General features: G+C 38.3%; 3 protein-coding genes across 3 annotated transcripts; all 3 read left to right on the top strand.

Moving 5' to 3' along the window:
* Positions 1 to 6981: 6981 nt before the first annotated feature.
* On the top strand, positions 6982 to 28199 carry LOC102394555 (alpha fetoprotein). The gene is made up of 15 exons (XM_025289914.2): positions 6982 to 7098; positions 7571 to 7622; positions 8574 to 8706; positions 10704 to 10915; positions 12685 to 12817; positions 14165 to 14262; positions 15693 to 15822; positions 17645 to 17862; positions 19452 to 19584; positions 20107 to 20204; positions 21118 to 21256; positions 23261 to 23484; positions 24657 to 24789; positions 27413 to 27467; positions 28050 to 28199. The coding sequence occupies exons 1-14, from the start codon at positions 7014 to 7016 to the stop codon at positions 27455 to 27457; spliced, it is 1833 nt and encodes a 610-aa protein (XP_025145699.1). The 5' UTR covers positions 6982 to 7013; the 3' UTR covers positions 27458 to 27467; positions 28050 to 28199.
* Positions 28200 to 38801: 10602 nt separating this feature from the next.
* On the top strand, positions 38802 to 59511 carry AFM (afamin). Its single transcript, XM_006059620.3, has 15 exons — positions 38802 to 38955; positions 42582 to 42630; positions 42929 to 43061; positions 43766 to 43977; positions 44743 to 44875; positions 45540 to 45637; positions 46335 to 46464; positions 48314 to 48528; positions 52053 to 52185; positions 54202 to 54299; positions 55335 to 55467; positions 56491 to 56714; positions 57772 to 57904; positions 58540 to 58601; positions 59354 to 59511. The coding sequence occupies exons 1-14, from the start codon at positions 38868 to 38870 to the stop codon at positions 58573 to 58575; spliced, it is 1815 nt and encodes a 604-aa protein (XP_006059682.3). The 5' UTR covers positions 38802 to 38867; the 3' UTR covers positions 58576 to 58601; positions 59354 to 59511.
* A 7407-nt stretch (positions 59512 to 66918) lies between these two features.
* On the top strand, positions 66919 to 103613 carry LOC102411166 (alpha-fetoprotein-like). Its single transcript, XM_025289912.3, is given in 15 exon segments — positions 66919 to 67076; positions 68405 to 68456; positions 68595 to 68736; positions 70458 to 70658; positions 72119 to 72129; positions 76245 to 76392; positions 79574 to 79671; positions 80841 to 80970; positions 88341 to 88555; positions 89976 to 90108; positions 91921 to 92018; positions 94339 to 94449; positions 94451 to 94475; positions 95770 to 95996; positions 102502 to 103613. Coding segments are annotated over 15 exon segments (1875 nt in total). The 5' UTR covers positions 66919 to 66955; the 3' UTR covers positions 102665 to 103613.
* Positions 103614 to 113607: the final 9994 nt, after the last annotated feature.

Raw genomic sequence — 113607 nt, 5'->3', positions numbered from 1 at the left:
CGCAACCCCATGGACTGCAGCCTACCAGGCTCCTCCATCCATGGGATTTTCTAGGCAAGAGTACTGGAGTGGGGGTGCCATCGCCTTCTCCGCTTATATATACTAATATATCTTATATATACTAGGTTTTTTCTTGTACTTACATACCTATAATACCTATAATAAAGCTTAATTTATAAATTAGGCACAGTAGGGGATTAACAATAATAAGAAAAATTATTACAATATACTGTAATGTTGCCTCACCCTCTCAAAACACTTTATTGTACTACTTTTATGCCTTTTCCATCTGTGGCCACAACTTTTGCAGTTCGAGATGTGACAGCAAAACCAGCATGAATTTCTTTTTCCTTCACAATTTCACAGATGAAAGATCTATCCTTAATGTATATCTTAACACCCTCAGCATACGATTGTTTTTCTTACTGTATTGAGAACTTTTACCTTTTCACTTTCAGGAGTAAATTTACGGCTTTTCTTTGACAGATCCCAGTTGTCAGCATCACTACTCTCGCACTGTGGGGTGATAGTTAAGTAAAATAAGAGTGACTTGAAAACAAGCACTGTGATCCCAGGGTAGATGACCTGGTAACTGAGAGGGTTACTAAGTGGAATATGACGGGTGGGATACGCTGGACAAGGAGATGATTCATGTCTGGGACAGGATGGCATGCGATCTCATCATGGTACTGGGAACAGTGTACAATTTAAAACAATATTCATTATTTATTTCTGGAATTTTCCATTTAATATTTTTTGGACCATAGTTGATCTGAGTAACTGAAACCTCAGAAAGTGAAGCCATGGATGAGGGACTAGGGTAATTAACTGAATTAGAAAAGCAAAAACCTGATCCTGAAGAAATTTAATGACAGTTTAGGAAGACAATATGAGAAGTGTGTAAGAAGTTTAACAAGTGTGGAGAAGCATTTTTGGAAGAGAAGATAGGCAGTCTTGACAAAAGTCAAGTAATAAATGATTGAGATATATTAGATTGAGGAAGTACAAAAGTTAGAAGGTGAAATTTTCTGGTAAAAAATAAAGATGTTATACACAATATTGAACCTTCATTCATTGACTTAGTCAATTGATATCTGGACCCTAGGAACTAGTTCCTTAACAAATATGGCCTTAAGAATCTCAAGAGAAGTGAATTTAGGAGCAGCATTATTAAAGAATAAGTGGGACCCCAGTGGGTGTTGTAAGTGATAGAGAGAAGTCTATTCTATTTGGATGGGTTGAACCTTCACCCACTTCAGGTAGAACAATGTGGCACTTTTCTCCCCAGATGTGCAGAAAACCACTTGTTGAAATACATGCTTTCCGTACAGCACACACTTTGTTAAATTACAAACACTGATGCTGTTATAAAAATAATGGCACAGCATGTTTTATTTTCTTTAATCAGTAAGGTAAGCCCCATGTTGCTGAGAGGGAGACTAGGTGCCTGTAGGCCCTGCTCTGGGTGTCAGGACTCATGAAGGGCCAGGATCCTCTCTTCCTCAGGGGGAGAAGAAGCCTTGGGTTTGGACACCAGGGGCAGCTCTGTGGCCTTCATGAGTTGGGTTGGTATCAGAGATGGGTGTCACAGCTGAGTGAGATGGTGCACAAAGCACTGAGTGGGAGCCTGGCCCGGGGACCCCTGGTGACCGACACTGCTTTCCCACCTCAGGCCCGGGCCTCCAGGAGCACCAATGTGAGACTCTCCTGAGCCAGAAGTCAGGGACAAGAGGTTGGTGGTGAGGCAGGACCAGGCTGGGGTATGGCAGAGAAAACCCTGTAGTGTCGTCTGTCCTGATGGGGGACTCATAGAGGGCCAGCAGCTGAAAAGCTGTAAGGGACGAGTTGGAGCCTGGGAGGGGACATTCTGGAAATGGTCTCAGGCCCTGCTGGCTTCCTTGGTCCAAAGCTGGCGGGAGTGGGGAACAGAGACTCTGCCCTCAGCTTCAGGGCCCAGCCACTGGGGTGGAAGCAGAGTTCTCAGGGGGACCGTCCTTGTCACCTGCAGGTTCTACTCAACCACAGACGGCCCTGTGCATCTCTCATGTCCCCTCTCCACAGTCACAGGACCCTGGAAAAATCTCACCCTTTGCCAGAGGGAAGGCAAAGCAGGATCTTGGATGGAATAATAATCTGAGAAGCCACACATTCGAGTATTAGGAGTCACAAACATCTTCCAGGGATGAAGGGGACACCAACAAGGCAGATGAACACCCTGAAGTTTCAAATAGGGTTAGCCCATGTCGCTGGGCTCAGCACTGGGCACTAGAGCAGAAGTTAAAAGGGAGCAGAGTGCCGAGTTAGCTCGAGAGGCTGGCAAGAAGAACATGTGCTCAAACTAAGAATGCCTCTGTCCTATGGGAAAGATGCTCCCTTGGTTTCTTTTTTAAATTGCAACAAGGAAAAACACGTAGAACACCACAACCATATTGAGAGATTCACTCCACTGCTTCTTCCCAGTGCTGAGGGATCGGCTCTTCTACCGTCAGAACAGTCCTGGAAAAGAGAGCTGGGTTCCCTCACTTTGTGATGGGGTGGACAACAGACACATGGCTTGAGGCAAAATGGATTCAGTGCAAGAGCCATTATGAGGTATTGAGGATGGGAATGCAGAGGTGCTTTGACCCATTTTATTACCTATCTCATGAGAGAGATTATGAGTCCACAGCACAATCCACTCACAAATGTCTTACCTCCCACAGAATACTGGAGGGCACATATGTTTCTATTCTTTTTCAGGAACATCAAAAGCAAGGCACAGTTCTCTAAAGAGAATCTGTTTAGGGAGAGGTGGTCTATGTTCTGGGGTGCAGTGTGATTGGCTTAAGAACAATAGACAATAATTCTACTTTTATCCTATACATGTCTTATGAGAAGAACGCATATTTACAGGTGTGTGTGTCTGCATGTGTGTATGTATCTTAGTTTGGACCGCAGTAACAAAATACCATAAAGGAGGTGGCTTAAACCACAGAAATTTATTCTCTCATAATTCTGACTGCTGGAAATTCCAAGATAGATATTTAGTAGGCTTCAGTTTCAGGTGAGCGCTCACTAGCTGCCTTGCAGATGGTCACCTTCTCGCTGCATGCTCACAAGCTGGAGAGAGAGAACTAGAGAAACAGAAATAGAACGAGATAGGGAGGGAGGGAGAGACGATAAACGCAAGCGCGCCCTCTGGTGTCTATTCTTATAAGGACACTAAGCCCGCTCACTCGTGACCTCATCTAAACCTAATTACTTGCCAAAGGCCCGGTCTACAAATACTATCACAGTGGTGGGTTAGGGCTTCAACATATGAGTTTTGCGAGGATAAAAAAATTCAGTCTATAAAAGTGTGTGAAACCTGTGGACCATGCAGGGGATTTTTCTGAAGCTCCTAAGACATTGAGCCATCACTCCACTTTGCTAAGGACAGGGAGTGTCCAGCAGTTATGCTGAGGATGGCATAAGGTCAGAGAATCCCTTTGTTATTTCTCATACTCTGCCTTGGCTACAGCATCTGGAAAGAGATGGGTCATAAGCATTTCATCATCAGAGAAAGTATATGTCATCACAAAAGAGCTCCAGACTTATCAGCTTCCTCACCAGGATCTTCCTCTTCCCAAATCTGACCCAGGGCCTCTGGACCCTGACCATCAGAGAAAATATGAATGTAGACATTTCAGTAATGCTGTCTGGTTGAAAGGGTACGAGAGATGTGTCATTCGTTTATGTCAAATGAGTGAATGACCACAGTTAATGCATAAACCCTGACTACAGAAATCTGGTTCTGTGGCACTCAGTTTCTCCATGTGAAGATCTGCTTTGTGCCAGACATTGTGCCAGGCATTGCAGGAGCTGTGAAGATGAGTCTTTGAATCCAAGAAGCCCACTCTTCAGGAAGAACTTTGTAAGCTTGCAAATGCCTGTGATGTAAGATCAAATGAGAAGTACCAAGGGAAAACAATATAAAAGGTATTATAGGTTGCCAAAAGAGAGCGCATTTTTCTCTCCTTAGGGGGTAATCAGATACACATTCATGGAAGATTATTTGATATAGACTTTGTAAGTGTATGTGTGCTAAATTGTGTCAGTCATGTCCAACTCTTTGCGACCTCATGGACTGTAGCCCATCAGGCTCCTCTCTCCATGAGGATTCTCCAGGCAAGAATACTGGAGTGGGTTGCCATGCCCTCCTCCAGGGAATCTTTCCAACCCTGGAATTGAACCCAGGTCTCTTACATCTTCTGCATTGGCAAAGGGGTTCTTTACAACTAGAGCCACCTGGGAAGCCCAATACAGACCTTGAAGAATGAATAAATTTTTTTATAAGCATCAGTGAGGAAGAGGAAGAGATGTTAAGCTGCCCCCTCAACTTTCAAATAACTAACCAGTCAAATCAACAAAGAGCAAAATAGAGCCCAGAAGGAGTAAGTAGCCAGTGTCATCTGAATAGAAGGCATTTTCTAGCAACCTCATGTACAGCTTAACTACTTTGAAGAAAAGTGCTTCTAATATTTAACACTAATCATAATGTGAATACAATGATGATAATTATTTTTAAAAATATCTGTTAGGTATAAGACACTTTAAATGCATTATTCCTTCTATACACAAAATCGTTTGAGGGGGAAATTATCATTTTCATTATATATGTGTGAAAATTGAGAATCAGAGAGATTAAATTATTTGCCTAAAGTCATATGGTTAATAAATGTTACAGCCAAGATCAGCATCTGCCTGATACAAAAGTCCAGTTTACCATGCTATTCTGTTTCTGGGCAGTATTATAGATTTATTACAAAGCAAATAGAGTCAAAATTAGAGCAATGGAAATATTTGACATGAACTGTGTACTTTGGATGACACGTTGAGCAATGACGCATATACATCAAAGGTTGTTTGCAGTTAGTAGACAAACTGTGGTCCAGAGCTCCTCTTTATGGCTTGTCTTTAAAATTTGGTGTTCCTCAGGTACCTCTTTTCACTACAATCTGTCTTTCTCATCCCATCACATGGCTATGATAACCATCTATAAGCTGATGATTACTATTCAACTGCCCATCAGCTCCTCTAGCATAGATCTTATTTTAAACTTGCAAACCAGGGTGTTCTGCTTAATAATTACTCCAAGTTAAGGTGGCACTAGTAGTAAAAAACCTGTCTGCTAATGCAGGAGACATAAGAGATGTGGGTTTGATCCCTGGGTTGGGACGATCCCCTGGAGAAGGGCATGGTGGCCCACTCCAGTATTCTTGCCTGGAGAATCCCATGGACAGAGGAACCTGGAGGGCTACAGTCCACGGGGTCACAAACAATCGGACACGACTGAAACGACTTAGCATGGCAACAGGCATAAACCAGAGTGAACTGGTCACTCTGTCTTAACTTCAGTATATGCAAAACTGAACGCACATTTGTAAGTCAGTCCTTTCCATGTTAACTCGTTCATATCACCTGCTTTCATCCACAGCAGTATTTCTAATTAGCACTACTCTCATCCAGGACACTTCTTGGGCTGTATTGTAAAAGCTTTCTAACGGATCTCCCTATCACAATCTTGTCTCCTTTTGTAATAAAGAGATTGTTTTAAAACACAAATGTGATTTTTATTAGATCCCCTTTGTAGACTCTGTTATCTTGGGATGAGTTGCAAACTTGATTTAAAATGTCTTTGAGATGTCATCCTGCTCACTTTGCCAGGAAGTCCCTTTATAGAGTATGTTCCCTCAGCTTTTAACTTTGTATTTCATTGCAATTGCATTTCTTCCAATTCCTTAAATATGCTGTGCGGGCCCTCACTTGCGGGCCTTTTCACTGCTTTCTACATTTGCCTGACTTCCTAATGGGTCTCCCAGTGTTACCTCCCTTTCTTTGGCTCACCTCCAGTTTTTCTACTGGTCCCTGCTAAGAGATTGCTTTCTCCAGGAAGCCTTCCCTGACTCTCTCCAAACATGTCAGATGTTTCTCTTCTCATTCTGCTTATCACTGCATCCGTTACACCACGTGGACTTCCCTGGTGGCTCAGTTGGTAAAGAATCCACTTGCAATGCCAGAGACCCTGGGTTCGATCCCTGGGTTGGGAAGATTCCCTGGAGAAGGGCGTGGCAAGCCTCTCCAGTATTCTTGCCTGGAGAATCCCCATGGACAGAGGAGCCTGGTGGGCTGCAGTTCCTGGAGTAGCAAAGAGTTGGACACCACTGAGTGACGAAGCACAACACATATTACCATGTTGTGATTGCTGATAATAACTCTCTGTCTCTCCCCTTAGATGATAAAGTCAGTGAGAACAGGGGTGGTGCATGTTTCTTGTTGCTAATTATTCCCACCAAAGAATAGTGCCTGGTATGCTGACTTCATCTTTTTGTTGAATGAATAAATAAAACTCCCATCTATTAAATGCCACTCTGTGCAAGGCCCTATTCTTAGCTATTTATGCCCAGTAGTTTATTTAATCATGAAAGAATTCTATAGTCTCCTTATATTGTAGATGATGAAAATAGAAAAGTTAAACAACTTGTCCAAAGTTTTGTAGCTAAGTGGCAGGGCAAAAATTCAAACCTGGTCCCCAAGCCCTCATGTTGAATCAAGACATTGTACTGTCCTGATTATAAGGCAGTAATGAATTTGTGCATTTAGTTGAATTTCATACAAAATCTGATGCCATTTTATCTATGGCCTTGTTAACTTGTGTTGTGCAATTTAGGGAAAAGTCACATTCTTGAATGCCTGTAGTTTGAGAAGAATATTTGTTATATTTGCAAAATGGGATGAGTTTGCAAGTTTCATCCCCCTCCCCTTTTTCCACCCAAAGAAGGTCTGTGTCCTTGAACATAAAACGCAAATAATCCCTGTGCTGTTAATTATTAGCAAGTCATCCTATTTGGAATGTAAGGAAATAAAGTAACCGATGTACTGGCAACAGATTACTAGTTAACAGGCCTTGCTAGAGAAGACTATAAAAGAATTTCAGTTCAGTTTTCAATATTCTGCCCCAATCATTACCACCGAGGACAAAATAACTAGCAAGCATGAAGTGGGTGGTATCATTCTTTTTACTTTTTCTACTAAATTTTAGCGATTCCAGAACAATGCATAAAAATGCATATGGAATAGGTAAGATATTTTGTGTTTTTCTTTTTTCTACATGAAAATTCTTAAATCTGTATTTATTCATTTGCTTTGAATTATTTATCATATTGCTCCACATAGAGGATACATATTTCATTGGTGAATAGCTTAAAATGAATGATAAATTTATATCTTTATAAGAGTACAAGAGTTTTACAAAATCATAGCAGTGTTTAACATTATCTGTGACTAGTTCAATAGTGTTAAAACACTGGAAGATATAAAATCTGAATTTTAGTGTTAAGTCTACTATAAATTATTCTGCTTAACTCTATTTCTAAGCTTCTTTGTTTTCCCAAGTACAAAATTAAGATATTTGGATAGATGATTCCTAATGTCTTCTCAGTTCTAAAATTGTATAGTTCTAACTGAGACACAAACATTATATCTAGCAATGATGCCTTTCCTGACTGCAGTTGAAAACACCATTTTTCATGAAATTTATCTTGTTTTCCAGATTCCATATTGGATTCTTCCCCATGTTCTTCAGGGACAAATTTAGTTGGCCTGTAAGTTTTGTTTGTATAAATGCACTTTAAGTATGTACAGCAATGAAAATTTAATTTAGATAATTGAATAAAATTGGACAGCTCTATGAGTTTTTAAAAATGTAAAAGCAAACAAGACAATGTTAAGAAAAATTATTTATGTTGAATATCAAATTGATATTGAAAAAGTTGAATGGTTGACCCATGCCTTAGATGTTCACCTCAACCTCTAGATTCCTTGTAGATCTATGGGACAAACAAAATCAGATTTTAGAACTTGAAGAGTAATGTCTGATTGATGGTAACTCTACGAATTCAAGAATTTTTCTCATCAATACCAATAGGATGATAGTATCATATTTTCTAATCTGAATACTGCTTAATCCTAGTAACAGATAGTAGAAGGTGAAATGTTCTATTTTTGGTTATTTGTAGAAGGTATGTTCTCTTGAATGCTGTCTTTCTGTTCCATACTTCTGAAGTTTCTAATAATGATTTTAAAAGCATGTGGTATGGATATCGATTGCACACAGAAACCTGTGATAGTAATGCTTTGGGTTAATCCATGATCAGATCTTGATCACCCTGGGAGTAGACTCAGGCAAAGGTCTACTGACTAATTCTCTGCTTAAACACACACACACACACACAAAACAACAAACTACAAAGAATATAGATACCTTCAAGTATGGATACATTGCAGTGGGTAGATGACCATGAAAGGAGGAAGCATTCTTAGGGGAAATCCACTTATTTTCTTTGTTAACAGATATATGTGTATTCGTGGGGGAAAGAGACAAGAAGAAGATGGACATTTCTTCTGGATGGCTAAAATTTACATACATATTTAGCAAAAGTCATCCCCTAAGCAGATTACAATATAAGCAGACAACAAAAAACCCAAAAACTAACCTTGAGAAAAAGAATGACAGAAGTCTGTTTCTTAAGCATTCATATATATTTTTGTTTTAGAGCTACCATATTTTTTGCCCAGTCTGTTCAAGGAGCCACTTACGAGGAAGTAAGTCAAATGGTGAAAGATGTGTTGACTATAATAGAGAAACCCACTGGCAGTAAGCAACCTGCTGGGTGTTTAGAGAACCAGGTGAGTGGATAGCAATAATTTTTTAAAAAATTATTGTGATATTTGACTAAAACTCAGCATGCAAAAGAGAAGATGCAGGGACTGCTTAAGAAATAAATACATTGAATTATTTGAAAACCTGTTTTATGAGAGGAGGTTTAATTCTGATTCACTGGAGAGAGCAGAGGAGAAAACAATGGATGTCTATTGTAAAGAGATGTTATAAGCATGGGGACTAAGAGCTAAGGTTCTGAAATCAGAGTATCTGGGTGACTGTGGGCATATTACTAAACTTCTTTGAGTTTAGTTTCTTTATCTATAAAATGAGTGATAATAATAGCTTCCATTTCTGGATTGTCATGGAGACTGATATGATGAGTAGTAGGAGTTAATTTTTATTAAGCAAACAGTGTGACAGCCATTCTTGGTGGGAATGTTATGTACCTATTGATAGTCAAAATATTTTGTGACGTGGAGCATAGCTTTGATGAATCAGAATGAATGTTCAGTGAGCCAAGAGATTTTGGGTAGGCCTTGTTGGCAGAGTATCAGCTTTGCTTGCAAATGCTAATTTATTAAATATTTGCCATAATCCTAGGGGGCAGATGAAAGTCTTCCAGTTGGGGAAGCCGAAGCACAGAGAGATTAGGTAATTTTCTTAAAGGCAACTCACAACCAGGATTTAACATCCTCAATGGCTTCATTATATTAGACTCTACACTATAGCAAATGTGAGGAGCATAGCACAGATTAGGGTCGCCAGATTCAACAAATAAACAACCACAAAAAAATAGGAAGCCCTCTTAAAATTGAATTTCAGATTAACAATGACTACTTTTTTTAGAATAGGATACCCTAATGTAGAAGATCAATAAATTACAGTTATTATTGGTTATTATTATCTCAATATAGAAAATAACTAAGAACTTTAAAATAATTAGAGCTACCAATTATGAAACAAAATGCCCAGAGAATCCTCTGTCATGATGGAGCTAATGAAATAGCCAAAAGATGATGCATCTACATTATTATAAAGGAGATGCCCTTTTAAAGATATGAAGTATTTATAACTCTGAAACTGATGACTTAATAAAAGTCCCTGATTGGCATCTCTATTTTTGACTTGACCTGATAGTCTAAAAATGTATGTAAAATAAGCAAAATGCATGTTATATCACAACTTTACATCCAATGAGATATCCAAGGTGCTGTGATGTGATCACATCTTGGATGTGACTTAGTGATAAGTCACTAAGAATAGTGACTTATCATTGTAAACCTGAAGACCTAATTTTATGTAAATTGGGAAATGGAAGTCTTAGTTACTATTTCTAGGATTCTCTAAATATTAGAAGTTTTAAAAGCTAAATAAAAAATGTCCCTAATTGAGTGAAACACACATAATTCTCAGAGGCATTCATCAGGCTATTGGTGTCATCAACTGATTTTGGTAAAATTAAGGCAACAAAGAAGGATTTTAAACATTTAAAATGTACATTTTAATTTTTTTTTTTTTTTACACTGTGGGTCTTGTGGGACCTTAATTACCCAACCAGAGGTCAAACCCTGGCCACAGCAGTGAAAGTGCCAAGTCCTAAAGCACTGGACTACCAGGGAATTCCCTAAAACATTTTAGCTAAATGTATAATTAGACCCATTAAAAGTATTTGAGGCTATTCTTATTCCATTTCAAATTATTTTGAGTTTTGTCTGAAAATAATCTCCAACTTTTAGATCAGTGTCTTATCACAAGAATATCAGATGGAGTATCTATGTCCTGCTTTTAAGACAAAATAATTTTGTCATGTGTATTACTCAAGGTTGGCAACTAAATTCCATTTTCCAAACACAGCAAAGAGAACTATCCCATCAGGATGAAACTAAATATATTGGAATTTGTAGGGGGAAATTATTTTCCTAATCCACAGTTCTGATTCTAGATATTAGAAGACTTTTCATGTATTTTGCAGCATTTTTAGGTAAAGCTAGTTGTCTTTCATTACAAATAAATCTTCTAGGTATCTGCCTTTCTGGAAGAAATTTGCCGTGAAAAGGAAATTCCTGAAAAGTATGGGCTTTCAGACTGCTGCAGCCGAACTGGAGAGGAAAGACATGACTGTTTCTTGGCACACAAAAAGGCTGCTCCAGCTTCCATTCCACCCTTTCCAGTTCTGGAACCTGTCACAAGTTGTAAATCGTACAAGGAAAATAGAGAGCTGTTCATAAACAGGTAAGACCCCAGAAAGAGTGCAGTGCCAATCAGAATCTAGAAATTCTGCAATTTGTGAATGTAGTCTAATGCATGGAGAAAAAAATGTTTTGTGTGGCATCTTCTGAACTCTTGCCCTGTGAAATTAAGTGAGCAATGTTAAATGTAACTTTGTCTCCACAACAGGTAAATAGATAGGTGTAGCCCACACAGGAGACCCACCAGCTGTTAGTCTCTTAGACACACCTTGTTTTTCCTAATTTTAGCTTGCCCAAGAATAATATTTAGCTTGTCCAATGTTTCTATGGCACAAATGACTCCTTCTAGAGCCAAACATTTGGTATTTTGTGTTCATCAAATTGCTCGGAAAAAAAAATTAGCCATCCAGGAATGTTTAAGATACATAAGCATGTCTAGCATTTATTGAGCACTTAGTATGTTTTAGGGACATGTGTAATTAAAAGACGCTTACTCCTTGGAAGGAAAGTTATGACCAACCTAGATAGCATATTCAAAAGCAGAGACATTACTTTGCCAACAAAGGTCCATCTAGTCAAGGCTATGGTTTTTCCAGTGGTCATGTATAGATGTGAAAGTTGGACTGTAAAGAAAGCTGAGCGCCGAAGAAGTGATGCTTTTGAACTGTGGTGTTGGAGAAGACTCTTGAGAGTCCCTTGGACTGCAAGGAGATCCAACCAATCCATTCTAGAGAAGATCAGTCCTGGGTGTTCTTTGGAAGGACTGATGCTAAAGCTGAAACCTCAATACTTTTTTTGGCCACCTCATGTGAAGAGTTGACTCACTGGAAAAGATTCTGATGCTGGGAGGAATTGGGGGCAGGAGAAGAAGGGGACAACAGAGCATGAGATGGCTGGATGGCATCACCGACTCGATGGACATGAGTTTGGGTGAACTCTGGGAGTTGCTGATGGACAGGGAGGCCTGGCGTGCTGCAATTCACGGGGTCGCAAAGAGTCCGACACGACTGAACGACTGAACTGAACTGAACTGAGGGACGTGTGTGCTTGGCACATATGATCATATTGATGCTCACAAACAGCCTATCAATTCTCCTTGTCCTCTTCCTCTTGATTTCTTTCCTTCTTCTTATTTGCAGATGGGGAGATTGAAGCTTAGACAATTAAGGCAATTGTATGAGGGCATACAGCTAGTACATTCCCAAGAAAGTATTTGAGTCCAGGTTCTCTGTTGGGGAAGCCTGTGTCTAATTCTTAATCACTTCTATCTTCCCTGGTAGTGCCTAATCCAGAGAAATATAGAACCTGCCCTTAGAACATCTCTGCTACACTGATTGCCAGGGTGGATAATCCCATTTTGCACTGATAAGAAAAAAATACTTTACCTTTCTTCTTTATTTAGTGAAAGTCTGGCCTTACTGATTCTGGAAACATATCTGAGTAGACTTTTTGAAAAGGATACTTTAATAAGAATCACAGTCAGTGGTTCTGCCTGGTTTGTTCTCATAATAGAATGTAGGACTGGCTGTCAGATTTTTCTTTTTCTTGGAGCATCTTTATTTATTTTTATTGGAGGATAATTGCTTTACAATATTATGGTAGTTTCTGCTGTACATCAATGTATAGCAATCATAATTTTATATTTATATATATATATCCTCCCCCGGAAGATCTTTAGTGAGGAAAATTTTGACAGCAAGTAGAAAAAAATGACGATTTTCTTAATCTTTAAACAATTCCAGCGTCCAGTTCCAAGCAATAGCAGTCCTATTTTAATGTGTTTGTAAATCTTACTGCTCCTTTTCATTTCAGATACATCTATGAAATAGCAAGAAGGCACCCTGTCCTGTATGCACCAACAATTCTTTCTGTGGCTACTCAATACAATAAAATTATTCCACATTGCTGCAAAGCTGAAAATGCCACTGAATGCTTTGAAACAAAGGTATTATATTTGTAGGGATATCTGAACCAATAACTTCAATCTGATTATGACTGACTAAAGCCAAAAAAAAGTTAGAAATACGCTCTGTGTATAGAGTATCATTTTCAGAATAGGATATATTTCAGTAGTCTGCTATTCTTTGGGCTAAAAACCTGGGTTTGCTGTTTTTTTTTTTTTTAATTCATTCTTTTATCCACCCATTCATTCAGACAATGATTATTTTATTATTAAGGAAGTAAGTTTGATGGGATAAAGACAGAGGTAGAAGTGATAACATAACTGAAGGAGAGGAGTAGAAGGTGAAAGAAGATGGGGTAGGAGGAAGAGGAGAAAACGAGCAGGAAAAGAGGGAAAAAAGTGAAAGAGAAGTAGGATAAATGCTTTATATTTGTTATTTCTTTTAAACCTTAGAATAAATTTGAAGTGGAAGTGTTACTGTCATTTAACAAACAAGGAAATTTAAATTTAGAGATGTGAATAGATTTCTTAGGTTTGGAGAGCTAGAATAACATCCACAATTCATTACTTGTTGCTTAAAGTCACCAACTCGATGGACATGAGTTGGAGCAAGCTCTGGGAGTTGGTGATGGACAGGGAAGCCTGTCATGCTGCAGTCCATGGAGTCACAAAGAGTCAGACATGACTGAGCAACTGAACTGAACTGAATTGAAAGTCCTATAATAAAAATTTCCTAAGGACAGTGACTCTTCCTAGAATGTCAGGCTGTGATGCAATCTCACTTTTTGTGACTGAGCAGCCACTTAAGAAATTATCAGGCTTCAATTTGTTCAAAATTACAGTTGTTTATTCATTCTCAAGTATAAAAATTGCAGTTTTTTTGTTTTAAGTTACTTTTAATAAATCTGTCTGGCATAGATGTATATAAACCCATCTAAAAGAAAAAAGCATGAATAAAGTTTTGTAAAAATAGTTATAATTTATAAATATTTTAAATATTTTAAATAAATAAATAATTTAAAAATATTTATAATTTTTAGCAGAGTTTTTGTAGAGTTTTATGTTTTATCTGTGAGCTTTCCTGGTGGCTGGCTCAGTGATAAAGAATCCGTCTGCTAATGCAGGAGACCTGGGTTTGACCCTTGGGTTGGGAAGATCCCCTGGAGAAGGAAATGGTAACCCATTCAAGTATTCTTGCTTGGGAAATCCCATGGACAGAGGAGCCTGACAGGCTACAGTCCGTGTGGTAACAAAGAGTCAGACATGACTTAGTGACTAAACAACAACAATAAATACGTTAGCTGTACCTGTTGTTTTTCTAATTATTAGAGTCTAACAGGGAAAATGCATTCTTTCTTGACACTTTTTTTTGTTTGTTTTTCTGTCTAGGTAACATCAATTACAAAAGAATTAAGAGAAAGCAGTTTGTTAAATCAGCATATATGTGCAGTAATGGGAAAATTTGGACCCCGGACCTTCCGAGCCATGTAAGTTTGAGCTCTATCTAGAAGATACCTGTAAAACTTCCATTTTGTAATTTGAGTCCACTTTTCTTGTTAATACTGTTGTAGAGAATGAAGTTTCCATTGATGAGAGCTACTGTGGGCTTCCCTTGTAGCTCAACTGGTAAAGAATCCGTCTGCAATGTGGGAGACGTGGGTTCAATCCCTGGGTTGAGTAGATCCCCTGGAAAAGGGAAAGTCTACCCACTCCAGTATTCTGGCCTGTAGAATTCCATGGACTGTATAGTCCATGTGGTTGCAGAGTCGGACACGACTGAGTGACTTTCACTTTCACTTTTCACTGTGATTAGAATCATGAAATCTTAGGAATGGGGAGAACAACAGATCAGTCTGCTATTTAAAACTTTCTTAAGTCTAGACGACGAGATAACGCTTAGAGAAGGCTTCAGAGATTTATGCTACTTACCTGTTCTTTTAGATACTCAAGTTCTGGACTTCAACTTATTTATACCTCCTAGTTATAATTATTTTCCTGCATTCTCTACAAAGTAGATTAGCCTTCTCTAAGTATCATTTAAAATTTCTGGCTTAACAAAACATTTTTTATATTAATTCTGCTTCCTACTCTGCTATAAAAGTCCATTATGCCAATTGTTGCTCTTTATAAATATTCACTTGAAGCAATAATATTAGAATCTGCTGTCCAGAGGAAAACAAAATTGTCATTTCTGAAGAACTGGCATGTATTTTCCTAACTGATGAAAGCATATGTTAATAACTCACTGAAGTCTGTTTTCTTGTCCCAGCTGCTAAAAAAGCTCAGAGGCAAATTAGGAGTTTTTCAATTGACTGTTATACTTAGCATATTTGCCCTCTCTTTCTTCTCTTGATTGTATGTATGTATGTATCTGTGTATCTATCTACCTATCTAGTCTATCATCTATGTATCTAATTTATCTACTTTTTGTTGTTAGAATGAGAGGAATATTAAAAAAACAAAACCCAAACAACTGAATCATCATGTAGTTCATGATGTAGTTCAACCTCTTCATTTTCAGACACGAGTAACCGAAGTCCGGTCAGATTAAAGCAGTTTACCCAAGACCACATTACTGGTCATCAGAACCAAGTTTTTCTAGGTCCTTTTCATGATTTATTTCCATCACATCTGCTTGTCTGCTATGTCAGTAATCTCTAATTGTCTGAATCCTCACAACTGAGACTTTGAGGTCAAATATGGGAATCAGAGAAGGAAATGGCAACCCACTCCAGTGTTCTTGCCTGGAGAATCCCAAGGATGGGGGAGCCTGGTGGGCTTCCGTCTATGGGGTCGCACAGAGTCGGACACGACTATGTCTCTTGCTATGACTCTTTCAGCATTTGGGGCTACCTATGCATGTTATTTCATCTTGATAGATAGCTATGATTGATTTCTAATTCTTTTTTTCCCTTAGAACTGTTACTAAAGTGAGTCAAAAGTTTCCCAAAGCTAATTTTACTGAAATTCAGAAACTGGTCATGGATGTGGCCCACATACATGAGGAATGCTGCAAAGGAAACGTGCTGGAGTGTCTGCAGGATGGGGTGAAGAGTTTTGCCTCCTATAAAAGATATTTCTGCTCTCTTTTCTTTCTCTTGCTCTCATTCTAAATGGGAGAAGGCTGTTGTGAGTTGGTCATAGGTGTGGTAACTAGCTCACAGTGAACAACCGTCTTTGCTGACTTTGTTTTTTACTTCAAGCATAGGCTCCTCTTGCTAGACCATTCATTTTTACTTTGAAAGGAGATGGTAACCTCTTGGGAACCCTCCACATAGGATTGAGGATGGGCAGACTCTTTACTGTTAATATATTTGTTTTTCCATCCATTTGTACTTTCAATTGACAGTATATATTGAATACTTTCTATGTGCTAGCCACTGTTGGGATCACCTATTAGGAAGACGCAAGCTGACTTCAAGGAATTTACTGTCTGATAGGATAGATAAGACATGTGACCTCGTTGGGATTAGGGACTGTCTTTGGTTGGCTGTTATTTCTGTAGGCCACCAGTACAATGCCTGGCACATGGAAGGCACTCTATATTATATTCATAGAGCTATTACATGAATACAACAAAATAATATAAGAAACATAAAAACAGCACAAAATACTGTTTTACAAAGTAAAAAGCTAGCCATCAAGGAAAGGTGTGAATAAAGGGCTCTAAGGTGATTAAAACCCAGAAACAAATACACCCAAAACAGAACCTCAAGCAGGCCATAGTCAGTTGAGCTTTAAGCAGTGTGGCATTGATCTATTTTGGGCCACCCTTGGCTTCTTAGATGTTGTGCACTAGGCCTGTCTGTCTCCAAATTTCTCCCTCTCTGGTCCCCTGTGATACACCTTCTTCTTTAAGGAGGCTTAAAATCATTGTTCCTTGATATTTAGATGGCTTGAAACCAGGGCTGGAACGTGGTTTCCAGAAGGTTGAAAGTGAGGGTAAAATGCTCATTTCAACCAGTCCAATGGCAGTTTATCTGAGATAGACTTTGAAGTCAGCAAAAAGCCAAGGCTGCTGGGGAGACCTGAGGGTGACACTGAGCCCACGCAAAGAATCTTGGTGTCGGGAGTTGGGGAAAGTGAACTAGGAATGCTGCCTCCAAGGCAGTTTTCCTATCTCATTTATTTTTCCTTTTAGAAGCACTTACCTTCATATTAAGAATGGTAATAAGAACATTTTTCTCTTTGTATCAGTTTTAGTTGACAATTTTACTAAGTGGTATGGTCATTTCCTAAAATTTAGTTTTTTCAGTTTTTGGAGTGTATAACCATCCTTTTCCTTTAAGGTGGAAAAAATAATTTAAGTATGGTATATTAGTTGGATGTTAACAGCTGAATAATGGTTCTAATTGTTCCTGGTAAGAATGCACAGAATTTTCAGGACTCTGAGAGGGACATGGAAGCTCAGCTTCTTTCTTGGTCACTTACATGCCCTGAACATTTCATTGTCTATAGACTGCCCTCTGGAGGTCCTAATGGGTTACTGCAGATTGTTTTGCTAAAAATGAATCTTTTGCTCTCCGTGATATGCCATCAATAACAAATGTTTAGTAGCACATTTCTATACTAATAGAAAGATATGAATCAACATGCATATCATTCATTTTGAGGCATACATTTGTATTTTGTTTTTAAAAACTTGCTATGAGGGTAAAATAGATTTTACCTGACACGTATGAAAAGAAGAATTGAACAAACAAGGTTAGGTGGAAAGACGTGAAGAGAGACAGAAGGGAGAAAGCCCTACCATAAAAAGGGAGACAAGGCAAATGTCTTTTTCCTTCCATCTTTCCTTCCTGGGATTGACCTTAAGATCCTGAATTAAAGAATAAATTTTTAAAACTTAGACTTGTTTTTCTATTGCAGGAAAGAGTTATGTCCTACATATGTTCCCAACAAGATATTCTGTCAAGACAAATAGCAGAGTGCTGCAAGTTGCCCACCACACTTGAACTTGGTCATTGCATAATTCATGCAGAAAATGATGACAAACCTGAAGGCTTATCTCCAAATGTAAATAGGTTTTTAGGAGAGAGAGATTTCAACCAACTTTCTTCAAGGGATAAAGATCTCTCCATGGCAAGGTAACACACTCTGTAAATGTTATGTTCACACAAGTAAGAATTATGATGTGACTGACAGCTTTGTGTTGTTGAAATGGTTTCTGAACTCAGTATGTGAGGATGATTCTAGAATGTTCTAAGCCAAAATATAGTTAGGCAGTTAACAAGGGAATAAAGAATGGGATCTCTTAAACTGATGAGACTTTCACCCTTGCTGTTGCTCACTGGCTTGCTTATGAGGATGTATTTTGTTTTATATCAATTTCTCTAGAATCAGAAGCATTATCATCCTTGTATGGATTGCTCATATAAAGATCACTGTTGGTTTTCCAAATAGATTATAGATATTTTTGTAATAAGAAGGGCTCATAATTAAAAATGTGCATTTTCACTGTGCATGTTTTAAAAACTTTTCCCTCAAGTACAACTTAATAGATAGTGCTAGATAGAAGGGCCTTTACAGTAGCAGTTTATTTGCTACTGAATATATGTTTTATTTTTTTAAGAAAATAAAAATGCATTTCAAGATATTTGCAGTATGGCACTAATAACTGTAATTTACAGGATATGTTCTCATTCTATTTGCCTTTAAGGGAATGAGCTTTTAAGGGGAATTAAGTTAGTACATTTTCCTTTACTGTACAGTGTGTATCAATGGACACTATTACAGGAGGGATTGTGCAGCTCTTAGGACATTATACTTAATGATCTCCAAAAGTCTTTCTAAATTTAAGAGTCTGCTTTTAATGTGGTAATGAAAATAATGGTGCAATTTTCTTTTTAATAATCCCAGAGGATGTTACTCTATTGTTGCCTTAAAATTACACAGGCACACACTGTTTGCACCGCTAAATTAAATTATGCAAACAAGAACAAAGTCTAGATTTCAGAAACTCAGGGACAATATTATTGGAGGCAGAACTAATATGACCTATTTCTACAATCTGGGAATACAATCAGTAAATTCAAGAATTTTCTTTAAATTTACCCATTCATACATTCTGAAGCTGTTCATTTAAAAGCAATTCTTCAGTTGGAAAGGTTCTTCGCAGTAGAAATTTTCTCAGCCAAGAATGATCTTTCCTCAAACATTCTGTGTGGCTTCCTTCAACTAGGTTTTTCTTTGAAAAGAGCTGCTCAAAGAGACTTTTCTTGACCACACACTCTAAATTGTCACCCTTTTCCGTCTTCTTTTATTTCTCTTCATCGATTTAGCACTACTTAAATTAGATGACCTATTGCTTATTTGTTTCTGTTTCCCTATAATGCATGCTTTTTAGAGGCCCGGCATTTTATCTTATACATTATTGAAACCTTCCTGCTTAAAGAAAATGCTTGCACAGAGATGGCAGTGGAAAAATATTTGTTGGATGGATACATTTAAAGCCCATAAGTGAAAAGCCAAAGCGAATGATGCAAAAGAAACCAAAATACCATTTTAGAACAATTGGAGGGGTCATAATTTTCATTAATAGTTTTGCCATGCATATAGTTGAAATCATATTTGACTTCTAGCTTTATTTATTTCAATGTTAACTCCTGCATGTCATATAGCAGAAGAATAATTTGTCTCTTAATTCCAATAACTTGTTTTTTCACACATATTTCAGATTTACATATGAATATTCAAGAAGACATACTAAGCTTGCCGTTCCAATAATTCTAAGGGTTGCTAAAGGATATCAGGAATTACTGGAGAAGTGTTCCCAGTCTGAAAACCCTTCTGAATGCCAGGATAAAGGGGTAAATTGCTCAGTTTTTTTAAGGAAAATCTGAAAAACTAGATTGATATCATGTATTGAAAGTGCTGTTTGTTTGAAAATACCTAGTTACTAATGAGTTGTTAGGTGGTTATAGCTATTAAATAGCTATCTAGCTAGTGATTAACTGGTAGTCAACAACTTTTGGCTTATTTTAGAAATGTTTTAACTGAAAGTTCTTTTATACACAGAATAAAAATAATATTCCTTTTGAATAGCTCCAGAAAGGCAAGAATTTTGTATAGAAAGAATTGTAAATTTTTTACCCAAGGATTGAGTTCTGTCATACAATAACTTGTGGTTCACACAATTTTCAACTTAAATCCCTAAAGTCCATTTTCTTTAATTCTCATAATTCATTTTTAATAGTAAAAAGAAACCCTCTAAAAGTGATTTCTCTACGATTGGTATCATAATAGAATAAGATATTATTTGGCCAAATTTTACATATAAAGTTGCTTGTACAGACAGAAAAAAACATGTATAATAATGCTTGTATTTTCAGGAGGAAGAATTGGAGAAATATATCCAGGAGAGCCAAGCCCTGGCAAAGCGAAGCTGTGGTCTCTTTCAGAAATTAGGAGAATATTACTTACAAAATGCGTATGCTTTGTTTAAAGAATATTTTAAGTGATGTATGGGAAGATTCCCCTGGAGAAGGGCACGGCAGCCCACTACAGTATTCTTGCCTGGAGAATCTCATGGACAGAGGAGTCGGGTGGGCTGCAGTCCATAGGGTCACAGAGTCGAACATGACTGAGTGCCTAACACTTAAGTGATTTAAAATCATTAACTGATGAGGGAAAGATTTATCTAAATTAACCACCCATGGCTATGCTAATTTCATCACCTAGTTGGACTGGTGTGCTCAGTTGCTCAGTCATGTCCGAGTTTTTGCGACCCCATGGACTGTAGCCCACCAGGCTCCACTGTCCAAAACCCAGTTTCCTGTTCCAGCAGGCGGCCTTCCCCAGGCCCCTCTCTTAAGGAGCAACAGATGGCCTGTAAAGATGGCCTCCAAAGTCTGGCTTTGGGTTGCCCAAACCATGTGGATTTTTGCAGTAAGGATACCCCTTCTATCATAAAGTTAAAACACCAAAAGATCAAAGTTCATCTCAAGGAAACTTTTGAGGGTGGGAATAGAGTCAGCCTGCTGCCCAGTGTTAATTTTCCCATTTAATTTCCCAATTAATTTCCCAATTTTCTGTTGGTGTAACAGGAGCGTAGGGAGTGAGTGTCAGAGTGAATGCGTCCCCAGTACTGGTCCAGGCACCATGTGGATGAAATAAATGAGCTGAATTAATGCCTTCTGATGCCAGAAGGGGGTCTTTGAAATAGCAACCCACTCCAGTGTTCTTGCCTGGAGAATCCCAGGGACGGGGGAGCCTGGTGGGCTGCCATCTGTGGGGTCGCACAGAGTCGGACACGACTGAAGCGACTTAGCAGCAGCAGCAGCAGGGGGATCCAGAAACAAGTGAAGGACTCAGCAAGATCTGGTGGGAATTGCTTCTTTCAGGTTTCTTGTTGCTTACACAAAGAAGGCTCCTCAGCTAACCTCACCTGAGTTGATGGCCTTGACCAGGAAAATGGCGAACGCAGGAGCCATTTGTTGCCATCTCAGTGAGGACAAACAGCTGGCCTGTGGCGAGGGAGTGGTGAGTGTTCTGTTTGGCCCCATCCTGTTTCTGCTCTGTTGGACTTGAAATAGCCTTATGGTTCCCATTTGGGGGAAATGGTTAAGAACCAATGTGGAGATAGCTTTCTTGGACTTGCTTGATTAGTTGCCATTGAAGGGGTGTAAGGACTCAGCTCTGAGTGGCTGGCATGTGGTCAGGCTTCCTGTCCTTCTAGAATGGCAGTGAGTCTATTCAACAATTTCTGAGCAAGCTTTATGTACAGGGATGACCGAAAGACTGACACATCACTAGATTCATGATTTCACCAAATACCTAATGTTGAAAAAGCTTCAGGTTTGACAGATTCAGAATCTCTATTTTATTTTTAGCCATATCAATGTTTTTGTCTTTTGTAGTTTAATTTTTATGATGATGATAGTAGGGACAGTTTATCCCCCTTAACAGGGTACCGGGTATAGAACAGGGTAGTCCCACGTTCTGAATAATAAAATGACTTTCCAGTCGGTAAGCCAATAACCTTTACTTTTTAACGTCACTGGTGTCATACATATGATTACAGGTTTAATTTTTTCCATTATGTTTTCCCTTAAAGTCACAATTATGAATAAAATTGTGTATTTTTTCCCATTTTTCCTCTTTTATATGATGAGGGGTTAATCGCTAGTAAGTCTTCATGTCCTGGAATTTTTTGTCAAAGATTAGAAGTAAAAAGAAAATTTCCTGTAATTAAGCACTGTCATCTTTGTCATTTATGGAATCCCACATGTTAGGAGGATGCAGGGACAAAGGTGATAGAATGCTTCAGGGTATAGTTTCTGGGGGCCTTCTGCCTCCATTCCTGTCCCATTTCAGGACTTGTTAGTCTTGTCACGCTGGGAAAGCTGATCATCTCACTAAGCTTGAGAATTTTCATCTGACGTCTGAGAACAGAAGTTGTCAAGGGCTGTCTTAAGTGAGATAATCAGTATGACCCGCTCAGCACTAGCGTGATACATAGTATGCATACAAAATATGTTGGCCCTTATACAAGTTATTATTAAGTGCTTAAGAAATATCTCTGGGGACTTCCCTGGTGGTCCAGTGGTTAAGTCCTCACCTTCCAATGCAGGGGGTATGGGTTCGATCCCTGGTTGAGGAGCTAAGATCCCACATGCTTCACTGTCGAAAAATCAAAACATAAAACAAAAATAATATTATCAAAACTTCAATAAAGATTTTAAAATTGGTCCATATTAAAAACTTTTTTGAAATAATAAAAAAAGGTATCTCTGAAGTGTGGAAGGTAGGTGAATTCTACATGAAGAAAGCCTTAAGGACACGCGCACACACGCACAAACACACACACACACACACACGCGCAGGCCTTATTTCTTTTCAGTTAGGACCATGAGCTTCCCTTGTGGCTCAGCTGGTAAAGAATCCGCCTGCAATGCAGGAGACCTGAGTTCAATCCCTGGGTTGGGAAGATCCCCTGGAGAAGGGAAAGGCTACCCACTCCAGTATTCTGGCCTGGAGAATTCCACGGACTATATAGTCGATGGAGTCCCAAAGAGTCGGATATGACTGAGCGACTGACACTTATGTATTAACTATGTGAAGAGGTTAGGTTTTGCTATTCTTACCTACAGAAAAAGATTCTCTGAATCCCAAAAGGAAAATGGAAAGTTCAACTAAATATACACGGAAAGGATAAGCCATGTAATGATTTCCTGGGTCAGAGCAGAGACTTTTCCCCTGTGGAAGTATGTATGTAACTGAAAATGTGTTTTCAATAGCTGACACACATAGCTGAAGGGGCTGTCTTCCATATCACCTGTGGAACATAGGTCACTAAAAGCTGAAGTTTATCCCAAACAAGTGGGTAAAGGTAAATATGGCAGCATATACGCTGATACAGACAACACGTTTTCCTGTAATGTTAATATTACTGGACATTAAGCATTACTGAAACAATTTTCCTGAATCAATGCTCTGGTTAATGCTCCATCTCTTTGCTTTCTCCTCTCTCACTCTCCTAACCAGGCTGACCTTATTATAGGACACTTATGCATCAGACATGAAGAGAATCCCATAAACCCTGGTGTTGACCAGTGCTGCACCTCTTCATACTCCAACAGGAGGCCATGCTTCAGCAGCTTGGTGGTGGATGAGACATACGTGCCTCCGCCATTCTCCGATGACAAGTTCATCTTCCATAAGGATCTATGCCAAGTTCAGGGTGTACCACTGCAGACAATGAAGCAACAGTAAGAAATAGTTATTTGCTATTATGGAGAAGACTGACAACACTAAATAGTGGTGGAGATTTCTACCTCACGCACCCAACACTCTTGGGCTCAGCAGGAGAACGTTATTACTCCAAAGCACTTAAAGTGACTTTCAAAATAGTCTTGTCTCGGTGTCTTCATAGCCTTTAGTCTAGAAAAATTCACTGGGGGCAGGTGTTCCTGTTTGTAAAAAGAGCCTCCATTTTAACTATTGTTGTGATGCGTTTTGGGATTGAGAAAAAGGGGGCAATCTGTTTAGGGTTAATTAGGATATATCTTTATAGGAAGTCTTGGGTACTTGCAACACAAGCACTGAAAAATGCCTTTGCATTTTTCCCACACTATTTGCTCCTTGAAGAAAATAACCATGATATTTGATTCAACCATGAAGTATGGATGTTAGGAAATGGAATGCACACTTCAGTTCATCGTGGGATGCATTCTGTAATGATGATAGTAATGCAAAGTGGAATTCATTTCTCCCAATTTCCAGGCATTTTAATACTCCCATGCTTTGTAAAAGGTCTCCCTTCATTTTGGAAAACCTGTTCTTCCCTTTTTTCTGTCACAATCTGAGGCATGCAAGAATGCTGCCTCCTCTGGCAAGCTTCTCCCATTTCTTCAGTTAATGTGAATTCCAACATGACTGTATTACTAAGTGTGTTGTTGTTGTTCAGCCGCTCAGCTGTGTCTGACTCTGTGTGACCCCCCTGGATTTCAGCACTAAATGTGTAGTACAGGCAATTAGGATGGGCAGTGTTCAGGTAGGGGTGTGGTAACTGTGAATGGCAGGGGTTTGGAAGTTGGAGCCTTTGAGCATAGATAAGACATATTATAGCAGAGAGAACCAATCAGAAAGGATATTTTAGGCAAGTAAGAAGACTGTATCTCACTACATATGGTGGAACTATAAAGTAGTGTTTCACCTATAATCTGCATAAATCAAGACCAGTGGAACATTTAGCATGGTTCTAGCCTCAGTCATTCTAATAAATATTAGACAAAATATATGTGGTAAGTCTGGTGATAATTGATGGAATGAGGATGTAGAGCAAGGATTGCTGGAGCTCTGAAAGTTCTCTACTAAGTGTTTTTAGAAAAATACCATCGCAAAGCAGGTTTCTCTTATATATTGTTTTGTTTTGAAACAGGTTTCTCATTAACCTTGTGAAGCAGAAGCCACAAATAACAGAGGAACAACTGGAGACTGTCGTTGCAGATTTCTCTGGCCTCCTGGAAAAGTGCTGCCAAAGCCAAGAGCAGGAAGTCTGCTTTACAGAAGAGGTAGGTGCAGCTCGTGTTTATACTCAAACACTCGATATGGAATTTTCTGTAATGAAAAATGAAAAGAATATCTCACTAATGTATAATTTTAAAATAATGCCAGAAATATTTATATTTAATTTAGAAACAGATCGAAAGACTATAATGTTTAAAAATAGTCATCAGATCAGATCAGATCAGTCGTTCAGTCGTGTCCGACTCTTTGCGACCCCATGAATCGCAGCACGCCAGGCCTCCCTATCCAACACCAACTCCCAGAGTTCACTCAGACTCACGTCCATCGAGTCAGTGATGCCATCCAGCCATCTCATCCTCTGTTGTCCCCTTCTCCTCCTGCCCCCAATCCCTCCCAGCATCAGAGTCTTTTCCAATGAGTCAACTCTTTGCATGAGGTGGCCAAAGTACTGGAGTTTCAGCTTTAGCATCATTCCTTCCAAAGAAATCCCAGGGCTGATCTCCTTCAGAATAGACTGGTTGGATCTATAGTTTTCTTAAATATTAGGAAGAAGTGCAATTTGGAATGTATAATGAGAGTTAGTAATTTTGATTTATTTCCTAGTGGAGAAAACCGTAAAGTGAATATATAATTAACTGATGATAATTTAGATGGCTTCTGGCCTAAAATTTATCAATTCAGCAAATGGATGAAAAGGATTTAGTTGCAAATTAATTGTGCAAACAGGATATTGGGGGAATATTTATAGAAAGTATATTGAATTCATTTAGGAGCAAGCCTTTGAATATTGACAGAGTAGTAATTAAGGATTATCTTAATATAATTATTTAGCAATTTTAGCTGGATTTACAAATTGGTTACACTATATAAGCCTCAAGTTTGTATTACTAAATACATTTGAATATAGCATCTGCTGCTGCTAAGTCACTTCAGTCGTGTCCGACTCTGTGCGACCCCATAGATGGCAGCCCACCAGGCTCCCCTGTCCCTGGGATTCTCCAGGCAAGAACACTGGAGTGGGTTGCCATTTCCATCTCCAATGCATGAAAGTGAAAAGTGAAAGTGAAGTCGCTCAGTCGTGTCTGACCTTCAGCGACCCCATGGACTGCAGCCTTCCAGGCTCCTCCATCCATGGGATTTTCCAGGCAAGAGTACTAGAGTGGGGTGCCATTGCTTTCTCTGTTGAATATAGCATCAACATATTTTAAAAAGATATTCTATATTTCACCTTTTGCTCTTTTATTTGACTGTCTCATAATATAGAAGTTTAGATATTTTGTTATTTGATAATATTTAGAAATGTTGAGTTTTTCAATAGATAATATAATTATGTGTGTTTCAATGTGTGTTCTTATTAGTATGTGTTGTGTTTTTTGGTTGAAGTGAATGGGACAGATAGCAAAATCAAATAAAACTAGATAAAATAGATTTTATGTAAACTATTTATGATAAATATGATACAAAAAGATTAATGTCCTGTGTTCTGAGAAGACATTAATTTACAGGTAGAGAACATTAACAAATAGTAGTATAGTAGTATTTCCTCTGCAAATCTTTCGATTTCTATGACTGATTTTCAGAGAAAGGAGAGAGGATAAGGCTTGGTAAGAATTTGGAGTTTGGTATGCTGCTGCTGGGAGGGATTGGGGGCAAGAGGAGAAAGGGACGACAGAGGATGAGATGGCTGGATGGCATCACTGACTCGATGGACGTGAGTCTCAGTGAACTCCGGGAGTTGGTGATGGACAGGGAAGCCTGGCGTGCTGCAGTTCATGGGGTCGCAAAGAGTCGGACACGACTGAGCGACTGATCTGATCTGATCTGATCTGATGCTGCTGCTGCTAAGTCGCTTCAGCTGTGTCCGACTCTGTGCGACCCCATAGACGGCAGCCCACCAGGCTCCCCTGTCCCTGGGATTCTCCAGGCAAGAATACTGGAGTGGGTTGCCATTTCCTTCTCCAATGCATGAAAGTGAAAAGTGAAAGTGAAGTCTCTCAGTCGTGTCCGACTCTTCGCGACCCCATGGACTGCAGCCTTCCAGGCTCCTCTGCCCATGGGATTTTCCAGGCAAGAGTACTGGAGTGGGGTGCCATTGCCTTCTCCGGAAGTTTGGTATAGGAAATACAAGATCTACTATTGATTGGAGTGGAGGATTTTTTCCACCTCTGGCTTCCGTTGTCCCAGTTTGTTTACATCAGAGTTGGAAATCTTTATTTTAATCCATTTAATCTATAAACCTGTGAATTTACCCCTAGCTAGTAGAGAGTTAACTGTGTCGTGACTAGCATAGTCATCTACTTTTTAATCTGATGAGTCTTATTGATTGAGTTTACTTTTATTTTTTTCATTTTTTATTAGTAGTTGATGTACAGTATTATATAAGTTACAGGTATACAGTATGGTGATTCACAAATTTTTAAAGGTTCTACTCCATTTATAGTATTGACTATATCCCCCGGGTTGTACAATATATCATTGTAGCTTATTTTATACCTAATACCTCTTACTCTCCTCCCTCCATATCTCCCCTCCCTCCTTATCTCCCCTCCCTCTTTCCTCTCCCCACTCACTGGTAACCACTAATTTGTTCTCTATATCTGTGAACCTGCTTCTTTTTTGTTATAGTCACTAGTTTGTTGATTATTCTTTTCTATTTTTAATTTTCAGGGTCCAGCACTGATTTCAAAAACTCGTGCTGCTTTGGGAGTCTAAATTACTTCAGGTAACAAAAAATTCAGAAAAGGCTAACTATAATGTTGATTCTCCCCAAATATTGATCCATAGCGAAATGCATTCTAAGAGCTAGCATTAAATACTTTCTTAAGTCAGTCAGTCAGTTCAGTCCCTTAGTCGTGTCTGACTCTTTGCAACCCCATGGACTGCAGCACACCAGGCCTCCCTGTCCATCACCAACTCCTGGAGTTTACTCAAACTTGTCTCCACTGAGCTGGTGATGCCATCCAACCATCTCATCCTCTATCGTCCCCTTCTCCTCCAGCCTTCAATCTTTCCCAGCATCAGGGAAATTCAGTAAAAAAAGAAAAAAAATTTAAAAAGCCTGGAACACGATAATGTTCACAATGTTAAACTGGTGATTTGAATAACTCAAAATTCTTTTAGGTTTTTTCACAGGCTTCAGAGAATGCCATCAGGAGGCCTTCCTATCAGTATATCTGATACAGATCTGATATATGTACACATACACACACACATACACACACACACCTGATGCAAAATAATAAAACCTGTTACTGCACCTATTAATTTCATTAATATTTATATAATATTTTTATTCTTGTTACAGGAGGAAGAGAAGAAAACAAGTCTTTATTTTTGTTTGGTGTGAATTTTTCCCTTTAATTCTAACTGATTTGTGCTTTTTGTGAATTAAAGAAATGATGAAGACTTTTATGTGAGATTTCCCTATCACAGAAATAAAATACCTTCATATGTTTCCTTTTTCCTAGCCTGCTTATTTATGAAAACATGTAGATAATTTCTTGAAATCATTTTGTATACCATTGTCGGAAGCAGATTCTGGTCACAAAGCACTGAGTATTGGTCCCTGAAGTTTAAAACTACTCAAGGATGGATTTATGACACTGAAGACTAAACTATACGATGAACTAAAACAAATGTTCCCAAGTAAAGCACTATTTGGTGCTTCCAGGGCATGCTGTTCATTAAATATCACTTAAGTATTCTAGTTTAACATCTACTTTTTTCTTAACCTTGTTCAGTTCTCTGTTCATAGACCTTTTAAAACAGAGTGTTTACTGTAGTCATTTTGATTGACAGTAACTGACACTGTCACCAATTATTATTATTTCTTTTGATTCTTCAAGTATTTGTTGAACACTCACTGTGTCTCAGGTCCTGTTCGGGTGCAGTCACTGTCCTGCGGTTGCTCAAGAAAAGAAGGAAGCAACTAAGAGCAATGCAACAAGATTATGGATATTATAAAGGCAGCAACATATTGTTGAGAGAATGAAAGAGTGGGTGAGACCAGTTGTGACTATGGAAAGTCACACTGGCAGAGACAAACATTTAAGTGTCTCAGAAGATGTACGGGTAAAGAAGAAGGCAAATACATGAAAAAGGAAAACATGAACTATTACAAACCATGATGAATGAACGTATAGACATGGACGATCAAACAAGACATGCATACTATATAGAATTGAGTGGATTCTCATGGGTTTTACCACAAAGGGTTTGAACAAAGTGTTATGGGCACCAGGGGATGAACATAATATGTAAGCAGAGTAATTAGTTTTTAAGGAGATATCTCATGAGATATGGAAGATGGGGAGTTCAGTTCAGTTCAGTTCAGTCGCTCAGTCATGTCTGACTCTTTGCTACCCCATGGACTGCAGCACGCCAAACCTCCCTGTCCATCACTAACTCCTGTAGTTTACTCAAACTCATGTCCATTGAGTTGGTGATGCCATCCAACCATCTCATCCTCTGAAATCCCCTTCTCCTCTCATCTTCAATCTTTCCCAGCATCAGGATCTTTTCAAATGAGTCAGTTCTTCGCATCAGGTGGCCAAAGTATTGAAGTTTCAGCTTCAGCATCAGTCCTTCCAATGAAAACTCAGGACTGATTTCCTTTATGATGGACTGGTTGGATCTCCTTGCAGTCCAAGGGTCTCTCGAGAGTCTTCTCCAACACCACAGTTCAAAAGCATCAATTCTTCAGCACTCAGCTTTCTTTATAGTCCAACTCTCACATCCATACATGACTACTGGAAAAACCATAGACTTAGATGGACCTTTATTGGCAAAGTAATGTCTCTGCTTTTGAATATGCTATCTAGGTTGGTCATAACTTTCCTCCCAAGGAGTAAATGTCTTTTTATTTCATGGCTGAAGTCACCAACTGCAGTGATTTTGGAGCCCCCCAAAGTAAAGTCTGCCACTGTTTCCACTGTTTATCTATTTGCCATGAAGTGATGGGACTGGATGCCATGATCTTTGTTTTCTGAATGTTGAGCTTTAAGACAATTTTTTCACTCTTCTCTTTCACTTTCATCAAGAGGCTCTTTAGTTCTTCACTTTCTGCCATAAGGGTGGTGTCACCTGCATATCTGAGGTTATTAATATTTCTCCTAGCAATCCTGATTCCAGCTTATACTTCATCCAGCCCAGCATATGGGGAGTAGGGGCAGGGGAAAGCGTAGCGGGGGACAAGGTCAGTAAGTGGTGACAAAAGATCAGCCTGTGAGTAGGGAGGCTGTTAATTGTATTAGATTTTGAATAGAAATCTAAAAGGTGTATTTATGTTTTGGCCTCTGCTGCTGAAGAAAACATTTGCTCAGAGGAATAAAATGAGCTTTTGGTTCTAACTCAGTTGCTTTGTCCTTCACATTTTCCTTTCAATTCTGTTGCAATATCTGTGGACTTTGCCTGATTTTGGTGTAATTCTAAAACGTATTAACTTAAAGATCACAGTAAGATAAAGTAGAATTCAACATAAAAGCATTTAACAGGAAGATAGTTTTTTTATTGTTAAGGGGAAAGTTCGAGTAAGATTAAACTATTTGGAAAACATATGAGCCAAATTATATTTCATGGACATATATAAAGGAAAAAAAATTTTTTTGAAGCATTAGGATGAATTGACACAAATACAACAAAAAATTGGAGATTTTACAACAGTTCTACCTCTTAGAAAAAACCAAGTTAAGCAAACAATAAATAAATAAAGACACAAGGTAGAAACTTTTCTAGTCAAAGCTACCAATGGCTTCCATGGTGTAAAATCAGTTACCTGATTTACCTTGTGAGAATTTGACACACTAGATCACTGCCTTTTCCTTGAAACATTTTTCTTGTTGGCTTCTGGATTTTCCTCCAATTTTATTGATTGAATCTCCTTAATATTTTTCACTACATTTTCTGCAATTCTCTGACCTCTGAATGTTGCAGTATCCCAGAGTTGCTCTTCCCAAACATGAAATTACTGAGTGCTAAGTCATTTCATTGCCTGACTCTTTGCAACCCTATGGACTGTAGCCTGCCAGGCTCCTCTGTCCATGGGACTCTCCAGGCAAGAATACTGGAGTGATAATCTCATATAAACTTAGTACAGTCAGACCATCTAAATATTGACAACACATATTTATATCTCCAACCTGGCTTTATTTCCCCTTAATTTCCAGGCTCTTGTGTCAGCTTCCTCCCTAACATCTCCATGTTGATAATGCGAAGACAATTCAAACTTAGTACAGTTTATACTAAACTCCCAAATCTATGTCTCCCTCTGTCTGGTCCATCTTTCTGGTTACTCAGGCCAGAAACCTTAGAGCCATATATGGTTCTGCTCTTCTGCATCATCCCTAGAATCAATCTATGAACAAAACCCGATGACTCTATCAATGTACACCCCAAATTTGACTTTTTCCCAATACCACCAGTGCAAGCCACAGTCCTGCCACAGAGGGATTATTGCCACAGCTTAATTGCTCTCCTTACAAGGTACCCTTGCCTCATTGCCAGCTCAACCTAGTAATTGTAGTGATCTTTAGTTGAAGTACAGTATACCACTTTTTCACTTAAAATTCCTAGTAGCAGGACTTCCCTGGGGTCCAGTGGTTAAGACTTTTCCTTTGAATGCAGGAGGTGAAGTTTCAGTCCCTGGTCAGGAGCTAAAATTCCACATGCTTCAGGGTCAAAAAGCAAAGACATAAAACAGAAGCAATGTTGCAACAAATTTCATAAAGACTTAAAAAAATGGCTCATATCATAAAATCTTTAAAAAAAAAATCTCTAAGTAGCTTCCCATCTCACTCAGATTAAAGTCTCTATAATGATTCTGCATGATAATAGCTTTCTGCTCTTTTCTCTTTCTTCTTTTCCACTGTGTATCTTTGCTCAGGTACAGTGGCCTCCTGGATATTCTTCAAGTTACCAATTAATTTCCAATTAACTTGCTGCTGTGATTCTTTTTGCTTGGAAATTGTGCCCTCAGATATGTGGGAGACAAGCTCCATCACCTCCTCAGGCTTCTACATTGTCATCTGCTGGAAAAGTCTTTCTTGACTGTCCTATTTTAAATCAGATACCTATCCTTATTCTCCACTCCAATTATCACCCTTTCATATACAGTAGATTTTATTTATTTTCTGACTACCCCCACTAGTGTAAACTCCATGAGGACAGGGCTTTTCCTCTGTTTTGTTCACTTCTATTATTCTCAATGTAAGAATAGTGCCTGGAACATAATAGGCATTAGGTCACATTTGATGGGTATATAGATGAATACATGTGCATGGGCTGTATTCTCTTACATGGTGGTAACCTAGAGGAGTCACCAGCTCCATTTTCTAAAAGTCACACTGGGGAGAAGGAGAAGCCTGGGTCTGAGAAATTAACATTAAAAACATAAGAAACCATTGAGGAGGTTAAAGATTCTTAGGGTTTGGTTAGGGTATAGAATGAGGATGTGTTGGTGTCTTGTGGCTACTGTAACAAACTACTGCAAACTGGGTGGCTTGGAACAACAGTTTTCTCTGTCTCACAGTTTTGGAGGCCTGCGGTCACTGCCAGGGCAGTGCTTCCCTGAGCTTCTGGTGGGTGCTTCAGCATTCCTGGGCTTGCATTCTAGTCTCTGCTTCCATTCTCCCATCATCTTCTCTCTGTGTGTCTGTGTCTTCTCCTTCCACTTCTCTGTCTCAAATCTCCCCTTGCCCTTCTCTTAAAACCACCTCTCACTGGATTAGACCCAGATGGGCTAATCCTCATCTCAAGATCCTTAATTTAATCATATCTGCAAAATCCAAACATTTGATGTCTACAGGATAACATTAGGATAGGACTAATTTCCTGCTGGGCTACAAACTGTTGAAAGCAGCTGAGTATAGACTGTGTGTGCATGCTCACTTCACTCCTGTCTGACTCTTTGTGACACTTTGGTCTGTAGCCTGCCAGGCTCCTCTGTCCATAGGAATTCTCTAAGCAAGAATACTGGAATGGGTTGCTATGACCTCCTTATGAGGATCTCTCTGACCCAGGGATTGAATCCATGTGTCTGATTCTTTGCGACCCCGTGGACTGTAGCCTTCCAGGCCCCTCTGTCCATGGAATTCTCCATAGACATGCCCTCCTCTAGGGGATCTTCCCAACCCAGGGATCGAACCCAGGTCTCCCGCATTGCAGACAGATTCTTTACCATCTGAGCTACCAGGGAAACCCGGAGTATAGATCAGTCACTTTTAAAAAAATGACTCTTCCAACCTTTCCCTACTGCCTCAGGACTGGAGGATTACTGTACAAAGAATTTGTCTCTTCCCAATGATACCACTTTCAAAGAATTAAGGGAGATTTCAGAAAATTGCTTGATGGTATAAAATTAAATTGATAATATATAATTGCAAGATATCTGGAAATGCAGTGTTCATGAACTACATAACATACTTCTAAGGAACTCATGAATCAAAGGAGAAATAAATAGGGCATTATAAATATTTTAAACTGAATTAAAATGAAAATGCAACATATCAAAATTTGTGGGATATTATTAAAATATCACTTAAAGAAAATGTATAGCACCAAAGTCACTCTGTTTTATAATTTATAGCACTCCGTTGTCTTCAGTTAACATTTGTTGGAGGAGAAAGAAGATCTCAAACCAACGAATGCAGCTTCCACTTTAAGGCAAAAAGAGCAAATTAAAACAAGGCAAGCCAAATAAAGGAAGTAATGGAGATCAAAGCAGAAATCAATAAAATAGAAAACACACAAAAACATAGATAAAAATCAGTAAAGCCAAATACTGGTTCTTTGAGAAGATCATTACTATTGATAAATCTCTAGCTGGAGTTTTCAAGGAATAATAATAATAATAAAAAAAAACCCCTGAACTACTAGGACCAGGAATGAGAGAGGTGACATCACTTCAGATATCAAAATAATAAGGGAATATTTTGAAAAATATTTTGTCAATAAATTCAACAACTTAGGTGAAATGAACAAATGCCTTGAAAGATACAAACTACCAAAGCTCCCTTAAAAATAAAAAAAAAAAGATAATTTGATTATTTCTATATCCATTAAAGAAATGCAAAATTTGGTTAAGATCATTCCCATAAAACTCCAGAAAACTGGTGAATTCTACTAAACACTGAAGGAAGATAGTATACTAATTCTATACAAACTCTTCCAAAAAACTGAAGAGAAGGGACCTTGATTCTGTGAGGCCAGTACTACCCTGATACCCTTTTCCTGCCATGTGAGGTCAGCACCAGATTTTGGCAGCCTGCAACCCTGAGGAGAGCTCTCACCGGAGCCAGATCAGGCTGGCATCCTGATCTCAGATTCCCAGCTTCCAGAGCTGAGAGGAATGAACTTCTGTTGTTGATAAGCCTCCCACTTTATCATGTTTTGTTATAAGGCCCCCGCTTTATGCTGTTTTGTTATAGCAGCTTGAAGTAACTTAGACACTGTATTGCTTCTGCCCTGTTCTCCCTTTCTCCTATAGATAGAAGCTTTTCTCAGTGCTTGGTTATCCGTTCTTTTCTTTATTTTTAACAGTTAAGCAAATATGTATATAAATAATTTTCCTATTACACCATTCTACCTATATTACATAAGGAGTTACATACTTGCATATATTGTTCTGCACCTTTTTACACTTAAAAATATAATCTTGGTGACCACTTCATATTATGCATACATTTTTTTCTTCAATTTTTAAGCAGCTGCACAGAATTTCTTTGTGTGATTACGGCTATAGGTTTTTAATTGACCTTGTATTGACACTTGGATAATTTCTAATCCTTTGCTAAGGCAAATAATGCCACAGTGAGGAAGCTAGTGCTTTGGTTGTTTAATCATATTGGTAGCATATTTTTAACTTGTGTGTACTTAGCTGCTCAGTTGTGTTCAACTTTGTGACCCCATGGACTGGGGCCCACCAGGCTCCTCTGTCCCTGGGGATTCTCCAGGCAAGAATCCGGGAGTGGGTTGCCATGTACTCCTCTAGGGGATTTTCCCAAACCAGGGATCGAATCCAGGTCTCCAGCATTGCAGGTGGATTCTTTATTGTCTGAGCCACCAGGGAATCCCATTTTATTTTTATTTTTTTAGTATAGGTACCTGTCAGAAATTTGTTTCTAACAAATTTCTAAATTTCTTAAAAAAATTTTTTTTTTACTTTACAATATTGTATTGGTTTTGCCATATATCAACATACATCTGCCACGGGTGTACACGTGTTCCCCATCCTGAATCCCCTTCCCACCTCCCTCCCCATACCATCCCTCTGGGTCATCTAAATTTCAAAGGATAAATACATTTATTTTTGTTGTTGTTTAGTTGATAAGTCGTGTCTGGGTCTTTTGTGACACCATGAACTGTAACCTGCCATGCTCCTCTGTCCATGGGATTTCCCAGGCAAGAATACTGGAATGGGTTGCCATTTTCTCCCCCAGGGGATCTTCCCAACCTGGGGATTGAACCTGTGTGTCCTGTATTAGCAAGCAGATTCTTTACCACCCAGCCACATGGGAAGCACATTATTTTTTAGATATTGCCAAATTCTCTACAGGTATTGCACAACCATTTTGCATTCGTAGAAGCTCTGGATAAGAGGACCTATTTCTCCACTGTTTTATCCTCAAAGTATGTTGTCAAACTTTTAGATTTTTACCAATCATATAGGTGAGGAATGGTGCTATGGTGTTGCTAGATGTTCATTTTTCCTATTATGAGCATCTTTTTTAGATTAAATATCCTTTTAAATGTTTTTTCTTTTTGCATACCATCTGTTTATATCATCTTGCTATTTTTCTATCAGATTGTTGGTATTTTTTTCTTTCATATTTCAAGGTCTCTTTGTATATTGATAGATTGCAGCTATCTTTTCCCAGTTTCTTCTCTGCATTTGTGACTTTGCCTATAATGTTTTTCCATATACAGTCTTAAAAACTTTTTTGGGGTAGTTGAATTTATTACTGCCTCTGAATTTTGTATCATAGGACAATTGTCCCCATTTCACTTGTGTTTCTTCTAGTACATTTACTCTCCCCACTCCCTTTTAACATTTAGATCTGTGATCTATTTGGAATTTAGTGCATGGACAGGCATTTGAACCTAATTTTAAAATTTTAATTGTATGTGTCTTTCTCTTGATTGCCTATAATACACTTTTAATTATTATGCTAGTTTAGAATGTTTTATTATCTATTAGCGCTGCTTTGCTCAGCCATTAAAAAGAATGAAATAATGCCATTTGCAGCAACATGGATGCAACTAGAGATTATCATACTAAGTGAAGTAAGTCAGAAAAAGAAAGACAACTACCATATGATCTCACATATATATGGAATCTAAAAACAAAACCGACCAACCAACAACAAAGCTTAAGCTCATAGACACAGAGAACAGATTGGTGATTGCTGGGTGGTGAGGGGAGATGCACAAAGCAAATGAACAGGAGGGTCAAAAGCATAGTGACTATAGTTAATAATATTTTACTGCATATTTGAAAGTTTCTAAGAGTAGGTCTTACAAGTCCTCAATATAAAAAAGAAAAAATTGTAACTATGTATGCTTATGAGTGTTGACTTATTGTGGTCAGCATTTTGTAATGTAGACAAATATTGAATCGGGTTGTATACCTGAAACTAACACAATACTATATGTCAATTATTCTTCAATAAAAAAATAAATTCTAAAATTGTGAAAAAAAAAAAAAACAACCCAGTGTTTTTTCTCCTTAGGGTTTTTATAATTATACTACTTGGCCATTCTTCAGTCCGCGTATAAATGCTCCAGCTTCCCAGTCTCTGGCCGAGACAATTCTAGGAAATCATCTTCCACTTCTCAGACAGGGTTACACCCAGCTGCCTACATGGTTACTTTTCTCATTAACACCTCCTTTATTAGCTTTTTCACTTCTTGGTCTCACTTCCTCATCTGTGCCTCCTTCAATCATCTTCAAAATAAATAAAAGGTCTTTGGAGGTCTGCTTTTGGAAAATGCAAACTAAGAAAAAGTCATTTTTAAATTTTGACCTAGAGGTAACCACTGAGACCTGAGTTTGCTCTCTACATGTGTGTGGTGGTAGAGAAAGAGAGAAGGAAGTGGTGCCCGCTGACTGACCTGTTCCGAATGCAGCTTTCTAGCTTGTTCTCCTGATTATCGCCCTATATAGCAGATATTGCTCTTTAGACTCAGAGCTTCTAGGGAAGGGTGGTCTTATCTTCCTTATTTGGAGCTCAGGTTCCTTCTTATTTATTTTCTCTATCAACTAGATCCCATCTGTGCTAGTTTCAGAGATTTTCTCAAGATTCTGAATATTCTGCTGGATATCTCCCTCTTTTTTCCCCAGTATCCTTATGTATATGTATGTGTCTATATAGCTAAAGCCAGACTTCTTAGGCACGTTTATCTGAGTAAGTTTCAAAGTTTGTTTATCGCTAACAAGGGAGCTAGCAGTTAGATAATTCCAGGCAAATTCAAAATGACCAGGAAGAAAATTGGTTTAAATACAATAAGCTTTTAACTCAGCTTTGACTGCTCTTTTATTTCATACAGTCACACACACAAAAATCACATTCCTATCAGTGATGGGGGTTAAACTTGTGAACTAGATGAATTGGAGCCATCTTCACAGAAGTACCAGGCGTGAACCAGTAATCAGAAGTCATAAGTAACATAGCTGAGAAGAAATGAAAAGCAAGTTGATGTAATAGTTGAATAGTTGAAATGACAAAAGGCTGTTTAGAGGTCAGCATGATCAGTGACATTTACTGGTTGCAACCAGAGGCTGACCAAGCCAGTTTCAGAAACCTCAGTCTACCTCTGTCTCTTTCTCTCCCCACTTCTTTTTCTCTATACCACTGTTTACTTATCCATTTGTAAAGATGTCTTTTTTTCTTTGTAATTAATGTAATCTATGCAGTTATAGTTTAAAACTGTAAATGTGCCTTTGTCTGATAATTTCTCACCAGTAACTTTGGCATCCATTCATGAAACTGATTTAGATCAGTTGCTACTGTGAGAGTTACAAATGATTAGTTACATTTATTAGTTGATCTTCTTAAAGAGAGAAGAGCTTTTGTTTCCTCTCCTTTTATTTTAATTTTGTATTGGTGTACATTCATGGAATTTTAAAACAAAATTTAATGTGTTATAATGCATTCCTTTCATTATTTACTTTATTGTCAAATTGTCCCATTGATTTCTATTTTCTTTTGACATGTCGCCATTCGTTTTTGAAATTTTCCTTAGTTTTAGAAGTTCAAGATTCTCACAGTAGAGAAGAGTGTTTAAAACGTGATGGAGGCACAAAATGGGCTCCAAGGGCACCAAATAGCTACCTGGTAGCTATTGTTTTTGTGTGCTTTTAGTGGCCATAACAAAGAGAAGAAATAGATTTCTTATTTTATATCATGTACTAAAAATATTTACTTATTTAGGATCATGATCTTAGTATAGGTTCCCAGAATTTGAATGACTGGTTGAAATAACACAAACATCTTTTTTATAAAATTTTAAAATGTATGTATTTTTAAATGGAAGGATAATTGCTTTATAGAATTTTTTTGGTTTCTGTCAAACATCAACATGAAAAACACAAACATCTTTAAGGCTATTAATTCTTATAATAAACTTGTTCAGAAACTTTTATTTTGTGGGTACTTGCTTTGCTATATGTTTACCGGAATAACATCTTATTTTTCTCCTAATTTTATCAAGTATATAAAATTATTTACTGCAAATTCAACTCCTTTTGATTACCAGAGAAATTCAGCATCTTTTTAGTTATGCTTCCTCTTTGGTGAATTATTTATTCTTGTCCTTTCTCTTTTAGCGTTTGCAATAGTTTAAGATTTTTTTTTTTGGTTGTCTGTTTGACTAGGTATTGTGCATACTTAACCTGTGGACTTCTTTTTCTAACTCAATAGATTTTTCCAGTGAAACACTGAAAGAATTTTTTTCCTGGTTAATAATTAGCAAAAAATTCTGCAGAGTGATCAAATAAAAATCAAATATGAGGTATATGAGAAATAGGTTAAGCAAGTTACTTTTTTACTAATAGTGTCAAAGAATAATATAAAAACTTGATTTTCCTCATTCATGTTACTTTTCTTTTGTGAATGTGATTTCTTAAAAAATGAAACAGTTAAAACTTACAGGTTTTGTTATTTTCTTTTTCTTTTTGACTGAATCCCTAACCTTGCCCACACAGCCTCAAGATGTAGGTAAGAAATTTCCTTGTCTATCCCCTAAGGAATGACTAAGTTGGGCTAATTTCTAATTTTTAACTTCGGTTTCTCTCAGTTTAAATTTTCACTTGCTTTTTTTCTCCCTCTCCCTAGTTTACATATGCTGATCAGATACCCTGATCTAACCTTTCCAGATATTGTATTTTGGATCATATTATTCTATCTACTGACAGAGACAATTATCACACCCAGCAATCGGTCACCAGCATAATGGTAATATAAGAAGTGTTGCTGGGAGATATAATTTGGATTTGAAACTATTAATGTTTCTTGCAAATATGTGTAGTGTATAGAAACAATGGAACATTAGACATGAGTTGAGATTTTACTGGAACTTTGGTCGTTTGTTGTATTTCTTAATTATGTGGTAAACACCTTAAGAGTATGCAGACCCTGCTTCTTCCAACTGTACACACTTGGCGAATTTTTAAATCCCTACAAGCCTGTACATTTCCTCAAGCCTAGCTGAAGCAGCGTCAGCCTGGAGGAAAGTGTGACTTTTATATTTCTTCTACTCAAAGAGGGAACATTTTGAACTTCACCTGTTCGAGGTGTTTTTTTGTAATCCCTCTGGCCTGAAAGGACCATCTTTTTGCAGTTCACCAAGGTGCTGTAAGTGTTACCATGCTCTGAAGTTGCGGATGATGTCTTAATTTGGTATCCCCTACAGTGCCTGCTGGGGCTTCCCTTGTAGCTTAGTTGGTAAATAATCTGCCTGCAATGCAGGAGACCTGGGTTCAATACCTAGGTCGGGAAGATCCCCTGGAGAAGGAAATGGCAATCCACTCCTGTATTCTTGCCTGGAGAATCCCCATGGACAGAGGAGCCTGACAGGCTACAGTCCTTGGTGTCACAAGAGTTGGACACGACTTAGCAACAAAACCACCGCCACCAACACAGTGCCTGCTAGTGAGCCCCGTCACAGGGCTTAAAGAAGGATAGTCATTTTTGAGTTTTTCTTCTCCTTTGCCTCTTGTAAAAACATGCTTTAAAAAAAAGTCCTGTTGATTTTTGACTCCAATATTTTTGCATCCACATTTTCCTTTGCACTTCTGTTACTCCTACCAAAATTCACGTCCTGCTGATTTCTCAACAGGACAGTTGCAAAAGTCTCCTAATGAGCTTCTTGATTTCCCCCTCTCCATCCATTCATTCTTACGTCTATCTGACAAATAGTTCTTGTTACTTTCTTTTTTTTGTTTTATTTATTTTTAAATTTTATTTTATTTTTAAACTTTACAATATTGTATTAGTTTTGCCAAATATTGAAATGAATCCGCCACAGGTATACATGTGTTCCCCATCCTGAACCCTCCTCCCTCCTCCCTCCCCATACCATCCTTCTGGGTCATCCCAGTGCACCAGCCCCAAGCATCCAGTATCGTGTATCGAACCTGGACTGGCGACTCATTTCATACATGATATTATACATGTTTCAATGCCATTCTCCCAAATCTTCCCACCCTCTCCCTCTCCCACAGAGTCCATAAGACTGTTCTATACATCAGTGTCTCTTCTGCTGTCTCGTACACAGGGTTATTGTTACCATCTTTCTAAATTCCATATATATGCGTTAGTATACTGTGTTGGTGTTTTTCTTTCTGGCTTACTTCACTCTGTATAAAAGGCTCCAGTTCTATTTGTTAGGTACTGTGGGAGATCCCAGATCATCAGACATACCATTACCTGGCTGGTATTTCTTAGTTTGGAGAGATGATGATATTACGATTCTATATAAACATTTTCAGTGGCTCCTCATGGTTCCTAGTTGAGGCCCAAACTCCTCAGCTTTATATGAAAGGCACACATAACCTGGATCCAGGTTCTTTCTATCTGTGGCTCCATTATGTTTCTTTATGACTCACTTTCTCATCAAAGTGGAAGATTAATTGATTAATTAATGTTCCCCAAACATCCCAGGATTCTTTACCTTTGCACTTTACTCACATCATTCTCTCCACACAGAAAGATGAGCTTACTTACTTCTCAGCTAGCTGAAACCTTGGACATTTTTTAGGCTCAACTTATATACCCCTCCTCCTATAATTCTTTTCTGGTTCTTCACCCAGAGACCATAAGCATTCCTGTTATATGTTGTTGTTGCTCAGTTGTTCAGTCATGTCCGACTCTTTGCGACCCCATGGACTGCAGCACTCCAGGCTTTCCTGTCCTTCACCATCTGCTGAAGCTTGCTCAAACTCATGCCCACTGAGTCAATGATGCCATCCAACCATCTGGTCCTCTGTCATCCCCTTTGCCTCCTGCCTTCAATCTTTCTCAGCATCAGGGTCTTTTCTAATGAGTTGGCTCTTCGTATCAAGTGGTCAAAGTCTTGGAGCTTCAGCTTCACCATCAGTTCTTCCAATGAATATTCAGGATTGATTTCCTTTAGGATTGACTGGTTTAATTGCCTTGCAATCCAAGGGACTCACAAAAGTCTTTCTTCTTCAATACCACAGTTAAGAAGCATCAATTCTTTGATGCTCAGCCTACTTTATGGTCCAACTCGCACATCCATCCATGACTCCTGGAAAACCCACAGCTTTGACTATACGGACCTTTGTCAACAAAGTAATGTCTATGCTTTTTAATATGCTGTCTAGTACCCACTTTACTGTAGAATATTATATACATTCTACATTGGATTACAGTCATGTTCATGAGTCACCTGAACTATGAGAGTATTTAGGAACCCAAGGTCCAGGGGAGATGTTTTAGTTATCATTGATTGCCTCATAGTAACCAGTGCAGTACTTTGAAAAAGTAAAGACTCCATAAAAACAGCTTGTATGAACAAATACAAATGTGTTCTGATAAGTATATGCTTATTGGAAAGGAACCAGTGGTGTTAGACTAGTTCAGAGATCACCTAAATATCTGTGTCATAATTTTGGCTAGTATCATAATTTTGGAGAAGGCAATGGCACCCCCCTCCAGTACTCTTGCCTGGAAAATCCCATGGACGGAGGAGCCTGGTAGGCTGCAGTCCATGGGGTCGCGAAGAGTCGGACATGACTGAGCAACTTCACTTTCACTTTTCACTTTCATGCATTGGAGAAGGAAATGGCAACCCACTCCAGTGTTGTTGCCTGGAGAATCTCAGGGACGGGGGAGCCTGGTGGGCTGCCATCTATGGGGTCTCACAGAGTTGGACACGACTGAAGTGACTTAGCAGCAGCAGAAGCATCATAATTTACACTACCATCAGCATGCCTGGCATCTCTTGCTGGGCACAACTGTAGCATTATATCACTTAAAATGAAACTTCATACTACTTTTCTAGTCATACCTGTTATCTAGCATGGAAATGGTGCTTGTGTTTGACGGTTGTGGCTGGGGAGCCATCAATAGTAAATATAAAGTCTGGTGAGTTTGAGATTAATTCAAGCCAATTCAACTTAATGAATATTTTTAAGCACATAATCAACTGTGATTAAGATGTAATATTTGGCTCATATGATGTCTCTTCTTCATATTAAATATGCTATTTTTTTCTATATAATTTTTTATTTTATACTTTTAAAATGTATTACATATAGTAATTTATTGGTAAAATATTAAAATACCAGGATATATAATAACTTAAATATCTTTGCTTTCAGATGATGTCAGAATCACCCAGAAATTTATAGATGATAACATTGGATATATGTGAGTTCCTCTAAACTTGTTTTGATGATGATGGTGCTTATCTAAGCTTATCTGATATATTCCAGAATTATTCATGCTAATATATTAATTAAATATATGCCATTAAAAAGTGAATACAATATTAAAGAACAATTCAGATGAGGCAATTGAATTGTCAAGAAGTTATAAAACTTAGAGACTTCACATTTTGATAATTTTCTAAGGTTAGTCAGCAAGTGGGTGCTCCTATGAGCTTTTGGTTGGACATACTTGGAAATTCTGCAGGTCATCATTGTGTACTCTGTGTGGACTATTGCAGCACCATCATTGCATTTGCTCAATATATTCAGGAGGCGTCCTTTGAAGAAGTAGAAATGTTGGTTAAAGCCATGACAGAATACAGAGATAAATGCTTGGCTGACAGGACACTCCCAGAGTGTTCAAAATTAGCTGTAAGTAAATTGTTTGCATTTCTTAAACAAACAAGCTTATTTGTCAACCCTGAGAGAATTTTTGGCTTGAAAATCTAGAGGGATGCTCTATGCTCTTGTTGTTCCTTTGCCTGACTTCAGTATTTAGGATAAGGCCCTTTCTTAGGAGAGCTGCAATTCTGTGTACTGATGCACAGGAGGGCTTGACTAGGAGCTTGCAATTCATGCCATAAGTATACAGGCAGGAAGACTAAACCTATAGCTTGGCAAAGTGTACGGAAGTAAAGTTACTTTCTTGACCTGCCTCTCAATATGTACTCTACTGTCACACCCCCTTTTCTTGATATCCTCCCAATAGAGTAACCACCTGCATCTCTAGAAAGCTATTACTAAACATTACTGCTAAATACTTCACCAACCCATTACACTCTGACCCTGTTACCTAGAGAGAGGAAAAAAAAAAAAAAAGCCACTATGTAAGGGAGGTGTAGGCAGAAGAGAGATAGGAAGAGGTTAAGGGGACTCAGGATAGGATAGAGTTTCCCAAAGCGTAGGATGGTTGTCAAGGCTGTGGGTAGAGATGCTCTGCTGGTAATATTGGGAACATCCTGGAATCTCTTTCTCAAAGAGTGACACTCACCACTCATTGTTTCCACTGTGTCATCTCAGAAGCCTGAAAAATGTTGCAATGAATAAAATGTGTCTTTTCCTTTTCTGTTGTCCAGAATGAGGTTTTACTGGAAAATATATGTGCCATGGAGGGACTGCCACAAAAATATAACTTTTCACACTGCTGCCGTAAGGTTGACTTTGAAAGAAGACTCTGTTTCTTCCATAATAAGAAAGCTGATATAGGATTTTTGCCTCCTCTCCCTACTCTGGATCCTGAGGAGAAATGCCAGACTTACAAAAATAACAGGGAATCTTTTTTGAATAAGTAAGTTGAATTTTAGTAGAAAAATCATCTAATTGAAGAATTATTCTTAGGCTAAATTCAGTATCTATTCCAAATGAACATAGTTGGGTTTATGGATCAATTAGTTAATTCAACATGCATTTGTGTGTCAGATTCTGTGGTCATTGTTGAGAAGATGAACAAGATATGAAACCTGCTTTCAAGGTCCTTTCAATAATGATGTGCATTTTCTAATGGGATAAGCCCCAGAACCCAAGTGTGTGCATGGTATGAAAGCAGTACTGGAGGAAATATATGGTCTTTCAAAAGGGAAGGTGCAGCTTTTACCAAAGATAAATATTAAGTCAATGGATGTTTAACAGTGCAATAGTTTCAGAAGCAGAGACTTTTTCTGGAAAGCTTAAATCACAAAGTTTTCTTTTTACATGTAAGTGATTATGATCTCTGAATCTCAGATGGAGTCTGTATAGGTAGCTGTTCTTTGAGCATGACAAGGATCTGGCGTCATGGGGAAGAAAAGAGAATAGCCAGGGTCTTGCATTCATGATTAGAACTGCAATCATCATTTTTATTTGGGAGTTGGCAACTTCAGTGGTATGACATTTTTGGAGACTCAGTAATGTTGCCTTCCTTTGAAGCCTTCAGTAATGGGAAATCCTTCTTCATCTCAACTTAACTTTCACAAATTGATCTTGTCTTTTTTAATCTTCTCTTTCCGTTCCCTTGCCTACCATTCCTTCACTTCTTTCCTGTTTTTCCCCCTTCCCTCCTTCCTTCCTTTTGAAGTTATGTTTATGAAGTTTCCAGAAGGAGCCCCTTCGTTTTTGCTCCTACACTTCTAACTGTTGCTGCTCGTTTTGAGGAGATGACTAAAACATGCTGTGAAGAACAAGAAAAAGCTAACTGCTTTCGAACAAAGGTGGGCATTCCATTTATTCCATTTACTATTATATATATTTATTCCATTTAATAAAGGTAGGTATTACACTTATTAAAAGGACAGGGAGTTACCCGAAATTGTAGATCTTTATTTAAATTATAGCAAAAGAGGTTTTTTTTTTTTTGTTTTTGTTTTTTTTTTTTTACCACTTATCAGCCATTCTCTTGTCACTCTCACTGTTATTTCAACCCATTCACCACCTGCTGACTGATCTAAATGTCTTATTACTTGAGACCTTTGAAAATTTGCCCATTTCTAGGGTCTCTCTTCTGATTTTGTCTTCCTTGTAAATTGGAAGGAAACACTAGTGAGTAACTAACCAGGGTAAAAATTACATTTTATCTTCTATCTTGGACAAGTCCTAAACCATATAAGTGAATCATCCTGGGAGACAGGGACAAGCTACCTGCACACTGCGCTTCCCAGCAAGTGTAATTTAGTCATCAGGAAGACTGGCTCTGCCTTTATAATGTGCCACACATTTATATTTATTTTGATATACACATTTCCTGAGATAAAAAACCCCATAGGTTTTCTATTTCTGAGGAAACATTGGGATTGTTTGGTTGACATGTGGTTAGGAAATAAGAGAACAGTAGGATTTTTCCACTTACTTCAACAGAATTTTCTCTTTATCCCTCAGGCAGAACCTTTCATATACTATTTAAAAGCATTGTCTTCTTATCAAAAAAATGCCTGTGGGGCACTTATGAAATTTGGACGACAAATCTTACAATTCATGTGAGTTTTATAATCTATCTTTTGTTTCTATTTGTATTTTTTTTTTGTTTCTGTTCTATTTTTGTTAAATTATTGATGACTTTTTATTTATTCTCTTCTTAGATCTTCAGGGGTTTTGAGGTGGGGGTTAATCTGCTTGGATTGCTCAGAATCAGGATGTTAGATCAGGATGAGAGAAGCCCTGAAAGGTGGGGAGACCCCAGAGAGAAAGAAGGCTACTTCTGAGTTAGGTTTTGGTTAGTTGGGAATCTGAATGGGTCTTGGAGTTCCCAATCAGACTTTTAAAACCTCCGAGTGCTTTAGACATGACTTATCCATCCATCTTTGACTTTAATAACCGGGAAACTATCTTCTAGGGATACATTCTATTTCGCATCTTACCTAGCCAAAGAGCAATGGTACTAGTGCAGTGTTTTGTGAGAAATTCTGAGATTTCAAATAGATCAGTTAAAAGGATGCTGTGATGAATTATCTATGCCTGCCATGGACTCACAAGAAGAAATGGTGGTCCTTAAAAAATATGTTTTGCTATAACAATTGTGGAAGAGGGCATACCTTTCAGGCCTTTTTCTCCCCCTAGTCCTAGAATTCAAAATACCAATGCTTACTGCAGCTACTTATACGGTATTAGCAGAGAATTTCCTTTTGTCTATTTGCTGTTCAAGTTGTTTTAGTGGTTTATCAATTCTGTTTCCAGAAACATTGCTATACTTAGTCAAAAATTTCCCAAGATTGGATTTAAGCAACTTACCTCCCTTCTAGAAGATGTTTCTTCCAAATATGATGGTTGCTGTGAAGGGGACGTTGTGCAGTGCATCCGTGGCAGGGTAAATATTCTATAAAACCAAGCAAAAATGGTGATTTCAGGGGGGATATTTTTTATTCTGAAGTTGCCTTAATGTGTGGGTACACACCACAATATAATCATAATGTTAATAAATTGGGAATAACAGATAGCACTACTATATATAAAACAGATAAACAACAAAGACCTCCTCTTTGGTACAGGGGGCTACATTTAATATCTTGTAATAGCTTCTAATGGAAATGGAAAAGAATCTGAAAAAATAATATGTAATCTCTTACATATATGTTCAGTTATATATATATATATATATATATATGACTGACACTAACACACATTGTAAAACATCTATACTTCAATAAAAATTAATTGTTAAATAACATGAACCAAATAAAATTTAAAAAGAAGTATTAACAAATGAGACCAAATAACGCATTGGAGTTTTTAATGAATGAGATTGATTTTAGATTACTTAGTTGATTCTATTTTATGTGACTAAATGCACATGACATAATCCCCAGGAATTTATAATTTGTGAACATTCACTCAGCCAGACTAAAGTTTTCTTTAATATTGCAAATACTCTTTTAGAGATATTAGAAATTAACAGTAAAGCTCAGAAAACGACTGGTGATCTTTATGTTTTTAAGAGTTGCTTTCTCTGAGTTTCTTCAGGATACTTAGGAACGATCTTTTCAAATAAGTGAATATGTTCATTTAAAATAACTCTTATTGTAGTCTTTAAAGTGATTCTCTAAGGACATATACTAGTAAATATAATAGTGACCTAGTTGAAGTTGTTCATGCATACGAAGGTAACACGATTTCATTAAAAATAATCCTGATTTCTTAGTTGAAATTAGTTTTTTTTAGTGATTTTTTAAATTAGTCTTACTGTTTTAAATTCAAAACATCATGTTCATCAGATAACTTGAATTTTGGAGTATGAAGATATATACATTTTATTTCAAGCAATGGACAATAGATGTCCCCAAGAATTATTTTGTCCTTAAATTTATTGCAATGAAAAGCAGTCTCACTCACTGTTTATTTGTGTATTATTTGGTCACTTATAGGGATGTTGGTTTTATAATAGTGAATATAATGTACTGAATTAGGATATAATTGAAGAGTTTTCTGTGAAGTTTGGAGCTGAGACTAAGGGATCATATTATATTTTTAATATCCTTTTTTTTGATGGCTTTATGTAGAAATAAGAGCAATTGAATGGTATATTTCATTCAAAACAGAAATGAAATTTCAGACAATAAGTGATGTGTTGCCCTGAATAATGATGGCCTTAGGTGAGATGTATATTTGTCTGCAAAGATGGACTCCCTGGTTCTATGTGGTTTGCTGGAAACATGGTACAGACCTCCATTCCATTTCTCATCTCAGCCTAGAGCTCCATCTCATTCCTCACCTTCAGTGTTCCCCAGAGGAAGATTCCAGGTAGGGGAACCACTTGAGCAGAGTCAGAGTGTCTGGAATAGTCCAGTGCTTTGATGAAACACACTGTAGTTCATGTGAAGCTGGAACAGAGAGTAGGAGAAATGTGCAGACTCATTCTGAAGAGTCCGGAGGAAGAAGCAGGGATTAGACCACCTTTAAGAGAATTCCAGCTAATATGTAATAAATTTATGAGTTTATTTTTCATAATTATATCATCTAAAATCCTACGAAATCAAGCTTGCATTAAAATGAAAGGTCACTGTATTAAATCAATACAAAATTTAATTAGCATCAAATTAGTTGATGAAACAGTTCTCGATATTATAGATATGGTTGGTTTTGCATTCCATTTATGAAGGAGAATCTAGCCCTGAAGAACTTATGAAAATAAAGTCATTTCTCATTCTTATTTGATACAGAGCAAGGTTATGAGCCATATTTGTTCAAAACAAGATTCCATCTCCAGCAAAATCAAAAACTGCTGTGAAAAGAAAATACCAGAGCGTGGAGAGTGTATCATTTACTCCAATAAAGATGATAGACCCAACGACTTATCTTTAAGAGAAGCAAAATTTATTGAAAGTGACAATGTGTGTGAGAAACGAGATGCTGACCAAGCGAACTTCATGGCTGAGTAACATACCTCTATATTGACATTTATAAGGCAAACAGAAACTTATGACTTGATCTATTTTGGCTAACTTGGGTGGAAGATATAGGAACCATTTAAATCATTGGGTATACCACATAATTTTTAAAAATCATGGTTTTAGATTGTAATCTTTTTACATTATTTTAGAAACTGCAACTGCATAGGACAGTGATGGCTAACATTTATTGAGTACTTGATACGTGCCAGACAGTGGGCTAAGTACAGATTATCTATTTTAGTTTTCACAGCAGTCATGTAAAATAAGCATGATTTCTCCCAGTTTTCAGAAGAGAAAACTGAGGTACAGGGAAGTTAAGTAATTTGTTTAAGATTCACAGTTAAAATATGGCAGACTAAGGACATGATCCAGGAGGTCTGACCTAAGAATTTGCAGGCTTATCTGCCACACTCTCCCCTGCCTTCTCCCCCAACTCCCACCACTGTTTAGCTGACTTGGAAGCAAAAAGACTAGATTTGAATCCTGGTAGAATCACTGGGGCAAGTTAACCTGTCTGTATTTTAGGAATTGTATATAAAATTCATATGAGAATATTTAGTCATTCAAGGTTTGTCAGTAATAACTCTGGGTTGACCAAAAAGTTTGTTCGGATTTTTTTCTGTAAGATGTTATGGAAAATAAATGAACTTTTTGGGCAACTCAATATAATCCAGGGGCTTTACCAAGTTAAACAGGGGTTTTGCCTCCAATAAGCTTTCATCAATAGAAGTATGATGTGGAAAGAGACAGCCTCATAAATATATGAGTGCAAGAAACACTCTTTAATTTCTGAAAGCACTAGACCATAGGCAATACGGGGATCGAAGAGGAAGTCCTTGGGAACTCTGAAAAGTCTTGACGGGGAGGAGGTACTTGAAGAAATGCTGATAATCTGGATAGAAGAGGTAGAACACTGATAGAGGTGTGAAATGCATGGTGTGTATGTGGTTGTGCTAGGGTTTCTGCAGTGAGAGAAGAGGGTAGGGAGAGGCACATGGGGTCAGATCATCCAGATAAGCTAAGTAACAAGATGCCACCGAAGGGTTTTCATTGAAGAATAAGGAAGGACAAAATCACTTTTGTCTTTTAGAAACTTCATCTGGAATGAATCCCAGTTTGGGGCTTAGGTGGTTGGTAAGTAGTTTTCAGACTCAATGAGATGGGAAGTATGGGGGAAGGTTTGTGGGAAAGAGAAACTTTTTATATTTGACCACATTGATTTCCCAGGTGGCGCTAGTGGTAAAGAGCTTGCCTGCCAGTGCAGGAGGCATAAGAGATAAGGGTTCGATCCCTGGGTTGGGTAGATCCCCTGGAGGAGGGCATGGCAACCCACTCCAGTATTCTTGCTTAGAGAATCCTATGGACAGAGGAGCCTGGCGGTCTACAGTCCATTGGGTTGCAAAGAATCGAACACGACTGAAGCAACTTAGCACACACACATTGACTTTGAAGTGCCTGTGAGGTAATGCAGTGAAAATATCATAAGAGGATTTTATATATGAACCTGGAATTCTGGAAGGATGTCTGGATTGAAGATACAGGTTATTGAATACTTAGTCAAATTTTCAGTGCTTCACATCTGTCAATCAATTTAATTTTCAAAACAAACTCTGTGGTTAGAATACTTTCCTCAATCATCATTTTGCAGGCAAGGAAACTGAAGCACAGAGGTTAAGTAACTTGCTCCAAAGTCACACAACTAATATTTGGTGGAGTGAGGGTTCAAATGCAACCACTGTGGCTCCAGATTCCTGTTCTTATAACCACTGAGCTCTATTGCTTCTCATGAATCATGGATGCTCAGTCAAATTAAACTAAATCATTGATGCAGTACATTTCACTTGTACCTGACATAGACTTGCTAAATGGAAGCAGTTTTCATCCTTATCCTCATTTCTCATCATCTCCATCATCATCACCATGACAACTAAGATAGGGTAGGAAGCATGGGGAGAAATGATAGAGCAGCGATGAATATGCTGAACCAGAAACAGCTTACGATGCAGTTTTTCTGGATGCCAATATCTGATGCAAGACCTCGGTGGATCTGCCACGCTAGGGGTTTTCTTCCAGGGGTTTTGTTTACAATATTTTGGTGGTGAGATTTTAGGTGCAATTTTATTTCTGAGGAAAAGTTCATGCCTTTTATGAAATATTAAGAGGAGCCCTTGATTCTTTAAACACCACTGCTTTAGAATATGAGACTGTATCTCACAACTGGGACTGAGAAGGTAAATGGAGAAGAGGAGAGATGTCAGAAAAGCCAAGATTAATCAAGAGAAAAAGGCTACAAGACAAAAAGAGATGACAAAATTCCCTTGGACTTGAAAAACTTTTATGATGTATGACTCTCACAAAACATAGATCATTTTTACTTAATTCAAAAGAATAAAGATGATATTTCTATGAAGAAAATTGTAAATAGTATAGGGTAGTTAAAGAAAACAGCTCTCTTGAGAAAAGAGTTGGCTTGGTTTAAAAAGAATGAAGTAGGCGTCCTCTGGGACCTAGGTTCAAATTTTACAAAGTGAAAGTGTTTGTTCCTCAGTCGTGTCTGGCTCTTCCAGACCTATGGACTTTGGCCTGCCAGGCTTCTCTGTCCATGGCTCCAGGAAAGAATACTGGAGTGGGTAGCCATTCCCTTCTCCAGCGGAATCTTCCTGACCCAGGGATTGAACCCAGGTCTACCTGCATTGCAGGCGGACTCTACTGTCTGAGCCACCAGGGAAGCCAATAGCCAGGTGCTTTACTGGGCTGAGGCAGTTTCCTCGGCTGTGAAACACTACTTATCTTGAGGGCTAAGTGAAGTTAAATGAGACAGTGTTTTATAAAGGCTAGGAAGCCAATCTTTGTCTCGTATGCCCAAAGCTTGATCCAATGCCTCGCACCTACTAAGGGCTTAATAAGTGTTAGCCTCTTCCTCTCCCTTTCCCACTTTGTCCTCTATTCACACCCACCTGTACCCTTATAACGCCTCACTGAGGCCATGGAAACGACTGCTAATGATTTGGACCTGCAGGGGTGATTACTCCCATAACTGACAAGTGACAGGATGAAGTAATGGGCAAAGTCTGCTCCACAATCTTTCCCCAGGTGCACCGGGAGTGAGGAGAAGCCATATTCCCCAAATCTCAAGATGGAGGTCGAATGCATTTTCCAACAGAATTATACTTGATATGTATTTCCTAAAGTATTGGTAGCATGATCTACTATTTCTGATGCTTTATGGATAAAATTATTTTAACAATGAATAATAAACACCACTAACCATTCTATCCCTCCAAGTAAAAAACATTGCTATTTTAAAACATAATATGGAAGAAAATCTTTGTAACATGGTCTCTTTTGTCAAAATGTCCTCTTAAGCCACTCCTCTGCCAGAGAAAGATGAAAGAGGATTTGAAGGCAGACTCAGTAATAAAAGGTCTCCCCAGAGTAAAAGATAGCAGGATTTGGTGTTTTGCTCTTTCTTGAAGTTCTAATGTACAAAATATTTTACACATCACAGGTTTCTTTATGAGTACTCAAGGAGACATCCAGAACTGTCCACACCAGAGCTGTTAAGAATTGCTCAAGTGTATAAGGATCTCCTGAAAGAGTGTTGTAACATGGAAAACCCTCCTGAGTGTTACCGTCATGCGGTAGGTTCCATCCTAGCAGGCTCAGAGAATTAAAGAAAACAGCAAACACTTAAAAACTATCAAATTTTATTATGGTTCAGAGGGTAGAAAATGTGATTGACCAATCTGAGTCTATCTAAAATTCAGTGTAAGCTGATCACTGCAAAGACCAATATCATCTGGGTTACACATAATGTTTAGAACTATGAATCCTGTGTATTGAGGTAAAAAACTCTTCTGATTAAATATTTATATTTTTATTTATGTGCTCTTGTGTTTTCTTGAGCCATCTTGGATTTTTTATGATCATAAAAATAATAAATGATTATTAAAGATGATTAAGGAATTACTAAAAGTTATAAAGGAAAAAGTAAAAACTTTCTGATTTAGTCCTCAATAAATACCTTTAATTAATATTTTTTTCATCTTTTCTATGCATATATGAATCTATTTGTATGTATGTTTACAAATAAGATTGGGATAATATTTTCCAAAGAAATTTTTGGATTTGTTTTTATTTATTGTCATAAAAAACATTTTACATTATTAAACAGACTTCAAAAAATTCACTTTATTTTACATGATGGTATTCCATCATAATAATATATCTAAATGCTCTCCTACTATATCTTTGACATTTTGGACATTTATTTCGCTTTTTAAAAATTTTATAAGTGACCCTAAGTATCTCATTTCATTCATCTCTATTAATAGTTATGACTATTTTCTTAAGATAGATTATCAGAAGGAAAATTACTACATCAAAATATATAGACTTTAAAATAAAAAAATAATTGATACAAATGACTAAATTGCTACCTAGAAAGTTATTACCCGCATATAGTCCCATATAGTGTTGAAAATCTTCATTTCACCCCCACCTTCACCAACACTGCACATGAAAATTAACTTTGCTAAATAGTGACTGTGTTTTAAGAATTTAGTTGACTTTTGTAACTTTTTATTTTATATTGGGATATAGTTAATTAAAAATGTGATAGTTTCAGGTGCATAGCATAGTGATTCAATTAAACATTTAAGAATATATTTTATGATGGAGCTAAGCTTTTCCTATATCATTTTAGCTACTGTATTTATAATTTCCTGTGAACAGTTTGTTCACATCTTTTACTGATTTGTTTGTTGAAATTAGTGTGTTTTTAATATCCATTCATAGGCATATTTATGTATTACAGAAATTAATTATTTGGCATTTTTGATTTGCTTCTCATTCAATTGATATGTGTTGCTTTGCTTTGCTTAAAAAATTACCCCCACTTGCCAAAAATGCCAGTTTCTGCCCATTCAAAATTGAGCAAGAAGTAAGAAGACTTGAGTTTCGTCCAGCTTTGCCACTGTCCCTAATGAGGAGGTCTGTTCCTGATCCTTAAATGGAGCATAGTGCTAGAAAATTCTTTTTATTACATGAAGATACAATTCATCCTTCAGCATCCTTCCACTGGTGTGTAGTTTTCTCCCTGGTGGCCACTTAGCTGGTGTCCAACTTTATGCTATGTGAGAGTTTGTCAAATATTTGAAGACAATTATTGGAGGTTTTAAATTCCAATTCTAAATGATTAAAAAGATGGTATAAAAAAGATATATGTGATTAAAAGTGTTCTGTAGCAACACTTGCCTATTGGGTAACTCTAGGCAAGTCCCTTGACTTCACAGGACCAGATGACTTCTCTGGCGACTTTAAAGGGAAAATTTATATGATCATTGTCAGCATCAGATTTGAATTCCACTTTGTAGACTTTAAAGCTCTATAAAATATACAAGGTAATGATGATGAAAATTTAAATTTCTGCATTTTGGCAAATGCCATATCTATATATCTAACTATAATTAAAAAGATTCAAATTCTAACATACATATATAGAAAACTACCTTCAACTTAGTGACTAATTTATGATAATGATAGTTTGAAAATACTATGTAAGTATAAAAAAAGAAATTAGACAAGTCAACATCAATCTTATGATTAAATTTATGATTAGATAAAATTTTCAAAAGCATGGTTGTTCTTATTTTCAGGAAAATAGATTCAATGAGACAACAGAGAAAAGCCTCAAGATAGTACAACGAGAATGTGAACATTTTCAGAATTTGGGGAAGGATGACTTGAAATACCAGTAAGTTGTTCAAACAAGCAGGTTAACCCTTGTGACCAGGATAAAATAAAGATGGCCACAAAGTGTCAAAAATTTAGCTCAGCCCTTTTGTGATGAATTCATAAATTCTGGGAAAGAATAATATCACAAGAGTTAAGAATTCACATTGAGCTGTCATTTTAAAACTTTATCAGAAATCAGGCTTGAAATGGAAGAAATATAGGATTTTGGATAAATTGATTATCTAATGCTTTAGTTTTTGTTTAGACTTATCTTTTTTACTCTCAACACAGAACTGCTGGATTTTGCCCCATTTCAGGCATGGGGAATGAAATGCAGCAAACTTCAGGTTGTTATATTTTCCCAAAGAAAAGATGCTCTTCCCAAGATTTAAGCCCATCTTATGGAGTTTAAAGAAATAATTTTGGATTTGCTTAACACTTTAATATTTGTTTTTTAAGTACTTTGTGAATATTCATGAATAATATGAAGTTTTTTCTGAATTTTTAAAATTTATTACCATGCTAATGTATTGTACATTGAAACCAAACATCTTCAAAACAAAACACAGTTTAAAAAATATGTTTTCACTATTTCTGTACTTGGGTTGTTAGCTGGGAACTCAGCCTATGAAAGATCTTTGTTTCTTGCTTCTTTCATTTCAGATTATCTTTTTCCAACATGTATTTATTAAATTTTCCCTTTGAAATGTTTATTCACAATGCAAAGGATTTCCAGTAGGATTTTACATACTAGCTAGCCAAGATACTTGCTGCCAAGGTGCTCCTATCATCACAGATGACACACAATGGGCAAATCTGATAGTTTCTGAATTGTCATGAAATTAGAAGGAAGCCCATATGCAGAGATCTAAAGGAGGCAGGATGCAGGAAAATGGGGGGTGAAGAGACTGATATCTACCATTTTATGAGAGAGCCAAGGTTCACATTGCCCTTCCATTGGTTGTCCCTAGCCTTGCAGGGTTGGGGTTTCAGGTGGTTTATCAAGGGAAGAGGAGCTTCTGCTTTTGTTCAGAACAGACATATGCTCTTTCAGCTACCTCGTCAATCTCACGAAGCTAGCCCCCCAGCTCTCCACTGAAGAACTGACCTTTCTTGGCAAGGAAATGGTGATAGCTTTGACCACCTGCTGTACCCTGAGCGAAGAGTTTGCCTGCGTTGATAATTTGGTGAGCCTGGCCCACATACCTGACTGTTCCTAAAAAGAAAAAAAAAAAGGATACCTGCATTCATTGATTTATAAGTGATTGTCTGTCTTCCTCTCTCCATTATTTTTTAACATTGTTAAGCAAGGAATGTCAAGTTTTATTTTTAGCTCTCTGTGTCAAAATCCTGAAGAACTAAAGAGAACGTCTTGATTAGTTGCTTGGGGGTCTCCAGATCATCTTTCTTTCTTCTTTTTTTTTTTGACTGCACTGAGGCTTTGTTGCTGCATGTGAGCTTTCTCTACTTTCAGTGAGTGGGGACCACTCTCCAATTGTGGTGTATGGGCTTCTCATTGTGGTGGCTTATGTTGTTGCAGAGCAGGGGTTGTAAAGCATGGGCTTCAGTTGGGGTGCATGGGCTTAGTTGCCCTGCAGCATGTGGGATCTTAGTTCCAGGACCAGGGATCAAACCCATGTCCTGTGCATTGACAAGCAGACTCTTAACTACTGGACCAACAGCCAAGTCCCATTTCTTCTTATTTATACTAGAAGTAATTTGTTAGAGCAAATGACTTGGAATCATAGTATTGTTTCAGGATGACGGAGAAAACTTCATAATTTTAAGCAACACTATAAATTCTCCTTGTCCCACCATGTCAGTAAAAGAATTGCTGCTTCCAGAGAATGCTGCTTGGGTTGGGCATATCTCTTTAGGTCTGGGGTGGCCCATATGTGGGGGATCCCAGGAGGGGACTAAATCAAAGGGTCACTGTGTCCTGCTGATGTTTTCGGTTAGCTGTTTGCAGCTCTCAGCTCGAAGTCACAAATTTGTATATACATTAAGCTTAATCTACATGAATTTAAATTACTATGGCTTGAATTTTTGTTATAATGCCATTTAGTACCTCAGGCTCTATTTTTTTTTTCTTTTGTGCATAGTGTCATATTACGATTGCAGAAGCTTTTCTGAGTTGACAATGATATTAGAACAAACTAACAATTCATCTACCATATTTCAAAACTCCATTGCAACTTTCATTGGTACAGGTGGATTTAGTTCTTGGAGAGTTATGTGGAATAAATGAAAATCAAAATATCAACCCTGCTGTGGACCACTGTTGTAAAACAAATTTTGCCTTCAGAAGGTTCTGCTTTGAGAGCTTGGAAGCTGATAAAACATATGTACCTCCATCTACCTCTCAAGGGTTATTTACCTTTCACGCAGACTTGTGTCAGGCTCATAACGAGGAACTCCAGAGGAAAAAAGACAGGTACCAACCTTCTCTTCTGGTCATCATTTTCTTCAGGCTGAAGACACATCACGTTTTAATGAGAAGTTTTATTGTAATGGATGTGTGATCTTGATGTTATAATCCTGTTCCTTCTGTCAAACTGTCCAGTCTATCTAGTTGTAAAACTTAGTCTTTTCCTTTGCTAGAGATTTGGAGTGTCCAGACTGTGATTTGGAAACGTGAGTGAGTGAGGCCATAAAAAGGCTCATAGGAGGTTCATAATGAATCAGATTTTCTTGAGAGAGTGTCATAGATGCTTGCTCCAAGAATGTCTCTTAATGTTTGAAGATATGAGAGGCCTAAAAGGGATAAGGATTTTGCTTTTGTTTTCTCAGGCAATGCTATAAATGCCAAAGAAGCAGATTTTGGGGAGGATGTAGGCAGTGTCTGTATCAAGTGAAGTGGAAACAGAATTCAGTTACTGAGGAAGAGAGAATGCTTTGAAATGAATTTTCTAGAAATATCAAAAGTTACATATTCTACAATATTGTGCACAGTGAAGACTTACTATGCTGCTGCTGCTGCTGCTAAGTCAAGTCACTTCAGTCGTGTCTGACTCTGTGCGACCCCATAGACAGCAGCCCACCAGACTCCCCTGTCCCTGGGATTCTCCAGGAAAGAACACTGGAGTGGGTTGCCATTTCCTTCTCCAATGCAATGCATGAAAGTGAAAAGTGAAAATGAAGTTGCTCAGTTGTGTCTGACTCTTCGCGACCCCATGGACTGCAGCCCACCAGGCTCCTCCACCCATGGGATTTTCCAGGCAAGAGTACTGGAGTGAGACTTACTATATGTTCCCACATTTTATACAATTTTGTCCATAATTACATAAGCCTCCAAAGAATGTTATCATGGAATCTATCCCATGTGTTTAGCAGAAAGGTTTCAGGATCTCCTTTCAAAAGTAGAATATTTTACTTTTTACATTCACCTAAATGGAGATTTCAAAGATACAATTCTATAACAAGCCTTTTGGAGAAGAGGGGTTCCAGAAAGAAACTGTTAACTGATTCTGTTTGACATCATTGGGTCACAGGTTTCTTGTCAACTTAGTGAAACCGAAGCCTGAACTTGCAGGGGAGGAACTGTGGTCATTGCTGGCGGATTTCACGAAGGTGGTGGAGAAGTGCTGCAAAGCCCAGGAGCCTGAGGCCTGCTTCAAGGAGGAGGTATTTCCAGCTCTTTTCTCTGGAATTCAGCTAGTATTCCTGGTCAAACAGAGAAAATGGAACTCCCCACAGGACCCTGCTTCCTCCTTGCAATGTCTCCCTTCAAGTCCATCCATGTTATTGCAAATGGCAAAATTTCATCCCTTTTTATGTCTGAGCAACATTCCATTGTGCATCCATACCACATCTTCTTTATCCACTCATCTGTTGATGGACATTTAAGGTTGCTTCCATATTTTGACAATTATAAATAATGCTACTATGAACATTGGTCTACATGAATCTTTTCATTAAAAATTTTATTTATTTATTTATTTGGTTGCACTGGGTCTTAGCTGTGGCATGTGGGGCCTACTTCCCTGACCAGGGGTTGAACCCAGCCCCCCAGAATTGGAATTGCAGAGTTTTAGTCACTGGGCCACCAGGGAAGTCCCTGGGCTGCATGTATCTTTTCAAATTAGTGGGGGTTTTTTGATTTATATGTCTGGGTCATAAGGTAGTTCTATTTTTAGTGTTTGGAAACCCTTGTACACTGTTGGTGGGAATGTAAACTGGTGCACCCACTGTGGGAAAACAGTATGGAGGTTTCTCAAAAATTTTCCTGTATGCTTTTATTTCTATTTTTTCTCTCTCAGAGTCCAAAATTGGCAGCCAAAAGTCAGGCTGCTTGAAAAACATCAAGCAAAACCCACCTAAGGTAATGCCTTCTATCTCAATCAAAGGCTAAATGTATTGTTAACTGCTTTGGTTATTTTTGCTTTTCCCCTCTCATGCTTCACTGTTGATTTCTAGTTCATCCCCTAGGCCCTGCACTAACATTTCTGGTTTATCCTCCTGGCCTTGCACTAACAAACCCCAGTACTGGTGCTATAATGTGTCTCTGGGTGTCAGTCACTCTTGATGGCTGGGATGGTACGACTGTGTTTCCGTTAGCACTGCCTTCCTGCCCCAACAGTTTTCTGAATATAAAGACATCCACTCTTCTGCCTTCCTGCTACTGCACTCAGATGTCTGGACCAGAAAAGAAAGGCAAAGAATCTATTAATATGAAAGTTCACAGGGGGAGGAAGGGGCTGGGAGGGGCAGACAGGCCTCAGTAACTTGTTCTAAGAGCCTTACTGCAGGATTTACATAAAAGAAAAGTGATATGTTTGTAATTTCAAAAAGGTATATAAAGGGCCCCTTTTCCCCTGCAGTTTCTGAAAGACTTATTCACAGACTTTAGGAACAAAAGGTTGAGTAGATATAGCAGGATGTTCAATATCGGGAAACAGAGACCTCAACACCGCCCCCTGCCTCCCCGCCACCTGGCCAGAGGGCAGGTTTGGATCTGCAAAAGGAAAAACATAGTTACCACTAAGAGTTTTTTTATGGGATGTCTAGCCACATATATGGCTTTCTATCATTTCATATTCCTTTGCTGCACAAGATATTGTTTTTTCTTTCCAGGTTTCTGAGAACAGAGAGGAAGATCAACTTACCTACTTCCTAGCTGTCCTGTGGTGAATTTCATTTTCTGAAAAGAACACAGTAAACAGATTCTTCTGTACCTATTGTCTGAGATAATGTTATTGCAGCAAGCAATAAACAACAACATTATAAAGTTATTTCTCAAAGACTAATGTCATGTGTCAACTTGTTAACAAAATGAAACAACCGAGTCATTCATTCCATCAGCATCATTGGTTCACTGGCTAAATGTACTTCTTTTTTTATAAAAATATTTAAAAATTTTTTTCTTTTTAAATTAATTTTTATTGGAATATAGTTGCTTTACAATGTTGTGTTAATTTCTACTGTACAGCAAAATGAATAAATCTATGATTTTTTGGGAGACAGGACTCTGAAATAGCAATTCTGTGGGCAGAATACTCACAGATTCTGTTCTTGCTGCTACTGGGAAGAAAATGGGGTGTTGTAGGCTTGTAGCATGCCTCCACCTCCTTCTCCTCCTACTATTACTAGCTGGGATTGAATGTTTTCAATGTAAAAACATTGTGTGGGTACTTCTAATGTATTATCTCATTTAATCCTAACAACTCTATGAAGTAAATATTTTTTATTCCTGTTTTACAGACAGGGAAATTGAGGCTTGGGGAAATAAATGAATTTGTTCAAATGTCACATAATTAGTAATTGGCAGAACCAAAAGCTTAAATTTGAACCCTCTAATTCCAGAACAATATTCTTAGTCAATGTATACATTACCTCCTAGTGAAGGCTGTGTCATGGGTACCCTTTAAAATCTGTTCTTCAGGTATACATGTGTTCCCCATCCTGAACCCTCCTCCCTCCTCCCTCCCCATTCCTGTGGCAGATTCATTTTGATATTTGGCAAAACTAAAACAGTTATGTAAAGTTTAAAAATAAAATAAAATTTAAAAAAAATTTAAAAAAAAAAAATCTGTTCTTCAGAGAAGGGGGAATGGGCCAAGTCATCAGCAACAGTGGCTCCTTTCTCCCTCCATTCCACATCAAAATTGCTGTTATTTTGGACTGTAAGTGATTGACAGTGACATCTAAAGAGAGAGAATGGTAGGAACTGGGAAGCCAGGAAGTGAAGGTTGGTTGTGGGCCCATGGCTTGAAGATCCTGGCTGATCTCTAAACTTTTAAGGCTTTTTAGTGTTTCAGTGTCTGAAATAAAAGATGATGCCTGTCTAAGATATAATACATGAAAATATTGAGTTCTTTTGTTTTAACATTTAGAGCACAGTATTTGGGATTCTTACTCATTTGTTCAACAAATATTTATTATTAGATCCTACTGTGTGTTACACATTGTACAATATAATCCAATATAATGCAAATATAACCAAATATAATAAGAAAATTAAGCATCATTCTTATGTCTACTGGGCAGGGGAGAAGACAGTAAGCAATCGCATATGATGTCATAGGTGCAGGATGGAAAAAGGGCCTTGCTGTGGGAGCATGTGGCAATGGCATTCCATCCAAGCTGAAATTGCAGGTGGGAGCGGAGTAGAAGGGAGTTATATTCCTACTACTATTAACTTGCTGTATGGCCTCAGACACAAGTTGCCTACGATCTAAGACCTCTATTTCTTGGTGTAGGGTGGAAGAATAATCACTCCATCACAAAGGCTTTAGAAAGATGTAATAAATTACTATATAAAGTATCCAAATACAATGGCCAGCAGACAGTAGGTGTTTAATTCATGAAGCTAATTTTTCTTTCTACCATTTTTCCAAACACTCTTGTTTATTGTCAAGGATGGCAAGGAAGACAATTTTACTGAAATAATGAATAATAAGTTTAGCAAACAGAAGTGAAACCAGAGTGCAGTTTGCTAATTCAATTTTGCACCTGATAGTGGATTCTCCTATGTGTCTAGTGCTGTGCTAAGAGCCACAGACATGAAACCAAAGACCTAGGGACCTCTGCGATTACAAGACTCTATAATCATAGAGGAAACTGCCATACAACTCCCTCTACTGATGTGCCAAAGAACACAGTGATAAAAGACAGGTAATCAGTGTGATGGAAAGAAAAGAGGGAGAGAACTAGGTTTTTCAAGTCTTGCTTTGCCTGGAAGGAGAGGATTTGCAACAAAAGCAAGTCATACTGACTCTATGGCTCAGACAGAGCTCATACCAATGACTGGAACATAACTGGACTCAGTTGGTGCAGGAAGACTTCTAGTACTAGAGATGTTTGTAAATGTCATCAGCCTCATGGTGCTATAATGAGGGCCAGGACTGCACATGCGTGAGCAGTCACTTCCCAGGTTTTCGGTAGGATCTAGGGATCTAGCCTTGGTTTTTCTAAGGTTCCTTCAAACTCTATTTCTATGACTTGGACAAGAATTAGGTTTGTGGTAAAAATATTTATTAAAAATCATCATCATGTCTTACACTTGCACACCTTCCATTTTTTTATCTTAAAGGTCAGTGTGGAGATCTTCCTCTCTTAGAGAACAAATTCTGTGCCATCTTTTGAATTCTATCACAAAGCCCATTCCTTAGCCTTTGCTTAAATAATCCCCACAACCTGTCTTTCCTCTGATCTAAAATTCCACTGTCAGTCACTAATAAAGAATTTAACTCCTTCTATGTTTTAAAGAATCTCTTACTGTGAGAGAAGGATGCTCATGAGAAGTTAATTTTGTCCAAAAATAATTTTTTTTAAAAAAGAGAAACTAGTTTAGCATAGATAGAACAGTTTTTTTTAAGTGCCAGCGCCAATCAGTTAACGGTGGCTGTCCTGTGGCATGGTGCTGTGAATGATTCTAAGGCTTAGTCATAGAGAAAGAGTAATGTCTACAGTGGGTGACAGTCTGAAAGCAGTCATCCAAAGCATTTGTCATCGCTAGAGTGATAGGTCCATTTTTGGTAGCCCCAGGAAGCTTAGAGTATGGTCTCAAGGGAGCCACTCTAAGGGTGCAAGACAGAAAGAGATGCTGAGCATCAGGACTGTTTAGAGAACCCTGGAAAGCCTATGGAAACCTGGCAAGACAGTCTTCCCTTGTGTGGTTTTCTACCACACAGGTCATCTATATTCTTTACCATAAGCCAACGTGTCCCAAATCTAAATAATGACAAATCTAAATAATAATGTTTTTCAGACAAATGTATCTCTCTCACTTATGATATTTTTTTGCCTAGGAAACCAGAAATGAGATTATGTGGGTAGCAAAATCAAGCAATGGACTTCCAGCCTTGAAGATTATCTGATCCAAACCCTCCATTTATAAATGAGGAAACTGAGGACAGGAATGGTTAAAGTAGTAACCAGTGGTCTCCCATTTCCAAAACTTTGGGGCTTTAAGTTTAACTTGAACTTCTAAGTTAATCCATAGTCACTAGTGTCCTACCCTAGACTAAAGAACTGGATTATAGGCAAAGCAGAAAACAGCCGAGAGATGTTGGTATCTCAACTTTTACTACTGGCTCTTGGATGGTGTGAGCTCTGACATCAGAAAGACCTGAATTTCTACCTGTGAGTCTATGAGCAAATTATATGACCTTGAGTCTTCACTTATTATTCAAGAAATAAGAATACTGCTACCTAAATACAGTCATATAAAGTGCTAGACTTGCAGCGAACACTCAGTATATTAGGTTGCATTCTCATGGGTTTGTTTCCCAAATCTGTGCTCCCCACTCTCACTAGGGACCTAAAAATGTGTCCAGCACTGGAACTAGGGTAGTTATAATTTATTTGAACCTGGCATTGTATGTGTTTACCTGATCCCCTGCCATTTTAGAACTTTGTACATGTCAACATGCATTTCTAGGAAATGAGGCATTTACCAAAAACATCTATTGATTACTTTATTTCAAGTCTTATGTGATGTAATCTTGAAAAAACAAGTAGATTGACATGACTCAAAGACCACAATGCAGTAAGATTAGATCTCAATTACAGGAGAAAAACTATTAAAAATTCCAACATATGGAGGCTGAACAACACGCTGCTGAATAACCAACAAATCACAGAAGAAATCAAAATTTGCATAGAAACGAATGAAAATGAAAACACAACAACCCAAAACTTGTGGGACACTGTAAAAGCAGTCCTAAGGGGAAAGTTCATAGCAATACAGGCATACCTCAAGAAACAAGAAAAAAGTCAAATAAATAACCTAACTCTACACCTAAAGCAACTAGAAAAGGAAGAAATGAAGAACCCCAGGGTTAGTAGAAGGAAAGAAATCTTAAAACTTAGAGCAGAAATAAATGCAAAAGAAACAAAAGAGACCATAGCAAAAATCAACAAAACCAAAAGCTGGTTCTTTGAAAGGATAAATAAAATTGACAAACCATTAGCCAGACTCATCAAGAAACAAAGGGAGAAAAGTCAAATCAATAAAATTAGAAATGAAAATGGAGAGATCACAACAGACAACACAGAAATACAAAGGATCATAAGAGACTACTATCAACAATTATATGCCAATAAAATGGACAACGTGGAAGAAATAGACAAATTCTTAGAAAAGTACAACTTTCCAAAACTTGACCAGGAAGAAATAGAAAATCTTAACAGACCCATCACAAGCATGGAAATTGAAACTGTAATCAAAAATCTTCCAGCAAACAAAAGCCCAGGTCCAGACGGCTTCACAGCTGAATTCTACCAAAAATTTAGAGAAGAGCTAACACCTATCCTGCTCAAACTCTTCCAGAAAATTGCAGAGGAAGGTAAACTTCCAAGCTCATTCTATGAGGCCACCATCACCCTAATACCAAAACCTGACAAAGATCCCACAAAAAAAGAAAACTACAGGCCAATATCACTGATGAACATAGACACAAAAATCCTTAACAAAATTCTAGCAATCAGAATCCAACAGCACATTAAAAAGATCATACACCATGACCAAGTGGGCTTTATCCCAGGGATGCAAGGATTCTTCAATATCCGCAAATCAATCAATGTAATACACCACATTAACAAATTGAAAAATAAAAACCATATGATTATCTCAATAGATGCAGAGAAAGCCTTTGACAAAATTCAACATCCATTTATGATAAAAACTCTACAGAAAGCAGGAATAGAAGGAACATACCTCAACATAATAAAAGCTATATATGACAAACCCACAGCAAACATTATCCTCAATGGTGAAAAATTGAAAGCATTTCCTCTAAAGTCAGGAACAAGACAAGGGTGCCCACTTTCACCATTACTATTCAACATAGTTTTGGAAGTTTTGGCCACAGCAATCAGAGCAGAAAAAGAAATAAAGGGAATCCAAATTGGAAAAGAAGAAGTAAAACTCTCACTATTTGCAGATGACATGATCCTCTACATAGAAAACCCTAAAGACTCCACCAGAAAATTACTAGAACTAATTAATGACTATAGTAAAGTTGCAGGATATAAAATCAACACCCAGAAATCCCTTGCATTCCTATACACTAATAATGAGAAAACAGAAAGAGAAATTAAGGAAACAATTCCATTCACCATTGCAACGGAAAGAATAAAATACTTAGGAATATATCTACCTAAAGAAACTAAAGACCTATATATAGAAAACTATAAAACACTGGTGAAAGAAATCAAAGAGGACAGTAACAGATGGAGAAATATACCATGTTCATGGATCAGAAGAATCAATATAGTGAAAATGAGTATACTACCCAAAGCAATTTATAGATTCAATGCAATCCCTATCAAGCTACCAACGGTATTCTTCACAGAGCTAGAACAAATAATTTCACAATTTGTATGGAAATACAAAAAACCTCGAATAGCCAAAGCGATCTTGAGAAAGAAGAATGGAACTGGAGGAATCAACCTACCTGACTTCAGGCTCTACTACAAAGCCACAGTCATCAAGACAGTATGGTACTGGCACAAAGACAGAAATATTGATCAATGGAACAAAATAGAAAGCCCAGAGATAAATCCACGCACATATGGACACCTTATCTTTGACAAAGGAGGCAAGAATATACAATGGATTAAAGACAATCTCTTTAACAAGTGGTGCTGGGAAAACTGGTCAACCACTTGTAAAAGAATGAAACTAGAACACTTTCTAACACCATACACAAAAATAAACTCAAAATGGATTAAAGATCTAAACGTAAGACCAGAAACTATAAAACTCCTAGAGGAGAACATAGGCAAAACACTCTCTGACATACATCACAGCAGGATCCTCTATGACCCACCTCCCAGAATATTGGAAATAAAAGCAAAAATAAACAAATGGGACCTAATTAACCTTAAAAGCTTCTGCACATCAAAGGAAACTATTAGCAAGGTGAAAAGACAGCCTTCAGAATGGGAGAAGATAATAGCAAATGAAGCAACTGACAAACAACTAATCTCGAGAATATACAAGCAACTCCTACAGCTCAACTCCAGAAAAATAAATGACCCAATCAAAAAATGGGCCAAAGAACTAAATAGACATTTCTCCAAAGAAGACATCCAGATGGCTAACAAACACATGAAAAGATGCTCAACATCACTCATTATCAGAGAAATGCAAATCAAAACCACTATGAGGTACCATTTCACACCAGTCAGAATGGCTGCGATCCAAAAGTCTACAAGTAATAAATGCTGGAGAGGGTGTGGAGAAAAGGGAACCCTCTTCCACTGTTGGTGGGAATGCAAACTAGTACAGCCACTATGGAGAACAGTGTGGAGATTCCTTAAAAAACTGGAAATAGAACCGCCTTATGATTCAGCAATCCCACTGCTGGGCATACACACTGAGGAAACCAGAAGGGAAAGAGACACGTGTACCCCAATGTTCATCGCAGCACTGTTTATAATAGCCAGGACATGGAAGCAACCTAGATGTCCATCAGCAGATGAATGGATAAGAAAGCAGTGGTACATATACACAATGGAGTATTACTCAGCCATTAAAAAGAATACATTTGAATCAGTTCTAATGAGGTGGATGAAACTGGAGCCTATTATACAGAGTGAAGTAAGCCAGAAAGAAAAACACCAATACAGTATACTAACGCATATATATGGAATTTAGAAAGATGGTAACAATAACCCTGTGTACGAGACAGCATAAGAGGCACTGATGTATAGAAGAGTCTTATGGACTCTGTGGGAGAGGGAGAGGGTGGGAAGATTTGGGAGAATGGCATTGAAACATGTAAAATATCATGTATGAAATGAGTTGCCAGTCCAGGTTCAATGCACGATACTGGATGCTTGGGGCTAGTGCACTGGGACGACCCAGAGGGATGGTATGGGGAGGGAGGAGGGAGGAGGGTTCAGGATGGGGAGCACATGTATACCTGTGGTGGATTCATTTTGATATTTGGCAAAACTAATAAAATTATGTAAAGTTTAAAAATAAAATAAAATTTAAAAAAATTAAAAAAAGATAATGAGATGAAAATCATATAAATTAAAAAAAATAAAATAAAATCCAGTATTCATTAATGAATGCTATCTATCAGAAATATTTCTTCATTATCATGAATTTCTGTAATTTTTTTCAGGGTTATAGTGGCCTGCGGAAAATATTCACCAGAAGAAGTTTAATTATTAATAGTAATTACTTGGAAAGAATATAAAAGGATTATTCAATTCTCTCAAATGATAGAACACCTTCTATTAAGTTTATCTGAAATAATGAAGACTGTTAGATCCATATCTTTTCTTATTTTCTTTAGCTACATTAAATGTCAGACTCTTCAGAGGAGTTTACTAGATGCAGGTAGGGAATTCTGTTAATAACCTACAGATCCTCATGCCAGGAGGTGAAACATCATGACAAAACTTCATAGATAGAAAAAAGAGAATTAATTTATTGGGGAAACACAAGCAGGAAACACACACGGGGAAACACACACATCTTACTTCCAGTCTAGATGAGAGAATGATATATTTTGAACTTGCATTTAAAATTGGATAAATTATTTTAGATTGAGCAATAGTGTTTATAGACTAAAATCATGAGCTACATTATTCAGTACCTACTATGTCCCAGGCACTGTGCTCATTGCTTCACACATAGGCTTTCATTTAATCCTAACCATTATCCAGTGTAGTAAAGGTGATTAACATTTGATTGATAAAGATACAAAAACACTGAGTGCTTAAGTTAGTTTCTCAAGGCCATATTCAGTATCAGAGCTAGAGGCTGAACTCAGAATAACTGTCTCCAAAGCCTTTCCTTGTTAATATTGCTATTGATACGGTTTCTTTATTAAATAGATAGTGGCTAAACTCTTTAGACTTAGCGACTGAACAATAGCAAACTCTTTAGAAGCTATTGGTATAAGAAGGAAGACATGTTTTCAATAGAGAGCATGTGTATATGTACATAGTGAGCGAGAGTGATGAAGATGTTGAGTGAATCCTAGATGTATGAGATATTGTCTTTGCCACATTAAGACTAGCAAAGTACTAATGTTTATAGTTGTTCCTACTACCAGCATTTGATTTTCTTAGTGTTCTTTGGGTGTGCTAGTAACTTCTAGTAGCAGTTATTTAATTAAAAAGTCAAGTTTAGTTAACTCGGAAGTGTCAATACTGATACGTGTAACATTTGTTGGCCAATGACAGATAAGAATATATATTTGACAGATTTCAACTACATGATGTTTTGGACTAGAAATAAATCATTCACAGAATACAGCTTAAATACAAGAAAAGTTCTCAGTTGCTCAGTCATGTCCAACTCTTCGTGGCTCCATGGACTGAAGCCCACCAGAATCCTTTGCTCATGGGATTCTCCAGGCAAGGATACCAGAGTGGGTTGCCATGCCCTCCTCCAGGGGATCTTCCTGACCCAGGTATTGAACCACGTTTCTTACATCTCCTGAACTGCAGGCAGATTCTTCACCACCAGAGACACCCGGGAAGCCCAAATACAAGAAAATATATATTCTTATAAAATTTATCCTGATTTATGATGTAAACAAAAACAGATCTGGAAATTTATGAGTGAATAAATAAATGTAGATTTAAATTGTAAAAAGGGGATTTCAACTTGGAAAATTTCCTCTTTTGCAAATAAAAATCTCATTTTTTTCCCCCCAGCCATGCACCAAACAAATGGCCAGAATTATCTAGACGAGAACTTAAGAGCTGTGTAAGTTTTATTATCAAAATTTTTAATTGAAATTTACACTCATGTTATTTTGTAGGGGAGTAGGGCAGTGATATAACAAGACTGATGGAGGAAAGGGGTTTGATTGGCTTCAACATTCACACAAGTGTTCTGTTTCAGCACTAACATTATGGTTGCACAGTTTCTTCAGAAACTGACTTATGAAGAAGTACAAATCACAGTTCAAGAGTTGCTAGATCTTGCAGAAAAGTGCAAGAGCCTCAAGTCACATGAATTACCTTCAGAATCCTGTCACCAGTTGGTAGGTGAATCATGTTCTGCCTTTTTCTCCCTATTTAAAAAAGAAAAAAAACAAAAACAAAACTAAATTGCAAACAAAAGATGTTGCTATGGGATGGGTTGATTGAATAATCAAGCAAGCGATTTTAAAGCAAAATATGTACATGAGTCACACTCAAGATATAATCTTTGCAGGTTTATGAACCTACAGTTTATTAAGCTCATATCTAGGAGATCCCATTCTGAGAACCAAAGGCTTGAGAGAATGAATTATACCCTAGAATGTCAGCGTGTTCATCTAAGTTGATTGCTCTTTCTCTGTCACTAGAGTACTATTGTCTGACATCTCATATGAAGATTCCTGGGAAATTAAAATACTGATTTAGAAAAGTGTCTAAGAGAATATAAAAAAGAAGAAGAAAGTGAATATTATTATAGGTTTTTTTCCCGCTTAGTAGAAAATCTTGAAAATTACTATTGTCTTTTATAAAGTGTGTATTTTGTGATTATAAAAATTCTTTTTTGTTAAACTCTTTATTACATTTGTTGCAATATTGTTTTTATTGTTTGTGTTCTGGTTTTTTGGCTGTGAGGCATATGGGATCTTAACTCCTTGGTCAGGAATTGAACCCGTACCCCATGCATTGGAAGGTGAAGTTTTAGCCACTGGACTACCAGAGAAGTCCCAGAAAAATTATTGATAAACATATCAACAAAGTCTTATAATCTACATTTTTTGGATCAATTATTCTTATATCCACAATTTAAATACAAATAGTTTTCTTCTTTATTTGTAGGTTTTTTCCACTCTATCTTCTTGGGCTAAAACCTGTCTATTTTTTATTAGAATCTAAGTAGTCATAGGAAAGGGCTTCTCAGGTACTGCTAGTAGTGAAAGAGCCGCCTGCCAGTGCACCAGACATGAGTTCAATCCCTGGGTCGGGAAGATTCCCTGGAGGAGGGTGTGGCAACCCACTCCAGTATTCTTGCCTGGAGGATCCCATGGACAGAGGAGCCTGGAGGGCTACAGTCCAAGGGTTTGCAGAGTCGGACACGACTGAAGCGACTTAGCAGGGCACACACTCAGTCATAGAAAAATCATTAGCCTTATTAGAAACACACTTTACATGAAATACTTCTGCACTTATTGTACAGTGATTTCTTCTTATTTCTACTTCAAGAGATGACCTTTTTCTGACTTTATCCCCTAAATCTGGAATGCTGTTTGAGGTTTATAGCATCCCACACATTTACTGCCATCCAAAGGCATTTGAAAACTGAATCATTACATTTCTGTTAGAATATCTGACACTGAATACACATTGCCTTAGAGCTCAATTTTTAAAATAAGTCCCCATGGAAACCAACTAAAAGCCATCATGAAACAAGGAAAGCAAGCCATCACATATTTCTTGGTGGATAATTCTTATTAAAAATTCCTTGATTTCTTTAGGCCCTGGCCATTTTGGCTTATGCTTATTTTAACACCTCTCAGCTGTATGAAAATGAAACACTTATATAAGTAGGGAGAGAATGATAAATTCTATTTGGCCAATGTCTAGCACATGAGACTTTACAACCTTTTAAAAGACTTTTGCTCAAAAGAGCTATGTCCAAGGACTACTGGATACGGAGTATAAGATTATACACTCAGTTGCCTTTTCTTTATAATTCCTGAACTCTTCTATGGTTAGGAATGTGGACCATACATGCCTTCCCTCATGTTATTATTTCCTTCTACAGATGACTACCTTCCTAGAGCATATTTGCAATAATGAAGGAATGGCTGACAAGCATGTATTTTCTGACTGTTGCAATATAAATAAGACAGCAAGACATAAGTGTTTCCTATTACACAAAAAGGATGATGCAGGTTACAGTGAAATGTTCCAGATTTCAAATCCTGAGCAGATCTGTGAGATGGGCAAAGAGAGTTAAGTGCCAGTGAAAGACAGACAGGTAAGTCACCTTTCCTTGCCAGGTCTTTGAAAAAGAGTATTTTCTAATTTTGAAGAGAGATTTTTAGATAAAGCCTCTGAGTACACAATGCTTTATTATATAAAAATAAAGTAAAAATTTGAGCTACAATTTATTTTTTTCCCTCAGAATGACAATGGTCTTAGTGAACCCTGGAGGGCATGAAAATGTCTGTCATGAAACACTAAAAATGACTAGGATCTGTAAAGGACCCACCTCCTTAAGGGTTAGATTGCTCAGACCAGTAGCAAATGATGTTGAAAATGACGATCTAGTAGGCAAAGCATAATAGGCAGAGTATTGGGAATAGAGCACAGGTAACAGCTTAGGCAAGGGGCCAGTACTTGGGAGGTTCACCGAGGTATAACAGGAGGGATATCTGACAGGCATAGACTCTGTCATTGGGAACCTAGGAATAAACAATAAGGGTAGATTGGACAGAGATCAGTTTTCAAGAACTCTGATTCTATAATTCTTGCCTACAGTGGATAGCATTGTAGCCCATGGGTAGGTATGCTCATATTTTGGTTTCTTAGTTAGCATAGATGTCTATCTTTAGAGACTTACAAGAAAGAAGCTGGGGTTCAGAGGCAGGAAACCAATACCAAGAGAGACAAAAATGACAGAAATCCAAAGCTTCCGTTCTCAAGGAATGCAGTTCTGGTCATTTGGTCAAGACAGACAGACACCAGGAATAAAGGAAGGATCTGAGTGCTGGATATAGTGCAAGAAGCATGGTGCTGATCCTATTATTCACAATTTTGGATTTTAGACATTAAACTCTACACCAGAAATGAATGAACAGACCTGGTGACTTGATGCTGAACAACGTAAACACCTTTAATTCAACCGTCCAGAGGCAGAAATCCCCCAGGAGTTACTGAGCCTTCAAGAAGAACTTAAATGGCCCAGTCACTTAGGGTGAAAGGATTAAGGGACAGCAGGTTGGACAAGTTCTAAGTTGCCTGACATGAGGGGCAACCAAATGTGAAACTAAATATGAGCTTGGCTACCTATTTACTAGCCATTTGAGGTGAGAGCTATAAAATCAGGTTTGGGTTGAACATTCAGAGATTATAAAACCTAACTAACACTCAGGCAGTGAATCTAATCTCTTCTTGAACATTTAGAATTAAATCAGTTACTGCTGTTGTTTAGCCAATAAGTCGTGTCTGACTCTTTGCAACACCATGGACTGTAGCCCTCTAGACTCCTCTGTCCATGGGATTTTCCAGGCAAGAGTATTGGAGTGGGTTGCCATTTCCTTCTCCAAAGTCAGTATTGAGGAGTTATTTTATATGCTAATTTAACTTAAGTGCATACAGCTATACATATTCAGGGGAAAATAATTTTTTGATTACTTGGTTCATATTATAAGCCAACAACTTTGTTTAATTCTCAATCAAAGAAACAGTAACATATCAAAGCTGGAGGAAAAGTCAGCTATTTTGGTCTTATCAAAAGATAGTATATTATACATGTATACTTTCTTGTATATTTGGATTATCTAAGGAGCTTTCAAAAACAGTTTTGATCATGGTAAAATTTTATTATATATCTTACTTTAGTACCCAACTTCCAACCAAGTGTGACTCTGTGTTACTTTACAATAGGATCTTCTATTATATTTTTAAATGGCTCTGATTATTAGAAAGTTTTTTCCTCATACAAAGTTCAACTTTGCCTTTGGAGATTTGAAATTAGATTGGTTTGTACTGAAAATTCTTGAAAGGAACTAAGTTCAGTTCAGTTCAGTCGCTCAGTTGTGTCCGATTCTGCGACCCCATGAATCGCAGCAGGCCAGGCCTCCCTGTCCATCACCAACTCCCGGAGTTCACCCAAACCCATGTCCATTGAGTTGGTGATGCCATCCAGCCATCTCATCTTCTGTTGTGCCCTTCTCCTCTTGCCCCCAATCCCTCCCAGCATCAGAATCTTTTCCAATGAGTCAACTCTTCGCATGAGGTGGCCAAAGTATTGGAGTTTCAGCTTTAGCATCAGTCCTTCCAATGAACACCCAGGACTGATCTTTAGAATGGACTGGTTGGATCTCCTTGCAATCCAAGGGACTCACAAGAGTCTTCTCCAACACCACAGTTCAAAAGCATCAGTTCTTCGGTGCTCAGCTTTCTTCACAGTCCAACTCTCACATCCATACATGACCACTGGAAAAACCATAGCCTTGACTAGACGAATCTTTGTTGGCAAAGTAATGTCTCTGCTTTTGAATATGATATCTAGGTTGGTTATAACTTTCCTTCCAAGGAGTAAGTGTCTTTTAATTTCATGGCTGCAATCACCATCTGCAGTGATTTTGGAGCCCCCAAAATAAAGGCTGACACTGTTTCCACTGTTTTCCCATCTATTTCCCATGAAGTGATGGGACCGGATGCCATGATCTTCGTTTTCTGAATGTTGAGCTTTAAGCCAACTTTTTCACTCTCCACTTTCACTTTCATCAAGAAGCTTTTGAGTTCCTCTTCACTTTCTGCCATAAGGGTGGTGTCATCTGCATATCTGAGGTTATTGATATTTCTCCCTGTAATCTTGATTCCAGCTTGTGCTTCTTCCAGCCCAGCGTTTCTCATGATGTACTCTGCATATAAGTTAAATAAATAGGGTGACAATATACAGCCTTGACGTACTCCTTTTCCTATTTGGAACCAGTCTGTTGTTCCATGTCCAGTTCTAACTGTTGCTTCCTGACCTGCATATAGGTTTCTCAAGAGGCAGGTCAGGTGGTCTGGTATTCCCATCTCTTTCAGAATTTTCCACAGTTTATTGTGACCCATACAGTCAAAGGCTTTGGCATAGTCAATAGGGCAAAATAGATGTTTTTCTAGAACTCTCTTGCTTTTTCAATGATCCAGCGGATGTTGGCAATTTGGTCTCAGGTTCTTCTGCCTTTTCTAAATCCAGCTTGAACATCTGGAAGTTCACGGTTCATGTATTGCTGAAGCCTGGCTTGGAGAATTTTGAGCATTACTTTAACTATGGTGTGAGATGAGTGCAATTTTGCAGTAGTTTGAGCATTCTTTGGCATTGCCTTTCTTTGGGATTGGAATAAAAACTGACCTTTTCCAGTCCTGTGGCCACTGCTGAGTTTTCCAAATGTGCTGGCATATTGAGTGCAGCACTTTCATAGCATCATCTTTTAGGATTTGAAATAGCTCAACTGGAATTCCATCACCTCCACTAGCTTTGTTTGTAGTGATGCTTTCTAAGGCCCACTTGACTTCTCATTCCAGAATATCTGGCTCTAGGTGAGTGATCACACCATTGTGATTATCTGGGTCATGAAGATCTTTCTTAGTTTAGATTAGTACCCAATATAAAACAATGATACTGAATGACTCTATTGAGATTTCCTATTGGCCAAGAATTTTGTCTTTTCTTGAGTGGAAGCTATATCTTAATAATATAAATTCTGCTTTTTTTTTTCCCCCTACAAGTTAGGCTTAAGAAACTTTGCTGAAATGAAACAAGTCTGTTGATTAAATTTTCAAGAGTAAGCAGGTTGAGTCTGGGGTGAAGGTTGTGGGGAGAACACCATTTTATCTCCTTTCGCTTAAGTTGTTGTTTAGTCGCTAAGTTGTGAATGACTCTTTTGTGACTCCATGGGCTGAACCTCACCAGGCTCCTCTGTCCATGGTATTTCTCAGACAAGAATACTGGAGTGGGTAGCCATTCCCCTCTCTAGGGGATCTTCCTGACCCAGCGATCAAACCCACATCCCCTACATAGTAGGCAGATTCTTTATCACTGAGCCACCTGGGAAGCCCCCTTTGAATATACTACCCCTGAAAATAAATAAAGCCTGACTATACTTTCATTTTGGCTTTTTTCTTAATTGGGTGCTCTGGCACTTGGCCTCTCAGCCTTCTCCAGCTCAGCTCAGCTCAGCTCCTGACAACTTTCCTCTAAGAAGTAACTCAGAAATGAAAGTTACTTCTATTTTGGAGCTATACCACCTGGAGCGTGTGTTTCAAAGGTTACTTCAAAAAAGAAGGAGAACAAAGAACTGTGCAAAGTAATTAACAGCCAAGCCTAGAAGTGGTATATAGCATGTTTATTCATATTTCATTGATTAGAACTCAGTTACATGTTCCCACTTAACTGCAAGGGAGGCTTGAAAGGAAACTTTCCTGTGATTATAAGAGAAAATGGATTTGTTTGAGCCTTAAGCCAGTTTTTGTCTGCAATGTCAACCTTCATTGGGTATTTGTGTGTGGGAGGAGGGGTAGGGAGTAAGTAATTTGAGCAAGATTTGTGGAATAGTGTGAGGAGATATGATGATAAGTGAAAGGCAGGCTTGGTGCCCAGGCTCCATAGTGAGTGAAAAGAATGAATTTGAGAGGGACTTTCCTGGTGGTCTGGGGTTTCCAGGTGGTCCTAGAGGTAAAGAACCCACCCTCCAATGCAGGAGAAATAAGAGACATGGGTTCTGTTCCTGGGTCAGGAAGATTCCCTGGAGAAGAGCATGGCAACCCACTCCAGTGTTCTTGCCTGGAGAATCCAATGGACAGAGGAGCCTGGAGGACTATAGTCCATAGGAATGCAGAGTCAGACACGACTAAAGTGGCTTAGCAAGCACGCAAGCACTATGTGGTGATTAAGACTCTGAACTCGAAATGCAGTGGGCATTGGTTCGATTGCTGTTGGGAAACTATGATCCCACATTTTACAAAATGGGACCTAAAAAATGTAAAAAAAGAGAAAAGAATGAATTTGAGAAGCAAATTAATACTCAGATTTATTCATAAACCCAAATATTGAGTGACATATCTTGGAGGACAATGGCATAAACTTTCGTAGTCTAGAAAGAACTTACAAATGATCTTGACAGATTCCTCTTCATCCACCAATAACTTCTAAATTTAGTTTCCCTTTACCAGCTGTACTATCCTCCATTTACAATCAGTTTAAGCTATTGAACTTTCTACTTTTACTACTTATATAAAAATGAACACTTTAGTGATTTCCTTTTCTCACTGGCCCAGAAGATACAGTGGATTACTTCTTTACTAACATGTGCTGCTGTTGCTGCTGCTGCTAAGTCGCTTCAGTCGTGTCCGACTCTGTGCGACCCCATAGACGGCAGCCCACCAGGACCCGCCATCCCTGGGATTCTCCAGGCAAGAACACTGGAGTGGGTTGCCATTTCCTTCTCCAATGCATGAAAGTGAAAAGTGAAAGTGAAGTCGCTCAGTCGTGTCCGACTCTTCGCGACCCCATGGACTGCAGCCCACCAGGCTCCTCCATCCATGGGATTTTCCAGGCAAGAGTACTGGAGTGGGGTGCCATTGCCTTCTCCCGGATTACTTCTTGGGCGCTGTCTAACCTCACAACGACCTGTCTGTTGTGAACTTTTGATACATTTAAGTGTTAGTGGTATCCTATTTCTGTTACCATGAAATTCTAGAAGTTTCAGGTCAACAAAACTAAATGAATCATAAGTTCTTAAGAAACAGTGTCAGAACATGTTCTTGAATTCCAAATTATATTATTCCATAATAATTCCATTATTATGACTTTGTATTTGTCAAATTATAGGTACATTTATGAAACTTCTAGGAAGCACCCATTCTTGTATGGACCCACTATTTTAACCATGTCTGTTTGCTATGAAACAGCTGTTCAGTCATGTTGCCAAGAAGAAAATAAGACTGAATGCTTCCAGACAAAGGAAAATTATTTATATGTCAACTGTTATTTAGGAACTTGTTATGCTAAGTGAGGACTGTGGACCGGCAGCATGTGAATCACCTTGCAGCTTGTTAAAGATGCAGAATGAAGCTCTTCTCTAGACCTGCTGAATAAGACATCATTTTAACAAGATACTCAGGCCATTCATATAGTCCTCAAAATTTGAGAGGCATGATCCAGCACAAATATCACTACATAATATGTATTTAATACTTCAGTTATTATTTCTGCATAGCAAAACACCCCAACATCTTTTTATTCTCATATTACCTTATTTAATAATAAATTAAATGGTGTCACTGACTTGGCTGGTTTGGGCTTCCTCACAGCATGGCAGCCTGAGGGCAGCTGGACTGCCAACATATGGCCAGAGTCTCAGGAATGCGTATTCTTATGGATAAAGCAGAAGTTGTATGGCCTTTTATGACCAAGCCTCAAAAGTTACCCTTATTATACTCTATTGGCTGAAATACCACAAAACTTTGAAGGAGAAAGTAAATACACCGTAACAAAAGCTCATTGTAAGAAAAACATGAGATAGAAGACTTTATTTTAGCTAACCCTGGAAAATACTGTTAGCCACACATTTAATTTTAACCAGATGGCATTTTCTCCTTCATTGAATAGACATAAATCAGTGATTAGTTCCATGATAAAACTTTTTAATGTATGCTCATTAAAGGTTCTGGATACCAACATAAAACAACTGTCTTAAGAAGGCACACCAGATGGATTTTTTGAAGGTCACACTGAAATGAACAGTAGTTTGATAATCAATGCAGTACCACCGTTTTCTTGCTGTTTTCTTTGATCTCTTCAGTGAGAATTTCTCTCATAATCCTCTCAACCCCTATTTCTCTATTCCTTTAACTATGTTTCTCCTATTGAGCTCCTCATCTTCTACCTTGTGTAAGAAATTAAATAGTGTATCTAAAGAGTCCCTACCATATACTAAGTATGCAATAATCATAGTTATCTTTAAAGCTACACACACACACGTATATTTCTTACCTCTCTTCCATTCTTCCCCTGGAACTGGAGTTAACTCCAGTTCCTTCAGAAGCAAATTCTGAATTCCTAAGCAGGACAGTTTTTTTTTTCCCTCCTTTTGGTTTCATATTATTAAAAACAAAAAAACAAGTGATTGTGTAGACTTATGTTTCATTACCAGGCATTTGGGAAGAATGAACTTTTTCATGACTTTAGCTTTTTCAGCTAATTTGTTACAAAGTTTTCTTAATTTTAACCCTTTTAAGAGGAAATTTTTCCTTAATGTATAATATGCCCTTATAATTTTAAAAAATTTTTATTGGTGTATAGTTGATTTATAATGTTACATTGCTTTCTGCTGTATAGCAAAGTTAATTAGTTATACATATACATAGACTGACTCTTTTTTAGATTCTACCCCCATAAAAGTCTTTACACAGTATTGAGTAGAGTTCCTTGTGCTATGCACTAGTGCCTTATTAGTTATCTAGTTTATATATAGTTAAGTCGCTTGCTCAGTTGTGTCTGACTCTTTGCGACCCTGTGGACTGTAGCCCACCAGGCTCCTCCGTCCATGGGATTCTCCAGGCAAGAATACTGGAGTGGGTTGCCATTTCCTTCTCCAGGGGATCTTCCTGACCCAGGGATCAAACCCAGGACTCCCGGATTGCAGGCAGACGCTTTAACCTCTGAGCCACCAGGGAAGCCCAATTTATATATAGTAGTGTGTGTATGTCAGTCCAAATCTCCCAATAAATATATCCCTCCCTTCTACTTTCCCTGTTGGTAGCCATAAGTTTGTTTTCTATATCTGTGACTCTATTTCTGTTTTATAAATAAATTCATTTGTACTACTAATTCAGATTGCACATATAAGCAATGTCATATATTCGTCTTTCTCTGTCTGACTTTACTTCAAACATAAGCAGGTGCTTTTGAATTAGTTCTTTTCTCCTCTCCCTTGCTCTATGATGGTTACAGTCCTGCTTGCCTCCAGAATGTCTGTTCCCAGTTCTTAGTCCTTACCCAGAGAAGACTGCATAGTCAGTCATGTTAAAGTGATGTCTTTGATCACAGAATATGCTTTATGAGTTAAGCCTTCACAGACTCTCTTGTGAAGAAGAGAATAACCTTATTTGTGTTTGATTTCAAATAAGTGCAACACAACAAAATAAAAATAAAATAATAATTGTACTTATAATTAATTATAAAGTATAAATATTATCATAGTGCCAGATTTGTGATTTGAATATTGCCTCTGTATGCATTTTTAATTTGTTCTTTAAAAATGCATTGTAAGATATTGTTACCCAAAGTAAAATTAATATATGGTCAATATAATGTTTTAAGTCAATATATAGAGCTATCTGAAATGTTTAAATGTTACTTATATTCTCACCACACAGAGATACTAATTTCAGTATATTTATTTTTATTCATTTTTTTTCATTCACAGGTTTTATTTTGTACATTCTTGTGACCAAATTGAATATACAGTTTTGAATAGAAACTTAAACATATGTACTTTACATTAAAAGTGTACATCTTTTCAAGAATAATGTGCCATTATTCACTTAGGCATCTCTATTCTTTTGAGACATTTTTTCTCTAAAATTTTGCTACCATAGCAAGGCATACATGTTCTTCTTTTTGCATAATTATACTTTTGTTTATTCAGAGACATTTATTTGGAATAGAGTTTCAAAAGTCAAAATTCTGAGTTAAAGAATATAAAGATTTTGGGGGACTCCATTAATTTATATTGCAAAACTGGAGCATATATTATAGTAAGCATTTAAAGACATGTTCAAGATGACAGGGTTAGTAACTTGAATAAAACCTAAATACAACTGTAAGACATTATTGAAATTTATTCTATAGGCTCTCTGGATTCTTGTTTGTTCACTGTCTTGTTCTCATTTATACATCAAATGTCTAAGTTAAGGGACAAGCGATCTCTGGAGAAGTGAGTGCTATTTTGTAAAAAACAAACAAACCCAAAAAACAACAAGAAAACAAAACCTTCACCAAATTATGCTTTTACATTTGGTCTCATAGGTAAGACAATAAAAACTTTCTAATTTTGAGAAGATACATGATTTTTTTTTTCTCTTATTTACTAACCATGAGGTGAACTTTTTCATTTATTACCATAGTTCTTTGAAGAGTCATTTTTCTAATTACAGCTGGAACCCATCAGAAAGTACGTTAGAGCAATATCTTTGAGGCATCACCATTTTTGTGAAATTGGGATTAGATTCAACCACAAAGTAGCAACAGCTGTGTAAGTTACTTACTTAGATTTGTGGACTTTGCTGCTTTCGATCAATTGAACTCATTGAAAAATCATCTATCTTTTGTTCACTAATGTCTCTCAGCACAAACCTGGTTCCTTTCTCTACAGGTGGGCTACTCGGCTATTCAACAGGGCACCCTGGGCTATGCTTCATATTGCACAGTCCTTGTCTCCACTCACTGTCTCCTGTCTTAATATCTTCCAGCAGCTCAAATTTTTAAGGCTCTTCTCCAGTGTACAAAAGATTCTCTATATTCAGATTCATACCCTTAGTTGTTCTGTATGGTTAAGGCTGGAGGACAGAAGGTATTTTTCTCTTGGAAGATAAGAAAGATTTTGGCTCTAATGTCACAAAAAAAAAACAGAAAAATTGAGTGGTGTTTTTTGGGGTGGGAATAGAGGAGTGTGGGGTGGGAGGAGAATTTGATGTCACTCAATGTGTCTCTTTCTTGGCCCAGATTTTGTTTCTGTTTACCCCTGAATGCATGCATCTTCCTTATATTACCTTCTTACCCATTTTAGGACAATATCACATTGCCTGGAAGCTCAGTTCTTATAAGGCAAGCCTGTTTATCATGGTTCATTGGTAAAGAATCCTCCTGCCAAGGAGGAGACGAGGTTCGATCTCTGGGTCAGGAAGGAATGGCAACCCACTCCAGTATTCTTGCCTGGGAAATCCCATGGACAGAAGGACCTGGCAAGCTACAGTCCTTGGGGTCACAAAAGAATTGGACATAGCTTAGTGACTAAAGAACAACAGAACAAAAAAACTTTCAGGGATGTTGTTCAGTTGTCAACAGAGAGGGGCAAAGGAGAACCAAACCTTTTATAATTAATGTCTTTATGGAAAAGAATTTATTTGGAAATAGGTCAGATAAATTCCCAAAGTACTTGTCCAAGCAACTCAACTTCTTTAAGCAATAATCTGAGTAATGACAATGACCGTACTTACACAATTATGAACTGAATAATTTTCATTTTGTGACTTAGATTTTTGTATGGCTCTGGATCACTGAAGAAATAGAAAACATAATATGCAACTATCTTCATCCTACATTTGCAAATGTAGTTCTATTCTTTTGATTACTCATTGAACTAGGACTAATTTTAGAAAGAATTGAATCAAAAAATTAAAAAATGCACTTTTGTCCCCCCAGGGAATTGGTTCTGTTGACTAAAAAGCCACCTAAAGCTAATTTTTCTGAAATTGTCAAGCTGTCCATGGATTTTAAAAATTTGCATCTGATATGCTGTGAAGGAAATGCAGTAGTGTGTGTACTTGGCAGGGTAAGATTTTCTCTTTTCTTAAAACTCATCTCAACTTATTTCTTAAATAAATATTATAAATATTTATAAATATAATTAATATATACCATGTAAATATGGTATATAATAAATATTAAAGAGCAATTATTACTTCTTAATATTACCAGTAGAATGATGTCTCCTCTCTTTTCTCTTCTCATGCAACATTTTTTTCTTTCTTTCTGTCCCTCCCTCCATCACCCTTCTTCCTTCCCTTTCCCTCCTTCCTCAATCTGTCTTACTTTACTTTATTATTTTATTCTTAAATTTTTAGAGTTGACTGTTAATTTCCTCCCAAATTGTGACTGTATTTCATTCATCTTTGAATTTCTAGCAAGTCCTATAATTGCAAACTATACCCTGAGGCCATATCAGCCTGGAGGGAAGAAGAAACCACCAAAACAAAGATATGGCAACAAGAGGCAAGGGCTGGGGCATGGGCAACATAGGATTTATCTGCCCCAGGTTCGAATATAAAGTCTCAAAACCCCAGAGAAGGAAAATATTGTAGCTGTTAAAAACCCAATAAGGGTTTAGTAAATTACAATCATATACAAGTCGTGTTCCTATCCATTCTGCAAGTTTGAAAACTAATAGTTTTCATCACAATTAAAAAATAAAGCAGAAGCAAAGTAAGAATAACATGATTTCAGAGAGAAATCCTTTTCTCTTAAGAGCAGGAAGCCCCACCTCCAACCATTTTAATCCCATTACGCAACAGATTCCTGGGTTGTTCAGTGGGGAAAGAATCTGCCTGCAATGCAGGAGATGAAAATGTGGGTCCAATCCCTGGGGCAGGAAGATCCTCTGGAGGAGGGCATGGCAACCCACTCTAGTATTCTAGGCTGGATAATTCCATGGACAGAGGAGCCTGGTGGGCTATAGTCTATGGGGTCACAGAGAGTCTGACACAACTGAAGCACACAGGCACACAACAGATTAAGAGATGTGGGTAACAATTGTAGTTAAAATAGAAAAATCATTGACTAGAACACTCAATAGAATCCTAGACTTCTTAGTCCTCAAATATTTACTTTGCCAGAACAGAGAGTTGGGCTAAGGCCATAGCTTTTCCTTGGCAGCTGTTGCAGCTGGCCATTACTTGCCGAGGTCAGTGCCATGTTCATCTTGAGCAGTTGTAAAGGCGGTGGCTGCCACTGTGAATTCCAGCCTGGAGACAGGCAATGTGAAGTTGTTCCTTGGAGTGGTTTCTGAATGGCAAGAATCTCAACTGATACTGGAAGGAATACTGTCCTGCCCACTTAGAAGTCCTGCTGGCTCTTCAGGATAGGCTCTCAGACTTCTGTCTGCATGAAGATTATGTGAATTTGGGGGGAAATTACAGGGAACTTTGAGGCCTATCCATGGTTGTTAAAATAAGACAAAATTGCTTAAGTCCTTTAACACATAAACAATACCTATTCCAAATTGGTAACTCGAGAACAGCTTCCATTATAGTCTATACTGTGACAGACATGGGATTCCCTCATAGCTCCATCAGCAAAGAATCTGCCTGCAATGTAGGAGACCTGGGTTCAATTCCTGGGTCAGAAAGACCCCCTGGAGAAGGAAATGGGTTCCTTCTCCCAGTCCAGTATTCTTGCCTGGGAAATCCCATGGACAGAGGAGCCTGGTGGGCTACAGTTAATGGGATCACAAGAGTCAGACATGACTTAGTGACTAAACTGCTGAAACCATGTGACAGATGTACTAGAACCATCTCCAGTTATTTAATAGTATTGGCTAATATTCTAACCAATATAAAATAACTATGGTTACTTCTGGCACCTGCCATATTCCAGACTATAAAGGTAAAAGGTTTAGAGTTATTGGCTTCACAAAGAAATTGTTTACATGTAATTTTTCATCCTTTTTTAGAGGTCGTTTTGCTTTGTTTCAATTAGGGTGGATTCTGAACATTAGTAAATATTCTTTTATCTCCTAAAGATGATCATTTGATTTATATTGTTTGACTTATCCATTGGTGAATTATCTTAAAAGATTTATTCATTTTTGCCCATCTTTACATTGCTCAAGTCAATCTTATTTTACTCTATCTCTAGCCTTTCTCTCTCTCTCTGCCGTTCTCTATGTATATTATACATATATAAGTCAAATTTTTGCATTTATGTTTAAATGTGAACTGGATCTGGAACTTTTTTTTTTGGCACATACTTGATCAGGTTTTGGTATCCAGTTATGCTCACTTCTAAGAAATGGATTAGAATTTTTTTCCTTTTGAATTCTCTGAAATAAATATTACTGTAACCTATCTATTTTGTGAGGGTTTGTCTGGAAGCTGGAACAGGGATAGAGATACAACCTGGTGTGACAGCTTCTCCATTTCTTCTGTTATGGATTCATTTAAATGTTTTCTCAGCTAATCTTCATTATTCATGAATTCTGTCCTTGTGAATTCACCTTCATGCCAAAATTTTTTTGTAACCCCGAAATCAATACTCACAGCACTCTGTGGTCATTCCCAGAAACTTGTGCATGTTCAAAGCAGTGGAAATTTAAGTTGTCTGATGCACATGGTTCCAGCTGCAATAGAACAAGGCGATGCTCTCTGCCTTCCCATTGTAGCTCTCATGCTGTAAAGAAATGTTCATTTAATGCCATGTTTTCTGCATTTTTGTTGATGATTTAGCTGTTTAAAATGGCCCTGCATATAATACTGAAGAATTTCCCAGTGTCCCTAAGCACGAGAAGCTGTGTTGTGCCTTGAAGAAAGACTATATATTTTAAATAAGCTTTGTTCATGCATAAGTAACAGTGTTAGTGGCTGTGAGTTCAATGTGAATAAATTGCCAATACTCAGGAGTCCCCCTTCCTTCTTGCTTTGCTTCCTAAGGTTTCAGTTAACCATCGTCAACTTCCATCTGAAAATAGTAAACAGAAAAATCCAAAAATAAACAATTCCTAAGATTTAAATTATGCACCATTCTGATCAGCAAGATGAAATCTTGTGCCATCTTGTTCCATCTCATCTGGGATGTGAATCATCTCTTTGTCTAGCATTTCCTGTGGGTTAGTCATGATAGTCATATAGGTCCCCAGATTGGCTGCCCTGGGATCACGGTGATTGGGTTCAAGTCACACATTGATCTTAGTGGGTAAGCGTAGTGATGCTGGCCAAAGAGAAGCTGTAAAGTGCATCCTTTAGGTGGAAAGGTGAAAGTTCTCCTTAATAGGGAAAGAAAGAAAATCATATGCTGAGGTCACCAAGATCTATGGTAAGAACAAATCTTTTATCTGTGAAATTGTGAAGAAGGAAAAATAAATTCGTGTTAGTTTTGTTGTCACACATCAAACTGCCAAAGTTTTGGCTACAGTTCATGATAAGTGCTTAGTTAGTTAAGATAGAAAAGGCATTAAAATTGAACAATTAGGTATTTTGAGAGAGACCACATTCACGTAACTTTTATTACATTATATTGCTATAATTTTATTATGTTACTTTTGTTAATCTCTTACTGTGCCTAATTTATAAATTAAACTTTATCATATGCATGCATGTACAGGAAAAAATATAGAAGGTTTGGTACTATCTGCAGCTTTAGGCATCCACTAGGGGATATTGGAGTGTCTCCCCTGCAGTAAACAGGGATGGGAGGACTGCTGTATATTAAATAAGGAGTTTTAAAACAGAAACATACACAAAACAAGGGTTATGTCTTGATTTGTTGATGAACATGTGCCCAGAGACTTGTAGAAACTTTATCCTCTTTTTCCTCTAGGGCAGATGATTTAATATTCACGAATTCAGTGTTTATAACTACTGTGAATAATGAGACTCAACTGTCCTTATTTTTGTCAGGGCTTGAAATATACGCTTTCCTTTAAAACTTCTCCTTCACTAGTTTTTTCTCATTTAGGAATAGAGTTCTGCCTGACAATATTATTATTGGATAACTAAAAACATCAATTATGTAACTCTACCTCCTTATCCTTTTAATTAATCAGTTTTGCAAAAGGATTGTTTAATTTATTATTCTTTCCCAAGATAGTGTTCTTGGAAAATGGAGTAAGACTATTCCAGTCTTACAAATAGGTGGAGCATGCGAAGAGTTGACTCATTGGAAATGACTCTGATGCTGGGAAGGATTGGGGGCAGGAGGAAAAGGGGACGATAGAGGATGAGATGGCTGGATAGCATCACCGACTCGATGGACATGAGTCTGAGTGAACCCCAGGAGATGGTGATGGACAGGGAGGCCTGGCGTGCTGTGATTCATGGGGTCGCAAAGAGTCGGACATGATTGAGCGACTGAACTGAACTGAACTGAGTCAGAAGTGATTTATGTCATTTCTTTTGTTGTTGTTTTTCAGTTGCTAAGTCTTGTCCAACTCTTTGCAACCCCATGGACTGCAGTATGGCAGGCTCCTCTGTTCTTCACCAGCTCCTGGAGTTTGCTCAAATTGATGTCTGTTGAGTCAGTGATGCCATCTAACTATCTCATCCTCTGCTGCCCCTTCTCTTTTTGCCTTCAGTCTTTCACAGCATCAGGGACTTTACTAGTGTGTCTTTTCCAATGTCATTTCTCGGCCTGGCCTATACAATCTCCTGGCCAAAACACTCCCAATCTGAGGGCAATGTTAGAATCTATAGGTGGATGATGACAGAGCCTTTGCCAGCCTTGTTGCCAGAAGTACTGCCCAATGCCTCCCCTTTCAACAGGACTTTATTGAAACAGATTTGATCCTAGTAAGCCACTGAGGGCAGGCTTGTCTCCTAACTAATGTAGACATTCTCCCTATTGATCTCAACCTGACCCAATAATGCAACTTTTACTTACCACTCTCAGATCTAGACTTTTGGTACATTCTCCTTCTCTCCTGATCCCTTGATCTTTATCTCAACTAAATATTCCCAGTAAGTTTGAAATATCCTAATATATATCATTTCCCAAGTATGTCATGGTCTTCACCTCTAAGACTCTTTATAGACAAATATGGATAATTCTAGTATGCTTTTTTCTCTCCATTTGTTTCCAACTAACTTATATTTGTCATTCAAGACTGAAATCATTCAAGATCTTTACTCTAATTTTATCAGGTTGGAATTGCAATCTCTCTTTTCTCATTCAAAGTATAATATACATATTTCTCTAACAATTTATTTTATAATGCATTGTTTTGTTGTTTAATTATTTAAACTCTCCAACTAGACCTGTGAGTTCCTTAAGTGTAGAGATTAGTTTGCTCATATATACATGTACTAATTTGTGTGTGTGTGTGCGTTCAGTTCAGTTCAGTCACTCAGTTGTGTCCAACTCTTTGCGACACCATGGACTGCAGCACGCCAGGCCTCCCTATCCATCACCAACCCCGGGAGCCTACTCAAACTCATGTCCATTCTGTCGATGATGCCATCCAACTATCTCATCCTCTGTCATCCCCTTCTCCTCCTGCCTTCAATCATTCCCAGCATCAGGGTCTTTTCCAATGAGTCGGTTCTTCGCATCAGGTGGCCAAAGTATTTCATCTCCAACTTCAGTCCTTCCAACGAATATTCAGGACTGATTTCCTTTAGAATGGACTGGTTGGATCTCCTTGCAGTCCAAGGGACTCTCAAGAGTCTTCTTCAACACCACAGTTCAAAAGTATCAGTTCTTTGGTGCTCAGCTTTCTTTGTAGTCCAACTCTCAAATCCATACATGACTACCAGAAAAACTATAGCCTTGACTAGATGGACTTTTGTTGATAAAGTAATGTCTCTGCTTTTTAATATGCCGTCTAGGTTGGCCATAGCTTTTCTTCCAAGGAGCAAGCATCTTCTAATTTCATGGCTGCAGTCACCATCTGCAGTGATTTTAGAGGCCCCCAAAGTAACGTCTGTCACTGTTTCCACTGTTTCCCCATCTATTTGCTAAGAAGTGATGGGACTGGATGCCATGATCTTAGTTTTCTGAATGTTGAGTTTTATGCCAGCTTTTTCACTCTTTTCTTTCACTTTCATCAAGAGACTCTTTAGTTCTTATTTGCTTTCTGCCATAAGGGTGGTGTCATCTACATAACTGAGGTTACTGACACTTCTCCTGGCAAGCCTGGCATTTTGAATGATGTTCTCTGCATATAAGTTAAGTAAGCAGAGTGACAATATACACCCTGACGTACTTCTTTCCCTATTTGGAACCAGTATGTTGTTCCATGTCCAGTTCTAACTGCTGCTTCTTGACCTGCATACAGATTTCTCAGGAGGAAGGTCAGGTGGTCTGGTATTCCCATCTCTTTCAGAATTTTCTACAGTTTATTGTGATCCACACAGTCAAAGGCTTTGGAGTAGTCAATAGGGCAAAATAGATGTTTTTCTGGAACCTTCTTCCTTTTTTGATGAGCCAACGGATGTTGGCAGTTTGATCTCTGGTTCCTCTGCCTTTTCTAAATCCAGTTTGAACATCTGGAGGTTCACGGTTCATGTACTGTTGAAGCCTGGCTTGGAGAATTTTGAGCATTACTTTGCTAGTGTGTGATATGAGTGCAATTGCGTAGTAGTTTGAGCATTCTTTGGCATTGCCTTTCTTTGGGATTGGAATGAAAACTGACCTTTTCCAGTCCTGTGGCCACTACTGAGTTTTCCAGATTTGTTGGCATATTGAGTGCAGCACTTTCACAGCATCATCTTTTAGGATTTGAAATAACTCAACTGGAATTCCATCACCTCCACTAGCTTTGTTCATAGTGATGCTTCCTAAGGCCCACTTGACTTCTCTTTCCAGGATATCTAACTCAAGGTGAGTGGTCACACCATTGTGGTTATCTGGGTCATGAAGATTTTTTTTGTATAGTTCTTCTGTGTATTCTTGCCATCAGGAAGATTCCCTGGAGAAGGCAATGTCTACCCTTCTCCAGTATTCTTGCCTGGAGAATTCCATGAACAGAGGGGCCTGGTGGCCTACAGTCCATGGGGTGGCAAAGAGTTGGGCACAACTGAGCGACTAATACTTTTACTTCTACTTTTAACATATAAGTAAATATGTAAGTGTAATAGTAATATTATGATAATGTATATAGAAAATGACAGGGACCAAATGTTTTCTCAACTGGGATCCTAAAACAATAACAATAGCAAGTGATAAAACTTTTTATTTGTATTTTGTTGGGCTAAACTTGAAAACAGTAATGCAATCTGTCTTCCTTTAAGTTCTTTGAGAGCTGTGAGACTCTCACAGTAAGAAAGTAGAGAAGCTTTCTTACTAGAAAGAGTCAGTATAAATGGCCTTTCTGGTCTTTCAGTTTGCCAAGAAAAAAGCAATATAAGGCTAAGTTTTTCTCTGCTTTTCTCAATAAAAATAAATATGTTCAGAATGAAGTCATCAAAAATAACTAATTCCCTTTCTGTTTTATAGAGTCAGCTTATGAACTACATCTGCTCTAAACAGGCTATTCTGTCTAGCAAATTCACTCCATGCTGTGAACTGCCAGAACCATTCCGTGGAGAATGCATTATCAACTCAGAAAACGACAACAAACCTGATCTCTCATCCCTGCCCCTTCGCAGGTTTACAGAGGATCAGTCTGTATGCAAACAATTCACTGACAAGCAAGATTTCTTCCTACAAGGGTAATAAGGCATTTTGTAAAACCTTAATAAAGGGATATTGTAGTTATGGATTCTTTGGGAGAAGTTGCAAACTTGAATGATGGCAGAGGATAGTCAATATCAGTCAATGGTTAAATGGCCAAGAAGATATGCTCTGTGGAATCCAAGGTGGCAGCTACTATTTGGCTCTAGCTGCTTGTGGCCATCTGGGAATGTAGGCTTTGGGTGGTTGGATCAACTGCATTTGGAGGGAGGTTGAAGGTCTCTTGAGTTCTAAATGTAGACAACCAATATAGGAATTTTTAAAAACAAAGTGAGTGTCAAGTGTGTGCAAGCTTTGCTTTGAGAGACTTAGAGTCATGTTTAAGTAAGGGCCTCAGAGATTAGTATGGCCAGCTCTTCTGATTATTTTAATACCTACTATCAAAGCCATTGCACAGCATTTCAAGATTAAAGAGATGGAATGCTAACATCTCTGGTGCCCATGAAGAAGTACAAATTATTCGGGTCATAAAGCAAACTGATTTCAAGATGCAATATTAAGATAGTATTATTGTGTGATTGAAATATTTCCAAAGTTACTGCGTAAAGTATTATTTGGAGCAACTAAATTCTAACAAAGCATAAAAATTTGAGTTTTCTTCAAAGTTTTCTGTTGAGTGACGTTAGCTATATTTCTGCAATTACATTTGACATTGGCTTATAAAAGTAAATGTTACTATCTGAACTCACTTTCCCTAGACTTGCATTTGGTACTGAAAAAGTGGATAGGCACAACTTAATGGAAATCACATTAGTCTGTGAGTTGGGAGACCTGAGTTCCAGTCTAATTCAGTCATGCATCTGCTTTGAAATGCAGTTCAAGCCATTTAATTTCCCCAGGCTTCTAGGTTCCAACTATAAACTGAGGCAGTTAGATAAGGTCCCTCCTTAAGGCACTCCAAAGGTCCCTCCTGCAATTTTATGATTCCTTTAGAAGTATTCTATAGTCCAAATTTCTCTTTCTTGTAACCCAGAAGAAGGAATAGATTATGGACAAGGGGAAGATGGTGATTTAATACTTACAAAAATTGTAATATTTATAAAATCTAGCCTCAAAGGTCATTAGGAAAAATGTTCTCATCTACACACTTGAAATGAATTTCTAGTAACAGTAAGGAGAGACCCTGAGCCAAGAACTAAAGGTTATCAGAATATTTTAGGTTCAAGTTTGAATCTGCCCCTCACTGCTGTGTGACTTTGGAAAAATCATGTAATTTTATTGATTTGGTTTCCTTAGCTCAAAACATAGCCAGAAAACCCTCCCTGCCAGTCACCCAAAATTTTCAAATACCTTAAAGTCAGTTAAAATATTGAATACATTGCATAGATGGCTTTTGAAAGAAAATTATGACTTCAGAAACTTACTGTTTACTCTCTAATTTGCTTTATGTGGAAACAGGTTTCTTTATGAATACTCAAGAAGACACCCAGAGTTGGCAGTTCCAGTCATTTTAAGAGTGGATACAGTATATCAAAATTTACTGGGAAAATGCTGTAAATTAGAAAATCCTCTGGAATGCTCTAGCCATGGGGTAAATTCCTTTTATAGAAACCTATTTCTCATACTTGTGGTGTGATTACAAATAGAGAAAAGTCCAGTGCCGCTAGTAGTGCCATGCTTTTATAAGATAATTATGCACGTTCTGCTTGCAAGCACTACACACAAACTACGATTTCCGCCTAAACCGAAGGTCACGTCATTACACAGCAGCGACTCTCTGTGTGAGTCACTGCCTTATACATTCTGTGTTTTATGAAACATTCTCTGTGCAATTTTCTCTTTTAAGTTTGCTTGGCCTGGTAGCAGGTAGCATGAAAGCATAGTCTGTTAGGGTGAGGGAAGGTTGACCATTTCCACCAAGCAGGCCTGGACACTGTCCCTATTTCAAGCCAGAAAGCATACTGTTTGCAGGCAGTGTCTCCTGTTGTGCAGTTGACATGAAAAAGCAGGTGACCTTACAAATCTCTGACCAGGTGATGTCATTCACAGCTTACCAGGAGCCAGGAGGGTCTGGCTTTTGTTATGCTAATGAGTGGCTTGTGCCTTTACAGAGAGGTGGGGATAGAGGGCGAAGGCATTTCTTGTTCTATCTGAGTCCAAGCAGGTACATCTGGCATCTTCCTGTTCTTGGAGAGAAATCTAAATGAAGGTGATTTAGACTTCTGTAGGTTAACAGTGGTCCCCGACCTTTTTGGCACCAGGGACCCACTTCATGGAAGACAATTTTTCCATGAACCGGCGTGGTGGGGAGGTGGGGGGAGATGGTTAGGATGATTCAAGCCCATTACACTTAATGTGCACTCTACTTCTGTTTTTATTACATCCGCTCCACCTCAGATCATCAGGCACTGGATCCTAGACGATCTGGTTAGCAACATTTCAATGCATCACCTGTAGATTTCACAATCACCCTTACTATGATAATAGCCCCTTCTAGGAGGATGGGTGTTTAGAGTTTACAAAGTAGCGTTACAACCAGTGTCCTATTTTATTCTCACGGCAGCTTGGTAAGATAGGTAATGGCAGAAGTACTAGCTACACTTTATAGATGAAAGTATTGGGTTGCAGAAGGTTCAAGTGACTAGTCCAATGCCACTCAGGCAAGAAGGGTTAAATCCAGATGAACAGTTTGCAAATTGGGTAAAGTTTTTACTGTTGAACACTGCTTATTAGGATCAGGTGGACTGGGTCTGATTACTTAAGATGATAACCAGTGTTCCTAGCAAAGAGCTCAGTCTGCAAGGCCAATTGTATCTTCCCACTGGGATTTTATTTGCACTGTTCAAGAACTTTTTCAATTTGTATTTAGCTCTGAGAATTCCATGTGATTTCCTTCAATATGTATTTGTGTAGTGCTTCACATCCGGCACGTGTTTTTATTAAACCGTACTTCTTAATATGTATCTACATTTCTATATCTACATCCATATCTCCATATCTGTACTGTTTACATAAAAATGCTGTGTTATTAAAAATAACCAATATATACACACATATTCTGATCAATTGAACTTTGATCTATAAATTACTTTTAAGGATCTCTTTCTGGCTTGATGAAAGACTAGCTTCATACTTGTAAAATATGCCATTTAAACCCACAAATGAGTTCACATCAGAGGAAACTAAATATCAATCTGGTTGTCCCACTTTTTTTCTCCACAAAGTACATGGCCATTCCTGTTATAGCAAAATGTGTTTTCTCAACATTTCCAAACTCACTGAGTAAATAAAACCCTGGGTTTAGTAAAACAGTTACATTAAACTATTACAGAAGATGATTTTGCAATCTAACCTCAAGATATATTGTCGCAATAGGCAAACACTGATTATCTTTATTTTTCAGGAAGGGATGTTTCAAAGAGTGGTTCGTGAAAGCCATGAGCATGTGAAAAATCAGTGTGATTTACGTGAGAAATTAGGAGATAGTAACTTTCACGACAGGTATGCTTCTAAGATATTGTCCAGATTATGCTTGTTAGTGTTTGTTAACTTTTGCTGCTAAGAGTTGCTAAGAGTCTATGTTCAACCTTAAAGCCTCAGAGGCCAAGGAAAAACTCAGTTCCAAATTAACCCAGCTATCCTTATCTCGATGAGATACTTGACTACATAACCTTGTGTGCTTTTACTTTGCTTTTTGGTCCAGTTTCCAGATTCCAATCAATGCCCAGAGGTTAGGGAGCCAGCAGGCCCTGACCCCCCTTCTGCAATCTCATAGGAGCCTCTACCTTTCACCTGTACATTTAGCTTGGGGCTTTGCCTGCAATTTGGAGTGAAGGCTGCAATAGAAATCTAATCTAGGGTTGCTTTGTCAGTTTCAAGTCAGGTCACCATAGCACTACAGTATTTTCACCATCAAGAGAGGAAATAAATGGATACCTTAGTTATTAGTCAGAGGGAGTGCACAAAAAAACTCTGTGTGCAGAGAGCCTGGCAAATCCCATTTCTGTCAAAGATTGTATGCATGTGTGCTCAGTTGCTTCAATTGTGTCCAACTCTTTGAGACCCTACGAACTGTAGCCCACCAGGCTCCTCTTTCCATGGGATTTTCTAGGCAAGAATACTGGAATTGTTTGCCATGCCCTTCTCCAGGGAATCTTCCCAACCCAGGCATTGAACCCAAGTCTGTCTGGGTCTCCTGCATTACAGATGGATTCTTTACCCACTGAGACACTTGAGAAGCCCATGTTAAAGATTAAGTATCAAAAATAAGCTAATTTTCAGTAATGTTTAAGATCTTACTAGTATAGTCAGACACGACTGAGCGACTTCACTTTCACTTTCCACTTTCATGCATCAGAGAAAGAAATGGCAACCCACTCCAGTGTTCTTGCCTGGAGAATCCCAGGGACGGGGGAGCCTGGTGGGTTGCCGTCTCTGGAGTCACACAGAGTCAGACACGACTGAAGCAACTTAGCAGCAGCAGCAGCAGTACAGTCTACTTAGAAGCAGAGTACTGGGGAAAAATTCAGTTTGATACAGTGTCCATAATGTTGAACTTAAATGACTGGAACAATGGAACCAGAGAAATTATTCTCATTTCAGACAGAATATTTGTTTTCATTTTCTTTTAACTATTGTGTTTGTTAATGAGTAGTTTAAGGATTAGACCCATGGCTCTCAAACTTTAGAGTGCATCAAAACTACCTGGAGGATTTGTTGAAACACAGCTCTCCTCTAGAGTTTCTGAGTCAGTAAATCTGGGATGGTGCACGAGAATACATATTAATATTTCTAACAAGTACCCAAGGATACTGATACTGCCAATCCAGGGGTCATACTTTAAGAAGCAGCTACATTCTTTCCCTAACTCCATCATAACATAAATGCAATAAATGATTCTGATATTCTGTTGATCTCAAGTCCAGTTTTGTAGTCTTTCTCATTCAAATCTTTCCCTGAATTCCTCATCCCCCACCAGTCTCCTAGTTCAGGCCACCACCCTCTCTCACTTGAATTACTGGCATGGCTTTTCCTTCCCTCACTCTGCCGCTTGCCACTTCCAATTAATTCTTTATATAGCAACCGTAATGATCTTAAAAGCACCATAAAGCTGCTTCTAGAGTTAAGCTTTCTTCTTTCCCCTCTTTTCAATTTCCAATCCCCCCAGTTAAGAAAAACAAAATCTCACTCAGTCACTTTCTAAATGCTCCACTCTTACATGGGTCATTTACTCCCCTTCACATGGGTCATTTTTAGTTATTGTCAGGCTCTCAGCTCCCATGTCATTTCCTCTGGGAGGCCTACCTGACCTCCCTGGGATGGAATTAAATGCCATTCCATGCATACCTATAGCATTCTGTGTTCCTCTCATCACACCGAGTGTACTCTTTTATCTCCCCAACTAGGGTGTGAGCCCATGAGAGCAGGAAATGTTTCCTGATTGCTGCTGTAGCTTCTGTTCCTACATGTCACAGACAACCAATACATGCCTTAAAGACCTGTGCATATATTTATTTCGGAAGCTGTTTACTCCGAGTCTGATTTTACAGTCATCCACATTAGCTATCATACAATCCTTGATCCTATGTAGAAAAAACTGGATCAGAGTGGAGCAATGTGTGATGTGGAAAGAGAGTTCTGAGTCTACTGAAGAAGCCACTGGACCACTGAAATAGGAACTAAAAGAAAAGACTTATGCCCAGTTTAATAACTTGCTCATCCCACATCAGAGACAAATATCAGATGATGACAGACACTTTGTAGAAAGCTTCATTTGAGGCACAGAGTCATTGCCAGGAATAAGAAGACATTATTCTTTCAGGCTCATAGTCCTTTATACGAAGAAAGCCCCACAACTGTCTGCTCAGGAGTTGATTGCACTCACGAAGAACATGGCAGCTGCTGCCGCCAAGTGCTGCCCACTGAATCAAGAGCACGTTTGTCTGCATGGAGGACTCAGTAAGCACACCCTTGGCTGCATGTTTGCCTATCGTGGGAAGTTCTGAACTCCAGGCCCCAGCATCAATCTCATGTCAGTGGACACATCTGTGAGTTGTCACTGGACCCTGAGAATTCTGTCCTTGGGAGAATTTCTTTCTGGTTGGTTCATGTCAATTGTCTTTGATTGACAGCAGGGGTAAGACCGTCACTTTGCAAAAACTGGGAGTGTCAGATTCATCAGACCTTTGCCTGGATCATATCTCAAGATCTATTCCTTGGATTTTCAAGTCAACAAAAGTGATTTTGCTGATTTCAGACTAACTCACCCTAATCAAAAATGTAGTAAAAAACAGCCAGTTTTCCTCTGTGTATCTCCTTTACTCTCACACAATTATCATACACACTTCCAGCATCAGATGTGTGAGTATTTTTTTCTGATAAAATATAATTGTTTTGGTTGCAGATTTAAAATTTTTATTATCCAGCTCTGTCTTCCTTTTATTTTAAATTTTTATTAACAATCATGAACTTGTGGTTTATATTCCTAAAACCTTTCTTTTAAGTGATCTCTTTGGTTACTGTGAAAATGTATAAACTTGTAAATTGAATGCTGATGCTCCATGGTTTCAGCCACTTCATCCCCACATACATAAGTGACAGGGCATTTGTGTGGTCATACTCAGAGGGGCATAGAGCAGGTTTGCAGTCAGCATTAGAGTAAGTATCAGACACCACAAGGGGAGCAAGGCAAGGTGACTGTTCTAGAAGGAGACAAGAAAATTAAAGAGGTAACTGAAAGAAGAGTCAGGGATTCCTTTCACCATTCATTTATTCATTTTTTCCAATAATTCAACAAATGTTTATACAGGATTTTCCATATACCAAGTTTGATGGTGGTTACCAATGTCCAGTTATAAAACATAGAAACACATTGGATTTGAGCATTTTAAGTAAGAAATCCAATCATCAGTCTTATATCTGGATCAAATTAGCAGTTGTGTTGACCAGAGGCTTGATTTAAACTTGATGCAGCATAAAGAACTCCTGCCTCAAGCCAACACTTGTCTGTAAACTGGGCTGGGAAGGAATGTGAGAGATGGGGTCCAAGGGAACTCACCTTGAGGATAATAGGAAGGTGGAGGTCATGGTGGAGAACTAGGCTTCACCTGACACTCCTGCTCTTTCCCAGATGATAAAATTCAGGCTGAGTTTAGCAAAAACTAGAATTTGAGAATAGTTTTCTATGGATAAAAAAAATAATCCTAATGACCACAAAACTTATGGCTCTTATTTTAATTCTTTTCTGGGGAAGGCAAAGTTAATTCTTGGAGCTTTATGCAGAAGGCACGAGGCGGAGCCCATCAGAGCTGCTGTGGGTCACTGCTGTGATGACTCGTACGCCTTCAGAAAGCCTTGCTTTGATGACCTGCAAGTCGATGGAACTTACATTTCTCCACCTTTATCCTGTGACCAAGTCATCAACCTTAAAGAGGACTTGTGCAAAGCTCAAGAGGAGGAATTACAAACTGAAAAGCAAAAGTAAGGATCTTTTTGTACACACAGCAACAGCAATGACAAATACACAATTAATTGAAATCACTCCACCTCCTGACAGTGGGACAGGTTCCCCTTTAGTGCCCACCCTCCCTTCCCACTCTCCTCATATGCATCTTGTCCTCAGGAGAAAGGAGACTCGTCCTCATAGCTCTTTCTCCCTCAAGATCAACAGAAGTGCTAGCTTACTTCTAACTAAGTTATTTATTCTAAGACTTGCTCTTGCAGGGTCTAAATATTATTAGTCCAAGAATATCATCTTTCCAAGTGAGGCCAAGTTTTTGTTGCCTTGAGAATAAACAATTCTTGTTGTCAGCAAGCACAAGGTTGTCACTTGTTCTGTTTTATCACAGTATTTAAAATTCATAAACCAACTGACCCTTGAAGTCCTTTCTTAGCTCCCAAAGTGAACTGATCACAAACTAGTCTTTAAAACTTTTCAGTAAGCATCCGATGACCATTGTAACACTTAGTTAACCATTCTTTCTTTAGCCCCAGCTAATGTGAGCATAGAATACTTTACTTTTGGAGTTCAAGGTTTGCTTTCCCTTGAGGAAATTTTCTGGTACAAATAGGCACCCTTTATGTATGTCATCTTACCAAATCCTGACCACTGATTTAGGAGGTAGATAATATTATTACCCCATTTTAATTGTGAGGGAATTGAGGCTAAGAAGGCAAGAAGAACTGGTATGAGATCACGCAGTAGGTAAATAAGTTGCTGAACTGGAATTTGTACCCAGGCTATTTGGCTCAGAGCACGTATGCTTAACAACCAACATGTAGCTGTTAGTGTGTTCTCCTCAAAGGGTTATAATGCTGGTTAGAATTTTTAAAACTTGAAACTCTTCATGTAAAGGCTAGATAATAAAAAGTATGAAATTCTAGGAAGCATCCCTGTTCTGGTGAACTCATGGTGTTCTGTATGGAGAAAGCAATAACATAGAGACTGATAATGTAGAGATTTTTAGAATATTCTGGGAAAATACATACTGGGAAATAAGAGCCAAGCTGGACAAAGCCCTCCATTTCCTGGGAAGTGGTAGGGGCTCTCTCCTATATAGTTATGGCTGATTGTCAAAGCATAAGTCCACATACACATGAAAAGAAAAAAAAACGAAGGGATTCCTGGAAGGAAAAGACAAAATTCAGCGTGATTATAAAGAGAAGGCAGAAATAAAGTCATGCAATAAGATAGAGAAAATAGAAAGAGAATTCTGGTTCAAGAGAAAAGAATTTAAAATTTAGTGAAGAAAAATACAGGGTTGAAGGGTTAAGACCTAAGATAGAAGGGTTAGACATAAGATAGTTAAAACTTAAGATTAGAGTGTGCTTCAAATAAAGGATGGATAGAGGTAATGAAAATAAAAGATCAATATCACTGAAATGAAGAACCAGAAACAATTTGGTATTGAGGATTAAAAATAGGATCTAGGATTTAAAAAGGTAAATTGAAAAATTGAAAACTAAAGGAATTAGCGGACTTTTTAAATAGCAGTCAGATTGAGAGGTAGAGAGATGGGGAGGTGGAGGTGGGTGGAAGTGGAGAGGAGATAAATCCACTGCAAGCAGATCACGAGTGAGTGACAAGTTACGGGAGGTTTTGCGTCTAGCTTCCAAATGTCACAGAGTCCCCTGCTATGGAAAAGGCAGCTTTTATATTCGGAGTGTCAAGGAAAGGTAACACGATGCTGATACATCTGCTCTAAATCTCATTCCTAGACTTGCGTTCTCATAATGGGAGCCTTTTTCCCCACTTACCTATCCTAGATCAGTGAGTGTTTCTCCTTGTTTAGATAAGCCGCTTCTGTCTGCTCTGGAAGCTCAGTGGTCCCTCTACTGGTGCCTCTGGGGAAGTGCATGCAGAAGCCAGTTCACCCAGCAGGATCGAGAGCCCAACAGTTCAGGGTGTCTCAGGCATAGGTGAGCGAGAGGAGAGAAATTCTGGGGATTGAGACTTGAGGGGTTGGGGGGAGCCAAGCTATGAAGACACCTGCAATCCCCAAAGCTTGTGAGGAAAGAGAAGAAGGGTACCTATGAGGGAGGCTGCCTACCTCCTCTGTCTTCTCTATTATTGTTAAATCTACAGCTCAAATCCTCAGGGAAATTATAAAAATGCTCATCCATTATTTACTGAACGAGTAAATGGGCAAATAGGTAAGAGGTTGTGACAATGTACCATTTATTGTGGGAATCAAGAAGAAGGGAGACAACAGTTGGAAACAGCCAATAATTTGAAACAGACAGTTGCAAGTTGTGCTATTACTATAATTATTCATTATCTTTGCCATCATTTGATGAAATAATTAATATAATTACTCATATTATTTTTGCCATTAATGTACTCAGTGCCTTCAGTATGTCAGTTACTGTACTCAGTCTTTTAATATAGTAATTTTTGGTCTTCACAAAAACCTTGCAAAGTACTGTTTGTTGTTGTTCAGTCACTAAGTCATGTCTGACTCTCTGCGACTCCATGGACTGTAGCCTGCCAGGTTCCTCTGTCCATGGGATTTCCCAGGCAAGAATACTATAGTGGATTCCATTTCCTTTTCCCAGGGATCTTCCCTGACCGGGTATTGAACCCGCATCTCCTGCGTTGGCAGGCAAATTCTATAGGCGTTCAAATTCTCTTTTTGTAGATGAGGCTCAGGGAGGTCAGAGTATCTTACCCATCATCAGAAACACTAGTGAGTGGATGACCTAGCTTGAGCCGAAGTAAGTTTGACTGCAAAGTTTGTGCCCTTTTCATGACACTGGAAGGAAAGAGAAATCCAGATTTTGCATGAACTTGCGGTTAAAACCTCTGCCCCTCCTGTACTGGCTTTGGCTACTTGGAGCTCTGAATTCATAGAAGCCCCAGTAGGTGCTGGGAAATAGGGTAGTCTCACTATGTAGGTACGCGTGCTGGTTAGTTTTTGTAGCCTGGGACTGAAGCTATCCTGAGTTTTTGTAGGTTGGTCAGTGAATTTCAGCATCATGAGCAGTACTGGTTCTGTGGGGAAATATATTCTGAGACAAAATTCACCAAAATTCCAGTGGAAAACAGCCTATATTTCTCACTTTGAATAATCAGTGTGTTAAAAACTGATAATTAATATTCAGAGATAGTATCAACTGTTTTGACTATGCATCGTACATAACCGCACAGACTTGAACGATACAGAGACACAAGGCCGTGTTTCCTCTAAAGTGGGATCAAGTTTAGGTCTAATGGGAAATTTGAATATGTGCATACATCAGCTATACTTTAATAGAAAATAATTTAGCAAAAGATCAAATATGTGCAGAACAGTTGGATAGGAAACGAAATGCTTATACTATTGTATTTCTTTGTAAAATTTTGATATATTTTATTTTTAAAGTAATACATAATCACTGCAGAAAATTTAGAAAATACAGAAAAGAGAACAAAATCATAATACTTTTATTCCAACACTGCAGAAATACCCATAATAAATATATATACAGTGTAGGAGTATAGAATGTCATACCCATATACAAGTCCACACTCCCATGGATGCCCTCTGTTCCTCCATCTATGGTTTGAATGCTTAATAATGCAAGCTTTGCACACTCGTGCTACTACCTGCTTATACCGAGCCATCAGTTCCAGCAATTATCTCTGAGTCCACAGGGGAGCGCTTAGGAAACTCCTGTCGCCTCACTCCCTGAATTCTCCTTGACACCACTCCTGTGCCACTGGGATCAGCCGTGCCCTCCAGGTACTGCTGTCTCCTGTTCAGCAGCAGACTGCATCCCTTTCAAGGGGATGACAAAGCTGCTTTATGTTTTGTTGTTCAGGGAAAAAATAAGACCTTCCCCAGACCCCAGGACTGTACTTGTTTAGTCGCTGTTGTGTCAGTGCTGCTTCTGTCTTAATGGTGTGCAGAACTTTAGTGAAAGTACTCACACAGCCCCCTTTCAAAGTGTTATCCTGATTCCACATAACTCAGAATCGAGTCTAATGGAGGCGCAGCTGGGGAACTGCTGAATTACTCCTGTCTTCTACTGCCCAGGCCTTTCTTAATGAGCGGAAGTCTGTGAACCTGACTTCTTGTCTCAGGACAAGTTCTCATAAGTAGTTCTCACTCCTCAAGTGCTTTCTGAGAGGGAAGCTCACTGCACGGGCTTGTTATATTTGCCCAGAACTATACTATGCCCAAGGAGTTGAAACTACTCCTACAAATTCAAAGTGGAGATGACACAGAGCCTTATTTTAAGGAGGAGACAGAGGGCAGTACATTAGGTAGCATTTATAAATTATCAGCACATTGTCTGAAACCTAGCAAATATCAATACACTCAAAAGATGTTGGCTGTTTCATTGTTTTGTTTAATGTAGTTAAAAAATATAATGTACACGTTAGTCTTCACAACAGCCATTTTAATGGTTTTTTAATATTCCAGTATGTGGGTACAATGGTGGCTCAGCAAAAAAGAATCTGCCTGCAATTCAAGAGAGGTGAGCTTCGATCCCAGAATTGGGAAGATCCCCTGAGGAAGCAAATGGCAACCCGCTCCAGTGTACTTGGCTGGGAAATCCCATGGACAGAGGAGCCTGGTGGGCTTACAGTCCATGGGGTCCCAAAAGAATTGGATATGACTTAGTGACTAAATGACAACAAGAACACGTGGGTACAATAATGAATTTATTCCCTGTTGCTGGGCATGAAAATTGTTTTTAATTTCTAAGTGTCATAAATTGTGGCAATGAATATTTTTGTACATATGTCTTTGTCCCCTTTCTGATTTTTTTTTCTGGATTCCCGGGACTTAGAATTAGGGGTTAACATGGAGTTAATTAGAGTCTCCTAGTCCTTTGACTGTGTTTTGCTGGTGCTCAGAGGATACAGTGATTGCGTGCTTCTCAAACCCACCTGATATTGTATTAATAATAGTTTCTGAAAAGAAACTTGGCTTGTGTTTCCTTGTTCTTTTCAGCCTTTCCGATGGTCCACCTTTTGTGGAGATGTGGACTATCTCTTTGTCCATTATCAAGGCGGGGCTAGGGTGGAGGTGGCAGAGGGTGGAGCTGAAATGGGAAGATCAGAGGCATGTTCAGAGGGCTATCCAGTTAAGCTAAGTTTCTGTCTGATTGTTTAGATGGGATCAGCGTTCTACGGCCATCTGGCCAGGGCTGTTTTTGTGGGTCCTGTGGGCACCACTTGGATAAGCCAAGCCTGGGAGCTGTAGAGAGCCACCTTGGCTTCTCCATTGTCCCCAACTTCACTCCTGCTTCCCTCCCTTTGCCCAGTTCCTGCTCTGGTGTCACATACACGTTGGAGACTTCACTGTGGATGACTGTCAGGCAGCAAAGGCTTGGTGGCATCTCAGTCCAGGAGTCAGGCGACTCAGAGTCACCTTGCTTTGGGCCAGCTGCACTGAGACCTCAGGGAGAAAAAAAGGGCTTTTCACTGGGCTGGATAGTGAGACTGATGCGGTGCACACCTGCTCTTCTGCTGGCTGGTCCTTCTTCACCATCATCTCTAGCTGATGGCAACTGGCACAAACTGTGTCTGCCAGCCACCCAGGGCAGCCCAGCCTAGAGGTGGGGCGGGGCTGGAGTTCTCTGTCTTGTGATAGAAGACTTACATAATATCCTTAATTTTGCTTCTTGGTAGAAAAAGCCTAAAATATTAATATTTGTTGGATCCCTGGTTTAGAATGTCATAGAAATAGCTACTTGAAGCTTTGAGATATTTTTTATTATACCTATTCAAGCACAAATAAGGCCACTAGATGTTTTCAATTTGAATTTGAAAATGAAGACCAAGCAAAGGTTTTTTGGAGTGTAAGCAATAAAATTTGGATTAAGGTACATTTTCCCTACTCTTCACACCTTATTTTCTTTGTAGTTAAATCTTTCTTGATCGGAAAAAAAAGACAACATATTTTATTAAATAGACAGACACCAGGTTATAATTTTGAATATTCAAAGTGATTGAATCACTGACATTTATATGGTTGTTGGGAAACTATTCTGTAAGAGACATCTGAGTTGACTGTCAAACTACTAAAGTTTCAAATTAGTGTATTGGCTTTATAATTAATAACACATAAAGGGCCCTCAACGTCCAGGTGTGTTATATTTGAAATATTTATTGGGAAGTTAGTTTTTTAGGATAAATGTTGTTCACAAGAAAATACTATAGGAAAAGCTAATGTATAACCTGTTTTCTACCCGTTGTAATAAAAATAGAAAAAAGTATTTGTCCTAGTAATAATTACATAAAGATAATTAAATTTACTATAATAGGTATATTGATGAGATGTGCTTGAATAAACATGTCGAATAAACATGAAGATGGAGATAGACATTGTGAAAATTGTGAGAACATCAGGTCATTTTCAGATCCTTTAAACTTGAGAGTGAGAGCTATGCAAAAGCATGGGTGGTGTGCAGCTTTCAATGAGTAAGGCAGGTTTGCAAGCTGGCCTTCTAGAACTCAGTGAGTGCTTGTTTTTTTTGCCACTCATTTCTTATTCAGACTCCTCAGCAACCTTGTGAAGCAGAAACTGTATGCAGCAGAGATGCAGTTCCAATCAATTACTGTGGATTTTGCTCACCTGGTGGAGACGTGCTGTCAAGCAGAGAAAAATGAAACGTGTTTCCAAGAAGAGGTATCCCTGTTTCCTTGTTTATTCTCTTAGCATTCTTAGGGGTTATTAAGTTTAAAAAAAATTCTTCGTTCTAGTCATGAATGGACTGGGAGAAAATCACAGTCTCAGTGGATTGGTGTAACTAAGTATTTTGGTTGAAGATACACTAATATTTATGTTCATTTGCAGAAACTAGATGTGTTAGACGTGAAAAGAGATAAACAGAAAGTCATTGATCTTAGATGAACTGAGACATTTCAGATTGGGGGTGGGGGGAAGAAAGATGAGCAAGACTCTGGTCATTGTAGAGAAAAGGTGTCTGTGGAAATACAGAGAAATTTTAAACAAGTAACAATTTAAAGGCCTGTCTGGGCAAGCTGTAGCTTTGTTTTAGAAATTTCTGGAGGCACAATCAGAAAGAGTCACTAAAGGTAGTTTGGGGCTTAACTAGGAGACCAGGTGAAAAAGATTGTATTTTCTCAGTGGCAGATCATTAGAATAGGCGGTTGAAGAATAGAAAGAGAAACTACGATCAGAAGAAAGTGTCTCTGTGCATATCCACTAAACTGATTACCAGGTGACTGTTTTGTGTTATCAGTCTAATTATATACAGTTAACAAGCAAATGACTTTTCATAAGATGGTAAAGTTGTGTGACTTAAATTTCTAAGAATATCATAGTGATCCTACCATCACTCTGAGGTACAGAAAATTCATGTAAATTCATGGAGGGAACCTGGGATGGCCATTCTCCTGCAGATAAGATGTGAGAAACAGAAATTTGGTTATAGTAGGTTATAGTGTCTGAGTAGAAGAATCCAAGTATATGGTTAAATATATATGTATATAATAAAGCAGCCTTTACAGTCAAAACAGGTTGGGGCTAGTTAAGGCTGGGGTTTAGCAATGGCCTAGGGAAATATTTTCACAGGTAACAATTTTCACAAATGCCTTAATTACCTTCAGTGGCTCTTTTCTGGGCTTCCCTCATAGCTCAGTTGGTAAAGAATCTGGCTGGCTCTTTTCTACTTTTTCAACTAAACTATACATGTACTTATGTTAAAAGTCACATATCTATAGTCTAAGCCAAAGAACTGGTGCTTTTGATTTGTGGTGGGAGAAGACTCTTGAGAGTCCCTTGGTCGGCCATGAGATCAAACCAGTCAATCCTAAAGGAAATCAATCCTGAATATTCATTGGAAGGACTGATGTTGAAGCTGAAGCTCCTTTACTTTGGCCACGTTATGCAAAGAGCTGACTCACTGGAAAAGACCTTGATGCTGGGAAAGATTGAAGGCAAAAGGAGAAGAGGGAGGCAGAGGATGAGATGGTTAGACAGCATCACTGATTCAATGGACATGAATTCGAGCAAATTCCAGGAGATAGTGAAGGGCAGGGAAGCCGGGTGTGCTGCAGGCCATGGCGTCCCAAAGAGTCAGACACCACTTAGTGGCTGAACAATAGACATAATCTGTGACTCAGCTGGTAAAAAATCCACATGCAATGTGGAAGATCTGGGTTTGATTCCTGGATTGGGAAGATCTCCTGGAGAAGGGAAAGGCTACCCACTCCAGTATTCTGGCCTGGAGAATTCCATGAACTGTATAGTCCATGGGGTCACAAAGAGCTGGACACCACTGAGAGCCTTTCACTTTCACTTTCATGGCCTTGTCAAAAAGGTAGTCAAACTACCGCCCTCTGGCTAACTTAGCTTCACTCCCTGTTTATGTAAATAAAGTTATGTGGGCACACAGCCCTGCCCATTTATTTCCATGTTGTCTGCGGTTGCTTAAAACAGCAGAATTGAATAGTTGTAAAATTGAGTAGTTGTGACAGACTGAATGAACTACAGAGTTCCCAATATCTGGCTGTTCACAATAAGAACTTTGCTGACTGCCAGACTAGCTGATACACAAAATGAAAACAGTCACAAATGTCCATTTTTTCATTTTAAAGCCCTTTTACTTTTTGTATTTAGAAAACACATTGCTATCTGAGTAACAACAGTAATAATAATGACTATTGTAGTTATATTATATATCTTATATAATATATATATATATTATAGTTAATAATATTGTAATATCTTTGTATGGGGAAGAAGGTGGTCAAAAAGTAAAAACTTGCAATCAGTTATGAGATAAACAAATGCCAAGGATAAGATTTGCAACATGATAAATATAATTAACACTTGTTCCTGTTCAGTCGCTGAGTCGCGTCTGACTTTTTGCAACCCCACGGCCTGCAGCACGCCAGGCTTCCGTTGTCCTTCACTATCTCCTGGAATTTGCTCAAATTCATGTCCATTGAATCAGTGATGCCACCTAACCATTTCATCCTCTGTCACTCCCTTCTTTTTATGCCTTCAGTCTTTTCTAGCATCAGAGTCTTTTCCAATGAGTCAGCTCATAAACACTTTTTCAGAAAGGGCTGTACTTAAGAATTCCCTAGAGAATTTTATTGACATGTTCTTGCTCATAAAGAGGAATACTTCTTGCTGGAACTATTTCACCAGTAGCATGATAGGAAGATTTCTGTGTGCTTTTTCCAACACTTTTTGTCAAACAGCAATTTTCAACTTAATGGTTGAAAAGCCCAAATTTCCTCCCTTCCCTCTCTGCTTTAGGATTTCTCCACAAATTAAGGAAGCAAATAGGAGCTATCTGAAGAATATATCATATTAACTATCATTTGCTAGATTAACTTCTTCAGATAAAAAATGGACTATCTGTAATTATGCATCATCTATAAAGTCTCATGAAGTTTATCTCCTCATGATTATTCTAAGGCAGTGATTCTGGAATATTTGTGTGCATCAGAATTGCTTGGAGGGCTCGTTCAAACAAAGTCAGTGTTTTTTACTCACAGGATTTCTGATCAATAGATCAATAGATCAATAGATCTGGAGTGGGGTCTGACAAGTTCCCAGGAGCTGCTGATGCTACTGGTTTGGAGAACACTTGAGGAACCACTTTAGGGTGAAAGTAGATAATCATAAACTAGTCCCCCGTCCCCTCCCAATATTTTCATATATCTAACTCCTAGCAAGAAGTTGGAACCAAGGACAGTAACAAAAATAATGAAGCAATTGAAAAGTAACCTATTTATGAAAAGAAGTGAAAGAATTTGGGGACATTAAATAAAAAAGGTAAGACTGGAATATTAAAAAATAACTTTATGTTACATGAATAGGCTTAGCCAAAAATATAGGACTATATAATCAAAAATATAAAATATAGGAATATAATATCTTGGAATCTTATCAGTAAGAATTTGTGTGACTCTGTGTGTGTCTCTGTTTGTGGAAGAGGCCTAGGTTTGACTGTAGTGCAAAGGAATAATTCCTAGTGGCTTTGGGGGTCTCCAAAGTCCCCCAAGTAAAGTCTGTGTGATCGGTTGTGTCCGACTCTTTGTGACCCCATGGACTATAGCCCACCAGGCTTCTCTGTCCATGGAATTTTCCAGGGAAGAATATTGGAGTGGGTTGCTGTGCCCTTCTCTAGGGGAGCTTCCCAACCCAGGGGTGGAATGCGAATCTCCTGTGTCTCCTCCATTGGCAGGTGGATTCTTCACCACGGTGCCACTTGTGAAGCCTTAGAAGTGATGAGGCTTACCCAATTAGCAGTCTGTAGGTTTTCCAGTTAGACTGACTGCTGCGGGGACCTACAGGCATTTTCTTTGTTTAAATAGTCAATTATGTGAACCTGTTCTGCCTGCTAAAGGATAAAGTGAGCAGGCTTGAAGATTGCCTTTCTAGCTATGACTGGTGGGAAGATAAAACATTTTTAGACAAGATGGAAGGCATTCTGAGAAGTAAACCAGAATGCAGGAAAATTCTAGGGAGAAAAAAGTGAGCCGAAGTTAATGTTGGAATGTCAATAAGAATAAGAATGAAACAAAAAGAAGGAATAAAATAAGAAACTCAGCCATACAAGGTGAATTTGAATCTTCCAAAGAAAAGGAATCTCATATTTCATGAGGTAATAATGTGAATTGCAGACATCAACAGTTTTAAGAAGAAAAATACTCAGATCAGAGGGGAATGATAATTATAGCCTGAGATAATTATCTGTCAGCCAACAGAATATAACATAGAAGAAGGTTAACAAGAATTAGCAGAAATTTGGGCAGGTTGAAATGATGGTTTGAAAAATAATATATGAAATTTAATAATAATAAAAAGCAGTGCTTTGCTTTTAGTTGTGACTCAACACAAGTTCATGTGAAAAGACTTGCTGTTTTAAGTAGCCTCTGCTTACAGTTTGCGGAGAAGGAGATGGCACCCCACTCCAGTACTCTTGCCTGGAAAATCCCATGGACGGAGGAGCCTGGTAGGCTGCAGTCCACGGGGTCACTAAGAGTTGGACACGACTGAGGGACTTCACTTTCAATTTTCACTTTCATGCATTGGAGACGGAAATGGCACCCCACTCCAGTACTCTTGCCTGCAAAATCCCATGGACAGAGGAGCCTGGACGGCTGCAGTCCATGAGGTCGCAAAGAGTCGGACACGACTGAACGACTTCTTTCATACATTGGAGAAGGAAGTGGCAACCCATTCCAGTATTCTTGCCTGGAGAATCCCAGGGACGGGGGAGCCTGGTGGGCTGCCGTCTCTGGGGTCGCACAGAGTCGGACACGCTGAAGAGGCTTAGCAGCAGCAGCAGCAGCTTACAGTTTGATGGGTCTATTATTAAAGCTACTGCAATCCTGGGATGCATTTCTGGAGAAAAAGCAAGGATCAGAGTAAGCAATGTGATATCTCGATCATATGGATCCAGTCCTTCTGAGATACTGTATTTAGTTTCTTTTATAAGTAATACATGAACATGAGTAAAGCAAGAGTTCAGACAGAAAAGCAGGATACATTTCCGATTCCCAAAAGATAAGCAATTTAAATCTTCCCTATTAGTACTCCTAGTGATTAGTGTTATTACTTTAGTAACTTCTTAAAATATTGCTATCACTTAAAGAATATAGTGTGTTTACACTGACTTCAACAATACCACTCGTAGACTTTTAATATATTTTTAGGTAAAGTGTTTTTCTTTTATTGATTATATTCTTCCTTGGTTCTTACACTTCAGTCAGCATCTAGTGATTTTCCACAACATAATTACCATCTAAATTTCCTTCAATTTCTTTGCCAGCTTTCCTTTCAAAAGCTATGCCATTATTTCCACACACTCTAGGTTTGTTTATCCTGCTTTGTTAATGTAAGGTGTATGTGTGCTAAGTTGCTTCAGTTGTGTCTGACTCTTTGTGACTCCATGGACTGTAGCCCACCTGGCTCCTCTATCCATGGAAATTCTCCAAGCAAGAATACTGGAGTGGGTTGCCATGCCTTTCTCCAAAGTGCAAGGAGTATACAGTTCGTCAATAGGTTGATGCTAACAATTGGAAACCAATAAATAGTATACTCAATAGTGCGTTTAACTTTAATGTTATTTACAGCCATACGATGAATGGATTAGTTCAACAACTTTTCCGGTATAGCTTTAAAAATACCAATATTAAATGAAGTCTTTCTTCTTATTGTCAAATGCAGAAAATATGCCACATTTGTTTAGTTTTACATATTTGGACTATGATTTCCTCATACATCCTTTTTTCTTGAGAGGTTCTAATTACCTTTCTTTTTCCATCAGTTCAGTTCAGTTGCTCAGTCATGTCCTACTCTTTGAGACCCCATGAATTGCAAGACGCCAGGCCTCCCTGTCCATCACCAACTCCTGGAGTTTACTCAAACTCATGTCCATCGAGTTGGTGATGCCATCCAGCCATCTCATCTTCTGTCGTCCCCTTCTCCTTCTGCCCCCAACCCCTCCCAGCATCAGAGTCTTTTCCGAAGAGTCAGCTCTTCGCATGAGGTGGCCAAAGTACTGGAGTTTCAGCTTTAGCATCAGTTCTTCCAATGAACACCCAGGACCAATCTCCTTTAGGATGGACTGGTTGGATCTCCTTGCAGTCCAAGGGACTCTCAAGAGTCTTCTCCAACACCACAATTCAAAAGCATCAGTTCTTCGGCGCTCATCTTTCTTCATTTCTTAATCATACAGTTTTTGTAATAGCATATTCTATCATCTTAAAACTATATTTGAAAAGTCCTCTGACTTACTCTTTCAGTTTGGACCTAGTTATTTCTAGAATTGACTATCCATGGAAAGTTTCTTCCTAGTGTGAAGTGAAGTAAAAGTGAAAGTCACTCAGTCGTGTTTGACTCTTTGCAATCCCATGAACTAACCCATAGAATTCTCCAGGCTGGAATACTGGAGTGGGTAGCCTTTCCCTTCTCCAGCGGATCTTCCCAACCCAGGGATTGAACCCAGGTCTCCTGTATTGCAGGTGGATTCTCTACTAGCTGAGGCACAAGGGGAGCCCAAGAATACTGGAGTGAGTAGCCTATCCCTTCTCAAGGGGATCTTCCTGACCCAGGAATCGAACCAGGGTCTCCTTCATTGCAGGCAGATTCTTTACCAACTGAGCTATCAGGGAAGCCCCTCTTCCTAGTGTAACTTTGGGTAAAATGGACTATTTCTAAAATTCCATTTTATGTTTTTTCTTGAATTCTGTTAAGTTTTTCTGGGCTAAATTCTTAAGTATGTAATGTATTTATGTATTTTTTCAGAATGGGCACCCAGGAGAAAAACTTTTGGTGTCCTTAAATAATGTGTTTAAATTATTATTTTATCCATATAGTTACACAGTTTTGTTTTTTAGCTGGTATGTTAGCTTGAATTCTTTAGTTGTAAATACTATGGTCAAATTCTGGATAACTTAAAAATAGTAATTGAAAAGATAGTAGTGATTTCAGAAATCTTTAGGAAGCTTTAAAAAATGGACTGAGCAGCAGGTAAGAACAGAAGTAGCTCAGAAATCAATGACTTTCTGGTCTTTTACTGCTGGAATATCTCTACATGTTGCTCTTCTGAGCTCCTATCTCTGCATTTTGAGATGTTGATTAATATCATATCAATGACTTTAATTTTCAGAAGTTCATCAATAGCTCTTACATTGATGGTGGGTTTTTCAATAGGCTTTATTCTTTCTGGTATATTGCTACTATTATTGAATTGGGACTTCAAAAGAGATGAAAGGATGTTGGCAAATTGCTACATCCTAGAATGTAGAGTCTTGAAAAGTATGTCACAGGATGTAGAGAAATAGACAAGCAATATTTATTCCAAAGTTCAGATGAATGATAGGTTAGAAGTCTCCTATATGGACAACATATGGACTTGGGAGAAAATATTTGCAAACAATGGTACTGACAAGGGATTAATTTTCAAAATATACAAACAGTTCATACAGCTTCATATCAAAAGACCAAATAACCCAATCAAAAAATGACCAGAAGACCTAAATAGATATTTCTCCAAAGAAGACATACAAATGGCTAGCTGGAAAAGATGCTCAATATTGCTAATTATCAGAGAAATGTAAATCAAAGCTACAGTGAGGTATCACCTCACACCATTCAGAAAGGCCCTCATTAAAAAGTCTACAAATAAGAAATGCTGGAGAGAAAACAAAGGAACCCTCCCTCACTGTTGGTGGAAATGTAAATTAGTGCAGCCACTAAGAAAATAGTATGGAGTTTCCTTTAAAAATACTAAAATTAGACCTACCATGACCCTACAATCCCACTCCTGGGCATATATCCAGAAAAGATGAAAACTCTAATTTTTCAAAGATACATGCACCACAGTTCATAGCAGCAGTACTTACAATAGCCAGGACATGGAAGCAACATAAATATACCCACTAACAGATGAATGGATAAAGGAGATGTGATCTTTCTCTCTCTCTCTCTCTCTCTCTCTCTCTCTATATATATATATATATATAAAAATATATAAAACAATGGAATATTACTAAGTCACGAAAAGAGTGAAGTGATGCCATTTGCAGCAACATGGATGGACCTAGAAATTATCATACAAGGCGAAGTAAGTCAGATGGAGAAAGACAAATAGCATACTATATCACTTCTATGGGAATCTAAAAAATGATATAATGGAATGTATTTCCTAAAGAGAAATAGACTCACAGACATAGAAAACAAACAATGATTGCCAGTAGGGGATAGCAGGGGGTGGAAGGAGATAAACTAGGAGTTCCAGGCTAATATATACATACTACTGTGTATAAAATGGAGAAGGCAATAGCAACCCACTCCAGTACTCTTGCCTGGAAAATCCCATGGACGGAGGAGCCTGGTAGGCTGCAGTCCATGGGGTCACTAAGAGTCGGGCACGACAGAGCGACTTCACTTTCACTTTTCCCTTTCATGCATTGGAGAAGGAAATGGCAACCCACTCCAGTGTTCTTGCCTGGAGAATCCCAAGGATGGGGGAGCCTGGTAGGCTGCCATCTTTGGGGTCGCACAGAGTCGGACACGACTGAAGTGACTTAGCAGCAGCAGTGTATAAAATAGATAAACAAGGACCTACTGTATGGCACAGAGAAATATATTCAGTGTATTGTAATAACTTATAGTGGAAAAGAATCTGAAAAAAAAATAAATAGGAGAACTTCCCTGGTGGTCAGTGACTAAGACTCTGCACTCCCAAAGCAGGGGGCCTGGATTTGATCCCTGGTCAGGGAACTAGATTCCACATGCTGCAACTGAAAATCTGCATGCTGCAATGAAGATTAAAGATCTGTGTGCTCCAACTAAGATCTGGCAAGCCAAATAAATACATAAATATTTTTAAAAGATACATGTGTATGTACGCGCGCATGCACACACACACACACACACACACACACACACACACACATATGGGTTTCCCAGGTGGCTCAGTGGTAAAGAATATTCCTGGCAAAGCAGGAGCCACAGGTGACTCGAGTTCCATCCCTGGGTAGGGAAGATCCCCTGCAGAAGAAAATGGCAACCCACTCCAGTATTCTTGCCTAGAGAATTCCATGGACAGAGGAGCCTGGGTGCAGTCTATGGGGTTTCCAAGAGTTGGACACAACTCAATGACTGAGTACATATGTAAATATGGGATTACCCTAGAACTGTTTTAAAATGCAATGTGAAGCTGATGTTGATTGTTCATTTTTACTTTGCAGCAAAAGAGTGCCATACTTTAGTGAGAAGGAAGCAAATTTTTATTTATGCCAAATCTGGGGTCTTGAACGTAGGTGTCATCGCAGTGAATTAAGTCCTTAAACTAAGGGACTAGGCCTATGAGCAATTCTATTCTAAGACCTTGAGTGGTGGGCATATTAGGACATATCTCAGGCATGCAACAGGGAAGTCTTAAAGATTTTTCTATTTGGGGATCAGAGCTGTTTAGCTGTGTTCTCTTTCTCACAGATGTGCTTATTTGCTTTATTTATTTATTTTTTTTAGGGGTCCAAACTGATTGAAAAGTGCCAGCTTCTTTTTGGAGGCTAAATGATTCCAGAAAATGTCATCGTAGGATCTTTGTTGAGAACTGCATTTTGTTTTTCATGAATAATGAAATGCATGTTTAATACTCAGAATAAAAATCAATAGTGTCAGCTTTCATCTACTAACAATGCTACTCAAGAACACTAACCAATCTAGACTAACTCTCTAGTTTCTTACTCAGCAGAGGAATCTATTTATTGCAACTCTTCTGCAACCTCCTTTCTCCTCATAAACTTTCTACTTTTCAGAAGCAGCAGTGGAATATGAACTCAAGGGCGGGGTGGAAGGTGTGTGGCTTTCAAAGGTCTCAGGTGGATATAATGGGCTGCCACATGCCACATCAAGCTGGGACCTGGCTGCTGGGTTTCTGGAATGAAAAAGATCCAAAGTGCCACTTAGGGTTTCTATCCATACCACTACTGAAAATAATCACTGATGAGCTGAATGAAATGGTTTTGTAAGAAAGTTACTTTCTTAACAGTATTCTTGTTCATCTTTACCCTAGATATGTGATGCTGACATTGTCACCAAGGAATCCCAATATATTCGTATTAACTTGAACTTTCAATGATGATGTGTATCAGCAATTTTTTTCCCCCAGAACTCCTGGGAGAAAGACATAAAGAACTTATTCTTTGAACTGTTTCCCAGATTTTTTGTGTGTGTAATGAAGTAAAAAGAAAAAAAGCAGTGATATTTTAGTGCTTACTAAATGAACGATTTTGATTATAGAAAATATTTAATGCTCTTTTCAGTGCTTTATACTTGATTTCAGTTTTTCCTCACTCCAGTAATTTCAATGTGTTTATATATATATTAGCAAATTAAATCCAAAAAACATTGAAGTATCTATTAGGTTCAATAAACTGTACTAGGTATTATAGGGAATGATATGAATATGATATGACCAGATCACTAATGAATTTAAACAAGATATAATCACATGAGGAATTATAATAATGGGCAGATTACACATTTCCAGTGCCACAGAGCAGAACTAACTGATAAGGTAGAACCCAGGAGTTTGAGATCACACATTACCCCAGAGACCAGGAAAGTTCATGGGAGAAGTGACCCTGGCCAATGACTAGAAAATGTACATGGTGGGTTTTAAGACAAGAGTAAAGTAGTAAGACTCAGTGAAAGCCTAGGTTACAATGCTGCGTGGGAACACATTGTAGCTTAGTTACAACAATAAAAGTATTAGTAGAGCAGTCATGTCTACCTCTTTGTGACTCCATGGACTGTAGCCTACCAGGCTCCTCCATCTATGGAATTCTCCAGGCAGAATACTGGGGTACCCATTCCTTTCTCCAGGGGTTCTTCCTGACCCAGGGATTGAATCCGGGTCTCCCACATTGCAGGTACATTCTTTACTGTCTGAGGCACCAGGGAAGCCTAGTTATAACAATAGCTAGTATTTATCATACACTTCTTACATGCAAAGTGTCAGCCTTTAAATGTATTATTCCTGTAACTTCTACAACTGTATAATGAAGTAGGTACTATTATTTCTTTACTACAAATGAAGACAGACAGACTGCCATCTGAAGGTGTGTAGTTTAAGATGAAGCCCCAGGCTTCAGCAATAC

Source organism: Bubalus bubalis, chromosome 7, assembly GCF_019923935.1.
Source record: "Bubalus bubalis isolate 160015118507 breed Murrah chromosome 7, NDDB_SH_1, whole genome shotgun sequence".
Classification (NCBI taxonomy): Eukaryota; Metazoa; Chordata; class Mammalia; order Artiodactyla; family Bovidae; genus Bubalus; species Bubalus bubalis.
Note: the sequence above shows the minus strand (reverse complement) of the source record. Positions and strands in the feature narration are given on the sequence as shown.

Coding starts and splice junctions, on each gene's coding strand:
- LOC102394555 (XM_025289914.2), top strand. CDS start 7,014: ATGAAGTGGGTGGTATCATTCTTTTTACTTTTTCTACTAAATTTTAGC. Junction 21,257..23,260: donor TGGCCTGTGGCGAGGGAGTG/GTGAGTGTTCTG, acceptor TCTCCTAACCAG/GCTGACCTTATTATAGGACA. Junction 23,485..24,656: donor CTGCAGACAATGAAGCAACA/GTAAGAAATAGT, acceptor GTTTTGAAACAG/GTTTCTCATTAACCTTGTGA.
- AFM (XM_006059620.3), top strand. CDS start 38,868: ATGAAACAGTTAAAACTTACAGGTTTTGTTATTTTCTTTTTCTTTTTG. Junction 44,876..45,539: donor CTAACTGCTTTCGAACAAAG/GTGGGCATTCCA, acceptor TTTATCCCTCAG/GCAGAACCTTTCATATACTA. Junction 52,186..54,201: donor CTGAGTGTTACCGTCATGCG/GTAGGTTCCATC, acceptor TCTTATTTTCAG/GAAAATAGATTCAATGAGAC.